Below are 128,979 nucleotides of genomic sequence, written 5' to 3'. Positions count from 1 at the left end.
CCCTTCCCTTCCCTTCCCTTCCCTTCCCTTCCCTTCCCTTCCCTTCCCTTCCCTTCCCTTCCCTTCCCTTCCCTTCCCTTCCCTCCCCTCCCCTCCCCTCCCCTCCCCTCCCCTTCCCTCCCCTTCCCTTCCCTTCCCTTCCTTCCCTTCCCTTCCCTTCCCTTCCCTTCCCTTCCCTTCCCTTCCCTTCCCTTCCCTTCCCTTCCCTTCCCTTCCCTTCCCTTCCCTTCCCTTCCCTCCCTTTCCCTTCCCTCCCTTCCCTTCCCTCCCTTTCCCTTCCCTCCCCTTCCCTCCCTTTCCCTTCCCTCCCTTCCCTCCCTTTCCCTTCCCTTCCCTCCCTTTCCCTTCCCTTCCCTCCCTTTCCCTTCCCTTCCCTTCCCTTCCCTTCCCTTCCCTTCCCTTCCCTTCCCTTCCCTTCCCTTCCCTTCCCTTCCCTTCCCTTCCCTTCCCTTCCCTTCCCTTCCCTCCCTTTCCCTTCCCTTCCCTCCCTTTCCCTTCCCTTCCCTTCCCTTCCCTTCCCTTCCCTTCCCTTCCCTTCCCTTCCCTTCCCTTCCCTTCCCTTCCCTTCCCTTCCCTTCCCTTCCCTTCCTTTCCCTTCCTTTCCCTTCCTTTCCCTTCCTTTCCCTTCCTTTCCCTTCCTTTCCCTTCCTTTCCCTCCCCCTCCCCTTCCCCTTCCCTTCCTTTCACACAATGTGATTTGATGACTGCGTGGAACTGAATTCCCATACCCAAGGTGTGACTTGTCCTCCCAATCCACCCCCCTTTTTATACCCTGCATGTCAGGCAGTATGGAATGTCCCATTGGCTAGTTTGGGTCACCAGTCCTGGCCATGTCCCCTCCCAGTGAACCACTACCACTTTCCCCATCTTTCATATACATACACACATATATATACACAGAGACATATACATACACATGCACTGACACATATACACATACACATATGCACACATATCTACCTACACATATATACATAGACACACATATACACACAGACATATATACACACACATGTATATATACACAGACACACATTATATACACACACACAGAGATACCATTCCCTCAGACCATGGGTGCCACATGGAGGGTTTGAGTGCAATGTGTGGCTATAGGAGGTCCTCCTGTTAAGGAGGAGGCTCTGGGGGACCTTATGGCAGCCTTCCAGTACTTGAAAGGTGCCTATCAGACATCATCCTCCACACCACAGAGGCTTTAACAGCTTGGCCTGCTTGATTGCAACACATTTCACGTTCACAGATAACCTGTGAGATAGTGTACATGGTCAGGTCCACCCCTTGACCACGTGCCAATCTATACATTGCATCCCTTCCTTAATGACCTGAGGTTTCTAGCAAGCTAGAAATAATTCACCCTTATGTTACCAGTCCACCTAGGTCACTCCAATCTTAGCTGCCTGATCCACCCGCTGGGGGTTCTGATGTTCCTCAGTAGCCCAACTCTGGGCTACATGGGCATCTATGCAACCTACCTGTACAGCCAGCTTCTGTAGCCAGGCAGCAATACCTTGTCATGATTCATCAGCCCCAATGGGTTCGCCTCTGTGCTGCCAGATGCTCTGCTTCCATGGCTGTAACCACGCATCAGTCATGATCCATGGTGGCATTTTTCCTGGTGGAACCCCTTTTGTAAAAGTTTTTTTGCTTGGTATCTTGAATTCACACAGTGAATGAGTGCCTCCTCTGATGAGTATGGACCTGGCCCCTCAGAAATGCAAGGGGGTTTATCTGCCACAGTGGGGCTGTGCTTGGCTGGCAGCTGGCTCTTCATTCCCTTTTCCACATCATCCAACTGTTCACTCCCAGGCCATTGCCCTGATCTCAGTTAATTGCCCAAGTAGGTTCAAGTGAAGGACAGGTAGGTTCAGATCGGATTGTTTCTAATGGAGCATATTTTTTTCACTTTTAATGCAGTATGGGCACAGAGCACATGTAGGATACTTCACTACTCTGAAAATGGACAATGTACTTGTTACAGAATTTAAAAGGTAGGACAGAAATTAGCAGCAATGACATTCACATGGCACTTCAGCTCACCTCCTCTGTCTGGACACAGGAATTACTGGCTTTCCTCCCAGCTCCTAACACACATTTGTTGGCACAAGCAAACATCTCACTAGACCAGCAGCGTGTGTCTGAAGACACTTGTGCCCATGGCAGTATAGCAGTAAGATTTAGGATGGGGTTTACTTTCAGCCTGCACTATCTTCACTTTAGCAAACATCACGTTTCCTCAGCCCACAAAACCAGGGATTTTTCAGGACTAGCTTTCATGGCCCCAGGGTCACTAAACTTCAGCAGACCGACCTAAATTTAAGTCAGAGGACTCCAGTTTATATCACTGGCACAAAAAGCAGAGAAAAAAATGGGAAGAAAAAAAAAAGAAAAGCAAAAAAGCCAGTTTGGATGCAAAAATAAAGTAATTACAGTTGTAGCTCAACAATCTACACTGGTATGACTTACCAGGAGGGGCCCAGAGGCTCTGGGAGGCTGGTCCACTTGTTCACCAAGTCACCACTGCTGGCAGGTGGCAGATACTCTGAGAACCAAAAAAGTTCCTTTTCCTGGAAGAATTGGATACCTTTTTCCTGAAACCGCTCCACACAAACCCTCCTGATGCAAGAAACATTTACACTGATTTCTGAGTCTAGGAGATGTTGATACCAAAGGAAGTCACCTGAATTCATAGAATCATAGGGGTTGGAAGGGACCTCAAGAGCTCATCGGGTCCAACCCCCCTGCCAAAGCAGCTCCCCAGCTCATATTGCACAGGTCGGCGTCCAGATGGGGCTGGAATCTCTCTAGAGAAGGAGACTCCACACCCCCTGGGCAGCCTGTCCCAGGGCTCCCTCACCCTCACTGGGAAAAAGTTCTTCCGTATGTTGGTGCGGAACTCCCTGTGCTCCAACTTGCAGCCATTGCCCCTTGTCCTGTCTCCACAGACACTGAAAAGGAGCTGCCCATTCCCCCCTGCATCCCATACTTAATGTATTTATAAACATTAATAAGGTCCCCCCTTAGTCTTCTTTTCTCTAGGCTGAACAGCCCCAGGTCACTCAGCCTCCCCTCATAGGGGAGATGCTCCTGGCCCTTAATCATCTTCGTTGCCCTTCTCTGGACTCTCTCCAGGAGATCCCTGTCCTTTTTATACCAGGGAGCCCAGAACTGGACACAATACTCCAGCTGGGGCCTGACCGGGGCAGAGTAGAGGGGGAGGATCACCTCCTTCAACCTGCAGCAGGCATGTTTAGAATCAGAGCAATGATGCCATTAATGCCAGGGTGACAGCATGATGCTCCTGCCCGTGTCTGGGATGGCAGCATGGCAGGCATTAGAAACACCTCACGTTCTGCCGGAGCACAGACCTGGGGAAACCAAGGAGCTCCTCCAATGCCACAAAAACTGATCACAGCTCACATGCTGGTTACCACCAAAGTGTACTGGAGGGGTCTGAATTCAGCTTATCTGTTCCTAAACACAGTTGTTTCCAAGAAATTCCAGCAGTATGAGTTTCAAAGTAGGCTTGCTAGCATACCTAATGTGGTAGGTCCCCATTGCTACAGTCATTGTCCCTGCATAAACCACGGTACCTCTGTAACACCTAAACCTACTGAGGGTGAGAGACAACAATTAATGAGCATAAAAGTTTGTGCTGTTTTCCAGCTGAAAAAGAAGCCTGGGAATTTGGAAATCTGTTTTTTACTCTAAACTTGCCTAGTATGTCAGGGGAAAAAAGAAGAAATGAGAATCAGCCTTTTGCATGTGATTCATGTCTAAAAACACCCACACAGCTCATTAGACTGTCCTCAAAAGACAGAAATGCTGCAGCAAGACACTTCCAGAGAGGGAATCCATGGGCAGTAAGCCACAATGAACAAAGAGACCATGAACTATCAGCTCTTCGGAGCTAATCCCCATAGCAAATATTAATACAATTAGTGCTGATCCCCGCGTCCCATAGTTTTCCACTTACACTGAATTATTTGAAGGATGGAAACTTGTCACTGCCTTCAGCCAGTCTGAGGTGGGAAAAAATAAAATGAGAAGAAACTAGTGAATCAAGGAACCATCACTTCTCTTTCTGTGTAAGCAAGCAGCAACTGGGCATGGCCAGAATGACACAGATGATGCTCAGCATTGCTTTCATCAGGCTGCTCTACAAACACTGATGTTCCGGCTCTCAAACAGTGGGATTGCCCACGACAGCTTGCTGTGCTGTCTCAATCTGTTATGGATGATGCTGGTCTAGATCTACTGAGAAGGGAAGGTTGGAAGCGCCTGTCATTGCCCTGTGCTCATGTTGCAGTAAAAATGTGCTCCTAGGGAATTTCCTAGGCTCCCACTGGAAGCTCAGCCCAGGCCAGCAAGGAGGTTGCTCATGGCTCCCTGGAAGTGCAGAGAGGGGTATATGAATATTAGGGTATGAACTAGAGCAATAAGCCAGCCACTGTGTCATTTCTGCTTTCTTCACTGAATTTAAGCAGAGAAACCCCCCCTCCTCCTTCATCCCAATTAGAAAAATATGGAGGAAACCTACTGCTTGAGTATCTGCAGATGAATCTGCATGAATGATTATTAAATTATCACCTGTGATTGAGAGAATGATGAGATCCTGAGGTTTTTAAGCTCTTCTCCCACTGCTTCATGTGTTCTCCAACCAGTTTCTGACTTCATAAATTTTTGGACTCCTTGTTAGGTGAATCTGTCCATAAAAATAGAAACACTGGTAAGTTCACACAGGGACTTTTGTTTGTTCTGTACACATCCACATTTGTAAATAGTAGCCCTCAATCACCAGACCAGCCAATCCTTCCTAAAAAATAAGGAGGAGGCTGCAGCTATTTGTTCTATGAGCACCATAACCAATGGCATTGAACTCATCTGCTCAGAAACAATTAACAAGCTGAAATATGCTGTCCAGCTATGAAATCCACAGCAAGAACAACAAAGTATCAGCCACAGCTTCAGCCCTTTGAAGATGGGGGAAGCCTTTATATCCTCAGGCTACCAGAATCACAAAATATTTATAAGTAAAAAGAAAAATCCTTACTAAGGCCACCCAGGGACTGAGTCCCCCAGCCCAGAGCTGTCTGAAAAGCATACTTGGAGTTATTTTGGAATGAGATGACCTGCACATCAGAACAACTACCTCTTACAACTCATTCATAGGATAGTTTTCCACATTTTTAACATTGTTAAATATCATTCTGGGAAATTCCTGACCTAATACTGATTTAGGTTCAAAAAATGATGTGTGCCTGCAAGTAAAACATCTTGTGACAATGCAGAACAATATAAAAATGCAAACCTGACAATATTTTATTCCAAGGATGAATGAAAACCAGTTAGAAATACTCTAATATATCACTTTAAGCATTTTGTAAGAATTCATCCTTCACTTTCTAAATGCAAACATAAAATTCTAAGTTTGAGGGATCATCATAAAGACTCATGGGACTGGCCACCCGTCCTAGTATGTCACTTCTAACAGGAGCTGAAAGTCAGGGAAAGGTAAGAGCAAGGCAAGACCACAAGATCCTAATACTCTCTAATACCTTAAAACCTTTCCAGGTCCTATGAGTCTGAGACGGATACAATTCCTCTGCCTTTAGCAGCCCTAGTAGAAACACCTTTCATTAGACAACCACTTTCCCCTTGATCCCACGTAAACCTTTGCCACTCGTGATGTCCTTTTCCAGGATGATCTACAGTTCAGCTGTGGTCTGAATGAAGAATCATAGTCTTTTCCTTGCTTCCAAACGGCTCCTATCAGTTTTATCTGATGCCTCCAGATGACTGTAGTGACAGAGAGGTCAACAGTCTGTGCCCAACCAGTCTCTCTCTTCTCACACGTATACGTGCTGTGAGCGTATAGATGAGGCGCTGGGGTAGATGTTGGATAGTACAACAGAGGAGATATAGGAATTCAGTACAGTAGTATGAAGTCTTTTGATAGACTCACAGGTTCTCCCTGCCCCCAAGATGTCACCAGGCAAGAAATATCAAAGACTTTATCTTTAACATTTCTGCATGAAAAACAATTTAAAAATAGCAACATTTCCTTTGATACAAAAAAAAAATATCCAGTTTCTGCTAAGTAAAGCTGTGGAACAAGCACATTCTGTGGGGCTTTTTCCTCTATTGTTTCTTTCCAGAGCCAAGCTCCGTGCTGTCCCCTTTCCAGGTGATGTCTGTTACCAGTGAGAGGATGTGACAGGCAGTTTAGAAGTTTCCTTTTTCACCTACTCAAGGAAAGGATTGCTCTGAAGCTTGCGGCGGTAAAGTGATTTCTTGCCATTTTCTCTCTTTGTGCTTAGCTGCAGGTTTCCACCTCTGGTCTCCAGCGCCCCAGGGAAAATACATACTACTTGTAAGCTGGCAAGAAAAGGTAACTCACTGAAGGAAGTCATAATCAGGAGGCTTAAATTAGCCGTACAGGGGAGCTGCATCTTCCCTGGAAAATATGTTGCATAATGATGGAAATCGAAAACAGAGCAGGCAGCCCTGGACGCAGCAGTTAGCAGAGAAAGGGCAGAAGCAGCGTTTCTTCTCCTCCATCCTACCTCCTGAAATATTGCTTCTCTTCCCTTTTGCTTTCTGCACACTCTGGGTCTCCCTCCATTTTAACCAGAGCGGTGCAGAGGCTTTCCTTTCCTAGATGCTTTGCATTGTTCATTTGGTCAGGTTTGGGGTTTTCAGTTTGTTTTCTTTTCTCTCTTTCCTCATTTGCCCCCTTTTTCCTTTCCTCCAAAGAGCTTTCTTGCATGGAAAATAGCAACCACCTGCTTCTGTTGTGAGGCTCCCAGTAAATGCAAGCAGCCACTTTACTGAACACAACTGCCTTTAGGCAGCAGCAGGCCCAGCTGGGACTAAGATCTACAAGTGGACAATTAGCAGCCAAGTAGTGGACTAAAGCTGGTTATTTTTATTGCTGCCCTGAGGAGATAGGTCAGGCAAGGCAAAGCATTAGTATAACCAGCAAACTGTAAGCATCTGAAGCTTCTGCAGGCCCCGAATGCCCGTGTGCTACATTTCCGCGCAGCACCGGCTAGCAGGAGAATGTTTTTCACATCATGGTGCTTGTAGCAAGAAAGCTGTTGAAAGGCAAGCATGGAGCACTCTTGATTGTTATTTTTTGCATCTCAGTTTTGGAAGCAATATTGTATTTCTTCTGTGCTTATGATTTTTCAGTGCTGGCTGTGAGCACCACTGGTTGCTGATGGTGACAGAACGGCACCTTCCACTTGTACGTACATGATGGCAAGATGATGACCCTCTGCTAAACCCACATCTCCAGAACCAGCCCAGAGACATGGAGCACGCTCCAAGGGACCTCTCTGTCCAGTCTTGCTGCCAGAGGAACTGAAAAGGAGGTGGCCACATTTTCCTTATGTTTCTTTCTGTATCAGCACCATCAGCCAGCATCGCTGTTTGGCAGAGCTGGGCTGCGCTGTGGGGATGGAGATCAGATCAGAGGACATTGCAATGGAGGAGTGGATGTGCCAGCGTGAAACTTCAAAGCCTGCTGGAATGACTTCCCTCCCCACAGGCTGGGCTTAGCTTCTTTCCAGGAGTTGGACTTGATGATCCTTATGGGTCCCTTCCAGCTCAGGATATTCTATGATTCCAGTTTTCGGGCGTGTTTTATTGCAGGAATCAGGACACTGGAGACAGAACTGGAACCTGCTTGTCTGAATTGTCCCCGTACTGTTACGGCTGCACTTGAAGCCACAGTGACACCCTGCGTAGCGCCAACCTGACAGCTGGGTTCCCAGAATAGATACACATGATTTTTTTTAAAATCTGCTGTGATGTCAGAAAACTTCCCTTTTTAGCTTTTGCCTCATCTATCAGCTATAACTCGCTCACGGTTGCTGAGCCATAAATAGAGGCCAGCAGATAACATAGGATACAAGTCACACAATTATTTGAAGAAGTTAAAGACCATTAAGAGGGAGCCAGAATCACCTACATGGCTTTTATTGCCTTAACCCCATGGCACGATGAGAGGCATGAATAAAAGCAGTACAATGCAGTACTGTGTAAGAGAAGCTCTTCTGACATCTTTTATATCTGTTGCCATGAAAGCCTTCAAGCACCAAGCAGATAAAGGTTTTTGTTTGGCCTAAAACAATCAAAAGCTGAGAAGGGGGGACAGACAGAGGGACCTGGACTCCACTTCCCAGAGCACAATTTACCTCTCCCTGCAGTGACGGGAAGGAATAATCTCCTAGAAGTGGAGTGTAAATGCAGCTTTGGGTGAAAGCTTCTTATGGAGATATACGTATCAGAAGTGAAATGCCCTCCTGCGGGTGCCTGCAGTGAAAGGCCCCAGCAGCCGGGTCCTCAGCACAAGCCTTCACCCAGCAGGGTGAATCCAGACTGCACCCCCCTCCCTCCTAAAACCCTCTGGGACCTTCAGAGGTTGTGCCAATTGGCAGGGCACTGGTCAGTCTTTCCAGACAGACCAAAACATACCTCACCCCTAAAGATCTATTGAGCCAAAGTGTTGAACGTCTCTGCCACAACCAGCAAACCAAACACATCAGAGTCCAAGCAGCAACATGAACCTGGCTAAGAGGCTGGTAGAGATGTTATACAGCAGCATTTGCTGTTCCCTCCACTTAGTTACTTACTACAGAGCAAGAACATGCACTGACAATGACGCCTGCAAATACACCCAAGGGCACCTGCCTCTCAAGGAGCTTCTGAGCTCACCCAGGGATCACTGATTGGTCTGGCATCCAATAAAAGCTCGCTTCAGAGTGTCAAATCCCATGGAGAAGAAAGGCCAAAAGTTTTTCTTCCCCCAAAAAAAGGATGACAAAAACCACAACCCCCTCCCCAACCATCAATGAAGCACCTTATCTTTTCTGTTCCCGTTCAAGCCTCCTATTTCCCCAGCTCAGCAATGGTAGCTCGGCTTAAATACCCCAAAAGAAAAAATTAAGGGGTGAATTTCAGAAAGCAGGAAGACTGTTTCTTCATGTGTGACTGCAAACAAATCCTTATAAATCTTGAATTATGCAGCACAGAAGGTTTTCTCCAATTATTTTATTAAATACCTCTCCTCAAACAGATGTGCAAGGACTCCCCCAGCCTGCCTCAGCCCCCTCTTCAGTCATCTCCTCACACTACCTGAATGTCAGAAAACATAAGTACAGATTCATCATTACCCCGAGCCAAGTGGAGTATTATAGAAATGTGAAAAAAAAATGGAGCTAAGGAGCAAACCTTGGTTTTCCTCATGGAACGTCTGCCACAGCAAGCACATTTCTTCAGAGTGGGGTCAAGGAGCCGTGCTGCAACACAAGGAACGGCAAAGGTCAGAGGGGGATGAGGTCTGGTATTTAAGATATGATTTTTAAGTGTTGTATTTTTTAAACTGTTTTGGCAATGATTGGAATCAGTCATTTCCAGCTTTGTTCTGCTTCCGAGTTGGAATCTTCACCCTTTCATATGTAAGGTTAAGGACAGGTGAACTATGGTTGACAAGGTATCTCTGAGTCCTTTTCCAGCCTTGTGTCCCTAAGAACCCTTTGTAAAAGCACAAAGTCATGGACTAACCACTTATTGCACAGTTTCTTGCTTCCAGTTGGTACGATGCAATTAGCCATCGACAAAATAACCTAGGAGATAAATCACACTACACTCCATGAATCAGTGCTTTGTTTGTGGGGGACAACGGAGTCAGCTATGGCACGATTAGCTGTACAAGCTGATGAGAAGAGTGCTCAGCCCCAGAAGTGCCCCTTGCATGTAACTGAGAGGGATCCTCAGAGCCATGAGGAACATCTCTCAGAACAAGGGGAGTGAATGGTCTCTAGTTAACAGTTCTGAAGCTGCCAGTCTTTGATCTCAAACAATTAAAGAATGGGATTATAATTATTTTGAAAGTACAGCAATAACCTCTCCTTTCCATTACTGCAGGACAAGCAGCATGAACACAGACCTGTCTGGAATAAGTTGCTCAACTTCAAGAGAACTGCAGTGCGTGGAGTTTATAAAAGTCCATCTCTCTCTCTGCAGTAGAAGATGTTGTTTTGGACAGGGATTCTTGGAAACTTTCAATTTCAGATTAAGATTTATGAACTTCATGCTAGTGACAGTAGAGCAAGCCTGCATGTGACCTGTTGTGGTGGCGTGACCATGCAAACTCATGCCCTGTGCAACTCCTGTCTGTCCCTGGCAGGTTTTCATCTTTCTGACAGAGAATCCCTTCAGGGATGGTGCCTGATCACCCAAAACACCTGCTAGTCCAGACACAGCAACACCATCACATGTCTTAGCAGCCCTCCAGTGCTGAGCAAGTTGAATTTAAAAGCTCGATAGCTTATCATACATATTCAGAGCCCCTCATCAGCTCCCTCTCAATCTGTCCTGCATTAGTTTCTAGGTAATTTATAGAATATTCATCTTTTCAGATTTGTTTGCTGTCTTCAAGCTACATTGTGCAAGAGACTGAGACACCAAGGGAGCTGTGGGTTGTAAACCAAGCCTATGTAATCCTCTTCACATGGAGATTCGGGGCTGAATTTATGGGAAACCAACAATTAATGGAAATACAAATCCAACTGAAAGATAGAATTTGTGAGGGCAAAAAAAGTAAAGGGCTGTGGGATTACATCTTGCAACCTTCTGGGATAGTTTTAATCCTGGTTTGAAACTTCAGTTCCCAAAGCCTGCCACTAGATGGTAATAAAAACTAAACTAATAAAACTGACTTGGCATCAACATCCCTGCCAACTGCAACCGCAGGAGTTTCCCAACACCACACCGCAGCCCCTCGATGCTTGCAAGCCCAGAAGAAAGCCACTTGTCCCTTCAAAGTCCAGCAGACTGACTTTACCTCCCGATCATGACAACCTGCAGCAGTGGGGCTCTTCAGCTGTGCTGGAAAAGTGCATTGGATGTGCCACCAGCCAGCTGGCACGGGCACAGGACAGAGCTAGCCCATGCTGTAGCTCCCTGCATGGTCCTGGCTACGTGCCACACAGGAGCTTTAAGCAAATCTTTGCACCACATTCATGCAGGCACCCACCTCCACCAGAAGCTATCCATGCTTTACAGCACTGCTCCCAGCTGAGCTGGGCTTCCTGACCTGCAGTCCAGAGAGGAAACCAATCTCAGAAAGGACTGGGAGGATCTGCTAGGCTTTGTGTGTCTCCTCTAGCCTGGTCATGGCTCAGATATCCCACTCCTCCACTGCATTTAGGGTACAGGAGAGATATGTCACCTCCTCTTTCTGTTCACAAAGCTCCTGATTTCTCTCAGATTTCTAATCTAACAAAAAGTATTCGGCAAACCACTGAATAATTGTAGCTTTCATCTTGCCTGAGGCAGATATCATACCAGATACAGAAGCAGGTCTGATTGGACCCTTTAATGGAGTGGCATCATTCTGGGGTCCAAGAACATTTGAGTTAGTCAGATGGGACAGAGCCAGGCTTTCAGCAGAAAGGCTCTCTGCCAAGCTCGAGGATGCCTATGGATGGCAGGGTGTTCTAGCAAAACAGTCCCCACTTAAACAGAGCTCTTGAAAACACTGGGAACTCATGGAAAATTACTTGAGTTTTGGGTACAAAACCAGCTTCAAAACTAGTGTGAGCTCAAAGCTAGTTCAGAGCTCTTTCATCATCTAATCAACAATAAAACCAGTGCTTTAGTAGAGACAAAAAAGCGGACACACCCACTTTGTCACCTTTTCCCTCAAGACCATCTCTTATATTTTCAACAGGTTTATTACCCTCTGATTACCTGAACTAGTTTGGTGTCATCACCTGTGGTCAGTTCTGGAGATGGAAGTGTGTGGTTCATTGCTCTTCAGGTATTCCTGGGATTTTTTCCTTCCTTCCTACACCTTTTGGCCTGACTTTAGCAGAACCACCAGACCGAGAGCTTAAGCTGCCCATTTCTAACATTTCACACACACACTAGGAGAGAAGACACTTGGTATGTGTCATACAAGGTGGTCACACAGCTTCAGGACCTCAATGTCTCTTCAGCTGCAAGATGACATGCATAAGGAATGAGAGCTTTGCTGTTACCAAATAGGTCATTCATTACATTTCTTGTAGCAAGGCAAACCCAGCATACCACGGTCCCAGCTGCATAGGGCTTCAAGAAGGGGACACCTGCCTTTCCTCTTAAGGAAGGTCTCCACAGAGCATCCCCCTCAGTATGGGGCACACACCCAGGGCAGGGGCTCCACCTCCTTCCTCTTCCAGAGAGATTGCCATCTCCCTCTAGCAAGTCTTGAGTAGTCTGGAAGGAAAATTTTAACTAGAACATTTAGAAGACTAAAAGAAATGGGACTGCTCGAAGCACTGCACTGCTCAGAAGGTGTCAGGAGCTAAATTATTCCAGAAGCACTGAACCATACGCTGTCAGGAACAATCCTGCGTTGGCAGAGAGGAGATGGACAAAGCCGCCTGATAGATCCCTTCTTTCCATTCTAGCATCTATAATTTCTCTGTTAATGACTTGTAATTGCATCCTACATGTCAGGACACATTTTGATTCCTTGCTTGATAAAGCACTGGGGCCAGTAAAGTCATTCAATTGACTGCACAGTCCAATACCTCCCCCAGCACCAAAACCACCCATCCCAAATCAACAGGGATCATCTTTCCATACCTCTGCAAGGGCCCAAGGGAGGAGAGAGCAGAGCAGAGAGAAACATTCATTCTCCTCATTTAAAAATGTAAAACACATTCAGGACTGCGTGTAATAGTGTTGTAAATCTTATTTCCATAAAGTACCTCCAGGGCTAATTCACAAGACATTAATCATATTCCAGCTTCTCCCAGCTGTTAACTCATCTGCAGGGTTTTTAATAAAAGATTTTGTGTGCATTTTCAAGAGGCAAAATTGTACCAACAAGGGCTGTCCTACTCGGAGCAGAGGTTTCCATGGTCTGGAAGAAAGGCTACCTTAGAGGTTCCCAAGCCCCTGCCCAGTAGGTTCCCTCCCCCCAGCTCTGACCAGGGCTACCTCACCCTCCATTCAATGACACCCTATGGTGATGAGGTTTGGCTAAGGGACAGCCAGTAATATATTTCCAGGTCACTTCCTTCAAGTGTAATCTGATTTATTCCCAGCCAGTTCATTGGCATTGTTCAGTGGCAGAACCCTTAATTATTCTTTTAAGTCTCATTTCAAATTCCAAGCACTGTCTCCTTCCTCTCTCCTGCCTCTCTCTAGCCTCCCGGAATTATAATCTGATTTGTGGATAAACACACTGCTTCCTTTTATCCCACCTGAGAGCTCTTCTTTCCAAGAAAGGCCTCACTTCATCTTTATGTCATTTTGAGGAAGGTGATAAGCTCTTGAGGGCATGGGGTCTTCTGTCTTAGAGACCAGGGAACAAGATCGTCCCTGGCTGGGGAATGGCACAGCACAACCAGAGTGACAGGATATGCTTCTTTTAAAATGCTACACATGAAAGTCTCACTTGGCAAGACAGCAAGTGACTCCAAGCTGCAGCAGCAAGGTGACCAGGCATTGGTGTGCTGCATTACAATGTCTGTTCAAAAGCCTTCCCGGCTAACATCCCCCACCGCAACCCACAGCCTCACCTGTATCTGCTCACTTATCCCAGGGGCTGCACCAGGTAGGTCCTTGCCTCTATTTGTTCCTTGCAAAAGCAACCTCCCAGGTTACTGGGCCTGTGCCTCCCCATTCCATCTGCCTGTTTTTCCTTCAGGTGAGTCCAGGGTATCGTATGCAGGCTGGACTCGTCTTACCAGCCAGGCAGAAGGTCTACCCTTGGCCAGGCAGAAGGTCTACCCTCAACCCTTTCTTCCTCAAGCTCCTCTTCCATATGCAAAGCCAGCTTTGTGAGGATTGCAATGTCTGACTCCATCCCCTAAACCAGCTTGCTGGCTAATCCTGTTTAAGTGTACACCATGTTCAAGAGAACATCACTGGGGCTGCAGAAACCCCTTTCTTGCTCCACTTAATTACACATTAAAACCGGCCTCAAACTACAAGAGCTCAGCTGTCAAAGGAAAGTGGTACACACTTTCCAAAAGCAATTTCTTCTCCACTGTAAGGTCTACAAAACCTAAACGTCAGGAGCCACCTGCATTCATCAGAAAGGGAGAAAGCTGGGCATCTCAGTATCAGGACAGGCAGTTTGCAGTTGCAGTGCTCACTCAAGGTAGCATTCCCACCTGGTAGGTCAATTTTTGACTTACTTCAAAAAAAAGAAAAAAAGATGGTTTTAAAAATGAAAAATGACACTTGGCCCCAGTGTCCAGGCATTTAAATCTGGTGTTTTCCAAGGAAAGCATTTCCTTTACTTTCCTTATCTCAGCTAAGTTAATCAGCAAGTTTGCCTTGATTTCTCAAGCTGTGTCTTTAGACAAAGAATTCACTGGTGTTCCTAAATCTAGGAAATTTCTTCTTCCGTTTAAAAAAGGATGTGGGTAATGGAAAACCAAATGAAGTGCAGGTGGGACCCCATTAGGCTACAGTGAGAAGACAGACATGCCTTATTTTTTACTGGAGGAGAACAGGTGTGGAGGAATAACTGGTGGTGGTCAACTGAAAGCTCCATAGTTCAGCTTTGTCAGCTTTGCCTGGAGTTCTTCCTTAAAGACCAACTTCAACCTCCTACTCTTAGCACAAACCCTTGAAGTGTTAGTGCCCTTATAGCTCACCCCTCCAATAATCCCAGATGTAGAATGGGACTAGCAGCTATTCCCAGCTTCCTTCCCAACTGCTTTGCCAACTTGAAGGACCCAGATGGCTAACAGAGGGTCTCCAGCTGCTCATAAATCCAAGGATCCCCCAGCCAGCTGCCTCACAAGCGTGCAAAGCCAATCAACACCTGGACAGGCCACTGGAACGAGGGACTGTACTTGCACATCTTGCACAGCTGGACCCAGGCTGGCAGCCCCTGTACAGCAGAGACAGGCAACCAGCATTTGCTGGGAATGGGGACCAGGCTCTAATAGAGCCGGCACTGAGTACATAATCCAGGGGAGCTCTGACCTCACCAGTAAGTCATTTGAGTGCATAAGGATAAAGCAAACCTGAGTAAATCAGAGTGAAAAATGCAGACTGGTGCTGCATTTTGGGTAAGAAAGTACAATCTGTGCTCCAAACCTTTTGTCTGTTGACATCTACAAAACTCATCTCCCCAGGCTCAGCGCTGACACAAATGCATCCCCTCGGGACTGCACCCTTCGTTCTTGCTGTCTGTAACACGCTCCTTAGAAGAGCTTGCACTGCCTCTCTCCTCCCATCTCTTTACCCGTGCTTCTTCCTTCAGAAATGACAGTCCAATACTGTAGCTATTCCAGATACATCACTCTCCAAAGAAAGGAGAACATTTTTCTATTATCAGAAGCCTCTCTCCTACTAATCTACTGCCCACTGTGCTGCAGGTCTCACTTTTCCCTCCTGTTGCATCTCAGCTTAATCTTTAACACCATAAAACAGTGTTCTGGGAATACCTCATTAAAGGCAGAAAAATTCAAGAGCACCCTGACTGCATCACAGCTAAAATGTGGTCTTGCAAGCGACACAGCCAGCAAAAAAATATTATAATAAAAGAAATCAGCAACCCCAATTCCTTTTCTTACCTTTCTTTTGCTTTCATCCCTAAAAGATGATGGCTTTGCTCTAGTATATCTGCAGGTTCCCCACTGCCCCACACAGCCTTTTACTATGAGAAAACAGACTCTCCACATCATTACTAGGCAACCTGAGCCACATTCTGAATTTGTTTTCTGCATTTCACCTTAGAAAGTAGCGAGCATATCACTGCTGTTATTTGAGTACAGCTTTTGCATGGTAAAAAAAGCCATCAACCAAATACTGTTACGTGCTGTCGCTTATGTGATACCAGCAGTTATCTTCATGTTTTCCACTGCATGGAGTGTCTGTATTTCCCAGCCCCTGCTGAAGAACCAACCCCCCAAAAGTCCCAACCTATCACACATTCAACAGCTAGAAATAATTATTTTGGAATCCCATGGTTGCAACGGAACAGAACAGCCGTGAGTTCTGTGAGCAGCTTAATTTGGTCATCTTAGATAATTTATTTGTGTTCTTACTGCTATGGAGTTTGGATTGATTTTGCTATTATTTTCAGCTCCACAGGAAAGAAAATTGGTAACTTCTTTTTTTTTTTAATTGTGACAATCATTAACAGTCAACAGACCAGCAGACAATCAAGCTGCCACCAGCAGAGATCACTCTGTAGGAGGGAAAAGACCACAAGCTCCATAGGCACTCTCGGGCCGGGCTCAGGCAGAGCTAGTACTCAGTGAACAAAGCAAAATCCAAAGATTCTCCTCCTCCTAGCCCCCACAACCACAGAAATCCAGTTTTCCTCCACGAAAAGAGGCATTATGGGCCCACAAGGCTGCAGCATGTCCTTGCACCTCTCAGGGTGCAGACACACACACAAAATATAGCTGCGAGCCTGACCTTCAAAACCTGCTTGGTCAAATGCTGTACCTAGGCAGGCAGGAATCTATCTGTCAGCTGCCCTGCTTGCAAGGGACCTGTTGGTACCATTCAGGACCCCCTCAGTAACCCCTCCCTGAGCACTGGTGGAGATTAAAACCACTCCTAGCTCTGAGTTCCAGACCTAGGATACAGCCAAAGCCAACATTTCTGCTCTACAAGGCACTCCTTGCTTTGCCTTTTCTTCTGACTTCTTCTGCTCCTCCCCTTCCCCACCAGCTAGCCAACAAACAGCACAGACAAACCTTTAGCAGCAGCTCCACATTTTCAGACCCTCATCTTCACAATGAACCCTTCTACATTACCTAGCCAACAATGCAATACAGCACACCCCAACACTGACATCAAATACTGCCTTCCACTCTCCAGCACCAGCCCAAAACTCCTCCCAAAGCAGCCCTTTTCTGCTGAGCTTTGCCCCTTTTAGCTCAAACTCAATACAGCTGTGGCAGACAGGGCTGACTGAACAAGGCTGGTGAGAAACAGGCTGATGGACCACCCTGTTCCATCTGAACACTAGCTCTGAGATGAAATCATAAGCATGGAAGGTGGGCAATCAAAAAGCACCTTCTTTTCCTGTCCAAATTTAAGATTTCAAGAAGTCAGGGAAAAGTATACCTCTTGTTTAGAAAGCACTGTTCATGTAGCAGCACAACAGGGCTTGATGCTCCTCTACAAAACATCTGCAGGTGTCATAAAACAAAGCTCCTGCAGCTGCTCACTTCCAGAATTAAAATCTTTTTGAGGACTGGGACATAGCAACAAAGATCCTTCTCCTTACAGTTCCTAATTCTTGAGATGTCAAAGCTATCTATCTGCCATCTCCTATCCTTAGGAAGCCACCCACCCTCCATTTCCCTCCAGCCAGCTTGTCTGTTTCGTGGCTCAGCACAACACACACCCCTTGACTTACTGTCACAATCTGCAGCACAGCTGCACCAAGGGCAACACTCTTCATTTCCCAGAATTATATAAAGACTTGAACCAGGCCAAATACTTTAAATAAACATTTGAAGACATGTTCCCATTATGAGAATTCTTCAACACAAACAGATGGATTGATAGATGCAGAAGATTAGTTTGGGTACAATATGATCCAACACGATACTCAAGTGATTTAAGCAAGGGAACCACATGCAATGCACTGCTTAAAGAAAAATAATGTGTTTTCTTGTCAAGAGCAACAAGATGTTCTGAAACCAACCCTCTCCCCACATACATTTCCCATACAAATATGTCCAGCTATCATCCTTGGCCAGATGGCCACAAGTCCCTCAGTGTTTCTCTAAATGAGCATGGTAGGGCAAATTTTGTTTCCATACATTCTAGATTACAACAGCTCCAGGACAGACTCTAGTGGAGCATTTCCAATGAGGCCAGTGCAGGGCTGAGAGCACAACCAGATTTGTCTAAGTAGAGATTTGGACACCAGGAAAGGCAGAGAAGCAACAAACATCAAGGCCTAATTTCATGTTCAGTCAGGCCTTCACATCTCATTCAGCTCCATATAATGGGAATCTTTTTTTCCTAAATACTTGAAAACAGTTCCTGAGTTTATCCAGAGAGCTGAAAAGAGAAACTCAATGGTTTCTGTGCTCAGCAAAGTTGTTTGTGCTACCCCAGCCTGGCTCAGTCTGAAGACAGCATCTCTCTCCCCAGGCAGGCTTTTGAAGAGCTGTCATCCTGTAACATCTAGCATCCAGCTCATGTGCCTTGTTCTTGGATGCCAGCCTTTCACCCTTCGTACTCAGTCCCATTTCACTGTCAGAGCAAGAAGAGCCACTGCAGAAACTGCAGCAGCCTCAGTTGCTAGGTGGTGTCACCTCCATGCAAAGGGGGTGGCCTGGTGGCAGCCAGGTGAGCACTGAAGACTTTAGTCCTTGCTGAAGGCTGACACTCACACCTCAAATAACCTCCCTGCCAGGCACTTCAGGAAGCCTTCGCTTTACTGGGTGGCTCGTGGGGAGGCGTAGGAGCTCCTTCACCCAAATACCTGTGTGGCCTTCCCCACCTGGGGCACTGTCAGCATCTTGCTCTTCCCTTGGTGCTGCATCTTTTTTTGTAGCATTTCTCTCTCTTTGGAAAACAAGTAGTGTACATGGTGCTCAGACAGTCTGATAAGGGAAAAAATGCACATGTTCCATCAGAAGGGGAAACATGAAGATTCTTTTCAGGCCTCTCTGTGCACTAGTAGGCTTTAGTTGCCTGGACCAGCCTCACCAGGGACCCCCACCCATCACCCGTGTTTCTAAGAGCTGTACTTAAGGTCTGGTGCAGTTTCTAGCTTTATTTTCAACTGCTCCTGACTGAAGTGCTGCATAGGCAATATCTTCCCCTGCCTGGTGATGTCCACAAGCCCACCAGAGCCTCTTACTGTCACTGGTCTGCCTGGTTCAACGAGGTCAGGTTACGTCCTGGATGGTGAGGATACTGCTGGCACTGTGGTCATGCTCTGCCCCCAGCTTGGTTTTCCTTCTCCTGGATTGCCTTCCCTGCTATGTTTCATGGGTACACAAGATATGAAAGGGAGGATGGATATAGGGAGAAAAGCCTGCCCCCACGCTTACGCTGTCACTGGATAAACAGCAAAGGCTGAGCCAGGACGTTTGCAGCAAACAACTCTAGAAAGGAAAGAAATAAGTCACTTTACTGACCTTGGAAAGATGAACGGGGTGAGACCACGCAGCTCACGTGCCTGCCTGTGAACATATGATTAGCTTGTGGAAAGCTGCATTTCCAGGGTACAGCTCAGCTCTGGTGAAAGCCTCTGGCATACTCCTACTGCCTTCAATAGCATGCACGGAGAAATTCAGAAATACCAGGCACAGGCACTCTGTTGATGGAACTTGATGGATTTGTCAAACACATTTTTGCATTTTCACTGAGTTTTTCTCTGCTGCAGAATCATGAGCTTTTTCTGCATCTGACACCCCTTAAATGCCTTGAATTGCTTATCATGGAAAGCTGAACTTTGGCACGCTGGTGCCATCCACATCACACTGAGGTGGGGAGTTTGAAGGCAGTGTGTGCCATGGTAGGACAGCACTCTGTGTATGAGTCTTGTCTTGGGAAAGTGGGAGGCGAGCTGTACTGGTGGTATTGCCAGCTTTGGGAGGATGGGAGCGTGTCCCTGGGATCAGCAGAACTCCCTTGCAGTGGGTTTGCAGGATGGCACAAGGAAAGTGCTTCCCCTTGCACCCTTAGCAGATGGTGTGGAGCCTGCACAATAGGCAGCAGGGAGGAGAGGACTCCTGCATGGTGGGGGCAGACCATGGCAAGGAGCTGGCTGCCTGCACACTGTAGAGAGGGCAAGTGTCCCAGAAGTTATGGGGAATGAAGCATCAGATCTTGCTAATTGTGCTGTGGGTGAGGGAAGGTAGAGCAGCCACGCTCTGCAAGATGCAAAAGCTCCCACAAAGCTGGATGCATACTGGGTCAGGAAGAGATATATTTGCAGTTCCACAGGCAAGATGCTGGTTTCCTGGGTCCATTAGCCAGGGCTCTTCACAGCCCAACTCTGTTCCTAGCCCTCCCGATCCCTGCTGGTGAGGGTGGCCAGACAGAGCAGGTCCTCAGCATAATCTGGAGTCAGATCCCTCTTGCAGGGATTTCTTCTGCTTTTTGCCTCTCTCAGCATGCAAGAGCTCCCTGGTTACTGCTGTATTCGAAGACTTGGTTGAAGAAACTCACTCACTTTCAGCCAGTCTTCAGAAGAGTCCCTCTTGGAGCAATTTAAACTTCTTTTTCCCTTAAGTAAGGCTTTGGCTGACAGCAACTGCTTCACTGTCAGTGATGACAAGTGGAGAGGAGTGTGGAGCTGAACATGAAGGAGGAGCAGAAGGAACTGTAATGGAGAACAGCAGCAGTGCAGTGGCTTGTTGGTTTTGGCATCAGCAAACCAGGAAACTGGGACATGTGGGAAGCAGGGTCAGGAGAATGTGAACAGCAGAGAAGATGCTGAAAATCACAGCCAAGACTTTGTCCAATTGCTCAGCGTCAGCACCACTGGTGCTGTTGTGAGGGTATTTCGAGCTGTTGTTAGCCCCTGATCCTTGTAACCCTTGCTGAAGCAGGAGAAACAAGGTGAGAGAGCAAGGTTTCTCCAAGATGAGTCACAGCCTGACTGCTGCCTTCAGAAGCTGGTGGTAGGTGGTGCTGAGATCCCCCATGCCTGCAACTGAGGTTAGAACCTGATCGAGCTCCTTTACGGGCCATAACCAAGATCATCTATGTTGCATTGCATCTCTTGTCCCCACAGATGTGACAAGGATGTGTAGGCTGATAGGGCGTGAAATTATGGTCACAGCCATGTCTACAGTCCACTTAGACAAAGTGGTGCTCTGCCTTGTTGTCAGGGGACAACTGAAGACTCTTCTGAACACGTGGGGTCTGCATTTACCACACAAGTGAACCCTGTGAACTACAGGGAGATATTACCCATGTTCACTTGGACAGGAACTGGTAACTGTGGACAGGCAATGGCACTTAGGGAGATGGAACAGATTTTCACTGGAGACTCCTTCCCCACCACACACACCTCCTGCTGGTTGGCCTACCCAGAGACCATCTGTGGCCCTGGTAATGTTCAGTGTAAGGCAGAAGAGGTGGAGGTGTGGGTGCTCCCTGGACAGCAGCACAAGCGCTGGGGGCTGTAGGAACCAACTTGTGCTCATTTCCAAGCCTAACCCTGGCTCTTGGACTCAGTGCAAAGAGTCTCAGACATCAGGTACATTAGCAAGTAGGCTTTAATGGTCCTCAGCAGGCAACCTTGGTCCTGCCAGGCTTCCTGCAGCACAGTTGGAAAGATCAAAGCTGTCATACACGAGTGCCAACCTGACGGATGGTGACACGGGGAAACAAACATGAGCAAACAGGAGTGATAAGGCTCTTCACAGGTCTTCCCTGACAGCGGTGGGAGTTTGGAGAGCAGCTGGTGTTGATCTGCTGTCCTGTCCTGGGTCAGAAAGAATGAGGAGTAAGGAAAGGGAGGAACTGGTCCCCAGCCCAGTTTCACACAGTGTTATGTGGGAGTAACCCAGCTCCTGGCATCATGGTTTTCAGTCCTTCCCTCTGCTCTGAGTGCACAGGGACAATCTCCGCTCCTACCCCCACTCTGCAATTTGGAGAGGCACAGGGGTGCAACCTAAGCTTGGGTCTTTCCAAATCCCTCGTTGGGAGCCTGGCAGGGAGATGGGGGATTTCCCTGTTCTGATGCTGGCTTTGTAACAGACACTTATCATGAATTAATTATGCATTATTAGCATCCATTATTCATTCCTATTATGTGTACATACGTGTGTGGCACCGAATAATAAGGGAATTATGCCAAACAATTAAATGGCCCTCCACTGGGAAACAGCCTTGGGAGGAGGGAGTGTATCACAGAGGGGGGTTAGCAAGTGCTGGTATCAAACTGGGTGGGTGAAGGAGGCAACCAGACTGTGCAGGAGGAAAGCCAGAGGAGAAGGCAAGAAACTGGAAGAAGCTTGTGAATGACAGGAAGGTGAATGGATGATTTTTCATGTGAGTGGCACGAACCTAAAGCAACCAGAGGAAATCTGGGTTGACCCTTTCAGCAAAACAAAGTAAGACCCTAAAGATTAAGTCATGCCTAAGTGGTTCCTTCAACAGGAAGAGAAAAATTTTCCTTTACTCTCTAGTCTGGTTTTTGATGTCAGGCTAAATAAAATTTGCATCAGCTTTGAAATTTGAGGAAAGGCCATTTCAAAACATTTCAGTTTGACACCAAACCCAAAATGCTTCAAGGTCTCCTGCACGCTTTCAGCTGAAACTGCCAGTGGAATTTAACCCAAAGTTGCACACAGGTTGGGTCTACCTCAAAATGGGATTTTTTAATTGCTCATGGCATGGTGAGGAGGGGAGAAGGAGGAACCACCCAGTACTCAGAGGAGAAAAGCAGATCAACTCGCACGGCTCAGAGATACAGTTAATGTGTGAAACACCAGAGCTGCAGCAAAGCCAGAGAGGGGAAGCTCAGGCTTTCAGAATCAATCTCAATTGATGGAGATAATTACAAGTGCCACATTCCCAATTTCTTCTTCCGGGAATTCTCTTCTTTAATAAACTCATTCTAACAAATTGATCACAGCCTCTCCAGCGCTCAGCACATATCAAAGCCATTTTTAAGATTGAAGAGAACACTTTAGAAACAGTGCCAGACTTTGTAGAGATGTAAATCTACCTCAGCTGTAATACAATTGAATTAACTTGCTCTCTTCACATGTCTGCTACTTAATATGTTCACGGATGTCTGCTGCTGAGCTTTGCTTAGGGCTGAAGCCAGAGTCCAAAAATCTCAGGAGAGGCAAGGACCAGTGGGAACTGCCCATGGTGTTTCCTGTAGGTTCCCCCCCTGAGCTGGGGAAGCCCCTAGCAAATTCAGATGAATTACATGCTGCAGTCACCTACCCAGTGCAGCCTGGAAACATCTTGTCTGTGTGCTTCAATAGGCTGAGCCCAGCAGGACAAGGACATTCATGTAAACCATCTGGAGGGACTTGGGTAGACAACTGCTTGGTTGGGTCTAGATGATTTCCCTCAGTTCTTTCCAGTTCTTTCTATATTCTCAGTGAAGCGTTCATACCAGCACAATCCTAGTGAAACAAACTAGACAAGGAGTAACTTTTTCACAGGAGCATCCAAGATGCTGAAGGCCTTGTTTTCTAAGCCAATATAATTAAATCAGTTCTAAAAGGAAAACCAACAGATGCCTAGGTGAGCTTTAAACCTACACTTTTAAGTGCATTTCATTAGACCTGTGCAAATGCTGTGAGGATGTCCTAATTTCCTAGTGCAATCTAATCTGAGCCCATAAGGAAACCATTACAATTAACTCCCCTACCTCCCAAACAAACACTTCTTAACCCAAACTGAGAGCACCCAGACTGGCATTGTTCACTTCAGTCAGCTACCAGTTCAGGTAACTGGTGCGGGACAAACCTGAGGTGTGTGGTGGTGGTTTGCTCTCCACACAGAGAGCAATGACCCATCCAGATGTTCTTGCAGCAGTCTGGGTTGCCAGGTCTTCACAGGAAGCAGAAACACTGGTTTGTCCTGGTGTCCAGTTTAAACAGCGCTCAATCTAACGTGAGCTTCCCCTTCTGCCCTGTAATTAAAGCTGGAGGTGATGGGGGGGATGTGTGGAGAAAACTTTTTTCCTCAAGGAGAGTGGGAAGGGGTGGATGAGGTTTGCATTAATAGTAATACATCTCAAGGGAGTGAGAGGTCCAAGTCTCAGAACAGCACATACGCCTGCTGCAACTACAGCTTCTGAGTGGAGCTACTAATAACTTTTCCCAAAGGCACAGGAGCTTTTTTGCAGCCACTGAAATTCCCAGAGTGATGAAGGCTGAATCAGGGATCCCCACCCTCCCCTTTCCCTTCCTCTTGTTCTCCCAAACCTACATCTCTTACATACACTCTCTACACAGGAGATGCTTCATCTGCACAGAAAAGTTGCATCAGTTTTACGTAACATGGAGTGGAAGCCAAGACAAACAGTTGCCCAAACCCTCTTCTTGGCACCCCTGGTGCAAGCTCTCAGTACAAAAAGCATCTCCTGCTCCTCAACAACAGCACTGCTGTTCTCAGGGCTTAGCAGCCAGCTCCAAGAAGGGGAACGGCCGGTCTTTGCTCTCCTGTGCACTGCTACCTCCCATGGTCAGCAACACTCAGGTAGCAGCTGGCGCTGTTTCAGGAGAAGGGTGCCAGGAACACCCCCATGTGTCCTCTTCTAGGTGGCTAAAGCAGTGCTGCTGGCCTTGCAAGGGACTGAAAAAGGTCTCATCACAGCCACAACTGTGACACTACATTAATAACCAGCGAGGGCTGAGGAGAGCAGAGCACAGAGCGAGCCAGCAGCACTGCACGCCTGTGCCTGGCAGGAGCTCAGCACCGTGGGCAGGCACAGGCAGGCCAGGGGCAGCGTGCACAGAGCAGCCAACAGTGGCTTATCAGCAAGATGCTTCTTGGGGCATCCTACTGAGAAAACAGGCCTTCGTGGGAACAGCAGCAGCATTTAGCAGGCCTGGGACTGAAGAAATGAGCTACTGGCAGACTGCTAGTGCCCAAAGGGACTCTGTGAAGAGCGGGGTGTTCAGCTGACAGCTTGGAAAAGGAGATGTTCAAAAGCAGAGGGAAATATTTTTTTCCAGTTCAGGTGTGGGTTTGATGTTTCATATGCATTTCTTCAGCCTAAATGAGCATGAAAATTTCAAATGGAAAAATAAGTTCTAAAATGATCCAAATAACCACATTTGAGCTGCTGGAACACTGTACTGGTATTTTTTTGTGTTTGGTTTCCCTGATGATATTTTAAATGCCATCTGTTTACAAATAAAAGTTTGTACAAATTTATGGAAAATTGAAAAATTATGGATACAAATTTATGGGGAAAACGGATCTTTTTTGTTTACAGCATGTTTATATGTTTTTAAATACATAATTTATGGAGATCTCCCTGTCCCACATCTACTTTTGGCTTTTCAAAATTATTTGATTGCTAAAAGTGATAAAATAAAAATATCAAAGACACTCACAAGCCCTCTCTGGCTTCCTGCAAGGACTACGTAGGGCAAGGTCACAACTATATTCATATACACAAGAATCCCTATATCAAGACTCCCAGAGGAAATGAAAAAGTCAGAGGCCTGAGGCTCATCCTCAGTTAGTTCAAAAATGCTTGGTGAATGGAGGCTAAATTTCAGCTTTGTAATAAATCACGATGTAAGGCAGACATCATCTGCTGTGTGGGTTTTACCCAGTGGCAGGAATCAAAGGTAAAAAGAAACCCATGAGTGGGTTAAAAGCAAAGCTCCCAAATCCTGGATTTGGCTTATAATAGCAGAGGAGAAATCTAGTTGAAAAACAGACAGTACATTGACTCCAGGGAACCAGTCTACTTATTGCCCACCTGAAGCTCCATGAAAAGCTTTAGGGCAGCAGCTAAAAACCATGCAACAAATCCAAAACATGCTGGGTGCTGCACAGATCTGAAGGATAAAGCGTGCCTTGCTCCGAAAGGCTTGTGGCCACACATCACCAACTCTGCAGCAGCCACTGCTGTGCTGGGCAGCCCTCTCAGGAACACTGCATCCCTCCCCTGATCCAGCCCCAACACAGTGGCAGTCGTTGCCTGCTCTCAGTGGAAGCAGGGCAGGCACCATGACATGTGCCATGGTGGTGTTTGGGCAGAAAAGGCCCTTTCTGCTTTGCAGAGCAGTGCCCAGCCTTAGCACTGCTTGCCTCTGGCAAGCTGGGGGGAGCTGAGAGCTGTTCACTGTGCAGTTCTGGAGATGTTACATGGCCACTGCTCTGGCGCTTGGCTGTCACCCTCATAGCCCTCCTTCTGTACGCACTCCCCTATGTCCTTGCCACCACCCTGATGCCAGTACCACCCTGCCCATCAGCACCCCTTCCCTCCCCAGCCCTGGGGGACAGGGCTTGGCTGATAAGGGAGGAACACTGTTCAGAAAAACTCCATGAGAGGCCGACGGGTCACACCTCTAAAGGGGGTGAGCACACAGGACACCCAGCTGTATCATTTCCCCTCCAACCTCTCTGTGCTTTTCACTTTCAGCTGGGGACGAGGGTCAGGGGGAATTTGTTTTGCTGCTTTAAACACATTCAGGCTCCTTTGCAATGAGAACATTGCTGTGGTCATTAAAACAGCGCATGCTGACTCCCAGCATCAGTGCGCTGCAGAGGGACGAGGTGAGAGCCAGCAGTCCTCCAGGGAATCCACGACTTTTCCAAGGTGGGGACAACTGGCCTGTTTGACTGAGGTGAAGACACTCTCAAGACCAGCCTCCAGATAAGGAGTCCACCCATCCCCTGGAGAACCAAACCATCTATCCCCAAGACATAAGTAATCAGTGCAAGACCTTCAGCTGGAATACAAGCACATTATTCCCTTGGTTTCCCATCACCACTGCTGTTCCATCAGTTTTTCACAAGACAAAGACAGGCTGACTGGTTCTATTGATGGTGGCAGACCTATGTTGAGGTTGACCTGGATGGCTTTCACTGCCAGTGCCTAAAGCATGGAAACCTGGAGGCCACCTGAAGGCAACCCCTCACCAGATCCTAGCAAGACTGATCAGGCATCATCAACACTGCAAACAGCAGAGACAGCAGGTTTCACCCCACTGGGCAAACCCCGGAGCCGTTGCACTCTTCTGCACCCCCTGCTTGGCTCGCAGCCCCACGCCAGAGGTTATGTCTGAGACACAGCAAGGTTGAATTGTGTGTGGTAAGGCCCCAGATTAGCAAAAAAGCATTGGCACTGTGCAAGATCAAGCAAAAAAGGTCAAGTCTATTACATCAACTTCTATTTTTGCTGAAAACGTATTCGCTTTTAGCATTTAAAGAGACGTTTCTCCTGGGGTTAGTATTTTGGTGACATTTATGGGAAAAGCAGACCACCGCTGCCTCGCTTTTCAGGAATATTTTTTGGCTCTATTAATGCCTGTGGGCTGTGCAGAACTAAAAATATTATTGGGGTTTTGGTTGTTACTGCTGCCAAAAATAAACCAAAACCAAATCCCCAAACAGAATCTCATTAGGGGTTGTTTAAAGGTCAGTTTAAAAAGTTCCTACAAATAAGCTTGTGTTAGGGCAACCTCATCTGGAGCTTGGCGTGGGTCTGGATAGGTGTAAGTCTCCCCTCTCTCTGCAGGCATGATCCCTTGCCCTGCTGCCCATCACCACCAAGACCCAACCATCACCAGGCCAGAGCAGCAGCAACAGCAAATGACAAAATAACTAAGTCAAAAATCTTCTTGCTCTATGGGGCCTGAAGCTGCTGCTCCCCTGGGCCACATCTCAGCACCAGCATTTTGGAATGAGATAAGCACATGAAGAGGGAGCTGGGGGCAGGGAGGGAAGAGACACAACAGTGCAGACACAGAAGCCATGGTGGGACATCACAAGTTCCCCCGAACAATCTGCTATGTGCAGAGAAACTCATTACGATGAGTTCCAAGTCCCGAATTCACATCTTTGAAACTATCATCGTAAGGGAAAAGGTTAGACTATTTTTTGTTTGTTTGTTCATTTTCTTAAGTGACAGTGCAGATCAGTGCCGACACCAGAAGGATAAGCACTGAATCCCGGGCTAAATATTTCATTTCCACAGATGCTGACATCAAGCTGGTTACAAGGAAACTCTTTTGCATTGTTTGGGGTTTTTTAAAATTTTGGTTGTGTGTTGTTTGCAAGCTTTATTTTATTACTATTATTTACACAACCTCCTGCTAAATTTTGGAATGGACAAAGGGCAATATAATTGATCTCAAAAAACCCCTGAAATTTGAATGAGGCAAGTTACAAGAGAAGAGAGACTGAAAGATGTAAAACCACGTTACCCCTGCCTTTCTTACAATTTTCATGTGCTCAGCCGATCTGCCTCATGCAAAGATCAAGGAGGGCTCTGCCCTAATTCATAGCAAAGAAGACATTTTTCTCAAGTGTCACCAGAGATGGGGTTCAAATTTAGGCAGAAGGGACTGCAGCCAGGGTCACAGAAGGCCTTCCAGCTTCTGTTCCTTGTACCACTACAGGCACCATTGACGTCAGGGAGCCCACCTGGGACATGTTTGACTTTAACAACCCCAAAGACATGTTCCTCTCTGGCACTGCACCTCAGACATGTAGGTAACATTTTGCTTCTGCTACAATCATCAAAGGGCAACTAAAGAAAGAAACGATGCTGAGGAGCCACAGTTTCCTTTTGTTGTATCTCAGAGAATCACTATAGACCTTAACAAGGGAGATTATATTTATGCTTCAATGCAGCAAGCAAAAGCATCCCATTTCCCTCCTCCACCAATCAGGCTAAATTCAGCTCTCCCTGACACCGGTATCTCTGGAATACATCCACTGAACTTACTCTGGATTTCCACAGCGGCATCTGGGAACAGAACATGGAACTTTACTTATTCATTAAGGCTATATGGATTTGAGAGTCACTGTTGCAGGAGGAAACTTCCCCATGTTTTTTACGCTTGGCTGCAGAGGATTCAGTGCTACATCCCGAGCCACAGAGCCAATTAGCAGAGACAGGGCTGCAGCCGTTTGTGCATTGCAATCCTCCCGTGTCACTGCCGAGGCTGCCAGCTTCCAGGAGATCTGACCAGGGTCTTTCCTGGCTGAGCAGCCTTTGACGTCGGTGCTGATGCTGAGGCAGGGGAGACACAGTTGGATTAAAATAGCACAGCTATTATCAGCTTCGCTCAAAATTCTGGTTCATTTTAAATTCATTTGTCAGGAGAACAAGAAAACTGAGTTTTTCTTTGAGCGGCTCTTCTCCCTTCTGGCTCCAGAAGCATCTGAGTGCCAGGAACAGCAGAGTCCAAGGCTCCATGACAGAGGCACCATTTGGCTACTGGGGATACTTCCAAATTTTTTCCAAACACAGACATGTGCTGGTGGCTCAAGTTGCATGTCTCACTGGACATCAGTGGGATACAAAAGGCCAACCCTGTCCTACTGTCCCAATTATTTTCAAGGTAAGGAACCAGCCTACACAAGGAGAAGTCCCATGGGCCTTTTGTGGTCAGAAGATACTCTCTCAGCCAGAAACTGGAGTTCCAGTTTCACCTTCATTTTGGGGCAAGTGGCTCTCTCTCCCTTCCACTCTGTTACAATTAGGAAAACAGACATTAACAGCACTTTCCACTTTGCAAAAAGAGGTACCTCTGAATGCAGCTATCTCTGCATCTGTACAGGCTGGGATGTTCTCAGATTGGTCTTTAGGAGCTAGCACATTAAGTTTCCCTTACAAGAGCATTTAAGTACTTGGTGATCCGGAGCTTGGGGCATCCAGTAGAACTTCCCAGCTGTACATCGGTCTAGCCCACAAGACTGACCCCAGTGCCTCCTCTTCAACCCTGCTCTGTCCCTGCCCCCACCTTATATTACTGCAAGGAAACTATTTCTCTGCCTTTTCCCTTGCCACTCAAAGAGACAGGACTAGCATCAGTACAGGGAGTCTCAATGCAAACCAGCCTCTGGGAAAATTTTTCTTTCTCCTTCTGAAGGGAAGACATGTCTATAGAGTCCGGTGTCATCCTAGCCTGTGCTCCTTGTGGTTCTTGGACAGTCCTCCTGCTACCCAAGCAGGTGGCGTGGTAACAAATGGTGCTGGTGTGTCCTTCTGCACATCCCATTAGGTATTTAACAGAGGAAAAAGGAAAAAATCTAGGGCTTCTGGGGAAGCAGGGTTTGCTTCTGTTTGCCTCCAAGTTTCCCTTCAGGGGGACAGGTTGAAAGCCCCATTTACTTAAGATCTTGTCTCAGCAACACCTGGTTTTACAGCGGTTTGACTTGGAACATTAAAAAAAATATGATTCTCTACCAAACCAGCACTTTTCCATTGAATATCTCCCTCCTGCTTCAGAGATATCGGAAAGCGAGAGCTGCGTGTAAAGTCATCTCTCCCCCACATTACACTGCATGTGGTTCTTGCTCCAGTCCTCCCCACTTGCTCTGCCTGGCTGTTTGGCAGCATTACCCCAAACACACCTGCACCCCCAGTCCTGGGCACAGCCAGCTGAGACACCCACCCGAGTGGAAATACAGATGCTGCTTGCAGTTGCTGCATGCCTGATTGACTATGGACCTGCCAGCAGGAACTGGAAGGTGCTGGAAGGAATGCAATGACAGAATTGCAGGGCAGTTGTTCCCAGAAGGATCTGGGGTTCACCTGCCAGCTTGGGTCACACCTTCAGTACAGGAGAAAGCACAGAAGATGACTTGTGGACTTCTCAATGAGAGAAACCTGCTCCCAGAACTGGATGACACCAGTGTTCACCACCTTGCTTCCTGAACATGAAAGTACTTGTTTCCTAGCATCCCCAAGCAAGGACAATAATATGGTGACATATTATTGAATATAAATATCACAATAGGGTGACATGACTCTGAGGCAACCACTCCCCCTTTCAGTACGAGATGTATGAAGGTGCTCGGCAGGGGCTGCCTCCAGCTCACAGCATGTGGCAGGACAGGGATGCACTGACACACAGAAACCCAGCCAAGGAGGAGTAATAGGGTAGAGACACAGCTGCTCCTGGTTTGGAAGAGTCCATATGTGGTTCAGTCACTCCACGCACACCCACCACCCACCCAGGGGAGCTTCACACACACAGCCATACCCTGCTGCAGCTGACTGTCAGCGCAGGATTCAGGGTGGTGAGCTATGTTCCACGTGTGAGGCAAGCTCTGTGGGGAAACAGGGAGGCATGAGCAATGAGGAGGAGAAACCCTCACAGCAAATAGCCAGCAGGCTCACAGTACCTCCGTTCTCACAGCTACAGACTTCCCCAGTTGCCCCCCACCTTCTATTCTTTTCCCCCCCACCCCGTGTCCAATCTCCACATCAGAAGATATTTTCCTTTCTCCTTCCTCCCTTCCCAGTGGTTTATTCTTGCTGAATTCATGAAAAAAAGATGAACACGTTTCACACACAGCTGCCCATCTCTGGAGACCACTGGAGCGAGAGCAGGAGCTGGGTATTCTGTGGCAGACCCCCCGGGGCCCACCCTCCCCTTCCCTGGGGACAGGGCTGCTCTGCTGACACGCTCAGCTGGGCGTGAGAAGGCCTCGTTAGGGACAGGGGACTCCGGCAGGCCCTGGCCGTGGCGCAGGCAGTGCCACCCCAGTGCACCCCTTGCTCGCTCTCCTCTCTGTGTCCCTGCAGAGGGATCCACCTCCTCTCCAGCCTTTCAGAGCCATGCCAGGTCTCCAGCTGGAGAAGGACACTTCCCAGTCAGCCACCCCAGCCCTGCATGCACACGTACACACACACCCTGTCCAGGGAAGGGGAATTTAAAATAGGGAGCCCAGGTTTTAATTTAAGTGCTGCAGCTACTGCCTCATACAGCGCTACCAAGAATGGGAAATGCCCACCCTCCTCTAAAGCTTGTCATGATGCTTGTGAAGGATCACTCTGAGGAGAGGCTCTCCAGGCCTGTTTGCCCTCCCAAGGGGCTGGTGGAGCAGCCGTTGCCTCTCTGCATGCCCAGCTCTTGCAGCTCCAGCGAGGACTGGCAGAGCAAACCCCCATGGTGGTTATCAAGGCTTTTGCTCGCTCTGCTCCCTGCTATGCCAGAGTCACCTCATTGGATGCCAGGTGTCCTATGGGCCTCAGCTCTACATCAAAAAGGAGGGGCCATGTCAAAGGACAGTGATGGGCACAAACACTAGGCTGCCATTCAGCTGCCTAAAATATTTAACTCAGCAGATGGCAGTGATTTTTCTCTCTGCTTGTCTGGAGCCCTCAGGTCTTGTGGTGCCACTGAAGGCTGGTGGTGTAGGGCGAGGAGCAGGTGAAAGCAAGGCAAAAGCCAACACAGAGTTCATGACGTTCCAGAATAACTCAGGTGGGAACTCTGCAGGTCTCTGGTCTAACTCCCACCCAAAACAGAACCAGCTTTGAAGTTAACTTAGGTCCTTAGGTCTGTCCAGTCAAATAACAAGTATCTCCAAGTACAGGGATCCCATACCTACCTGAGCCTGTGTTTTGATGACTAGCTGCCTTCCCCATGAAATTTTTTTCCTTTTATGTAATAGAATTTCCTCTGTTGCAATTCTGCCTCTCATCCCATTATTGTGAAAATTAATTAGGACCAAATTCAATCAGAAAGGGAGTACCAGGTCCAAGAAGAGTTCCCAATCCTCTGCGAAAAGCAGGGTGCACATCATCACCTCAGCTTTGAGCACAGCAGACTCAAGCCAAGCTGCAGATTCAGACTTCTCAGGGATTTAGCTCTGGATCAAGATGTGTGTATATATATATGTCAATAGGCATGATTCTCAAAAAGCAGTTTCTCCAGAGTCTTCCCTAAAAGATGCTCCTTTTTCTAATAGTCAGCATAGAGTGTTGGGTTTTCTGAGATGGCCAGACCACCCTTCCTACCCTCTACACAATATAGTGCCACCAGTTATCCCTTTACCCACAGGTACTCTATTTGAATCCAGCGTGCTCTCCTTCCAGCTACAGATAGTCAATGTAAAATCAGGATGGTGACCAAAACCAGTAACATTTCTCACTAGTTGACTCAGCATCACCAAAGCAAGACTGTGTGCGTAAGCACATGCAGCATATATATTGCTTATATACCAAACCAGAAGGGGATGTGTGAAGAGGAATCCAAGACTAGAGCTGCACATACTGAGTTGTCCCTGCATTAGGCCCTCAAGGTGCCAGGAGACATCACATATCAAAGAGGATTAAGGCATGCACCTTCAATGGTGAGGCTGGCAATGCTTTCTGAAGGCCCTGACAGAAAGGTAGGACAGACATTGAGAAGAAAGAGAACTCTGAAAACTGCACAAGATTCATACAGAGCCCTGTAATGCATGTATTAAAGAAGACAGTAGAGAAGCAGATAGGAGGTGTAAATCTAGTGTGGCACTACACAGGAATCTCCCTCTGAAGTGGAATCTATAGGACAGAATAACTGGGACCCCACTGCTTCATGGCAAGATGTTGCTCTGGAGTAACCATAGGCACACTCACAGTTATCTGGTTGTTGAAGGACCTAGGGGACCAAAGGTTTGCATGAGTTACCATCATTCCTGTTGCTTCAGCACAGGAGCCAGCATGCAATGTCAACCTGGTCTTTTTTTGCTTGGAAATGCTGAGGGTCTGTGATTGCAGCACAGAGCTCACTGAAGGGTTTTCACTGTTTATTGTTGCTTTGTAAATTAGTTCTTTTAATCTAAGTGTTTTTACCTAGGAGCAATTCTTGGAAGCAAAAGTGTAGAGTAGATGAGAGGGCTTATCTCTCCTCTAGCACACGCCTGTCTCAGGTTCTGCAGCTGGGTGCAGAGGGGCTGGAGTGGCATGGCTCAGGCCACTGAGCAAGGGAGAAGCAGGTTCATGGTCTCACTGCTCCATAGAGCAAGAGATACCCAGCATCACCTCAGCTCAGCCACACTCAGTATCCTGCCAAGTCAAACATGAGCTTCAAACACATCCCCTTTCTATAGAAGGCGTGCAAGAATATCAGAGCCCAAAACCATGGGCAATGCTGAACTTTCATTTCCTCTTGAAGGCAGGGCTCTGCTCACACAAACATACCATTTTTTTAATCAAAGCAATGGAACAATTCTCCCAGAGGGGTGAGAGATTAAGAGCATATGGCTTCACACTGAATTAGGAGTTTCATACAAAAGGTTGAACTGTTTTGTTTAGCAGAGATGGTTTAGCACAGGACAGGAACGGTTGGACACGATGATCTTAAAGGTCTTTTCCAACCTTGTGATTCTATGAAATACAGAACTGGGCAGGAGGAAGAATCCTGATCCAAGCACAGGCTCAACAGTTACGGTCAGGCTCTAGGCAGATTTGGCTCTCTCCTCTGTCCAAAGGAGTTTGAAGAAGCAAGTCCCACATCTTTGGCATAGGGAAGGCACACCAGGCTGCTTCACCTCTCCCATTTTGATAGCTTTCCAGTTTACATGAGTAACAAAAAGTCCACTAATGCAGGAAGTAGAAGCCATGGACTACATCCCCAGAGAACATCTCCAGCAGCAGAGAGGGGGTTTGACCTTGTGCTTAAGAAAGGAGCAGAAAATGCTAAGAAGCAGGCAGGCTCAATACCCCCTCTGCTATTACTGTAAGGTCTTTGTTGGGTGTGGTCCAGGGAAATTCTTTACCTGTGGGACAATCATGAGATCACCCTGTGCACTATGTAGAGAAGGTTCTGACCAAAGGAGCTTGCTGACCAAGGAGAAGAGCACCTGCACACACACACAACCCCAGCACCCTCCCCCCCCTCAATGCGAAATGAATGACTTAGAGTTAATCCCAAAATACCCAGGAAAAAGCCACATTTACTGCCCAGATTTTTCAATCCACAGGCCAGCTGGAGTCAGGCCAGCAGGTCATGCAGACTTGCACTGCACACACTATGAAGTAATGACATCCAGGAGACAATTCCTCAAGCTTTTCTGCCAAGGTCCCCAAAAAGAACTATTCCATCCACAAATAACTGAGAAGCAACCCCAGCACTTGGGAATATTGATCCCTCATCTTCCAATTAGGCAGGAGGACAGGACCCCGCTGTGAGCATGGCTGGGGCAAGGAAAGCGGGCATCCTATGGCAATCAACAGGAGCCCACTCTATTTGCTCCAGTCTCTCTCAGCCACCTACCTTCCCTCTTGCTGCATACCTACAAAAATAAATCATTTAACTAATCAGCCCTAAAGGACAAATGCAAACCCCACACAGGCAATGGATTTTAACACTAGCTGTGTTTCTAGGGACAGGAGCCCAAATCAATTACTGGAGCTCACCATTCATCTACATTAGCAAGTGCATTTGCCTGCTGTTCCAGGCCCTGACCACCCAGCTACAGTGCCTGCAGAAGTAACGCTTTGGCATTTAACAATGATGTCCACTACCTTCACAGTTTCCACTGCCTCACAAGCAAGAAGACAACAGATCTCAACAGTTTGGATATCAAGAAACACACTGAAAACCTGAACTCTGAAGTACTGGACCCCATAGAGGACATTGAACACAGCTCAGGAAATCTCTTGCACATTTCAAGACTTCCTTAGAGGACTTCATCCCTTCCCCTAGAGCTCAGGGTCTCACATTTCAGCCTCAGAGAGCAGAGCTTTCATCAAATGGGTTTTGATTGTCCCAGATAACACCTTTTTATCCCCACAGCCCTGCTACCAAATGCCACAAGATTTTCTCCAATGATGAGAAGTAGCAAGAGCAGAGCTGTTTCACAATTTGCAACAAGGGCAATCACAGTCGCACAAAAACAAGAGCAGGACCAGCAATAACATCAATTAACAGCCCAGTAACTGAGAAAAATATGAGGTAAAAAGTCAAACCCAAAGTAAATCCTACCAGCAAACCAGGACAGAGCTGAGCACAGATCCACCAGCAGCACAGCTTCTACCAGGATGAGGTCCCAGGTAACGATGCTCAGGCTAATTAAAGCCTGTTAGTGCAGGCGGAGCCCTACCACAAGACAGCAAGAAGGATGACCCAGGTGTGCATCCCTTGCAGGTAGCTGGTTTGCTTTAGTGGGTTTACCTGTTGGTACCCAGCCAGTTTCAGAAGAGAAGCCCTACACCTTCTATGGCTTAGTGGGGTAGCATAGCAGTTCAAATACCTGCCAAGTAAAGAGAGAAAAGCCACCTTTCTTCCTTTTTCTCTTTGGCTTTAATGTCCGCTATGTCAAGGTCTGGTGGGAATGAAGGTTTCTTGGTAAAAGGAACAGAGAAAAGGTGGGGCACAATGATGACCTGCATAGCTTAACTCCTACAGCTGAAACGAGCAGATGTAGGGCTAGGCTCACAAGAAGCTTCCACACCCCAGAAACACTTGAGAGAGCAAAGACCAACCTTCATAGGCAAACTTGGAGTGTGTGTGTGTGAGCCCACTGGGGTATTGAAAAATTTACAGCATGTTAAGCAGAAAATGTATTCAGCCTGCTGAGGGACTGTGGCCCTTGTGACGTGGTTAGCTGTCACTGGCACCAAGTCCTTCCAGCCCCAATCTTACTCCTTTTTTCTTTCTTTTCTAAGTAAAACTCATAACTATTCATCTCCTTTGTTTCATTCATACTCCTAGGAGCCTTTCCCCTCTTGTTTTTATTTCCGCTCTGTGTTTTGCCTTTGTATAATGCATCATGCCTTGTCCATTTGCCTTCTGGCTGAAGCACTTAACCAGCTGAGGTTTCCCCCTCTTAAGATTTCCCCCCCTCTTTCTGCTGTGCTTACAGAAGTGCTGAGGCTGCAAGCTTTGGCCCTCCCAGAAAGATGCATGGAGCAGGCAGAGTTGCTGTCCTGGGACTGTGGGGTACTCTCAAGTTAATTTATGAAATTAACTTCAAACTCAGCAGCTGCTGTGGCTCCTGGTACTTCAAAGGAGAAGGAAAATGCTGATGGTAACAGCTGCCTCTATGATTTATGAGCCATATAAGAACATCTAGGAAGCTCTGAAGAGCTGCATATGTAAGGGGATTTTCCTGTGAATGACCTTTACAAGAAGGTACTAGGTATGTGTTTGTGGGGAAATTGCAAAAGGCTCCCTCGCTGGTGAGCAGCTTCATCTTCCTTTTGTCTGTCTGCACGTTGACCTGCTGTAAGGAATGATTACAAAGTGATGATCTGAAGACACTTTCAGATCCTTTTCTGTAAAACACTGTCCAATCACCTCTAAGGGGTGTGAAGAAGATGTTTTTCACTATCCCAATACCTCAACACAACTTGGAACTTTGCATAATGGCAAGTAGGTCAGTGTGTGTGCACATGTCAGCAGAGAAAAGATGGGTGAAACGTCCTATTCTGTTTTATCCTTCTTGGTACCTCTCTGTGGACAACCCTTTCTTACAATTAGAGTGACTCAAGGCACACAAGAGCTCCTGCTGATGCATCACTTGTTATGTCCCAACAGGTTGTAGGAGATTCTCCCTGAGTTGCACTGCAGATTCCTTGTCCTACCTCCTTCCTCTCATTGCAGCTGGACAGCTGTGCCAGTACATAACATCACTTGGTTGGGATGATAGTACAATCTCCTCATTCTGCCCCAGCACTGGAGGGGGAGCAAGCTCTTCTCTGCAGCAGGGATCCTTGCAAATTCCCCATCAAGACCACAGACACTCTCTGAATTTGCCGTGCTCCAGTGGATAAGGTGCTGCACCAGGGAACCTAGAGACGGGAGCTCTAGGTTTCTGTTTGTCTGGTTTACACCATTCTGGGGTGCTCCCCCTTGTTCTGCCTGCATACCACCTGGGGCACTCTCATGCTCCTGGAGCGTGAATCACCATCACTGTTTCATAACAGAGCCTGGTGGAAACATTATCCAGCAAACATGTAAAATTGATCTGGCATGGATCATGCCACCCGTGCTTCCACCGCATGAGTTCCGGGTATCCCTCTGTCCAGCAGTGCTGATCAGAAGTACTGTCGCAAGGGAGTCACAGATGAGAAAGTGAAAATCTCCTGTGAGGCTGTGGGGAGTGTATCTATAGCTGTATGTTGCAGGGGAAGGGAGCTCAGGAGATTTTGGACTTGGTACAGAAACACCATTAGACACAAATACTCAACGATCATTAGTCCCTTGCCTTTTCACTTCTCCAAAGTCCCGATATTGGCTTGAAACCTATTAACTGATTAGTAAACATTTTATGGCAGATTCATTTAATTTAACTTGTTATAATGGGCTCCAGCAGTCACATTTATAAGAGTTTGTCTCCATGACTGAAAGTGACTTTTTTGGTTTTAGATGCAAACACAGCCCTGAATGTATTCCTGTGAATCGAAGAACATGTTGTTGGGGTTTATTTTTTTTGAAGAAGGACTTAGAACTAGGCTCATGATTAATTCACCAAATTAAATTAAACCAGTTGACAACTCTGATGTAAAGTTGGCTCACTTTCACCCATCTGACTTCAAAATGGCAGAATGGATTTTGCTCAAACTTTAAAAAAAAGAAACAAGAAGAAACTGAGCTTGACTTTGGGAAAAGAAATGGAGACTAGAAATAGAAACATGAAAAAGTAATAGTATTTGTGTATCCTCCTTGGTCATTCAATGTTAAGCAGGAGAACCAACTTGCCAGCAGCTCTGCCTTCAGGTGCACAGCAGGGGAGGGATGCCTTTGTCAGAAGATGACAACGTCCAGGAGCAGAACTGAGACTCCTGGTCCAGAGTGTGACCAGTGGTGCTCAGCAGTGTGGTGACTTTCTGCCTCTCTCCTTAAAAGGGGCTCCATCTGTACCTGCAGCACCCACCTTTAAATTCAGTGTTTTAACAAACTGGGTAGCAGTTCCCGTTGTGATCTTCACAGCTCCCTGGGGAGGGTGCGTCTCTGCATAGCAACTGAAAGATGAATCCAGTTGAAAATGTACTCATCATTCACCAATAAACCCACAGAGTGAAAGAATATACAGTGTGAGGATGTGGGTGGGTGAGGATGGATCTACCCTGCGGGATCGGGTACATGGTAGATGGGCCATCTCAAAGCAGTTCTGCTGTGGGCTCTGTATCCTGCCACTGAAGCACTGGCTTTTACTGCATGGGGAGAGTTCTTTCCTGAGGGTTTCTAAAGCAGAGGTTTTTAGACATGAAGAACACAGCCTCCTATCTCCCACGTCTGGTGATACTGCTTCTTATTTCAGTGACTTACAGTTTCTAATTGGTCTTGCATGTTTACCTGACAAGATCTCCTCAGAGAGTGGTGTGAGTGCTAAAGCTGTACTCTTTGGTTGTCACACAAGTACAATTACAGGGGAAAGGGCTTTTTTTTTTTCCATATAGTGGATACAGACTGAAGTCAGCTCCTTCCTTAACACATGGGGCTCTTCTAAATCCTGATTTAGGACCTGGGCAGAAAATACACAACACAAGTGAGAGTGCTGTTTAACTTACAGGCTATCAGAGGTGGACTTTCAGTCCCAAAACTGGGATGATAAAACCACTGTCCAGAACAGCTGATCTAAATCACATTTTTAACTGGCCACTCCTCTGGAGACTGCTTTCCCAGCTACAAACATTCCTACTATAACTTGTGCCTTTGTTATTGCAGGGCCATACTCCTGCACTGTGCTTAGTATGGTGTCAAAACTCAAGCGAATCTATAAACCAAAGCTGGTGCAGATGATGCTTGTCAGCGATGCCCATTGCTGAGTTGTTGGATCCTGAGTACACGAGCTTCCTGGCAGTTTGTAGGAAGCAGGTCTGGTTTGTTTTGGCCAAGTAGCCAAGGGCCTCAAACCTACCTGATTCGGAGGTGTTAGGTCCTCAGTTTCATGGAGCAGGAGCTTTCATCCCTTCAGCAGACATGTCCTGGGATGCTGAGTTCCTTTTTTCCTTGTTTTCGCAGCATCCTGCCCAAACAGACCCTGCAGCCATGGAAAAGCCCAGTCTTCCTACATAGCTGTTTTGATGTAAGAAAGAGTGGCAGAGCCGGCTGTTGGAAGGGAATGTGGGCTATCTCCAGGCTGCCTGTGACTGTTTGGGGTAAAAAGTCCATGAGCAGGCTTAAAGGTTGGCCCCACTGGCCAGTGCTGCATTTCCCTCGGGCTGGTGAGACACATGGAGCAGTTAATATTTAAACTGTTGACACAGTGCCCGATTTAGACAGCTGCTTCAGCATCACCCTCATTTGGAGAGCTGTATTGTCTGGGGTAAAGCCACGTTATCTAAGCAGCAAGCACAAAATGTCTAGGCACCCTCAAACCACGTGTTTGGGTTGCAGTTAAGTCGGCTCAGCTCCTTCTGCTCTCCAGACAGAGTGACTTACAAGGGCTTTTTATCACAGTACTGAGTGACAAGACACAGGCTGTAAAATCTTTGTTGTTCTTATTTTTTCCTTGAAAAATCTGCATTTTTTTTTTCAAGAGCTGCAGAAAGAAAATGAAATCGTGGTGACTCAAGTGAAATGCTTTTCAGCTGCCTTGAAATCAAACACTTCATTTCATTTAAGTTTTCCTCTCCATTTCACTCTCGATTTTTCTTTTTCTGAATATCCCTCCTCCTGCCTCTGCCTACCTGAAATTAGTCAATGAAAATTGTGTCAATACAGGTCAAAACACAATTTATTCTTGGACACAAAACGCTCTGAAGGTATATCAGCAAAAAAAAAAAAAAAAAGAAACCTTTTTGACACTGAAGATTTCACATGCATTAAAGACATCAGTTTGAAATTTCCAGGAACAACTCTTCTTTTCGAATCCCTGTTCTGTCTCAGATTTAGGAGGCTATTTATTCACTTTAATGCATGATTGTCAGCAAAGTAATGTACTAAACTCTGCCTTGTTGCTACCTTCCAGACTTTTGGAGGTTGATCTGCAGTGGTATTTCCTGCAAAGAGTTAGGAGGGAGTGTATTGATATTCTTGCATGCTGTTATACAAACTGATCTTGAGGTTTTCTTCTTTCCAACAGCAAGAGAATTTCCAGACTAATCCAATCTGAACATGCCATGTTTTTACAAACTTTGCATATTATTTAGGATATTGCTGTTGGGCAACTTAAATGCCCCATAGTCAGAGGAACTTGGATGCTTTAATCACTGAAGGGCTTTAGAAAATATGGAGCTCTGTCATTATTTGAATATTCTATAGGTTTACTAGCCCCATGAATGATAACAATACCCCCCCTGTTATTAAAAAACTCCTTTCAGTACCCCATAGCAGCAGGGGGGCATGTACTGAATGTAACGGAGGGGTGGTTGCTGCAAACAGCATAGATGTACCCTAATCTGGAATTCCAGGATGTTTGGGTGTATACTGGTGCCGTTTACCAAGGTTATGGATTACTTGAGGAAAATTGCTGAAATTCTAATATAGACAAAATATTCTTCATAAAAGGACAGAGGGTAGTTACCTCAGGCAGGTGTGGACCCCCAAATGGTCTCTAGATGTGAAGTGGTTATTAGCACCTTCTCCTGAACTGCAACTAGAAGAGATCATTAAAGCTTTTTTTCCCTGTTACAGCATGAGATCTTGCCATGGAAACTCAGGGGACAACAGGTTAAACAGAAGAGAACAGGCAAGTAATGTAAGATTATCAGGGCTACAACCTCACTTTACATTAAATGAGATTGTAAGATGAGGAGTTTTCCCAGCAGCTAAACATACACAGGGTTATGTCTTTAGTAAAACGAAGGCAGAGAGAAAAAGTGCATCACAGAAGCTTTCTAGAGCGGCAGGTTACTGGGAACTCACCAACAGAGCCAGAAAAGATTTCCTTTGTGCTGCTCTGTTCTATTCATCCATCACTGGAGCATAAACATACCCATTAACTATTTCTCTTTTACAGCTACCAAACAATTGACCTTTACTGTTTCCTTTGGGGGGGGCAAAACCTCTTTAGCTTTCATCTGTGATTTGGGTGAGGCCAGACCTCTAGCTCACGTATTAGGCTTTGAAAAGCCTCAGCTTTAAGCAAGCATGGGGTCAGCCAGAGTCCCAGCACTCCCAAGGGCCTCCCCAGAGCTGCCAGGGAAAGGCAGCCTCTTGGCTCAGCAGGGCTTGGGGCTTTTCAGGATCTGTCCTAGTAACAGGTGAGGAGACCTAGGAGTTGAATCGTATTTAAAGGAAGCAACATAATGTTTTTATATTAGAAATTAACTTCAGTGAAAAAAAATAAATCCAAAGGCAAAAAAAGAAACCTTCTGTCCCATCCCCTGCCCAAAATCATGCAGCTGGCCTGCTGAACAGCTGGTGACTTTGGTCAGTGCTGGAGAGAGGGACCAAGGACTGGATTTCATACATTGAGTACTGAATGCAGTTCCTAGCACATTTTTTTTCCTGCTTTTTCATGCTAGCACCCACACTGATCCCTTTGACAGTAGGTCCCAGCTGAGAAGAGATGAGATACCCAAAAGCCCAGCTGGAACATATCAGACAGTATAACTTTCCATATTTTCCTGCTGGAGTGTGGGCAGGGGACAGCATCTTTCTGCTTCTGGGGTTTGAGGATGGCCTTGTCAGAGGCAGGCAGCCTTCCAGCATCCCACCAGCATCCCTGCATTACTTACTTTCCCTGTATTTTGAATCCTTAGATACATGCTTATGGCGTAAAGCCACAGAGGTGTGGAGCAGACCAAGCTGTGAGGAACATGGCCTGGAGAGGAGCACAGACACTCAATGCAGATGCGGTGAGGAACTTCGGTGTGGTAACATCTCATTGCAACACACAGAGGTGGGGATTCAAAGCTAGCTTCCTCCTTTTACCTGCAGTCACAGGTGACTCCCCAGCCACATCCCTTCCCCCCCCACCGCCATGTCCCCACAGCCCCTCACCAAGGGATGCTGACATACTGCAGCACCCCAAGCGCTCCATACACTCACACACTCTGCAACATCCAAAGAACTTCTAGATGACCTTAAAAGGTCAAGCCTTTTAGACTTTTAAAAAGAAATTAACCTGAAATACCTTGGTGCCTTACTCTAAGTGCATCAGTCATGTCTGCAAACGGTCCTGTCCAAACCACTTTTGGCTACAGGACTCAAGAGCCTTTGAAAATATAATCTCTGGTCCTTGCTCCTCAAAGTTAGGGTAAGTTACTCACCTTACAGTGGCAAAACAAGACTGGTGATTTATTCTGATTTTCCCCTCTGCTCTAGGCAGTGTCACAGTGCCTCTACATATCCCAGCTCCTGGATCAACCTAGCAGAACGCTCGGACATGCAGAAACTTTGCCAAGTCCTTTGGACACGCTTTCCAAACGCTATCGTGACAGTTATGTTTCAAATCAAGGACAAGTTTTGAGTCCTCTGGATGGTAACGCTGATTTGCTTTTCAGAGGCCAGTAATACAGACGTGGCTCAGAGACACTGCCTTGAAAATGGAAGAACATTCAAACCAGCAGAGAAAAAGTGGACTGTTTCTCCTTTAAAGGCTGTATTTTAGAAGTGTGACTTTTGTTCTGGATAGGAAAAAAAAAAAGGAAAAGAAAAAGAGCAAATCCAAAAGCCCAAGAAAGATTCCTAACCAATTAATAATTAACAGCGTTCAAGTACATTTATGTCCACATACAGCATTTGTTAAAAAAAGAAATATTTTTTGTGTTTTAACACCTTTTTTTTTTCAAAAAAAAAATTAAAAGAAAAGAGAATAAATTAATGTACACATTACATTATTTTGGCACTGGCATGGACCATTTTTAAAAACATTTGTTGTTAGTATTTATAATAGTTTGTACAAAATTGTAAACTATTTTCAAGTTTGTTTATTTTTTTTACTTTTGTTCATCGTCACCTTTCAAAAACTGTCGCTGCAGGAACAAAAAAAATACCCCGAACAAAACCCTAAAATAAAACCAAGGCAGCTCTCCTTGCCCCTTCCCACCCTTCCCCTGCCCTCCTGCCCACTCTCCCTGAAAGAAGATGGAGACAGTTTTTGAAAGCGCCCGGCAGCAACTGGTGAGCACGTCCTTCCTGGGAGCCCTCCCGCAGCCTGGCCTGGCAATGGTGCCACGGGATGGTTCTGAGAGTGGAAAGTGCCACCACCAATCACACCTTCCCACCTCTAGAGTAGACAAAGATGGCTCTTTAGGTAATTTTATTTTATTTCTTTGTTGGTTTTTTCCCCCTTTTTTTTTTCTTTTTCCCTTTTTTTCCTTTTTTTTTTACAAAAATTTCTACATCTAAATCACTTTGCTAGAAACAATATTTTTCTTTCCTTTTTTTTCTTTTTTTTTTTACATTAGTTAAAGCAGAGTCTGCTTCTGTGAAAAAAGACAAGGATCAAGGTCTTATTTCATGCGGAAAATGCAAATTAAAGATCATAAAAATGGGGGGGGGCTTGTTCTGGTTTTTGTTGTTGCTGTTTTTTGTTTCTTTTTTTTTTTCTTTTTTTTAATCTGGTAACACTGTACAGGATGCAACGCAGCCACTCAGAAGATGTGAAGATGGTTCACAGCAGTCCCTTTGATAGTACACATTGCCATCGCCATTGATCTCTCTGTCCTGTTGTCGTCGTTCAGTTAAGTTATATGTCTGAATTTCAGGCCACAGATGATGTCCCCAGTTAGAGAAGACGTTGCTGCTTCTTCATCTTTGAGAGGAAGATGGATGGGTGCAGTCTGAGAGGATGATACATTGGCACAAAATGGTCTAGATTTCCTTGGGAAGGATGCCCTGGCCTTAGAGGTCTTGTCTGCTTTCATACCTCTTGGCATAGCATCCCTGTAATGACCACATCGTGAGTGGGCATTTGTCCTTCAAAAACCAGTTTCTCTTCTGAAAAGGGGATGTGATTTCACACAAAGACACAATATTATGACATGCCAGGCAATGGAAAGAATAAATACCACAGACCAGACAACGGTCCTGCCACCAGGGTCATATGTACATACCAATGTACGGGATACTTCTGGGTAACTCTCCAGGCTTTCCATTATTCTCAGGTTTTCTGTTTCTGTCTTCTCTGTAGCAATTGCTGAGCCTTTCTTAGGGGGATGCTCACTAAGAATCTTCTTTTTTGGTCTGCCAAGCACATTGCTCCCAACTCCATGCACGATATTAAGCAGATACACAGTCATCAGGGCTGCTCCTGCGTTCGGAGTTGAGCGAGGGAGGGGGCTTTGCTGGACTGGGGCGCTGTGTGGTTTTAATCCCCCTGTGTTTCTCTGCTTTGCCCAACCCCTTCCTGGTTCAGTGCAATTGCAATGGGAGAGGGAAGGGTTGGCACAACCTCGCCTCCCTTGCTAACCTGTTCCTCCATCATCGCCTAGGCTTGGCAGGGGGCTGAAGCTTGGGAATTTCGGCCCAGTCTCCCTCTGAGAGGCTCTAATATAGATCTCCTTTCTCTCTGCCTCCAAATTCATGGGGAACAAGGCTAGCAAGATGTCTAACAGCGTGGAAGCTGCAAAAGATATATTCCTGTCCAAAGCACCCCTAGATGTGTCTGCAGATGTCCCTCAGGCAGGTGGCACAGTACTCCCCAGAACTTCAGGTCCTGTAGGCCACTGCCTCTGGAGAAACAAGGTTAAGCACTGCCAGCTGTGCCAATGCCAGCTCTCCCATGAGGTACACCTCCTCTTTGGCCTCCTACCTGACATGTCATAATGTTGTGCAACGGTCACCGTTGCAGTGAGGAGTTATCTGCTGGCTTCTTGTACTCATCACAGAGACCCTCTGGTCTTGTTGGGAGTGATCATTGGCTCAGCAATTCTTGCTGCTGCAGCAGCACACGCTCCGTGGCCCTGGGCACAGACAGAGCACGGTGATGAGAAAGAAGAGATCAACCAAATGCACCATCCCCTACAGGTAACAATAAAGAGGACCTGCTCTAGGACTGAGTGGGGTCAAGCAAGTCCATCTCAGTGTGGGACAGAGCATCTGTTAGCGAAGAGGCAGTGCCAGTTCCTTTCTCTGCAGAGAAGAGTTGAGATCAGCCACAGAGAAACGTCTCTGCTCACCTGAGACAGGGCATTCCTGATGCTGAAAAACAGGCTGATGCCCTTTCAGTCCCCGCGAGGCACTGGAAGCTCAACAAAGGCTATCAAATCTTCCTTCCTTGCTGACCTGGCTGTTCCCAGCCTGTTTTCCCCAAGCCCTCCCCACTGGGCAGTCTGTGCATCTGGGCAGCATTAGCCATATGACAGCATACCCAGGGAAGCACACTGTGGTCAAGGACATGTCCAAAAGGGCAGAAAAGTCAGGGAAAAGATCTTTGACACTCCTGCCTGGACACTGTCCACTGGATGCCCAGCCAGGTCCCCAAATAAGATGTGGACTCAGCACTTGACTGGGTATGACAATTAACTCCGGAGCTACCCGACATCATTCAGCTGGTGTAGCACTGAGTGCCTTTGCAGAAGGCAAACCAATATTGATCTACTGTTTAAAACACATACAGGAGGAGAAATTATCACCTTCTTAAAAAAGCCAAAAAATACTACTCACCAGTGTGCTCCCTGACCCTTGCAAGGGGAAAGCCTGCCAGGACAAACGTGCATCCCTGTACCATAGATGGGTCTACCACCTCTCATCTCCCTGCTTGGTCATACACTATCCCACATGACCCTCTAAGTGCGTTCTGCCTGTGGCACTGCAAGTCATGTCTGTCTAGATGGGAGCAGGAAGGCCACTGCATGGAGCCAGGAGGAGGAGGTTTGGAACAGCTTGGGTCCATTGCCTCTAGGGTGGGCTTCTTGGAGCAAGAGACCACATTTTGTGCTGGGGTTTTCTGGTCTAGAGCACAATGGGGTGCAGGAGCTCATGCTTACTCAACTCCCCCTTCTTTTGCCTGCAAAACCCCTGTCCTTGCTTACCCACCAGCCCTGCTTGGGCTGCCCATCAGCAGAAGTGGCTGGGTCAGGGCTGCGTGTCTGCACCATGGGGTTGCACTCAAGCTGGAGTGGCAGCTGCAGTGGAGGGAAGCCTTACCGCTGAAGAATGGTCTTTCCTGAGAGGACTGAGACTTCCCTCTGATCTGCCTTCCATGTAAAGTGGGATTTTTATTATTTTTAGCCTTGCTGCAGTAACGCAAACAATACAACCTGCACTGGCCCCGCTGCAAAAGGAAGCCACACTTCTGCTGCATGGAGGCAAGACTGTACTCTGCTTTTCCAAATCACTAAATGTAAGACAGACAGGTAATTCCACATATTGCTTTTTACCCTTGACACTCCTCCCAGCCCAGACAAAGATGGAGGATTGCCCATATGTTTCAGACCCACTACCATCATCATCCTTGGCATTCCCCATCACTCATTTCTGCTAACTGGAAGCTGCATGGAAAGCAGGTGTCCCTCAGTCCAAATTCAATCAGTGCCCTACAGTTGAGCCCACTCATTTGTACTTCCAACCTTCTGTGCTTCTGCTGAAGAATTTGTCTCTGCAAGGCTAATGGCCACTAAAACAGATAGCTAAGCTTAACAGAAGGTCCCTGCTTCACACTCTCTTTGACACCCATCCTTCACAAGAACCCCCAGGCAAGGGTCTTAAGATAAACCTTTTCATGGAGGGCTTTCTCTGTGCCTCTTCTGAGCAGCTGAGCGTTTCATAGCACCTGTCACCTTGGACTAAGTCATAGGGCAGAAAGCAGCAGCAACAGCATCTCAAAGAAAGTTCAGGCTCCTACTGCCTTTACCCCATCTGAATTACTTCATATATGGAAGCGATACCTGACATCATCTTCAGCCCCTTCACTACATCCCAAGATACAATAAGGCATAGTGCAGGTTGGCTTTCCAGGAAGAGACCCTGTGTGCAAGAATTTAATGTCTAATACACAGCCTCCTCCCATTAGCCTCAGGGATGGTGGGATCAAACACTGAAAAGTTACTTACATACCATCAGTTCAACCTCTACTGCCCACCTCTCCTTTACTGTGCTTGGAGGTGGGTCAGGGAATCAGCCCTAAGGTCACCTCCATGCAGGCACAGGTTTGCCCTCCGACTCCTGTGGGAAGAGTGTGATAGGATCAGCCTGAAGGACAGTGCTTCTTTATTACACTTGTCACCTTTCAGCTGTTCTTTACTTCCGAATGTACAGAACCATTTTTATTTGGTTTACATCAAGACATTAGAAATCAAACATTTCTTTTTCCAAAAAAAATAAAAGGAACAAAACCAAACAAAAAACCAAATGAAAAATCAAACTCAAGCCCCAACACTATATACATCTTCTTCTACCCAGTCTCCGCTCCCCTCCCTCCCACCCTTCCTCCCACCCTCCCAGTATCTGCGTTAGGTCCTGCTTCCAACACATAGATTTCACATCTCTCACCCAACCCATGCCCGACCCGATTTCCATGTCTCCTGTAAAGACATCCCACCCTGCTTGGTAAGCCCAGGCTCATCTCCAAGAAAGCATTTGGTAACCCACGTGGCATTTCTTGCCCAGTTGGCTCTGATCTCTGACACCAGGGAAGAGCTCAGCCGTTGCCCAGCTTGGCATGGTGGTCACTCCCCTGCGCATCCCAGCCCAGCTCCTGCAACGTTGTCCAGATGCAAATGATTGTCCCTGCCAAAAGGGACTGAGCTCCTATTGATGGCAGAGCACCACGAGTCTCCCTCTTATCTTCCCCATTCCTGACCGCCCTGCCTCTCAGAGACCCTCCTCTCTGCCCGCGGGGACTGCTGCCATGGCTGGGTTTCCTTGAGCGCTGCCTGCAGCTGCACCCAGCCTGTCCAAGTCAACAGAGGTCCCCAGTTTTCAGTACTCTAGTCCCTTCAAACCTATTGTATTGCACATGTATTTTCACTACCGGTCTCCTATTTGCTCTGCTTCTGAACTGACAGCTTTCTCCCACCAACCACCTCTTCCTCATCCTCTCAATCACAATTTCATTACCCACCATCCCTAAAGCCCCGTCCTTTGGTCTGGAGTTCCAGAGGTTTCTCTTCCGACAACAGCTCAAAGTCTTAAATCTCCCTCCTCCTCCCCACAAAAACCAAACCCAATCCTCCTCTTCTCCCTTATCTCCTCCTGCCAGAGCCCCTGGAGCAGATCTGATCAAACGGTCTGGCCAGATCAGCGTCCCACATGGCTCTGTTTCTGGGAAGTGGATGTGCTGTCCATTGGACAGAGGAAGTGCCAAGCCTTGGCAGGTTCCCTACTTAATTGCAAGACATAAGCTGCTGGCATGGTGTCAGATGTGCATGCAAGAAAGCTGGATGCCAGTTAAGACCTACAGTCCTGTGTGTTTCATGCACTGTGAACTTATCCTATATACACTACGGGCTGGTTTATGCTTGAAGACATGAATATAAAGGTATACGTTTGCCTTGTACCTCAGTAACCAAAGCTTTACTTTCACCCATGGAATAGCAGGGCTTTGCTACCAGGGCTCTTATTTTCCTCTTCTGCTCTTTCTCTCATTCTCTCTTCCATTCTTGATACTCAAGGTGAAGGGGGGGATAGGAGGGGGACAGGTAGGATTACAGTCCCAAGGTCCTAGTTCCTAAAGGTCCCTGAGTGACAACAACACTATACAGTATCAGAAATGAAGCGATAGAGCTGCGTTGGCCATATAAATCCTGAGAGAGATTTCATTTCTGTTTCTCATCTTCCTTCTCCTCCTCCACATGCCTGCCTTAAGCTGTTACACATGGGAAAGGTGCAAAATGTTCTCCCTCAGCCCAGCTTCCTCGGGCATCCTGGAGCATCCCTCATGTTTGTGTTACAGTCTCTGCTAAAAAACGTGACCCAGCAAACAGTGATCCTGCCCCAAGCTGCAAACTAAACCTCATACCAGAAACACTTCCTTCACCACCACAGTGAAAGTCAGAAGAAGCTCCACTTTGGAACAACACTCAGACTCTTTCCCCATGCTTCTTTCCCCACTGCTCTCCCTTCACAAGGGAAAGGTGGACAGCAGCAGGCTCACAAGCTGCAGCACGGAAATCTCCTCCACCTTCCCAGTAACACCAGTGCTGCACCCACTGTATGAGACGTTCATGTCTTTCCTTTCCTCATGCTTGTGATGGCTTGAAACCTCTGAGCCTTGAGTATGATTAAAATGCCTTTTTTCTCCACTATCTCCTTTCTGGACCACTGGACCTCAAAACGAGACATGGGTTTGTTGCCTTTCTTAGGGGTGGTGCACAGACAGCTATGGAGGAGGGAAATGGAGGTGCCACCTTGGTTCTGGAGGAAGGCGTTTCTAAAGGCATTCAGCATTCTTTCCTCACCCCTGAACAGGAACACGTTTTCTATTACCCATATGACTTACAGGACACTCAGTTGTTCTCCAGCATTCTGCCCTATCACCAGAAATTGTAAGGCAGTTCCTGAACTGTGAAAAGTCCTGACCTCGCACTCTTTGGCAAAGATTATTGTGTAGGACCAAATAGTCCAGATGTCTGGATATACTAAGACTGATGCTATAAAGTAAAACTGACCTGTTAACACCAGGTTAGAAACATTCAAAGAGAGAAACTAGGATGACTCCTGATAAGAAAGAGAACCCAGCCAACAGAGAACCGAGGCAACAGCAAAGGAGTCTGGCTCCCAGTCCCAGCAGGTGAAGAAACTAGCTGAGCAGTGCTTTTTTTTCTCCCTGGAAAGCTTTTGGATTGTCACTATGAAACTCTGGGCTCAATCTCAGATTGAGGCCTCAAATACTAAACACAGCCACCCTGTGCCTGATCTCCAGCTGCTGGAGACCCTGGGCAGTACCTGCAGGGTGCTGGATCGAGTTGGTCAGGACCCCACCCCATGTGGGGCTCAGTGCCTGAGCAGGAAAGAGCATAGGTGAGTTTTGCATCATCTGTGTACTGCTGCCCCTGTCAGTCTTTGGGACCAGCTGAGAGAGCTCTCAGGTGCCTGACTCCTACCACACGTTTGTCAGGCTGTTACTACAACTATCAAAATTGCTGGAGTTCAGAGTCATCTCCCTCAGCTTCATTATTCCTTACCACATGGCCGCTTGCCCTCCCTCCAATGTTTGTAGGTTACTTATAACTGCTGCTTTTTTCTCCTTCTATCATTTTGACCACCGTTTACATTGCAATCACATATATAAAGGGTAAGGGTTTAGGTATTTAATTAATCATCAATCAGCTGGTTAGAGTCCCCTTAAAAACTGAACCTGCTGAAGGGCAGCCTCCAGGTGGGAACTGCATGTGTATATCCACCTACATTATACTCCTGATGTCATAAAACACAACTTTATGACTTCCATTTAAACATTTAAAAGCTGTTTCCAAATAGAATCCCATGAGAAAACATAACTTTCTCCACTGGCCAACTTAACTTCCTGCATATTGGGTAGACAAAACTACCCCTGTCCTCCATCTCCATTCATTCTTCAGACTCTTATTCCTATGCAGAACCACCCGGACCATAAACTGCAATAACATTGGGAAAAAACACATTCAGTACCACTGCTCTTGAATGAGGAAACCCACAAGAGACCCTTCTGTGGGGTAGCTGGGAATTTCAGTCTGATTTAACAATTGTGCCCAAACCCTGGTGAGCACAGGGAGGCCTGGGCCAAGGGTGTGCATGCATGAACGCAACGGAGGGAGACAGAGATTGAGGGTGGCTGAGGAGGGTGGATGCTCTACTTTTATGCTTACGGTTCTATTAGTAGGAAATGCCTAAGACACATTACTGATATAAAAAATAACAATACTTATTAATCTCTGATGAGCCCTGATCCTACTTCATCCAAGTCAAGGCAAAAATTTTCCATGACTCCAACATTACTAGGTCAGGCCTAGCGATTCACCTTTTCACAGCACTGTACAGACATAACTCAGTGAATGGAAAGATGTGTGTTAGATGCACCTGTCACCTGTAAAACAGGAGTTTTCCTGGTCTCAGAGGATCCCTCTGCTCTCCCAAGCAATGACAAACAAGGAAAAAGGAAGAGAATGCTAGCAAGAAAATTAAAGGGATGCTTGGATTCAAGGCAGTGTGTCTGTCTGTCATGCAAAAAACTCCATCAGTTAAGAAGAAGGTTCTCCTCATTACTCCAGGAATGGCAGAATGTCCCTAGGGTTCAAGTTTTGCACTTGTGAATTTTATTATTTTCATGGCTTTTATCAATATTATAAGGGAGATTATCAATCAGAGATTGCCAAAGTGGTCAATAATTCAGTGATTTTTCCTGAAAGTCACTGGCTGCTTTGGAAAAAGTTGACCTTGCTGCCCAAGGCCAAGTTACCCTTCTGTACCTCTGTAACGAGCGCCTGTGGACAGCAGCTGCTGCTGACTTAGGGGCTTCCATTGTCTATGACAAGCTCAGCATTTTCATTGCAACTTTCACCCTGCCCAGTCTTTGAAGACCATCGTCTTCCAGCGGGATGACATTCCATGGAATTCTACGGCATCCTTAGTCACATCATCTGCAGTTAGGGACACGGGATGCTCTTCTCTACACTCTACACGTATTAACGGACAAGGAACAAGGCCTGATAGAACCAGTACAGATCAGAGGGTGCCAACCCACCATTTGCTCCTGAACTTCTTAGGAAAGGGGATAGCTATAATTTCTGGATTTTTTTTGTGTCCTCAAGCTCAAAGAAGTTAAATGACATCCACCCTTTCCTGCACTTTGCTCTAGCCTATGGTCACTCAGAGGGCTGGAGTGTGAAGTCCCTTGTCTGGCACAAGGAACGGGTAGAGGGGAGGAAGGGTTGAGTTTTCAGAGTCCTGCAACTTCTTTTCTCCACAAACTCAATAAGAGAGATGCAGGATGGGAATGATTAGGAACAATCCCTCCTTACAAGGACTGAATCAGCTTAGTCTAGTAGAGATCAGATGCTGGCAGGGGACAGCAGCACTGTCCCAAAGTCCTCTTTTCCTCCTGATCCCCAAAGTCCTCTTTTTCCTCCTGATCCCCAAAGTCCTCTTTTTCCTCAGCAAGTATATATATGAAATCTGAAGAGGGACGTTTTACAAGGGCATGTAGTGATAGGACAAGGGGTAATGGGTTTAAGATGAAGGCGGGTAGATTTAGATTAGATATTAAGAAAAAATTCTTCACTGTGAGGGTGGTGAGGCACTGGAACAGGTTCCCCAGAGAAATTGTGTATCCCTGGAAATGTTCAAGGCCAGGTTGGATGGAGATTTGGGCAACCTGGTCTGGTGGAGGGTGTCCCTGCCTACGGCAGGGGGTTGGAACTAGATGATCTTTGAGGTCCATTCCAACCCAAAGCATTCTGTGATTCTGATGCTGTATTTGCACAATCTACCTCCCCAGCTCTGTCTCTCTAATTCACGCTGGGAATCTGACCTCCAACCTCACAAAGTTGCAATGAGCAAACAAACCCCTGCTATTCTTCCCGAAACACTGCCAGTTAAATGTCATCTGTGTTCTCTTTCTACAAAAGACATTACAAAACCCCCCTCCCCAGCTCCCCTCCCCAGAAAATATGCTTGCACGCACACACACACACTTCATACCAACATACACACGCACATACACACACAGAGATGTGCCACACCCACACCCACATTCATACAGGAAAAACAGCTTGCAAACTCCTGAAGGTGGAAAAAGGCAACTTGCAAACGTGCCTTTGTTTTTGATAAGCTCCCTCCTCCTCCCCTCCCATAACCCCACGTTGCCCCTTCCCTCCCAAATAATTGCCTTGTCCTCCCCCCCCTTCCCAGCTCTTCCAAAATAAATATTCTTATTTGTTGGTTTAAAAGATTCTTTTAGGCTTGTAAGCAAGAGAGAGGGAGAGAGAAAAGGAAAAGAGAAGTCTCATAGCGTGAAAAATGAAACCCCGCCGTCTCGTGAATCCATGAAAGAACAGACATGAAGGGGCTGAGAGCAGTGACAGAAGAAAGATCGAAAAAAACCCATAATAATACTGAGAAGAGAAAAATGAAGTTCAGTAGTGAAATGGAAGTGTTGGTAGCGCATTAGTGAGTACAGCCAAAGATAACCTATCCACCCCAAGAGTTTTTGACTCAATTTCTTTAAATCTCCCTCCCCCCTTTTTTAAACTTGTCTTTTTTTTTTTCTTTTTCTGTTATTTTTCTGGTTTTTTTCTTTCTTTTTTTTTTTTTTTGGTTTTTGGCATTTTTTTGGTTCTTTTTTTTTTCTTTTTTTTTTTACAATGGTTTGAGTCCTTCAGCAGGAAACCAAATCGAGACAAACACATCCCTCCCTGAAACCAAACCCCCTCCCATACACCCTTCTCTCCCATACCCGCACACACACTCCATGGTTCTACATGTGCTGAAAAGAGAAGAGTAAGCTTAGAATAAATCTAATGAATCAAAGGAATAAATGATAATGATAGTAAAGAGTAAAACCCAAACCCAAAAGACCACAACACTCCCGTGTTGTCATTGTCTGAGTGTCTGTCCCTATCTCTCTCGGAGGCTGCAGGCATCAATTTACATAGTACAACCAGTAAACAAGGTTGAAGAATCCAAAGGTGATTGGAAAAATGATTCGTGACCACTTGTCAATGGTGCTGACGTCTGTCAGGTCTGGGATTTTGAGCTTCAGCTTCGATGACCGCCGGCGCAGGCGGCTGTTGGCACGGTTGCGGGCCGCAGCATGGTGGGTCAGTGGGACGTGACGGTCCAGGGTTGGGTGGTGACCAAATCCATCCCGAGAGGCCAGCTGTTTGCGGAACTGGATTCCTGAGCCTTCGAAGGACATGACAGAGTTTCGAGAGTCGCCAACGCTGCTCATCATGTCCGTGGCCAGCAGCTCGTTGTTCATCTCCAGAGTGCTGAGGAGGATGTTACCATAAGGGTCAACCTAGAACAGGGAAGACAGAGAGAAAGGTAGCAGGGATGTCCCGTGCACAACACGCCCAGGGCTGTACCACCAGGGATGATTTTAAACTGTTTTCTGTATAGCAGTGCCACTGATGGGGTCATTTGTGATCTTTGGACCTGGACTTCTGCGTTTGAAAATGTTGTCTACTGATGCTGGACTGATCAGCCACACATGCTTGCGGCAAACTTTTGAGCAGGGTAGTGTGGTTCTGCCAACACAGCAGGACTAAAAGCCACAGAGGTACTTTTGGGAACACCAGCCCTGTGCAAGAGGATGGTCCTGATGAGACCGGTTTGAGGATGATGAGAAAATGATCAAGGAGAAAAAAAACACCCCAGTAATCACCAGAGAGGCAAACTGGACTTCACCTCTCAATGAGGAGAAAGGCTGCTCCACAGCTCACCCAGCACTGAATGAAGAGTGGAGAGCCTGAATTCTCCTGCCACAACGAAAGAAGGGGACAAACCTGCTCTCTCACCCTCTTCTCCTCATAACGGTGGCGCTCATTGTTGGCCTTGCTGATCCGTTCACTCTGTTTCTTTTGCTGCCGGGGGCCTCGCCCGAAGAATATGTAGTTGACAAAAGCATACTCCAGGAGAGCCAGGAACACAAAGACAAAGCAGCCCATGAGATAAACATCAATAGCCTTGACGTAAGGAATCTTGGGGAGAGTCTCCCGCAAATGCGTGTTGATGGTGGTCATTGTAAGTACCGTGGTGACCCCTGTAAGGAGAGGGGAGGCGCTCTGTTACCAAGGTGGGATGGTTTCTTGAAATGCCATTCTCAGTTTCCCCATCCCTCCTCCCAGCAGTACCACCTCAGGAATGACAGGAGCAGTGCAACTGGGAAGAAAATGTTTATTATTCAAAGCCCAGCTACCCAGTACAAATTGCTGCAGAAGATAAACCAGCCACCAACAGTAGGAGAAAAGTCAAAGTGAACTATCATCAGGACAACGTGAACCAACATCCTCTGGACCTCGGTTCTTTAAGTCCTCCCTGATCATCCTTGTTTCCCTCAGTATAACAGGAAACATTCAGTTTTGCTCTCAATCTTTCAACCTCTTCTTCCTTTTTCCCACTTCGTGAACTCTTCAGGCTTCCATGGGCACTACTGAATGCCTCAGTATCCTTGCCATGAATTTGCAATCTGCTGTGGCTTTCTAATGCCATGAGCAGAAGAAAGAGTGAAGAGATTCCCTTTTCATGGTGCTCTCTTTTTTTGCCTGCCTCATAGCCTTCTGTCTACACTCTTGGCCCTATCAGTTCCCACCTTCCTCTCACCAGCTTTACCACTCACTACTTCAATTATCATCTGTGCACACTCCTCCCATATTTCTCACGCTCCTTTTTAGGCCTACTCATATTTTCTGCATCTTAAATAAACATTTCTTGTTCTCATTGAACTTTTCCCCCCACCTACTCAGTCTTCAAGAGCCTGGTGCACCATCATTACTCTCACAGCCTCAGTTCTTTTGTTTCTTCTCAGCCTCTCTTCTTCTCTGAATTGTCAGTGTGGCATCTGATCTGTCACTGGCAATCTTGTGCCAGCTTCAAAAAGATGGCAACAAGCCTTCATGCTTCTTTTGGGGTTAGTGACTTTTCCTCTTAAACCATGTCTTCTTTTCCCACTTCTTTAGGTCAGCTCTCCTGCTTTTCTTACTACCTTGCTCATCTCCTTTTCTTCTAGTGTCCCTTTCTCATCTCTCTTTTAGCATCTCTTTTAGTCTCCATGGGCTTAATTTGCTCTTCTTATTTCAGCCCTATGTACACAGTGACAGTTCTCCAACCTCTTTTTGCATCCTGGACCTCTGCTTGTCCTGTTTCCCTGCCCTCTTCCTCCTCATTGCATCTTTAGAGTCATTCCTGGTAAAAGATTTACAGAACTAATAGTCTTCAGTTCACAGAAGAGTAAGCAGAATGCAGGTATGTTTATCTACCTACAATAAATTGTACTGTCTATATTTAGACAGTAGTCTAAATATCCAGAAATCTGGGGCAAAGAAAGGGGGAATAGAATGTTCTCCACATCTCCATTAGGAATTGGACAAATCACAGTGGTGAGTTAGGACAGAGGCAAAGAAGAGCTTTTTGACCATACAAGCAGGTAAATCTGGAGATAAAGCACCCAGAGGAACCCCTCGAGTCTCCTTCTTCAGAGCTTTTTTAAGGACAAGTCAGATAGAGTGCTGTCAGGAGCAGTTTAGGGAGAGCTGTTCAGTTCTGATCTACAATATTTTCCTTCTCTGAATCCAGATGTTGGCAGAATCTCAACAGCTGTGCATCTCATGTCCACCCTTCTGCTTATACTTTCCCTGTGCCAGCAATGTCTGCCACAGTCTCTTCTCCCACTGATCATACTCTTGTCAATGCAATTTACCTTTTTAATTTACTCTTGTTCATGTTTCCTCCCTGACTCCCTGAAGCAAGACAGCCAAGTCACCTATTTTATACCTTTGCACAAACCATCCCTACTCTGAGTCTTCTCAAACTCTGTCTCCTCTTAGAGCTAATTTAAACCCCCAACCTTTTCTTTAAGAACCAGCCTTCATCTGTGCTCCCTCACCTCTCCAAGCCTTTTGTCACAGACAAAATCCTTCTCTGTCCTTGACTTTCCTACTTCCTCTGAACTTCCTACCATGTTGGACAGCCCCATTCTCATCTGCCAGCCATCCCTCCCTTTTTCCTGTTCCTTCTTCAAAATCCTCATCCACAATCCACCTCCACTTCCATTCTGTTGCTTAAAAGACCCCTTTTTTCTTCTTCTTACAGGAAAACATTCCTATTCAGATGAGCATGTGCATGAGAACAACTTGGACTTTAACTACTGTTCCACATTTGCCTTGGTGATGAAGGTCTTCTATTACCAGAAGTGTCTAAATGGTGCCTAAACTATAAGGAAAATGTGTTTATTGTTTATAAACACATTTTTAAAAAATATTTTAATTCTTTAAACTTTATTAATTAAACACTTTATTTTTAAAAATATTTTTAATTCTTACTGCTCTTTGGTCACCCACCCTCAGCATTTATTATCCAACTAACTGGTCCTGGCAGCCCTGTTGACCAAGAGGTGCCTAGACTTTTTAAGAAAACAACCACAGCCCCGAGTGAAGCAACTGGTGGGCTCATGGCACATCAGGCCCACACGTCTGAGAAGCTGTGACCATTTACTCTTCTGTTGCAGAGTTTAAACTTGCACCCATGACATCTATGGCAGAACTTTTATTGACTCACATAATACAGACACAGGCTTGTGAAGAACTGATACTTCTGAACAACAACAACAACAAAAAAGAAGCTCTTCTGGATGAAAATTTGAAGTTTATACCCAGAAATAATGTCCTTTATTTGGGACAACAAGTTTGATAGACCTATGTGACTTGCTTAGCTGTTCCCTTACAGAAAATGTGATTTTCTTTCTTACAGCTGTCCCAACTGATCTCCCTTAGAAAAACACCTTCTTCAATGTAGAGTAAGAGAAAAGTACATACCCAGTGCCACTCGTGCAGCAGAAGCATCGTAGTTGATCCAGAAGGAAACCCAGGACAGGATGGTGATAAGAATAGATGGCATGTAGGTCTGCAGGATGAAGTAACCAATGTTCCTCTTGATCCGGAAACTCAGGGATAAACGCAGATATGAACCTGTCAATGGGATATTAAAGGGAAATGTTGTTTGAGAAGAGGGCAAGGCTGTAGTTATGTTAAGAGCTTACGTGCATAATCAAAATTTTGTTTGGAAAAATCTTCTCAAGAGGAAGGGAGAAGGAGAAATCTCTCTTCCTTCCTTTGGTTTTGCAGACTCACTTGTTTTTGGAAGGGGAAGGAGTCTGCTCAGTCAGCTCAGAATATTAAGAAGAAAGGAAACTCTACATAAGTTACATCATTACATCAGATATAATGGGAGAATGCCCATTCAGCACTGAAATTGCTATTACGGTACGTGCCAATGTGATACAGGCTTACACAGGAGACTTCAGCCCTATATCTGGACTCAGTGAGATGATTTTCCCGTGTTTCATGTGCTAGCTGGAAGCAATGAAGATCTGAATCATATTTTTCCCATGCTATTCTAAAAAGGGGTTATGGTCAGACTGGGTAAATTCATATGCAAATAGAGTGCTGTTAGTTAATCTGTAGCTCTTTTTCCCCACTCCCCCCAAGTTCTCGCAACTTCCTCCTCATCATTTAGCAAATCTAACAGGGATCGTGGCGACAGTAAGTACTTCTCCTGTAGCTGGGTCATTTTGACAGGGGTAAAGCAGGGTTGCTCTCACTGCTGGGAACAAAGTCCAAATCATTCCTCTGTCCCTTAAGGAACACAGCTGCCTGAAATAGGGGTGTCATCGTAGATTGACTGCTGAAGCAACAGAAGAACAAGAGTCTTTAACGACCAAGGAGGTAAACTGGGAAAAAGGTTCTGTTCTCTCCCCATTATTTGCCATTTGTATAACTTGAACACAGCATCTCACCAGTCTTTTTTTGAAAGTCTTACCTATTTAGACTGAAAACATCTTTCTGTAAAACGCTGCCTGCTTCTTCTTGTGCATCTCTATATTACCATTGCAACGGGACTGCTCCCAGTATGACCCTGAGGCTCTACTGGAACAACATCACCATCTGCCACCACCCCTGATGGGCTGTGATTTCATGGCATTACAACAATTGTCCTATTTAACAGGTGTGTGGCACACTGTTTTGGCAGTGAACTCCATGCCAGATGAAAGCGAGGACAGCAACCAAAATCCAGTCCCCTCCAACCTTCCAATGGGCAGTGTCTGAATCGTCCAAGATATTCTCTCCAGATCTTTTTATTGCTGTGTACAGATGGGTTTGCATAATAGACCACTTGCATTTCACCTGACATATTCTTCTGCTTACTACTGTACCTACATTAGCTTCAAGAGCCGGTTACAAACCACATGAAAATGAAGTAAAGGCTGAGAACCTTCTAAAGAGGTTCTGGTTTGAGCTCACTTAGTGCTTTGACTAAGAAATTAAAACCACTGCAACAAAAATGGTCCCATAAATCTCTGGAGAGAAGCGGCCAAAAACAAAAAAGCAAACTTCTTGGACACAAAAAAACTCTCTTTTCCAAAGAGACAGAACCCTGTGCTGAAGCCTAGACCCTAAGCTAGTGCCCCAGCATCTGAATCAGAGGAACAACTTTATTGACATTGACCAGCAGGTTTGCACATTCCATTACACCAACCCTTCATAGGGACTCACCAGTGGTGAAGACCACTTCCCTGCTGACCAGCCTCTGCTCGATTATGGTGAACTGGGGCAGTTCTAGGACCTCCATCCCTGTGACAGCAGAATCATTTCCTTGCCAGAAGAAGACAATGTCATCAACCGTATAACCATCTGGAGAAAAGAAGCAGCACAGAGAGAGAACTAAGCTGATAACCCGGAGCAGATGACACCTCCATTTCTACTAAGGTGATCCAGAAGAGGATCCAAAGGAAAACCCACACCATCAGATAGCAACACATAGCCCCTCCCTGCTGACATACTTTTCATCTTCAGCTGAGCTTGGAAGTGCAGTCCTCAGGAGAAGAGGAAAAAATTGGTCAGAACTCACATTTCTAGTTAGAATTCAGGAGATAAAGGTGAGGAGTGTTCCATCATGCCTTGACTCACACTCCGTATTCTCCATGGCTGACATGACAAGGGTGTTTGTGCATCAGAAGCTTCTGTCAAATGCACCAAACACATTTTGCTGCTTCCAAACTGCCTTCTTTTACCAGGAGGGGGAGACCACACAATGCATTCTGGTGGAGACCAGGTAAACAGAGCATCTGAGTATTAAAAATTCCCAGGGAGAAAAAGATTTACAACAGCAGTCACAAAGAAATTTGAGGATCAGAGCACCTCCTTCTTCTAAGTACCCTCAGCCAAAATTTGGAGCTGGGAAGTGGACAGAGTCTCTGCGATGGGGCTGCTTTTACTAAGCTGGAAAGAGCAGAACTGAGGAAGGGGAGTTGGGCTGGTAACAAATACTCATGGGGAATGAGGCCCAGGGGGACAAAATCATCCATCAGTGTGGTGGTCACAGCCCTGCCTGTTGCCTTTGTGGGTCAGGATTCATCCCCACCTGAAAATTAATGCCACCTGTGGCAAGCTGGGTGCTGAAGGACTGTGGCTGGTGCAGCACAAGGGCTGGTCTCTTATCCTGAGCAAAGGGTGGAAGAGCTGCCTGAGACCACCTCTGCCTGCCAAGCAACAGCGATATACACGCAGACTTTGGTACAGCACAGCACAAGGCTTCCTTTACAGAGCATGAGCTTCGCCTATGCCCACAGACAGCTTTTATTCACAACCTGCATGACATCTTGCCTTGTCCTATCCACAAGCCCTAGGAAGAAAGGCAGCTGGCTAGCAGTACTCAGCAAGGCTGACATCCACTGGGGAGAGCCGCTGCCAAAACCAGTACCAGTGTGTTTGTGGGATCAGGGGGATGAACAACAGTTGAATGAACCGTGGAGAGGAAATGCTTTTTGCTAGCTTTCAGGGACAAGGGTTACCACAGATCAGAGCTGGACCTTTGAGAATGGTGTCATCCTGAGGATCCTGAGTGAACAAAGAGCTAAATGACCTGGTCTGATCTCATGGCTGACCCCGCTTTGAGCTAGGGACTGGACTGGACACACCTGAAGGTCTCTTCCCAAACTGAATTATTGGATGGCTCTATAGTCTCAGAGCCCAAATCCTGCACTCTCTGACATTACCATGCTCGTTCATGAGTGCTAAAAAATAACAACAGTCTTCCAAGTGCCAGGCCAGATCTGCTTCTGATACAAATCGGCTAAGCCAGGGCTCGACCTCCTCCCCCTGTACAGCACGCTCCTGCTCCCACGGCAGCGAGCGCTGAAGCACCCACACTCACGAGCCCGCAGGGATTCAGGACCCTTGTGTTATCATCTCATCTGCTGCACACACCGAGCCGGGGGAGTTGGGGGGGGTCACACTGCTTTGAGCACCCCAGCACAGAAACTGGTATTTGCATCTGGCTGCAGGGTCTCTGGCAGAGCACCAAGAGCAATAAGCAGTAAGGAACCAAGCCCCCCACTCTTCCCAGTGGCTGATTTCAACGGCTCACTGCCAGCTGAAAATGCTGTTTTACATTTGAATTCACCTGGCTCAGACTCTGAGACTCGGGTGGTTATTGGGAATTTTTCTAGGAGGTTACCGAGCCCTTTCCACCCTGTGCTCTCCCTCTGCAGAGGTGCACCTCGCCTGTAAACAAGCCACCTCTCTACCTCCTTTGCAGTAAACAAAGCAGATTGAGCTATTGAGGTTTCTCACTGCAAAACATCTGCTGTAGCCCTCGAAGCCACTTTTTCCGCATCTTTTTCTCAACCTCTGCTGATTTCTCCACTTCCTTTCTAAATTTTGGAAACCGAATATAGACAGAATCCCTTTCCCCATCTCGCTGGTGACATATCCAGAGACCAATCGATTCCCAGCTCTCCCTCACAGCTCCCCTGGTTTATATAACCAAGGCTGGTTTCAGCCCTTTTTGCCAGAGCCCTGCTATGAAACCTCTGGCAGCGGTGCCAGGGGCTGCCGTCCCTTCATCATCTCCCCCCCCTCAGTACCCACACTGTTATGGGTTCCTCAGTCTGGCAGCCTGGCCCGCGCTCCCGCTCCCAGGCACAGACCTCCCCATTTAGCTGTATTTAAATGCACTCTGGATGTGTTCAACCAGGGAGGTATTCAAATGTGCAGCGAGCCAGCCACGCAGGCTGCTATCTTCATCATCCGCAAATTTAACAGCAGCGACTTCAAATTTACTTCCTGATCAGCAATGAAAATGTCAAATTACAGTAATTTTGGGAGATCTCGCCGCTAACTAGCTCGATTCCATTTATTCTCTGACCTGCTGGTATACGTAACCAATTTGGGGGTTCTTTTATTTTATTACAGCATTATGCAATACGAAATCAAACGTGTTTTGCAGGAAGCCATTTTTAAGAGTGATTCTAGAAGGGAAAGGTTGCTCAGTCTAAAAATAAACACTTCACTTTGATTTCTAGCTTTAAAAAGAAAAGCAAATTTCCATTTTACTTTTAAAAAGTAAAAGAACTTTCTACAAAGACAAGTCATTTCAACCCAAAATATCATAAAGTATTGATACGTCATCTTTAGACATCAGATTAACGGCCTGTTTGCTGCCTGTCTCATCAGGTTTTTGTTGAATCCTGGCATGCAGCTACGCAGGGGTATATGCAGGGAGGGCTATTTTTGGGAAGGAGGGATGGAATCAATAGACAGCACCCAGGACTGGCAGGTAAGCACCCCATGTTGCTGTGAGGAAGGAGACCCTGGCTGCCTGCTGCTGCTTTATAAACCCAGCACCCTTGTACCACAGAAGGACTATTTTGGTGGTTTGTGATATTTTGGGGGTTTTTATCTATATATATATAGATAAAAATACATGTGTTGGGTTTTTTTAAAGCCAGCCACAGAAGGACTGTTATTCCGGTGTTTCAGGGACTTGGAAGCAAACAAAATGGAGCCCCATGGATTTTGAACATGCAAGCATGTAAAATACAAAAGCTCTGAGGAATGAAACAATGGAATCTCTTAATCTCTGTGTGGATCTCAGAAATATTGTAAGGAAATGTAGCTTCCACTAACAAATTGGCTTGACATGTCCCATTAAGAACAAAATCGCAACACGGGGAACTGTGGGTAATTCTCTGCCTTCTGTTTTCTTGGTTGTACCATAAACTATTCTCAAAATGCTAAGGAGTGCCAGAAATGACATGTCATTAGTGCCTCCAGCAGGACCTAATTTACATCCCATTACCCGCCACGCCAAGCGCTGCAATGGCTGCGCATCCCCAGCAACCCAGGCGGCGAGTGGGAAAGGGGCTCCCCGGCACGAGCGGGGCTGGCAAGGCAGCGCAGCGCCTTCCCACTATGGATGCTGTGGGACCTCTCTTATGAAAAAAGCAATTCTCTGATAATCATCGCTGAAGCTGCATCATCATTACTGTGAGATCTGCTGCTCTGGACCGGTCCTGCGGGGATACTGCGGTGCATTTTTATGAGGGAGAGCCGGACCTCCTCTGCCAGCGGAGTCAGGAGAGAGGTTTTCCATAGGAGTCAAGGGAAATACAGGCAGGGAGGGACTGCGGGAGGGCTCGGGTCCCTCCTCCTGTTGCAGGGTAGGGACAGCCACAAGTGAGGGCTTACTTTCCCAGGGCTTCCTTAGGGATAGGGGAGGTTTTCCCCACCCTCCTGAGGGTAAGAGCTGTTTTCATGCCAGCCTGCTGTTAAAGCTCCATTTTCCTGGGCATTTCACCCACGAGGTCACCTCAGGATGAGGAACCCCGGTCCTGCCTGGTCCTGCCTGAGGGGACATCCTCCAGGAGGGAGGCATCCCACGAGTGGGAAGCTGCAGCTGGGGCAGGTGGCATTCGGTGGCACCGCGTGGCAGAGGGTGGGTGCAAGGCATACGCACAGCTCTCGATCTCCAGTGTGCAGTTCTGCTGGTCCAAGGGATACCTCCGCAGGTCCATCATGCAAGCAGCTGTGGTGGTGATCCTGAAAAGGGGAAGGGAGGAAAATAAATAAATCAGTTGTATGTTTCTTTCTTACGGGGGAAAAAAAATAAAAAGGAGAAATGAAAGGCAGACATGAAAGTCAGGCAGCATTTGGGGCCGCTGTTTCCCTGGAAACCAGGGAGATCCGTGGTGGGAGGTGTGCAGGGTGGGGGGCTGGATGCAGCTCACCCTCAACTGCACAGCTTAAACCCGTCGTGACTCACGTCAGCAAGGCAGTATCTCTATTAACGGGCTGGGGAGGGATTTGTGTTCTCTCCCTTGAGAGAGACAAAGAAACCGGGAGTAGGCAGAGCTATGGGCAGGGGGGAAGAAGAGAGGCATGTCAGTTTGTAAGAGGGAGACAGCCGACACGTGTCCCTGAAACAGAAGATGCATTGATTAAATTACCTAGCAGTGACCTATAGAGAAGAACAGCTGTCCACCTTATCTCTTTCCTCCTGAATTGCCTCAGTGAGCGTATCTGCAGCCCCCTGCCCACCCAAGCCCCCTCCATCACATCCACTTTGACACTGTCAAATCTGAAAGCCCAGACCCCACTGACAGGGCTTCTGGCTTCTGTGGGGTCACATGACTGCATGATCAAGATTCACAAAAGACACACAGGCATGTGTGTGCACCCCCACCCCCCCTTGAAAATAAATCTGGACAGAGAATGAGGTTTGGTGTTGTTTTGGGGGTGTGAGAGCACAAGGTGGGAGCAGAGCATCACAGTGCCTATGGTGGGGTTCACATGACGGTGCAAGAAGGGCTTGGGTGTGTTGCATGTTGTACGTGAAGGAGCATCGCTCTCTGGGATGTGGAATTTTGGGGTGGGATAGCTGAGGGAAGAGGGCATGAAGCAAGGACAGAGCACATCAACAGCTCACTCACGCGCCTGGCAACGCCACCCTGGAGTTAACAGGCTGCCCCTATTTCTCAAATATATTGTTCCCCTCACCCTTTAATGCAGTTTTCTTCATATGCAATGTATGTGTGCAGAGTGCTGAAGCAAAGGGGGGGGGGGAGAGGGATTGGTGAATTCCCCCCCTCTTCTTTTTTTCAATTAACCATCTGGAAGACATTAATCAAGCTACACATTTTTTACTATGTAGGCATAACCAGTGAACTGTTAATGAGAAAGCTTTATCTTCTGAGCCCTGTGGCCTCAGAGAGAGAAAAGAGAGGGGGAAAAACAAGAAAGCAGAGAGGATGAGATGGAGAACCAGGAGAAAAAAAAAGGTGGGGGGGAAGGAAAGAAAAAACATCAATGGCAGAAAAAGAGACTGGAAAGAGAGAGGGAATCGGTGAAGGTGGACAGAAAATTGGACGGGAGGGGGAAAAGGCGAGGGGGACAAGCCCCCATGGGAGAGGGCTGCTCTGGTAGAGGTAGTGGGGTGGGGGCTGTAGCAAGGCAGGCGAGAAACCTCGCAGAGCTGCTGGCTCTTTAAGAAATCTCGTGTGCTAAATTTATCTCTCTGCTGTCTGTGAAGACTGTTTGTAGGAGATGAAGCCTTGAGGAGAGCCTTTGCCACTGCCTGCCGTGCTATAAATAGATCTGAAGAGACGGAGGGAATTTATATATATCCTCACTGGGTCTAGATACAACATTGCAACTGCCCTCTCTTCGAGCAGGGGGCCCAAGTGAGCTCTTAACCCTTTTATCTGTAATGCGGATGGGATGGAGGAGAAAGCTCAGAGGGAGGACAGGATAACAGGACAGGAACCACTGAAAAATTATCACCCTGGCTTTGGAATTGTGTGCATTGCTTTTCCAGCCTCCCAGTTTGGCATCTCCAGGAGGGGCTGCTGGAAACACAATGCCTCTCCCACGCCAATTCTCCTGGACTGGGGTACCTGGGCAGAGGAGACGGCGGTGGCGTAGCAGGTCCGAAGCACACCTGAGGGAAGCTGCACCTCGCCAGGAAAGCCCAAAGTGGCAGGTGCAGAGTCCATCCTCGCCAGTCACTGAGACCAAAGAGTCACGAACGGGTATGACTCATCCCCCTATGCCGCACACAGCATATACTGTATATATTATACCGCACCCATGGGAAATAGCAGTTACAAATGCGTTTTCCTGTTTTCCCTAAAGTGTGAGATGCAAAAAATGTATTAAATGAAAATTTTCCACCCCATTTGTGGGATCCCGTGGGCTAAAACCTTTCCACAGTGTCCATTCAAAAATCGCAGCCTGGCTGGCCAGCTTGGCCACACAAAGGACAAGCCAGGAGAAGCCTTTTCTGGTTCAGGAGGGACCCTCTCGCCTCTTGACAGGATTTGCTTATCACCTGCAGTGCTGGTTGCAAATGCAGAGCACGACACAGTGAGCTATGGCTACCACGCTCCATGCGCCAAATCCTGCTCACGCTAACAGCCAGCATAAATCCAGAGCCACTCCAGTGATTTCTGCAAGATCACACCAATCTGTACCAGGAGGGATTTACAGCGGGGCAGAATTTAGCCCTGTTGATTCAGAAAGAAGAGAACCTCAGGACAGGTACAGCAGAAAGGAGGAAAATAAGATCAAGAGGGCGTCTGTCCTCAAAAAGCCAGGTAACTGTTCTTCCCTTACAACGAAAGGGAGGGTGTATTCACACCATATAGTTCAGCAGGTACCCCAGCTGGCTGCAGGTCCCAACCTCCTGGTGATCTGCCCATGTAACATGGGTACAGGTGAGAATTGGGACCATGTAAGGTGAAGGCTTTGTTCTGTTTTCAGAGGGAGGTAGCAGAGCCACAGGCGGCTGACCTGGGCTGTAGTCACCTGCCTGTCTGGAGCACTGCAGCTGTGGTGCAGTACTCATGGTGAGGAACACCTGGCAAGCCCAGGGACACCACACGGTCCCTGACACCATAGAGACACCCAGATGTGGGGCTCCTACAACATGGTGTGAGGGGCAGCTGGCCTGGGGCACCACGTTCAGCTCAGGTCCTGCCTCTGGTCTTCTTAAACCCTGATAAACCAGCCCTACACATGACAAAGCAAACAAAATCCCAGAAAGAAAGGGGGAATTTAATTATTTGGACTTCAGGTCTCAAAAAGCATCCTGGACACCAACTTCCCTTTGCCATTCCCTGCTGGAGACCATGTATAACCCAGAGCATCACAGCCCTGCCATACATAACACCTGACACTGTTGGTGAGATGTTCACCTCTGTGACTGACTCAATATTCACCCAAGGCCAACAAGAAATTTCTCTAGCTCCTTTGGTCGCTGTGTACTATGGGCAAGTGGGACTCACAAAGTGATGAGAGGCTCCACTCAACTCTTGCAACCAAAGAGAACTAAGCTCAGGCACCCCAGCAACCTTGTGGTGTCACAGCACATGGTCTCTGGTCCAGTAAGCCACAGGGCCAACCTCTGCCTCACACCTTGATATGTATAAATGCATCAGCTTGATACACTCTGAGCTACTGCATAAAGAGATGCATTTGCTTGGCACAGAAGGCAGAATGGGGAGGACTGGATGGAGAGATAGATGGGGAGGATTGACACTAAGGAGCTCCTGGGTGTCTCAACAGGGTTAACAAGTGGAAGGAAGGTAAGAGGTGGAAGAAAGATTGATGACAGCATAAGCACTGATGGGGGAGGCAGGAGTGGAGATGAAAGACAGCAGAGCAGATAGTGCAGGACAGGAGGCCACCGGGGTAAGGGAACAGAGGAGAGGGACCAGGGGAAGCAAGGGATAAAGCAGCATGGGGAAGGAGAGCTGGGGCAGAGCGAGACATTGAAAGACAGAGAGCAGACGAACAGATCCTCTGTGAGAAAGGAGATGAGGAGACAGAGAACAAACCATTGCCCTGTAAACAGCTCTAGACAGAGTGTGCTGCCTCCAGGAGACATGGCCAAAGTGAAAGGAGCAGGGAGTGCAGGGGCCGGGGGGAGCGCTGGGGAAGGATGCCACCTTCCCCGTGGCATTAGCAAGAGGTGCTGGCGCCTGGCCAGGCTGCATCTTCTCCCTCCCTCACCCTCCTCCTCTCCAGCAGAATCTCTACCCACCTCCCTCCCCTTTTAAATTCAGAAAATTTGTGTGGTGTGAAATTTCATCTGCTTTGATGGGGATTGAGAGAGACACTGCCCATCGGAGGCAGAGCCTTGCCTGCGCTCTGCACGATGCGCTCAATGAAGCGGTCCAGCTCCCTCCAGCTGCCCAGCCCAGCCACTCCCCCCAGCCCCCATCTCCATCTCCCCTTTCCACCCTCAATCTCTGCCTACCCCATGGGCTTCCAGGTCAGCCCCCTCACATGTCACAACCTTTACACCTCCTTCCCAGCAAGACATCCCTGCCCTTGCCCTAACAATTCCTCCTGTGGTTTGGAGGCAGTCGCGCTATCAAGCAGCCAAGTCCTCACTGCCCTGCTACTCAGCTGCACAGCTGGCAGGCAGACCCAGTTCATCCAGGGGGAGATGGGGCTGTGGAGAAACCACCCTACCTCTCCAAAAAAAAAAAAAAAAAAAGAAACAAAGGGACATGCATTCATGAGATGATGAGCAGCTCTGTGGGCTAATGGAGATCCCCCTTCTCGGCCAGCCCTGGGTGGATCTAAGCAGAAGTCCAAGTAGCACAGATACCTCACTCTGGAGACCATCTTCCAACCAGAAGAGGTAAACACCATCTCTAGAAAAGCAGCCATGAAGCCTTATATCACAGAGGGCGAGTTCTAGGTCTCTATTTGTCACAACAAGGAAAGCTCTGCCCGCCTGAACCAGGCACTGACGAAGCAGATGCTGGCATCAGACGGGTAAGGCAGCCTTACCCTGCTGCCCCTCTGCCCCTGCCTGCTCTGCAAGCTGAACCCAGCAGCAGCCCAGCACTGTCCCACCACAGCAATGGCTGAAAAGGGAATGCCTAAGTTACTGCAAACCATCAGTCATAGAATCACAGACTGGTTTGGGTTGGGAGAGACCTTAAAGACCATCTAGTTCCAACTCTCCCCCACCCCCCCTGCCATGGGCAGGGACACCCTCCACTAGCCCAGGAAGCCCCATCCAACCTGGCCTTGAATCCAGAGGCATCCACAGCTTCTCTGGGCACCCTGTCCAGTGCCTCACCAACCTCACACTAAAGAATTTCTTCCTAATATCTAATCTAACAGCCCCCACCCCCCATCAGTTTAAACCATTACCTGTTTAAAACCACTGCTGTTTTGCTGAATTGAGTTTTTGCTCTGTATATTCTCAAAGTCAGTCATAAAAACAGGCTGGCAAATGTCACCTTCTGCCTGGCAGTAAGCACAAACTTCAGAGGGCCTGGGGGGATTTATAAACCCGTGGTGAATTCTGCCAGTCTTTTAACACAGTCTGATCTTTGCAAAATCCTGGAGGTCACGTTAGAACCAAGAGCAAGGCAAGGATATGGAATGCTTTCCCCTTGTGTCTGCTTGCCTAAAACTGACTCCATCAGCCTTGGTACAATCCTGCTACAGTCATCCTGTTTCCGAAAGCATCTGTGCTTGCACAGGCACCCTGTGATAAGGAACAGTGGGCAGCGCACTTAGAGTGGACAAAAACCCCACAAGCTCTTCTAAACTAGTACTCAGGGTACCAGCCATCTAAGTCAACCATTTTTCCACCCTGGGAGAGAGACTACCAAGCAGAGTTGCCTTGGCTGCAGCAATTTGCTTTCCTGCCTCTTTATTCCAAGTGCACAGTGAGCCTGGCAGCTGGGTGTGGGGACAAGAGAGGTCCAAGTGGAACACATTTCAAGAGATTCACTTGCTACAGTTGCTTCAAGACAACAGCGACTGGCATTGAACAGAGCATGAGGTCTTTTGCTTCAGTGGCATCAGACTGCAATTAAGTTGAATTAAGGAAACAGTAACCTGTGACTTAAACCCATGGGATTTGGCAAAGGGTAGACAGAGTCCAGGGATGGGCTCAGGCTGGTGGCTGGGATGCGATAAGCGGGAAGACTAAGAGTTGCTGCCAGGATGAGCTGGGGGTTTGGGGTCCACAAGCTGTTACAGTGATCTGTGAGCACCAAGTGGGAACCAGCTGTTAGGAGATACGCCTTTACCTTGATTTTTGCTAATAAACAAGGGGGTGTAGCACAGGCAGCAATTCCAACCAAGCCTGATGATACCCGCCTCTGTTCTCACAACATTAAAGCCTTCCTGCTTTACTCTGTTTCAGTGAGATCCAATTTCTTCCACTGCTTCTAAGATTATTCTGAAACTCCCTATTATTAAACTCCTTTCTAGGATTTCCAGGTAAACCCCTCATCCCAGTCCTAAGAGGAAAAAACGCAGAAGGGGATCTGACCTTGACCTCAGCCAGGGACCTGTGCTCGTAATTAAATTCTCATTTGCCCTCACCCACCTCACAAACTCTTCTCCCACCCCCACATCTTTGTGCTAAGGAGCTGGCCCAAAGCAGAGTTCTGAGGTGAGAGCAGTACAAAGCTGTGAGACCGGCTCCAAGGGCCGGCTGGATGGACGTGGGCACAAGTCTTTGCACCCACACTGCCAAGGAGGAGAATTCTGCTGCCTTTGCCCAACCTGTGGAGGAGCAGGCAGAGCTACTAGAGACAGGGCAGAGCCTGAATCATCTCTCTCATTTCCAGAGAAGCCTCTCTCAGGGAGGGAAGGGGAAGCAAAAATTGAGGATTTCTTCCCTTCTGCCCTGAGAGATGAAAAGAGAAAAATGTTCAGTGGTCTCAGTACAGAAAAATCTCCTCAGTCTTAACCCATCAGGTCATCATCTCTGCAGAAAATCAAATAACACCCATGGAGAGAACAAGGACACGGCTGCAAAGAGCAGGCCTTTCTCCCAGCTGTAGAGTCCAATAACCCCAGTCTGGGACCTGGAGAATGTAATACAGACAGGGCTAGGTCCCGATCAAGAGGGAGGTTGGAGATGGGAGCTATGAAGAACTCCCCAGGATGAGCTCCAGCAGAGCCCCAGCTGTGAGGACCAGGCAGGGCAGCACTGGAGGCACTGTACACCAGGGTGGCAGCGGGGGCTCCAACAGCATAGCCAGTGTCAGATGAGCAAGTGGGTGGGATGCTTGGCACATGTCTGTGGCTTCCCTATGTAAGGTGAGCTGGAAGTCCTGCTCTAGCTGCTGCCTTGCCCAGGAACAATGTCTGGTCCACCAGCAGGTCAGCAGTAGCTTGCTGCAACATGAGACCTGACACCCCCGAGAAGCCATGGCCTTTCAGGGAGGATCTGCTGGTGGGAACCTACTCCCCAAAACCCAGAAATTAAGTGCTACCAGAGTAGATGCACTGAGCTTCTCTCAGTTTAAAACTGAAAATTCTGAGGTGTTTGAAGCATGTCAATTCTTCCCCTCTCCTTTAAACACTGGACAGGCATTCCCACTGATGAGGATAGCAGGTCTGCCTCCCCAGGAGAGCATCTGCTGGGCTGAGAGCCCTGCCATGCCCTATCACCTTTGCGTGTACCCAAACTGCCTCACCTACAGCACACCCCCCGCTGCAGCGACTGCCACGGACAGACCTACAGCACACACCCCGCTGCAGTGACTGCCATGGACAGACCTACAGCACACACCCTGCTGCAGGGACTGCCCTGGACAGACCTACAGCACACACCCTGCTGCAGCGACTGCCACGGACAGACCTACAGCACACACCCCGCTGCAGTGACTGCCATGGACAGGATGAAAACCCCACACAGCACATGCACACGCTTCCCACCACCACCACCACCTTCGCAGGAGGAGATTCCCCCGTTCCCTCCACACAGGATTTAGTCTCCGTCATCAAATTCCTCTGCAGCTTTTCAGCCGCTCAGTTTCCCTCACCCGGGCTCCCTGCCAGCCAGGCATCGCATCGTGCTTGCTGGCCACCCGGCTTCGCGCCTGCTTCCCAGCATCCCAGCCCGCCCGCTCCCCCTGAGAGCTCAGGGATGCGCTCTGGGCTCCTCAAAGCACCTAATTTGCTGGCACCTGGTTTTGTCCCTAATTAAAATGAGATCAGATAGCCTCAAGAGTTCCCTGAAGGATGCTTTGAAGGCTGCTTTCAAATATGACTTCGAATTACTGTATGAGAGTTTCAGCATTGTTACAGTTTTAGGTCTCTGAAAACGGATGGCAAAATGCTGATGACATCAGCATTTGACAAGTGTCAACTTGTTTCACCACCCAAAGGGTGCTACGTGGTCTAGAAAAGGAAATAAAAATCTCAGACCGGAATGTATCACTTGTATGTGTGATAATGTAAATCTTATTGAATACTGCAGCAGGGGGGGACTAGACAGTCTCTAGAGGTCCAAAGAAAGCCTTTGACGATGTTCTATGTTGCTCAGACATCAGCAAGAATGGTAAAGGGGTTTGGAACAGTGAGGGATATATTGACATAAGTGAAAAATTCTCTACATAAAATTAGGAGTGAAACATCAACATTCCCTGAAATGCTTTTTTCTTAAATGAAAAATTTCTCCCTAATTTTTTCTTTAAAATTTGATGAAACCAATGCAATTTCTGACAAAAAGCCATTAGAAGGAAAAATATATTGAATTCAGAGAGTGCTATCCAGCTCTTCCTCACTATTTTATCCACCTCTCTCCATTGTACCAGTGTCCGATGGCTTTATGGGAAGCTCCTGCAAGAGTCCCTGCGTACTGCAGGCTTCCCACATCATTTTAGCACTTTCCTGCCATATGCCACAGGTGACCAGCTCTCTGATGCTTCACAAGCACTTTTCATTCCTGTGAGTTGCTTGGGGACCAGGCGAGTTCAGACACCATCATACCTCAGGTTACACCTCCTAAAAAGCCTGCCGGCTCTGCCAGTTCGCTTCTTCCCATCCCACTTCGTGCTTGCAGAGATGACAGTGCCCTCTGGGCTGGATCTGGAGATCTCCAGGCCCCTGTTTGGCTTTTTGGGATTTATGCTGTCTGCTAACTGGTTGAGGGAAAGGTGTGGGGAGCTCCGGTCCCAACTCCAGTGTGGCAGCATCCCAGCACTGCCACCCCAGCACAGGGCACCGCTGTTTATGCGTTCTTTTTGTTGGAGACCTGGCAACCAGCTATTCATCCAAGCCCAGTGGGAATCAATTTTGGAGTAAGCTTTTCTATTGAGCACTTTCCTAAGATGTAGCTGTACTAACATCTGCTGCTCTCCCTTCATCCTCTAATTTGCTAATGCTACCAAAAACAGGTGTCTGCTTTTTCTGACACACAACTTCCACCACGGAGCAGAGTGGAGGAATAAAGGGCTTCACTCCCTCCTGCAGACAACTTATCCAAAGCCCCACCTTGTTCTCACCAAAGGCAGGAACAAAGCACCCAGCGACTTAATCAGATTCCACACTGTGAAGTGTCAGGTGTTGCACTTGGACCAGAGGAATCCCAGACACAGATACAGACTGGGAGAGGAGCTCCTGGAGAGCAGCCCTGCTGAGAAGGACCTGGGGGTTCTGGTGGATGAGAACCTAAACATGAGCCAGCAGCGGCTCTTGCAGCTCAGAAGAGCGATGGTATCCAGGGCACCATCAGAAGAGGGGTGGCAGCAGGGACAGGGAGGGGATTGTCCCTCTCTACTCTGCCCCTGTGAGGCCCCAGCTGGAGCCCTGTGTCCAGAGCTGGGGTCCCCAATACAAGGAAGATGTAGAACTGTGGCAGGGGGTTGGAACTGTATGATTCTTGGGGTCCCTTCCAACTCAGACCAGTCTGTGATTCTATGACTTCCCCATGAGCTAACTGGGACCTTGGGGTCTGATGTAGCGCTTGAGCCCAGACATGCCAGTCGCTTGCTGAAGGCAGGGGCCTGCCGGGGTGTCATTCTACCCGGTCTCTGACATCAGAGCCTGCTGGAAAGAAAAATGACTGTTGTGCCACAAATAGCATGATTGAGTCACTTTGCTACAGGATCAGCTCAAAGGAGGGGGAAGCGACTGGCGAGAAGGTGGCAGGAGAAGGAGCAGAGCGGTGGCATCCTGCTCGGGGAAAAACAAACAGGCAAACAAAGGAAAGAAACAGAAATGGCCTCCTTTGGCCTCCTTCCACCCAGGCACCTCCATCTTATGAACCTTTCTGAGAAAAGGCTTCAGAAGACAGGGAGGACCTGCCCTTTCCTTCCCGGCTGCAGGACAAGCGCGGGTGTGATTTTCCGAAGATAAAGGGGATACGGATGAACAGCCAATGATGATTTCTTTACTTGCTGACACCTGCTGTGCACTTGGCTATGTATTTTTGAGTAGAATCATGGTTATTTGCACCTGCAAAACCGGACCCAGTACCTCTGCTGTCAGCAAAACCGCAGGTGCAGGATTCAGTACAGAAAGTAGCCTTAAAGAAACCCTTGTCCATACTGCTATGAATAAAGCCAGAGGGACTTCAGGCATTCAGGGTGCCTGCCTTGTCCCCCAAAACCCCAGTGCTTTCCGGAGAGTAAGAGCCAGCCAGCCTGACCTGAGGTACAGTTTGGGAACAGGAGCTGCAGTTTCTCAGTGCTTTGCTTTTGCAATTGCCATTTTCTCCAGGGGCAAGGGAACAGCTTCCAGGAAAAGCGGCCAAAAGCTAGAACAACACAGGCAGCTCTTACTATGGCCCTGGAAATAGTCAGGGCAAACAGCTGTCATTGTCTTTGTTTAGGCCTGGATGCAATTTTTCACATCTCACCCATTTATAGAGGTCATCTGAGGGAGCTGAGGTCCCTTCCCCACAGGAGGGGAAGGGATAGCATAGGAGGTGCTTGCACAGTGTCCCAGCCCAAGCCAGCTCGGGTCCAAGCCCTCCAAGGACTTTCGCTGCCTGTCACCTGTATGGCAGGGACCATACTGCTCATTATTTGAGCTGACTAAATGGCAGCTGATAAAAATATACTAGCATTTCTGCTTCCTTTGCTGTGCAAAGATTTCCCACCAGCATGGGGGAGGCAGATCTACGCTCAGGTGGGCTGGTTCAGCAGCAAAGAGCAACCTGAGCTCAACAGCATTCTTTGCCCCCTCCTTCCCAAGAGGCTGAGCTAATGCTCCTACTTACCCCAAGACAAAGCATCTTCTTGCCTAACCTACACTCTTGTTTTAACACAATGATGAAATTTGGGGTAGTCAGTTGTGGGAAAGCTGCAGTCTTTCTGATGGGTCAGTAACGCTGACTCACGGCGCTCTGGCCAAGCATCATCACTGGCCCAAGGAAGAGGTGTCCTTGGGTTTGTTGCACTTTTTGCTGTCTCTGGGCCTTCCACTAATTGTAAGGAAAAAGTGGTACATATATCACCTGAGTTATTGCAGCCCGTCCCTCAGCACCAGGAAGGTCTGCTGCTCTGTTGGCTTCCTGGGGCTCTGCCATAGGGAAAGCACAGGGCACAACCACCTTTGCTGCCCTGGCAGGATTATGCCCTGGGCAGCCTTCTACTTTTGTAGGCCTACACCCAGCCCTACCCTCCCCAAAACAGCACTTCTACTTCAAGAGGAGGAAAAAGAAATCACAACAAGTCAGACTTTGCCACAAAACACGAAGCAGCAGAGGAGCTGATACTGTAAATGGGAAGGGTGGGTGTACCCTCTTTGAAGGAGAAAGGTCTTTCCTCCCCCTTTTCTGCACTGGGACGTAAGCCCAGAGCTGCTATCGCAATCGTTTGTGAGTGTGGAGGCAGGTCTGAAAAGCCAGCTGTGAATTTCGGTAGTCAAAAAGGAAAGGGGGGGGGGGGGGGGTGTGAGGGGGAAGGAGGAGGAAAAAAAGAAGGAGAGAAGCTCAAAGCAGACAAATACAGGGTTGGGAAAATCATTGCCTGGATTTCAGCTACAGCATCTGAAACTGCTCATACCTAGAGCTGCAACCTCCCCTCTCAGCCCCCTCCATTTAACTTTCTTGCCCACGGTGGCATCTCCACACACCCAGATAACACAGTAAACCCAACCTCTGCCACCTCCAGCATACACCAGCACAGCACTTTCAAAGCCTGTGGACTTGCCTAAATCAATCTATTCCAGGCACCACAAAAAGCCTCCATGCTGAGGACCATTTCCCCTAAAAAGATACCAACTTTCAAGACACAATCTTCAGAGCTGATCTGTTAACAGTACAAAAACATGCCTCCTATCTCATCTCTAAAATGACTCCAAAGTTATTTGACTCAAACCTTGCAGAAATTCAGCCTTAGATACAAGAAGTAACAAAGTCTCATCTCCATAGGCCTAAGTTGCAGAAAATTATGAGCAACTGAAAAGGAGTGTTTGAAATGGAAGCGTTATGCAATATGAATGACAGTGACCTGAAACGCTCGGAGCAGACTATTCCCATCTCTGATATTTGTCTATAGCAGCACAGGAAACTTTGAAGGCCTGAAGGAAACAAGCTTTTCCAGCTTTGGGAAAGAATAAATACCTAAAACAAGTATCTTTCGGGCTTTGGGGTCCTTGCCTTACCAGAATATGTTTGGAAATGGGAGAAGTTTAGATGAGATGTCTTTCTCGACCGCAACCAGCAAAGATTCCCCTTAGACTCACCTCAGGCCATACAGGACTGTCCCATCAGGATGGAGCCGGATCATGCGATTCTTCACTGTTACCCCATGCAGAAAGGACTTCTTGTCATTCAGGAAATAGGTGTCAGGCAGCCATAACTGGTCAGCCACCCGGTTGTCCAGGGTCAGGTTGAGAGGAAGGTCATTGTACGCCAGGCGTTTGTCCCGCCAGCTCTGCTGGAAGTACATGGTGATGGTGTAGTCCTGGGAGAGGAACATGGAAACATCAGCTTGGCTCCAGCGTAGAGACACAACTCAACCCCTTCACTAATGCCACTTCTGAAACTTTTGGTGGGTCTCTGAATTCCTTGGCACCCAAATGTTCGTGCCCACACCTCCACCAGCCGGGGAGACAGTGCTTTGTTCTGGGAAAATGGAAACGAGCCTGCACTTTGTAGGGGACAAAATGACATTACATGACTCTGGTCAAACAAAACTGCATCCTGCTCATGTTGTCCCAGCCTGCTCAGAGTTTGCTGCAAAACTGGTGTAGGACTACTGTAGCACCAAAAGATGTCAACCAACAGTGGGCTACGCTGCACCAAAGGTTTCAAGGATCGATCTCCCAATGAAGTTACATGAAGGTGCCTTGACACCACGCAGTCATGCTCAGCCACTGCTTGTTACCATGCAGGTGGCAAAAGCCAATTTTAATTTGGGCAGAAACTCAGGATATTCCCAAGGGCACATGGAGAATCTCACCTCGAGGCCAAGGTTTCGAGGTCACCGCAGGCCAGCCGTAACAAGCTATTAGCACTTGCCTTGTTACGTGGGATAAGTTGGGAGTTCATTGTGACTCTCAGGAAGGGACATATGTGGAGGAAATCTGTCACCAGTGGAGCGTGATCCACTGGTAAAGGGGCAGTTCCTTAACCATCCCCAGCTAGCACAACATCATGCATGTGTCCTGCTTCTCTCCCGTTCCGTAGGAAGAAGTTGACACTTCAAAACTGCTGCTCTAAGGCAAGAATTTTACAGAGGGCAGGGAAAACTGCTTGGTGGCACACAGCTGCAGCTCTGCAGAAGCCGTACTAGTTGCTGGACAGTAACAGCACACCCAGGGGAAATCCAGAGGCCCCAGGTCAGCTTGTTCACAAGCACAGGATTGTGGCACCACACTAGAAGAACAATTATTTCTTCTGAGGTGAACAAGTAGTAGTATAGTCTTGTACACACCAACGACAGAATACAGGCTCACCACAGATCTCAAATAGGCTAGGAGCCAAGGTTTGGGGGGTAAAACAACTAACATTAAAATAACAGGGTGTTGATTAGGAAGTGGGCGCAAGTCTTGCTGATGGTGGCCTTACAGAATTCAGTGATTTTTCACAAGTCCTTAAATAAAATGGACTTTTGAAAGCAGGTGGGGCCAGTGATGCATTGTCTCTCCCCAAGCAAATACCTACATCACCACAGGAACCCTCCTGACCACCAAGATTTGCATGATGGGTGTTTCTGCTCTGTAAATTCCAGCTCTGTGCAAGAGACTGGTGAGGACCTTGCTCATGTGCTAACATCTGGGCTGAGCAGAGAGGCATCCTGCCTGCCTGCCTTCTCCCACTGACTTCTCTTGAAGCCAGGTTTGATTAGCACTTCTGCAAACAAGCTCAAATAATCCCACATTATGGGTATGCCAGCTTTTGGGTATCTAACTATGAATCAGAAATCTAGACCCACACGCATATCCGAAAGGTCACAGAGTAAATCTGTGGTGTAGACTGGATACAAAAGCTATATCTGTCACTTTCTGTGCTATATTGAAAAGAATAAAAACACAGTGACAGTTTTCTGGCCAGGAAACTGTTTTGCTTTGCTTCTGAAAGGGCTGCTAAACTCCTGCCTCAGGAGCCTTACAGTCCAGCTCTTGCAAGGGACAAACATTTTGGGTTTGGTCAAGACCTTGCAAAGGAAGATGTTCTCCCCAGTACCCCTTCCAGGGTGTTTGGACCTGCATTGCAATAAGGCCACAGAGGAGCCTGAGGTCATGGTGCCTCTCACCCTCCTTGGTAACAGACTCTTCCCTGCCTGTGGGAAACGCAGCTACAGAGGCATCGTTTCCTTCCTCCCCCCTGAGAACTCCACCCGCACAGCTTGGCAAACTGCTTCACTGACCTGCATTTTCCTAATCCCTGACAGAGCCCTGCAACACCTCACCCCTAACCAGGCCACCCTGCTGTCACTGCGGGCTCCTGCCAGCCTTCAAGCAGCAGCAGAGGTGGCACTGATCTCCTGGAGTCAGAAAGGGCAAGCTGCTTACGAACTGAACAGTCGTTAGCACCTGAGAGAGGCACGTCCTAAACACAGCTTCTGTATTGCCAGGATTGATGGGAACAAACTCAAAAGGGTGCAGAAACAAAAGCCTACACCCTAGCCAGCCATCAGGATGATGATGTTTTTCAGACACAGAGACCTTTCTGGTGAATGACAGCCAGCCCAGCTCTAGGCTGAGCTCTGTTCTGCAATCTTTCTGGGCTTCTTGGCACAACAGATTTCTTTGGGAAGCATCATGGCAGTCTGGAGCATTTGATAATCATGGCTCATCTAGTACCCATGCTTTCCCTCAGCCCCTCTCTCTGCTGATACCTGTGCTCCACTTCTCATTCTCCTGCTCTCTCTGCCCCAATACATTGCTGACCAGTGGGGCAGGATTTCTGGGAAGAAGGAAAAGAGCAGGACAAGTGTCCACCCCACAGAGGTCGGCCCTCTCTGGGAGGACCAGTGCTGTTGACATACTGATAGGCATAGCACCAAGCTGTGGGGAAGAGGGATGCTCTGCTCCAGGGACCTCTCCTGGGAGAGGTCTGGGCACAGACCAGGAGGCCGGAGGAAGAACTGATATCGCCCACTACAGCAAGTGAGAGGAACCAGTACACAGGAGAGAGAGGAGTGTGCTTGCCTTCCCCTTTATACCCCATAGTCTGGTCAGGCAGTTATGAAATGCCCACATGACACCCTCGGATCACCACCTGGCTGGGTTCCAGAGCCAATGAGATCTTAATCACAGCCTTCCTTTCAGAGGCAGATAAAATAATGACCACGGGTGACATCTTTCTGCAGAAGCAGAATGGCCAGATCGAGCCCATGCATGCCATGGTTCAGAAGTTCAGGAATCAGAAATAATGAGCCTGATTTTCCTCCAAGTCTCGAATGACAATCTCTTTGTTGTAGGGTTTAGTCTCTTGTTGGGCTAATAGGAGGCTTTCCCAGACCTCCCAGTAATCAGTGACATTCACAAGCCTACTGATGCCACAGATATACCAAAAGCTGGGTTTCCCAACATCACCAGAAGACAGAAAGTTCACCCATTTACCGGGCTCAGTTAAGAGTTTAAAACCAAACACACCTGGAGCCCGTGCGGTTCTTCAGCTCTTCTTTCCCTTCAACATCGGGGATGTTGCAAGCATCCTTCCCTTCAACATCCACTATGTAACAACCTGCTTCATCTGGTAGCTTCTAGGGGAGTAAAGGCAAGGATGGAGGAAGGGAGATAACCACTCCTGTCACCAGAAGCTCTGTGCAGCTTGTACTGCAAAGACCTTTGGACATTTTTCAGTGTGAATATAGATTTCTTTTTTTTTTTTAAATGCCAGACTGGGACAAGGGAAAGGGGACTTCTGAAGTATGGACATGACCAGAAGTTACATGTCTCCACCTGGTCTTTTGTTTTCTACCCCCAGGAAAAGTATGTTTTCCAAAGATATCTGCAAGCCTTCTCTGTCTAGGCTTTGCTACTGTAGTTTAACTGACCGTGTCAGTCTGTACGTACCCTGACCAACATCCCACTGCAGGAAGCTGAAGCACTGCAGTCAGTAGTGCTGGCAAGCAGAAAGCCTCTTTCAGGCCCAGATGACATCTGCTGAGTCTCACTGACCTACACACCACGTGCCCCTTATGCCAGAAGAGCTGTTCTCTGCTCCATCTCTGCGAGCCCAGTGGTGGCCAGACCCCTTGGTTTGTCTCAGAAGTCAGGTACCCAGAAGCTCACAGGCTGCCCGGGCTCCAGTGCTGCTCCCAGCCCTTTTATTCACCACGGCCCTGCTGTGCTGCCCACGCTGCCTTGTAAGGCAGACCTCATGGCTTGCAGGACCACACTCAGCACCACAGCTCCCCTTCAGCCCCTCACCAAGTCTTAGATGGAACCTGAGCCTGCTGGAAAGCTCTGGGACCACCACCCCCCTTCACATGCCTCCATTCAAGCTGCGCTGCTGAGCAGCTCCTCGTGAGCTGTCAGCCCCCCCTTGCCTCCCCCGCTCCCAGGGTTTGCAAAGTCTTTGCTCTCTTTTTCTCTCCTCCTCCTTGCCGTGTGTCACACACACAAAACAGAGGTGACAGCAACGCATGGAGCTGGCAGACACCTGTGTTGCAGAGGTGCCTCTCTGCAAGGAAGGAGGACAGCTCACTTCGGGCTCCACAAAAGCCCCAGAGAAGGAAAAGGACCTTACCTGGGGGCTTCACATGCTGCAGGACATGCCTACTGCTTACTGAAGTCAGGGCTACTACCATCCATCTCCAGAGACTGAGAATTGCAGCCTTTCCTGAAACTCAGTCCAGACCCCAAACCAAGGATGATGGAAGAGGAGTGGACAGTGATGGGCTGAAATGTGGTCCCAAGAGGAGCATGGATGGAGGAAGGTATTTTCTGCAGAACCCCAGAGGCAATAAATGCAGTTAGGCATGCACAGGGATTCCCTGGTTTTTCAGAGGACAGGGTAGATAAGTCTAAGGGAGCAGGAGCTGGGGCACAGCAAGAAGGGAAATAAGGTAGCACCATTAGTGTGGAATCAAGAATTAGTTTCCTCTGGGTCATATTTCAAACACCTTTATTGGCATCTACCACATGATCTCCTTCACACCCATCAGACCACCTTTGGGAGTGCAGTGCTCACCTACCCTTAGAAAGCAAACCTGGACCCACACTGGACCCTTCCCCACTTGTTCTGGCTCCAATGCAGTCTGGGAGCAGGAATGAGCCCACCACCACAGGAGAAAAAAGCTGCCTCTTGGAGCAGAAGTGTCCCAGTAGGAAGGTGCCAGATCCGAGCCTAATGAGAACAATCCCACTTGTGCAGAGGAAGGCAAAGGTTAAGGAGGCCAAGTCAGTGAAAGGACATGTGGGTCCAGGAAAGGGTGCTGATGCAGGAGAGGGGGTCACTCCTGGTGCTGTGAGCACTGGTTGGTTACCACCAAAGCACTGACAAACAAGAGGGCAAGAGGAAGCTGGAGGCCCTGGGGTAGCAGATCCTACCTGAAGCCACCACAACTCAGGTGGGGACAGGGGCTTGTGGCCAGTTGCTTGTGGGCCAGTCACATGCTTTGAGCAGTGGGCATGGTTGTGCCCAGACCACAAAGGGACACAACATGTCAGGGAGTCAGTTCAGGGTGGAAACCTGAACTTCCTTGTCTACAGATCAAACAACAGCAATAGGTAGAGCAACACCACTTAAGGCACCTGAGTAACAAGGGCAGCACACTGCAGAGAGCAGCCTCGTTCTTTAACTTTAGCCTCCTAAGTCACTCCACCTCTGCACGCAGTGACACAGTGTTAGAGTCTGTAGGCTCAAGGATGCCCCTGTGGAGGACAGCATCATGTGTCCCTTTCTGCTCACTGCAAGGAGAGAAAGGGCCCAAAATTAAGAAGCCCTTCTTCCCCAGAAAGAGCTGCCCTTCTCCTGCAGTTTCACGTCAGCACACAGAACACTGATTTGGTGTACGTCCCGGGTGGCATTCTTACAAGTGTGCTTGTGCTGATTTTGGAGACACAGTTGTACTGTGTCAGACCCAAAGCCTTTATACATTAGCATACTGCCTTCAGTAAGTAGAGTAGCAGGGAAAAATATAAGCAAAACACGGTCTCTGTTGTGATATTTAATGCTCCAGCTATCTGAGGCTTAAGGATCTCCTGAGCCAGAGCTGGTATCTTCTTAATTGAAGATACTCAGTTTCTGTCCTGAGAGTTTGCCTTACCTCTCAGAATATTCAGCCTTTGGCATCTGGAATCTTGTGGTAGCCAGCTCCACAGTTGCCTGTATGTACCTCGCTTTGAACTGAGTACAAATCAGTCTCAGTCTCTTCGGATTCCCTGTGGTGCTTGCATTAGGTCAGTAAAGAATCATAACCCTGTGCTACTCAAGCTTAGAGGGTCCCACACCCTTTTAGGTTACCAAGGAGAACCAAACAACTACATGCACTCACAAAAGTAACAGAAAGGCTCTGACAGAGGCAGGAAGCAGCAAGGCTGGTGGGAGCAGGTGAAGCATGGATTAAACACAGAACAGAGCCACACGATGACAGCACCTGATGTTCTGCAATGAGTAGCTGCACAAGAGCAGACTGAAGTACAAGTAATGGAAATAACTTTCTCTAGAGCCTTAACAGTATTTTGGAATGTCTAAGCATTCACATGGAAAATACAGTCCAAGTCATAAAAGGAAGGGACTGACAGGAAAGAATAGCCGAAGGACACAGAGTATCCTGCTGCAAGGCAGAAGCTCCATCTTCCAACAGAAAGCCACCAGAAGCATCCCTCCCAGGCAGTCTGCTTCATAAATCCCCAGCACAGCTCCTGGGAGATGTGGATCATTGGCAGGTTGGGTCAGATCATTTTCCTTTGTGCTGTGACCTAGAGAGTCCCCAGTGCTAAACTTGTCCAGAGGCAGAGTGTGCATGCTTATTTGGAGCTACACCAGACTCAGAAGCCAGGGCTAGAAACAGAAGAAAAAAAAAACCCTATGTGAAAGGGTCAAATGTTTGCTCAGAATACAGTATTTCTGGCAACATGGATGTCTCCTGTGCCTAGTCCATTTTTGTGGATGACAAATGACTTGGATACCTTTCAGAGAGGCTTTGAAAGTGAAGGTGACTATTCCAGGCTGCTAGTGGAGGTTGTGTTTTACCAGGTGCTTATGAGGTACTGGAAGCAGTAACTGTTCTGCAGGGGAGAGGGCACACTGGTCTGCTGCATGACTTTGGGCGTGAGGGGTAAAGGAGGTTTTGCAACTTCTCTCTAGCATGAGCACTTGACTTACTTCCCCCATTCCACCCTGACTTTGATAAAGCACCACCTTTGAGAGAAGTGACCAAAGAAAAATCCTTCCCTATATAAGTGACACATGTTCCCCTTGTTCAAGATCACAAAAGGACATTAGGAAAGCCAAGATGCTCCAGAAAAAGGGAGAAAAATGGAACATCTGACTTAGTAAAAACCAAGCTGCCACTGCCAGAGACTAATGAACAGTTTGTTGGCTTCAACTTCTTTGATGATTAAACACCATCTCCTGTTCCCGTCATTCTTGGGAAAGAAATTAAAGGACAAAGTAGTCCTCAAGTAGGTTTCATTTTAAGGAGGGGGTAGGGGAAACAAGGAATTATTTTTAAGGGGAGGAGACAGGATGTGCCTTCAATCACTTTTAAAGAATTGGAGCAATGTATAACGTACAGCAGAGTACCTGAAGGGCAGAGCAAGACAGCCATGGTTCTCCCTTAGCAAGCTCATTTAAGAGCACCACTTTGCCCTCATAAGGGATTGTCCACTTCCATGCAGACGAATCCATAGGTCCCAGGCCTAATGAGAACCAGTTAATCTGATATAAAATACAAGTCTGAAGTTCTGCATGGAAACTGATATGCATAAAGTAGTAACTGCTTTAGATGCTGCCCTTCTCCCTGTGTTTCACCTTAGCAAGTGAGAAAGCCACCATCTCTTTCCATCTTCCTTGTGTTTGAATAACCAGATGTCAGCACTGACTTGGAGATCAGAAGAAGCATCTTCCACCTGCAGCATCTCAGCCAGTAACGTGAGGAAACAGGAATGTGTTGCCTTCTAGGATATGCACTATGACCTTCTGTGCTGCAGGGCTTTGTGCTCTTGAACTCATTTTCTTTAGGACCTGAGAAGTACTTTACATGGAGATGTTCCCCTCACTAATCTGATCTACTTTTGTAGCAATTTGCATGTGTTTAATTGCTGAACACATGTCCAGAAACTAGGACAGATATCAGCTACATCCTGAACAACTAGGGGTGTGCAAGTAAAGTGTCTCTGTTGCCCTACTTCTTTCCTGCCATGCCCTATCCCTGGAGCACCTGGATGGGTTCTGGCCCTGCAGGTGTTAGATAGAGGACATACCTGGCTAGGTCCTAAGCCAAAAGGGCATTGATCTGCCCATGACAATGCTTTCAGACTTCCAAACCTGTATATCAGTGCCCTGCCCTAGCAGGAGGCAGCACTGCATGTCCTCTGCTTAACAGCCCCCATCATGCTGGAAGCAGAGGTCAAGAGGAGAAAGCCAGACCTGATGAGCACAGGGACAACTACACACATGCTCTGTGAGCACATGCAAAACAGCAACCTTCTTCAGTGTTACAGGCAGCAATCCCAAAATCACCACCTGCAGCACAACGCTCCTCAGGCAAGCTCTCAGAAAACAATGCCAGGCAGTTGCTATTCTTAAGCCCTAAAATCTGTGAGCTGCTGCACAGCGTTTCTGCTCGTCTGGTCTCCTCACTCAGTTGCCCATGAACTAGAAGCTGGGCAAAACCCTGAGCCCATTCTACCCTAAAAAGCATCACTGTTGGACCTCCCTATTTCTACATCCCCTGCTATTATTCCAAACCTCATCATAACTTAAGAAATTGCCTTTCCAAGAGAGAAACCAAACAAGCACAAAGGACATGCTTTGTCAAGGCAGCCAACTGAGGCCAGAAGAGCAAGGCCACGCATTAAGTTCAGAAAAAGCTGATGCATGAATTTAGCCAGTTTTCAGGCAGAAAAATCAAAGGGATGGTGCCTACACTATCTCCTCATTGATAGATGGACTGAGAACCAGTAAGGGCTCATTGTTGTATCGGGAGACCTAAAACCAGGTAAGATGCTCACTTGAACAAGGAGGTTGTTCAGGCAGCAGGTCCTCAACTGAGCAATTTCTTCCAGGAAAACAGCAAGCTAGAGGGGCAGCTGGCTTGAGAGGGTGCAGGGAAGGCAGTAAGATGACACCCTCTCTGGGGAAAGTACAATGTATGTTTTTCCCAAGTGAAGTCAATCCCAGTGTCCTGGGCTCGCTGGGATGGAGTTAGTTTCCTTTCCAGCAGCTGGTCAGCGCTGTGGGGGGGTTGAGATGAGCAGTGCTGGTAACACACGGATGGGTTACTTGCTGCCCACCAGTCAGGGACTTCTCAGCTTCTGGCACTGCCCAGCTAACAGAAGGTGGGGTGTAGGGGTATACCCAGGAAGCCAGGAGGGGACACAGCCAGGACAGGTGACCCAAACTAACCAAAGGGATACTCCATACCCTGACATCACACTCAGCATAAAAGGGGGCTGGTGAGGGAGTGTCATGCAGCTCCTGGACACACGGACCTAGAGCTGTACTGAAGCCAGACCATTCTGAGCTGTACAGTCTGAGTCATGGTTTGGTGAGGAACTGCATTGTGCAGCCCCAGCTCTGTGTATTTTGTTATAAAGTCCTGTCAGTGTTATTTCCCCCTCCCTGTGCTGTCCCAGTAAACTGTCCCTATCCCAACCCACAAAGTTTGCCTTTGTCTTCCCATTTTTTTTTCCTCCCCCCAGGAGGGAGGGGGAGTCAAGCAAGCAGCTGCATGATGCTCAGCTGCTGGCTGGGGCAAAACCAGGAACAGCATGGGGCCCAGACAGTGCAGGTAAAGTGGGCCCTTCCTCTTCCTGGAGATCCTTAAAGGCTTAATGCTTACATCTGTGCTCTACTAGTGTGTCTGTTGTCTCCAAATGCCTTCACCAAACCTTCCCAGATACCTTCTCTCTCTTATCATATTACCTTAAGGTAATAAGCCCCTTTTGTTGATTCCCTCAACTTCTCTCTAGGTATGCACAAGGACACCCACTACCACTGAGAAAGACACCAGCACCAAGGCACTATCTCCATGGAGTCTCAGAGAAGCGTTAGGATGTGCATTACACAGCTGGGAAAGGGAGTCCAAGGACACGCTTATATTACAACAAGCTTCCTAGTTTTAAATACCTGGTCATTTACTACAGATTCAGCTGCCATAGGCTTCTGCTAACCCATAACAGGAAACGATGATATTTTCAGAACGGCCATCATTACTTTCCACTGTTTGCTGGCACTAACCTGGTATGCTACACAACTGTCTTCTGCACACCTACAAGCCATCGGACAGCGCTGGTGCCTCTATCCCACCTCTTCTCCACCCCTCTCCTACCTAGCTTCTCATACTTTTGTACTTCCCAGGCACTACAGATGCAGTCAACACGCTGGAGGGAAGGCATGCCATCCCGAGGGACCTCAACAGGCTTGAGATGTGGGCCTATGCAAACCTTATAAAGTTCAAGGCCAAGTGCAAAGTCCTGCACATGGGTCAGGACAATCCCAAGCACAAATACAGACTGGGCAGAGAACGGTTTGAGTAGCCCGGAGGAGGACTTGGACATGGTGGTTGATGCAAAGCCCAACATGACCCAGCAATGAGCACTTGTAGCTCAGAAAGCCAACCATATCCTGGGCTGCTTGAAAAGAAGCATGACCAGCAGGTTGAGGGAGGTGATTCTCACCCTCTACTCCATTCTTATGAGACCCCACCTGCTGTGTTTAGCTTTGGGGTCCCCAGCATGATCATAGGGCCAGAAAAAAAAAATGGAAGGCTGGAACACATCTCCTGTGAAAACAGGCTGAGAGAATTGGGCTTGCACAGACTGGAGGAGAGAAGGCACCAGGAGACCTTGTTGCAGCCTTCCAGTCCCTAAAGGAGCCTACAAGAAATCTGGAGGGCTGGTTCACAAGGGCATATAGTAATAAGATGAGGGACAGTGACTTTAAACTGTAGGATGGCAGGTGTAGATTAGATATTAGGAAGAAATTCTTTACTCTGAGGGGGGTGAGGCACTGGAACAGGTTGCCTAGAAAGGTTGTGGATGCCTCCTGCCTGGAAGTGTTCAAAGCCAGCTTGGATGGGGCCTTGAGCAACATGAGCTAGTAGAGGGTATACCCCCATGGCAGGGGGTTGGGCCTAGATGATCTTTAAGCTCCCAACCCACACCATCCTATGATTCTACCCTTGCTGCCTCACAGCACATGTTACCAGTGCCCTCCTGCATACACATATGGGTATATCTAATATACAGCCATTAAAGCTCAAAAGTGTTTTTAATAATCACTTTTTATTTAATTAAACATGGAACAACTAGCCTATTAGAGTAAATTAAATTTGAGTGAGACATGTGAATAGTGACTAGTGAAGATATCAGTTTCTAAAGCCATCAGAAGGATGGGGGGTTATGCCAAAGTAAAGGTGATACTGGAAGACCAGCAATGCTCCCTAAACCTCTCCAAAGGGGGTTCACAGACTCCGCCTGTACCCTCAAAGAATTTTCACCTTGTAGTGGCTTTCTTACCTCTTGCTTGCTGAAAGCTGCTCACTTCAAGTGGTTAAAACTCAATAGAATGGAAAAATGTAATTTCTCCAAACATTCCCAGAACTCTTCTTGCCTCTGTACTTTTAATATTTAAGTGACATATCCTCTTCACCTTGCCAAGAATTTTACTGGACACCAATTCAATCAGACTCTGCCCCATCAGGATAGGCTCTGCAGCCCTCTACATAGACCAGTAGAGATTACAGGGGAGAAATGCAGAATGAAAGCAGTTAAGGGGTTTAGCAGCCCGCTGGAATTAGGTACCTAGTTAGGTACACCTCTGGGTATCAATTTCAGCTCACTCAATGCTAATTCTGTAGAAGAGTTTGGGTGCTTTCACCTCTATGCCTCATTTTCTCTTATCTGCAAGAAGATGATGCTGATGCTAACTTGCCTCCACGCTGCAGTTTGGGATCCCCACATCTCTAGGCAAGTGCTGAGCGTGTAATGAACAGAAATGACTTTTTCCTCCCTGGGGAAAAAAAATTAAATAGAGCTTGTAATTCCCTGTTGCAGTCATGACCACCAATGCAGCCTGGGCCTGCATAGGTAGGAAATTGTGTTATGAATGAAGCACTATTACTTTACATGTCAGAATAAAACGCTGCCTGTACAGCTCTCAGCGCTGAAACCATGAGACTCGGGTGCAATATCAAGGCACATGTGCTTTAAAGACACTGTTTCACCCTAGAGGAGGAAAATGTGGTATTCCAGGTTCTGAAAACTACCACAGAGATGTCATTTCCCAGGAGGCTGCCAGAGGCAAGCCAATCCTCTGACTGATGTAAGGAGACTAACATGCCCAGGACAGAACAATTGCCTCAACTATGCTGGCACAGATTGGCTTGACCAAAAGGTTAGAACAGTCTTTATTTCTTCTGGAGAAGAGGAGGCTGAGGGGAGACCTTATCACCACCTACAACTACCTGAAGGGAGGTTGAAGAGAGGTGGGTGATGGTCTCTTCAGCCAGGTGACAGAACAAGGGGAAATGGCCTGAAGCTGTGCCAGGGCAGGTTTAGATTGGACATTAGAAACAAATTGTTTGCTGAAAGAGCTGTCAGGGCCTGGAACAGGCTGCCCAGGGAGGTGGTTGAGTCACCTTCCCTGGATGTGTTCAAAGAAAAGGTAGATGAAGTACTTGGGGATATGGTTTAGCTTAGGATGGGAATGGTTGGACTCAATGATCTTCAAAGGTCTCTTCCAACCTTGTTATTCTGTGATTTCCCATAGAAAGCAGAATTTTATCACGTAGGAAGAATACCTGGGAGTAAGCAGATAAGGTGGTGAAAAGTAGAAGAGCAGAACATACTTCTGGCAGTAGGGTTTCCTTAGGCCAAGGGTGATCTCCTAAGGGTAGAGGGTGGCAGCCCTGCTGTTTGAAAAAAACAAACCCTACATTTCAACAAGGCCAAGCAAGCCACTTGAAAAACCTCAGACCCCTGAACAGAGAGAGACCTGGTTCTACATCCAGGGAGACAGCTTCTACGTGGCAATACTCTGCACAGCTGTTTGTGACCCTTAAGCTGACAAACTCTGTAAGATTGAGTTACTGAGTAAGGCCTAGCAATCAACCCCCAAATGTGGTGTGAACAGAACACTGTATAGCTGTGCTGGGACAACCAGAAAGGACAGGAGCATCAACTGATGTCTTCTAGGAAACAATTTTTACTGTCAAGGGTATTGACCAGACAGCATATCATGACAGATTTAGTCTAACCCCGCCTCCATCCATGGGTTAGTCTGCCCTTGGTTATGCCAGGGTAAAGCCAAGGGAACCAGCCCAGGCTCACACCAGCAGCACTGCACACCACACGGCCCATAGCATCACTCTCCCACTTTAGCAATCCAAGCCTTGGCTGCAGGACCATAAACCTGATGGATGGGCAGAGCTCAGTTAATCACCAATAGCATTCAAAAGGCAGCTGTACGAAACACTCCTGATTCTGCTGAACAAGTCAAGCTTATTACAGGATGCATGAAGAAAGAGATTTCATCAGGCTGTGGTCATCCACAAGCAAACAGATTTTGACTTCACAGCCAACTGAACGGTGGAGAACAAGCTGCAGTCGCTGTCCATGCTGAGCGAGTGCTCTCTGCAGTACCAGGACCAACAGTCCTCGAGCCAAGGAGCTCTATTTGCAGAGCTGGCTGAAAGTTATTGGCAGAGAGCCCATGTGAGCTTGGTAAATAAAGTATCCAGATAATAAAAATACCCAAAGGCACCGTTTAATTTTTCTGAGGGTTCTGATACAGCCAGCAATATTGAGAGGGAACAGAAAGCTTGCAGATAGGAACAGGAGCACAGGGCAAAGCCATCCTTCCAGAAGAGTGGAGCAGGAGGCACCTGGCAGGTCTGATGGCTCAGGATATACAGCTAAATACCTGACAGCCTTTTATGGAGGAAACAGCTGAAAAGCAAGAGGGTTTGTGATCAGACTGCGACTCAGGAAAACCAGGTTCTGACAGGAACCTGTATTGTAAAACCTCAAGCACCCAGGAACCTTAGCTACAAACTTGATGGATAGAAGGGTCAACACTTGGTGTATCTGTGGCCTAGGAATGCATCAAGGGGAACTGACTGGGAGCTACAAGCCACAGGCTGCCTTCTCCTGTGGTCTCACTGAAGCTTGGTACTCTGGTAGCAGGTTGCAGCAGCAGGAAAGGGAGAGAAGACCCAACCTGTAAGCAGTATGTTTTGGGTTTGCCTCCTTCTTCCCTAGAAGCCTCAAATGGGTGCTCAAAGAGAGGGCCCTGCAAAGAGAGGGCAAAGGATAGACTACTTCAGTCTGGTGACCCACCACACCCAGGCACAGCTGGTGTTGCCAACATGGACATGGAAGGGGCCAGGGGATCTTGCCCTTTACTCCCTCCCCTGCCATTTCTCTGGCTGGAGCTGACCTGAGATTCCACTTGCATCAGACAGCAGGGACCACCCACATTTCATCCCAAATGCACTCACAGACTCCCTCCCCAAAATGATCCCTTTTACGTGACTGGAGGACCTTTTGGGATCTCCAAAGGGCTCAGCAGATCCTCTTCCTTTCACCATCCCTTTTCCTTGAATGTTCATTTTTCTCTGTAGCCTAGCAACTCAGCACAGACTCGGAATATTAACAACTCCTGTCCCCACACACAATCTTCTCCAGAGGCCTGAAAATTGTGATAGCAGAAAGGCTGAGAGGGGTAGGAGCAAGCACGAGAGATGTAGGGAGCATGCAGGGAGCCTCTACAAGCATTCAGAAACAGAGAAGCTATTCAGCTGTCGTATCTGCCACCTTCACTTAACATGCACATAACATATAGAGCTATATATAGCCCCATTTATTTACATATTCAAACAGCAACACGACATGCACGCACTTGGATTTGGATCGAGGTTCTATACTGAGGTGCTGGCACTCTTGGGCTCATACACATTCTATTGCTAAAGGCTTTAAATGCATACGTGACAGGATGTCAGAAGGTCAGATTCTCCAGATCTAATTTGGTTTTCAATCAAACCAGATGAAGCTTTCACTTGTGGGAAGATAGTTTAGTGTTCTGCAGTAATCCTCTCCAATGCTGCAGCAATGCTACCAAAGCAGGTGGCAGTTTGGAACTTTTCTCTCAAATACAGACAGCTTTTTAATATATATATATATAAATATATATATAAAGGCTGTGGGAGTTCTGCCTGTGTAAAAACCTGAATAAAAACTTAAGCAGGAAAAAAAAAAAGACATTTTTATCCTGGGCAAAGTTTTCTGCAGTAGCAATTCTAACTACTACAGGAATGCTGGGGTGCAAGCTGAAGTGGTACCACAACCATACAACACTGACACGTTCAGATCTAAAGATAACTTGGCTGATAAAGGAACAGATGGAGCACTGCAATACATCGCGCCGTTCAGCTGAAAGCGTGCGAACTGTACAGCCATGGGTGCCCATCCCCTCCAAGAGGAATTCTATCCTGGCATGGGGTGGAGTCACCTATGAGATGCTAAGCGAGCTTAACCTCTGCAGAGGGAGTGTGGAAACGCTCTCATCTGGGAAATTGCCCAGTGAGAACATGTGAACTCTGCTTCTCAGCACTGGAGCAGGGTTGACTCAGCCCTCCCGAGGCTTGAACCTGTGATACGAGAGGACTTGTGGAGCTGCTCCTCAGGGATAACGGCATCATGGAAAGATGCACTGGGGGGGAATCACTTGCAAGCAGGCAGGCATGCATTGCCACCACATTTTATTCATGCTGCAAAACCCAAGGTTGGGTTAGGAACCAGCCAGTCTACCCAACAGCTTTCCCATAACCCAGAATTTCCAGTAACAGAGACAAAGAGCTTTTGGCAAATTCTTCTGTTTGGATTATCATGTGTGAACACTGTAAGATCCCTAGGAAGAAACAAGCATGGTAGAACAGAAAGCCATCTGTGGCAGGGTGCTGCTCTCTGGTCCAGCAGTTCAGAGTCTTTCTTCAGCGAAAGCTTGTTTCAGCAGCCTTTCCACAGTTCACCATCTACTGATCTATGTACATGGCAAAACCATGCAATTCAGCCAACAAAAGTGTGTCATTCAAGAACACCATCAATGTTCTAAACATGTCCCCTCACCTGGAGAAGGGGAGGCTGAGGGGAGACATTATCACCACCTACAATTACCTGAAAGAAGGTTATAGAGAGATGGGGGTTGGTCTCTTCACCCAAGCAACAGGTGATGGGACCAGGGGAAATGGCCTCAAGCTGTGCCAGGGTAAGGTCAGATCAGACATTAGGAAAAGATTCTTCACTGAAAGGGTTATATAGGGCACTGGAACAGGCTGCCCAGGGAGGGGGCTGAGTCACCAACCCTGGATGTATTTAAAAGACAGGTAGATGAGATGCTCAGGGATATGGTTTATTAGGGGACAGGTATGGTTGGACTCGATCTCAAAGGTCTTTTCCATCCTAGCGATCCTGTGATCAGAGCCCTTCAGCACAGAAGAGGAGACGCCTTTATAGGGGAAGCCACGAAGCCGTCCACTCTCAAATGGGGACCCTTCCATGCAGTCCAGCAGCAGGGACCTGGCAGGATTGCTGCTTTACCAGGCTGCTCTCTGCTACACCGAGTCCTCAAGACCTCACAGAAGGAATTCCTGGGGCTTTGTGCAGCTCCTGGCTTTCAGCTGGCCATGGCATTTGAAGAGACTGTATCTTTAGCTTGTTACTTAGCAACTTGACTCTTAAGATGTGGTGAATTTGCTGGGCTGTCTCTGCAGTCAAGCAACACCAGGACCAAGGGCACAGAGAGGATTTTGTCATGGGAACAGGATAATCTGTGAACTATTATGGAAGACAGATAGGATTTTTCCTTTCTACAGGTTGCCATAAATGCAGTAAACATCGACATATGAGCCACACTGACCTATTTGCTAGCTTTCAAGCCAGGACAATCTCTTTGCAACCAATTTCAGAAACAGTGAATGAGGAGTACTTCAGGTTCCTTCACAAGCTTGCTTTATTCCTAACCATTTTGGGCAACATGGTTGCACAAAAACCCTCCTAATGTGGGAAGACCTGTCTTTCAGGTAGAAAGTGGACCACTGTTAGTGTAAACTTTAGCCTCCACTCCCCTCTACCATCAAATGCAGACCACTCCTGAAGCCAGATGCTTTGTTTGTTCTCATGCACTACCTTAATCCAAAGGGTTTTTCAGCACAGTCAGTGGGGTTTCTGTTAAAGGGAAGCCTGGTGTGGTGTAAGCAGATACACATATCTGATGCTTCATTTCTTTAGACTGCATCAGTCCCCTGGAGCCTCAGCAGTCACAGGATGTCACCACTGCAAGGATAGACAAAGTAACCTCAAACCTAACAATGGCAGATAAGATGGGTCCCTGACATCTGCTTTGTTGCAAGGATCTTTCAAGGAGTGCAGTGCATGCATACCCTTACCCTTTACCTAGATAGGACACGGAGCAGACAGGCGTACCTCCTGCCTGCAAAGGAGACCAGTTCAAAGCTGCTACATTTAGACTACTTTGGAGGTTACTCTCCACCCTGCTACAGCCATCTTTTATGTTTCCAAACATCCTTGCAGCAGAAGGAAAAAGCACCTGGATGCTGTTGCTTTCCTTCAGCTAACCAGTGTGTTTATGCACAGGCTGCTTCCTACTGCTGGAGAAGCAGAGGGGTGAGCAGGCCACCATGGTGGCTCTGTGCAGCTGATGGCAGTGTGAGTGGAACACTGCACCCCACCATACCCCACCGTGGTGCAGGGCTGCCCTCCGCACACCCAAGTCGCTCTCTCCTGCAGGAAAATGCTGCTTCACACCTACAGAACTTCCATCATTCGATTCCCAAGCAAATCAAGTCCCAGCCATCCCAATCCCAGCCATGCCAAGCACTGCAGCCCCACACACCAGGGCTTGAAGTGACAACAGCTGCATGACCTAGACCTCAGACTGAAGTAATCCTTGGCAGAGGAAGGCACAGACACCTGCCAGCTCTGAAGAAACCTCCCATCTCAGCTGCGTGTTTGTAATACCTTCGTTTAAATCACAGCACACAGAAGCCACCAGTGTGCACATAACCTCCAAGCTGCCCATGCCAGCGCAGGGTGAGATACCCCCAGGCTCCCAGCCAGAGCTGTACCATTCCTACCATGCCACGCCAGTAGGATCTGGCCCTTCCCCCACACCAAGGCCCCACAGCATCCTCTGCTACCTGCAGCACTACCATTCCTGGAGCCTACAGCAGTCCAGCAGGACCACAGCCCCTGCAGCACCAGCACAGCACACCATCACTAGCTCAGCACCAAAGCTGCCTCTTGGTTTTACCAAGTTTTGGTAGCCTTCAATATTCACCAGCCTTAAATACCAAGATGTAGCATACACACAGACACACTGTTTAGATACCACAGTGTCACAGAGCTGGAGGCTACAGGGAAACATTTGCAGCACTAGAGTGTCATGTCAGACTTGTATCTCACAGCATACAACACCAGAAACCTCTGACTGTAGGATTTAAATGCTTTAACCTTTGCTTTTTTAAACCTTTGACTACCCAGGGATATGGAATAGACTGGCTGGGAAATATCTGTATGGCATTTCTCCATTGAAAGGGGATGGCAACAAAATAGAATGTTTTCAGTTAAAAATAAGACGTGGATATATTTGAAGAGAATCTATGGCAGTATAAAGTACAGTATACTAGAAACCTCTTAAAAATCTTGAGGTTTAAAGTTCATAACACATATGCCAATAGAAAATCCTTTTCAGGGAAATATTGCAGCAACTTTGTTTCTTCCCATTACTGCAGGGAGGTAAAGGGTCATAGAATCATAGAATGGTCTGGGTTGGAATGGACCCCAAGGATCACAGAGCTCCAACCCCCCCTGCCACAGGCAGGGCCACCAACCTCCAGGCCTGGATCTATACAAGGTTGCCCAGGACCCCATCCAACCTGGCCTTGAACACCCCCAGGGACGGGGCATCCACCACCTCTCTGGGCAGCCTGTTCCAACCCCTCACCAGTCTCTCTGTAAAAATCTTCCCCCAATATCTAACCTAAACCTTCCTATCTTCAGCTTCAGTCAATTCCCCCTTGTCCTGCCATTATCTACCCTTTTAAAAAGCTGATTCCCCTCCTGTTTCTCTGCTGCAATGAGGTCCCCCTGCAGCCTTCTCTTCTCCAGGCTGAACATGCCCAGCTCCCTCAGTCTCTCTCCGTAGGGGAGGTGCTCCAGCCCTCTGATCATCCTTGTGGCCCTCTGAACCCTCTCCAACAGTTCCACATCTTCCTTGTATTGGGGGCTCAGCTCTGGACACAGGGCAGAGTAGAGAAGGACAATCCCCTCCCTGTCCCTGCTGCCACCCCTCTGCTGATGGAGCCCAGGATACCATTGGACTTCCAAGCTGCAAGAGTGCACTGCTGAGGGTCTGCAGAGGGTCCTCAGAGGCTACTGCCAAACCTGCATCAGCCCCAAAAAGCCAGCATCTTCCATACACAGTTTGACTGTCAGAACAGTTCAAGAGATTGAACATTGTGCAGAGCAGCAATCCCACACAGTTATAGATTTCGCTACCTTCCCCTGTCCTGAAAGGGCCCAAAGCTCAAGAGCTCTGACCAGAAGAACGTACAGCCCAAGAGGCTGCTGTGTTGTGTGCCAAAGAAAGCCCCTTGTGTGGAGCCTGGCCATCAATTGCACCCAGCATACAGCAGAGTCAAGCACCTACTACTGTGCACAGGTTACTCTGGGACCAAGAGACAACTAGTCTGCATATTCATGTCCTGGTGAAACCAGAGCTGCAAAGCCTGAACAGGATAAATTCCTCTACAAAGGCTCTTTCAAGCATGCCTAATCAATGGGAAGTGTGACATGGTGAGGAGAGTGATGCCCCACTGGTAACGCATAGCAGGTTGTAGGAAAACTGCCCTGGGCAAGAACACCCTTACACACAGCCTGACCCACTCTCCTTTGGGTTCAAAGCCAATTTAAACCCCTCGCAACTCATTGCTGTCTTGGGATGCTCCCACATCCCTCTTGAATGGGGAAAGCACCTTTGCCAAACAAGGCAGGTTGCTTTTCAAGCAAGCTTTGGGAAGCTGGGAAATAACAGACATGATGCTTCCTTCCATAACCCCCCAGCCACCCAGCAGGGTATGCCAGCAACCCGGCCACAGGTGATACAGGAGTAGGGAACAGGAGGCAGTGAAGCCAAGCATCAAGGTCAGCTCCGCCAAGCATCCTCACCAACCTCTAACCTATCTGTCCTGCAGACTGTCCACCAGTGAAAAAGCACTGCTAATCCCACAGGCACCCTTCCTTTAACACCTCCATTCCTGCAGACATTCCTGTTTGGGAGCCTTGTTTCTCACCCTGGCCCTCGACAACAAGCCTCTTGTAACTTTTCAACTTGTCACCGGGTTTATAAAACTTTAAAGCCAGCACTATAACAAACTGAAACAATGTTATTGCAGATGTAGGAGAGCATCTTGGGATGAATAAATTATAGGAGCCACAAAGAGATCACAGCTACAACGGCTGGATGCCCCGAGCTGCCGGGAGGGGGAGGGTTCAGGGCTGCACAGATCACAGGGCAGGAAAATTGAAGCGTTACAGAGGTTAACCATCCCTTCATTCACATGCACACAAGGCAGTGGTTTTCCTTATTGAAATAGTTCATTAATGCTTGAAGGGAGTCCAAGCTGCCTGGTACTAGAAAAATATGCCCACAAAGACTACCTAGAGAGAGAGCTACAACTGGATATTAGCCTCTAGTCCCACCTCAGAGCAAGTACAACATGCCCTGAACATGCTGGCCCTCAGTTGTGTGTTGAAAGGACATGCAGGAGTAGAAGCTTCTCTGTAAGCCATCAGTACCGTATGCTATCAAAACTGGGTCCACCAGAGCAGACTGGTTGAGGAGGCTCTGCCCACCCAGAGGAGATTGGAGTATTGACTGAGTGCTTTGGCCAGCATTCAGGCCACGTACCACAAGGACAGAAACCTGTACGCTGCTTCAGTCGCAGAGTGACTGGAGCTCCATGCTGCCAATGCTCTTCATTCTCCTGGGTCAGAAGCACCATTAGATTCCTCAGTACACTGGGTACCATCCTAACAGGTCTGAACATCGCACCGTCCGACTATCACTATTCACCAACAAGCATCTATAAATACCTGCATGTTGTCCCATGTAGCAAAATGGCACTTACAAGGTAACTTATCCAGCCCATTTCCCTTTCATCAGAACTAGGAGATACCATCCTTCCATTCTTTGCAGATCATCTGAGCTACTGAACATCATTATGGAGACATTCCTCCTTTCAGCCTGCTTTTAAATCCCCGACTCGCAAATTCGCACAGGATATGAGCAGACTCCAGCTCGGCCTTTCATCTTCATGGATCAGGACTTCCCAGAGGGTCTGCCAGTCAAATGTGCCCTCCCCAGTACCTATTTGGCCTGGCCCCTGGCAACCTTTCCCAGGCATTTCAATTGATGTCACTGATCTTGGCTCAGAAAATAATCCTTCTAATCACTGACAAGAACAGAGACTGCAGCTCAGCGTTGCTTAGCAGGGCTAAGAGGAATACACAGTAATAAAACACTACTCCAGCAAGTGAGCTTGAAAATACAGCTGACCACACACAGGCAGCAGCTGCAATGAACATTATTTTTAAAAATAAGGACTGTAGTTTTAGTCCCTCATCACTGGGAGAGCATTACAAAGCCAGCACTGTATCTATCAATGTCCTGCCTCCTGGCATGGCTCTATCTTCTGAGCTGTACCATGGTGCTCAAGGAAATGGAGAGGCATTGACTTTGTGCAGCAAGGCATCAGGAAACACATAGCTTCTATAGGCAGCTGTAAAGCATTCTGTGTGTCAGAGTGCCTGGGAACTTATAGCATTGCCTTTGGAGAGAGCCCTGTATCCTCCAGAATTGAAATGTCACCCCATCCTCATTTTAGGAATACAGCTCCCACAGGAGTGAAGCCAAGGAGTGATCCTTAATCATGGGTGGAGTCCTTTTCCTCCTGTACAGCACTGCATCCAGCTGGACTCCTGTGGGAAACAACTTCTTGGTTCATGTGATGGCTGGTCACTGACTGCACTTGTCCCCTGCCATCACATGGTCCGCAGATGCCTAGAGACCCACGGGGAGACATGGGGGAGCTGGGGGCTCTCCTCAGTGTCCCCAACACCATTGTTCCCAAAAGGACATCTGAGGATTAATTAATTATCCTACAAGGGGCAGTAAGTAATAACACTCCTTGTGGAACAATAGAAGCTAGTTGGTTGTCATGACAACACAGCTTCACTTGTGTGCCTTTAATTTATTCATTGCACAGTCCCTTTCCCAATCACACATGATGCCAAAAAATATCTTATTTTTCTTGCCAGTATCCATGTCCAGAGCAGGGGTAGCACACAGCCCTTTTGGGGCATCTGGCACACAGAAGAATGATGCACCTAAAATACCCTTAGCCTGGAAACTTACACCACATGAGAACTTAGCTGCTGCCTAAATGTTTGGGTTTTAAGATGGTTCTGATATTTTAACCCCTTTTTGAAGCTGCCTCATTATGGTGTTTATCAGCATTGAGTAGATCTTCCCACATAGAGCCACTTCATGCCCAATTCTGTTCCCACCCCAGCATGGATAGAAAGGATGGGCAGGAAATGATGCCTGTCAAATCAGAGAGCCATGAAGGATAACCAAAAGCCCAGAAGTGACATGTCTTCATAGTATCAACAGGAACACATCATGGGCAGTGCCTGGCTCCCAGCCTGGCTGTAGCCACACCACAACCATCAAAACACTTCGTGTCCTTCGACAGCGCTGCCCAAATTCAGCAAGACCCAGAGCAGCGTGTGGACGTGGGTCCATGCCAGCAAACTGCTCTCCATGCACATTACTGCTGCTGTTTCTCCCCAGCCCTGAGCGTACAGGGTGCTGCCCTGTGGCCAAGGGAAGCAGATGTTTACTGGAGCTGGGAGAGCATCCTATTCACATGGAAAGGGTTGAGATGTGTCAAGAGAGTAGCTGCTAGCCTAGGACACAGCATGCCCAGCCACAGCAGCTTGCAAAGCAGCTGATCAGCCTTTATGGTCCAGAGACACACCTCCATCAGGAGGTTTATCCTGAACGAACCTCTGCAGCACTCAGCAGCCTTCTCAGGTTCAGGTAAACTGAGAATCAAATCCCTCACTCCCTCCCAGCTATGTCTGTGCAAGCTGGGGTCTTCAGTCACAGATCCAGACCTCAGACTGTTCACGCTGGCTCTGCCAAGGAAGGTGACAGCTGGTTCATTGCATAGCAAAATTCAGGTCCAAGTTGAAACCGGGGGAGGAGATGACTCAAAGTTGAGCTCTGCCCTGACAGGCAAGATAGATGGAACTAGGTTAAGCCATCTGGCTCTTCTAAGTTGAGCCTAACCTCAGGCAGAGCTACCCGATGCAATGGGGACATAGGTCTGTACTTGAATTTCTGACTTTAGACCCAGTGTCCAGTGTCACTGCTGCTAGACTGAGGTGTGACATGCCACGCAGATGGTAATGGTGGGATGACAGCAGAGAGGCTGCAAAGGAGACTGATCCATATGAGAACCTGAAGGCTCATGGCTGGCCATTCAACCTGGGCTGTAGACATATGCATTCAGGACTTTCAAGCAGCTTGGAAACAAAAACTACTTGTCAGATAGACTTTCGTCCCCTCCTTCCCCCCCATACAACAGTGGAACAGCTGGTGAGCCAGAGAAACAGGGCAGGGAAGTCCAGAAACAGATAAATAGGACAGGAGCATTGGGAGACTGAGGTTTAATTGACTTGAACAGCAAGAGCTCTAAACTGTCCTAGGATTCTCCTGCATGCGTCGGGGATGAGGAATGGGACAGCTCCTGCCAGGAGGTTCCCACCAACCTTCCATTCTGTTCAGTTTTTCTGAAGGGAGAGGAGTTTGGAGGAGAAGCCTTGGGGCAGAAGTGTGGAAGGAAAGGTTAGGCAATGATCAGTCTTACTCCTGTCCTCTGCTGGGTGCTAAAGATTTCTGAGACAGATAGGATGTGTACCCAAACCACATCCAAAATCATTAACAAATTTCACCCCAGATCATTGCTGTTGAGCAGAGACTTTTTTTCCCCTCAATGGTATGAAAAGCTCCAGTCTGCCAACACCACCCAAAACCAGATGTCCATCAGATGCCTCCTTTTCCACTACAGATCTCCAAAGAAAGGCCAAATTACCACCAGCAAACATGAGAAGCCACTGACTGTTTTTCATCCTGGCAGGCACAGGCTGGCTGCAAAGCCACTGCTGCCTTTGTGTCAACTGAAAAACACAATTTGCATCTACTCTTTTAAGGCATAAGCTTTAATGGCTCAGAGAGCTGGCTGTGCAGCCAGCACACAAGTATAAAGGATGAGAATCTACTCTGGATTTTCATCCAATGGGGACAACTGTCAGGCTGTCCCAGTGACACAGGCCACTCAGTGAGTGGCTCAGACTGAAACCAGTGTGCTGAGAAAGAAATCTGAAAAAACTAATTTCCTATGGCCCAGTTAAGCATTTGTGCTTCCCCCCCCCGCCATGAAGAAGTCATCCTTGAATTCCTCATGCTCTAGGGAGGAGGATCCTGTCTTAAGCCAAGAGTTCCCAGCACTCCACAAAATTCTGTGTCCAAGGCAGAAGGGAAAAAAACCCCAAACATCTTCAGAAACAGACAAACATAAGTCTTCCCCCAGCACTCTCCCAGCTGCAGGGAAGATCTGCAGTAAGAGGTCAGGAAGCAGAGGTGCAAGTACCCTGCTTTTCAGAAGTGCACCCCGTGATCTTGGGTGGCTCCAAGGAGCCACTGTCATGGAAGCACATCTCAAAACACTGCCATGGAAGCACATCTCAAACAGAAAAGGGAAGAACAGATTATAAGACAGGTTTGATCTTTTTTTCCTTGGTTTGTTTTCTTTCCAGACTTACCATGTTGACTTCAGAGATCTGATCAATGCTGGAGATATGGATGCTCATTCCCACTGTGACAGGGTTACCTGAAACACAAATGGATGGGGTTACAACCATATTCATACCCTTTGTCCTTATCTGTATTAAAGAACTACTTAAAAGTTCATGGATATGATTTGAAGCAGCCTGACATTCCCCAACTACCAAGAATTTCCAAGTCACATGTGCTCAAATTATTACAGAGGAGCAGGTTTCTGTAACTCCCAGCCTCACAGGTTCACCCCTAGGAGCAGTACAGCCTGAGCTCGATTCTTTAATTCCTGGAAGTTAATTACCCCCTAGTTATGCAATTATCTCTGGTTATTCCAAATAATGTCTTCAGAGACCATCAGTAGGCTCCCAGTGGGCTTGCATAAGGTGTTACTGATTGACCATACCCAGAACATAGCAATCGAGTCTATGAAACACATGGGCAGGAAAGATGCTCCAGCTCTCTCCATCACTCTGTTTGGAGTGCTCAGCCTGAAAATCCCAAGTGAATTTTAATACCCAGGACACCAGGCAGGTACAGGAACCAGATCTGTGGAGTAAGAAAGCAGCACTTGTACAGCAGCGTTTCAGAGCAGAGCAGCACCCGGATCAGAGAACAGATCCCCCATATTTCACCATGGGCATTAGGGTACATGGCACCCCAGGTCCCCCCTCCTGCAGCCACAGAGCAGTTACAGACACCTGAGTAGAGGTTTGCTGGGAGATTCAGATGCTCCCTTACCCAGCACCCACTGACCACAGCATGCAGGATGAGCTCGTGAAGAAACACCACACAAGGGCAGTCAGAGCCAGACTTGTTGCTCTCTATTCCCACGCGCAGCCAGAGCTGCATTGCCACAACCCTGTAATGGCAGGGCAGAAACCAGCCATTCCCAGATCCATGGGCATCCCAGCTAGATCCAAACTCATACCCAGCTCTACCTAAACCCTTCTGACAAGCAGCTCCCACAGCCAGCTGGACAGGACAGCCCTTGCAGTGGGATTTAAGAACATAAAACAATTTCCAGGGAGATACACATCCACTACCAAAACCAGCCAGAAAACCTCTAGCAGCTCGAGGTGGGTTTCTAAGCACTACCCCTCTCCTGCCATCCCCACAGCCAGGGCACAAACTTAATCCCACCACAAGCAAAGCCCCTCTTCTCACACATGCAAGGCAGAAAACGATTCCTTGCAATGCAGAACTAGAAAGGGAACAGCAAGGAGTAATGCCACTCAAGTTATTAACCCTTCCATGGACTCATTAGTAGATCTAAGTGCTGAAATATTTACAGATAATCATGAAATGGCTTAGAAAGTAATTAGGAGATTGGGGGAGAGGGGAGAACCACACAACTGGAAATGAAGTGATTTTTTAATTATGTGTTACCAGAAGTAAGGAAGTAGTGTCATTAGGGCTGCCTTGTGATTGGGTATACGGTTAACCGAGACCCTCTGCTGCAAATTAAGCGGCATTATCCTTTAATGGAATATGAACAACACTGAAAACATCAGAATCAACAACTGTAATTAGGCCCTGCTATGCAAATCTCCTTAAAGAGGCAGTGCTCTTCTCCAGCTTGCAGTCGGGGGTGCCAGAGGAAGGGGTGCTCAGGAGGCCTTGTGGAGCCTCTGAGAATCCCTGCACAGGCACACTCCCAGCCACATCTTTGCCATACTGCTATGTTCAGCTTCAGCAGGGAACCAGGCAGGAAAACAACTGAGAGTCACTCTGGGGGAGAGATTCTCCTGCATCCTCCCTTGTGCCAGAGGCAGGCAGTGGCATGGGATAGCTTTTAAGAAAGTCAGCTCTTAACTCCTGAGTCTTTCTGCCACGTAGTGTTGTTTCCTTCAAGAGCTGCCCTACTGCCTGCATTGCTCCTGGTCCATCACCACAGGCACTTATTGTCAGTCACAGTCACTGTGGTTACATGTTCCCTCCTTCCTCATCCCAAAAACTTGTTCTCTTCCCCTGCCGCACTAGAGACCCCTGAAACCAGCAGGCTGGGTGGTTATAGCAGGGGAGCACTGGCAGTGGTGATATACAAATATTTGTCAAATACAGAATCTATCCAATCTAATCTATCTGTCTAGACATTTGTGCTGTGCTCATCACCATGGTATCTGAGCGCCTGAGGTCATGCAGTGACTCAGTGTCAGAGCCATGGATAAGATCCAGACCTCCTGACTTCCAGCTCCAAGGAGTGTGTAGATCAGCTATGCTGCTCCCCGTCAGCCTGGGCTCAGCTGCACCCTGCTCCCATGCGCAGTCAGCAATGTTCCTCATGGCCACTCTGGGCACTGCCAAGACCTCTACACCCCATCCATCACACCGAGTCAGAGGCTCCACCGCCTGCTTGCAACCCCTGGGGTACATCCCCATCAACCCACAGGCAGCAGTGTGCAGTTGTCCTACTGACTCTTGGAAGATGGAAGCAGGCAAAGCCCTGCCTCTACTGGATCTTGATCACAGGGAAGCCATTTCATCTTCTCCATCCCTGTTGTGAAACCTGGCTCACACTCTCCTCAGGACAGGGATGCAAACACACAGCCAACAGGAAAAGCACACCCTACATCTTACTGCAGCCCAACAAGCAATTAAACCCACTGGTACCCAGCATTCAGGCTGCAAGTAGTACACAGAATAAACAAAGGACATCACTTCTGCCAACGTTGATAGCTTCAGGCAAGAGAGATACAAAAGTAGGGTATTTAAAATACAGGATAACATCATCTGTAAATTTGTCCAAGAAAAGGCAGAAGTCTGCATTTGTGGACAAGGCAAGGGGCGGGGGGGAGGGGGAAGCAAAGTTGGTATTAAAGGTCCCTGCTTTTATCTGTGTCTTGCCAACGGGTGCAAAAATCCTTGACCTCTCCAGAAAGAAACAGCTTACGCCTAGAAAAGATTTGTAGGCAAGATCACAAGTGAGGGGTTGTGAGAAAAACCGCCACTTTTGCCAGGGAACAGCACCCTCACACAGCCCCTTTTCTCACCACCACTGGAGAAATCACCAACATTTTGTCCTGAAAGTAGTTTGATGCCTGTGAAAAGCGTACTTGGGAAGTTGGAAGGGAAGCAGACAAAGGAGTTATAATAAAACCTGTCCTTTTCCTGCAAGCGAAACTTGTCAAATATAAAAACAGTCGGAGCAGAGAACAAGTTGTGCTAATCTGCAATATTTTCCCAGCAACCAGTTATTACTTCCACATTTTATTTTATAATGCTTAAAAGCCCCAGAACCTAGAGCCGTGTTGCTACCCAAGTAGTTCCTACAAGCACGGCTACGGAGGAAAGGTCGTGTTTCCAAGCACTACAGCCAGAGGTGATGGCAGCCTGGATGACAACATCTCTTCCAGAACTCAGCCTGGTACCTCAGCTGCATAGAGCAGCAAAGACAGTGGCACAGAATTCAGTGCAATAAGGTCTCCAGACCATGGATGGTCACTTGTGAAACTGCCCTGTACTCATGCCCAAGCTGCCCCTCTCTTCACTCCTACCCAAGAAAGTTTGACTAAAGCAAGCTTGGGTTTCCCTGCCATGAGATCTCCAACTGCAATATGGACACAGCCAAAAAGACTGAAAAACAGTGGGCAAGAAAACAGAGCTTACTTTGTCATCCACTGAAGCCACACCATCTTTATGAACTGCAGCCAACGCTTCGAGGAGTCTGGTTTGTGCATTTCTGACCACATGAACTCAGCAATGCGGGCAGAGCCAGGCTTGCGGTTGCTAAGGGACAGGCATCAGCCTCAAACCTACCCTTTAGCCTAAACTACAGGAACAAAGGCACTAGAGTAGGGATCCTGGGAGGTTGCACAAGCCCTCATCTTTCATGGGAGCAGACCCCAGTTTCTTTAAAGCACCAGTGTCAGAAACTCCACAGCTCCCTGGGACAATCTCCTCCTGCTTCATCTGCAACGTAAATATGATTTTTTTCCTCATCGTTGCCCCCAACGATAGTGAGAGAATAAATCGATCATCCTTCCTTAACAACAGCCTTTATGCACCAAGAAACCATGACATCCCTCTCCCTCCCCCCCACCAATGCTGTCTTGCTTGGATTAAATGCACCTGATTTCTTCAACCTCTCCTCAGAGGTCATGTTTTCTAAAGCTCTGACAATTAGTGCTGCTCTCCCCTGGCCTTTTGCCAATTTGTCTACATCTCTCTTTTAAAGCACGGTACCCAGAAACCAGCCACTGAAGCGAAGACGACATGTCACCAGTACAGAGAAAGAGGAGCAGCAGCCTCCCATGGACAGCGTTCTCCTGAGCCCACAGGAGCCTGTCCAAACCCAGTGCACCCATCCCGGAGCTCCTCGCTTTGCGTAGGAGGCTGGAGACATTAAAGGGGCAGCCGAGCTCCTGCCATGTGAGTGCACCGGGCATGCAGGGAAAAGGGAGTGCAGTGCTGTCTCTTTTGGATGAGAGGGAAGATTATTCGAGACAGGTCTGTGCATGAGCCCCAGCACTCCCTGCTTGCGCCCTGCCTGTGGCATCACCAGCGTCTGAGATCCCTGCAGCAGCAGGAAAGCTGCTTTAACATCTTATGCTGAGTAAACAAAGCCAACCAGAGAAAATCAGAGGCTTCAGCCACTAAATCTATAACAGAACAGGTCTGTGCCTTACCCTGCAATGGTAAATACCCCCCTAAGGCATAACGCTCCACCCATGCCAAACCTCCTCCTGCCCAGCTCTCCAGAAGCCATGGGACAGCAGTGGCACCACAGAGCCCAGGAACAGAAAGTCCCAGACAAGTTTGCTCTTCACTGGCTGGCAGAGCTGTTTCTGCAGATGCAGGGCGATAGAAAGGCAGCATGAAGACAACAAGGTTTGCTGATCTATGTAGCTGCAGGACTATGGTGCCCTACTCAAAATTTTCAGTGAACCCCACACTGAGCAGGATCAGCAGCCAGGATGTTCTCAGGTTTGCCAAAGGCATAACCAGCACACAGACTGTATTCTCATTCCCAGGACTATTTCCTTCAGTCTTATCTCTGCTTTCCTGAATAAGGTAGAACTGTTCAGTATCTGCTTGTTCTTTCTGCAGAAAATGGTTTGCCCAAGCCACTACCTCTGCTTGGTTCACAGCCCTGAACCTGAGGGCACTCAGGCTTTATGTTTACAGCTTAAACCCTCAACCTACATCATTGCTACATGCGGCAATGGGTTGGTTATACAAGGGCTGATAGACACAGTTATTTAGGAGGCAAGAGTTCCCAGGTAACCAGAGGTGCAGAAGGCAGCACATCCAGCATGAAGCTTGTCTGGCTGAGGAGCTGCTGCCTGGATGAAACCATATGGTATCTTCAGAAATCCCACTCTGTCCCTCCCAAAACAGACACCTTTGAATAATTCTCAGCTGAAGGAGTAATTAAGTCCTGGGCCATAGGTTTTTTAAACCCACCTAAAAACTAACTCAGAAGCCAGTCTACTGCCAGGACACTCGAATTCACTGTGGAGAAGTCTATACCTACACCCTGGGGCAGAGAGAATGAAAATGCTCCTGGGTTTTCACCATATAGGAGGATGGTAAGAGGAGTTCACTAACTGCTGTCTGCATAATAGCTGCGCTCACAGGTCTCAAGACTGAGACTTTGCTACAGCAGTTAATAGGAGAATGTCTGAAAGACGCCATCCCAGCAGGTTACACAAGCTAAATCACAACGAGGTTTCCTGACATTAATTTTCCCCTTCCTTTCTTTTTAAGTTTAGGATTAGCATCAGGCACAAACTCAGCGAGTGTTAAGATTGCTTGAGGAGCAAGAAAACTTGACCATGTATCATGAAAGCAGGAGCGTTTTGGGAACCACTTGCATCCAGCATCTCTGATTTACAGTGACATCTAGAAGCGCTTAGTTCAGCAGGGTCTCTTAAGAGCCTACTTAAACTTTTCTAACAAAATCAAGGTTTAAACACCCATTAAACACTCTCCAACCTTTCTTCTACTTCTTTTATTACTCTTATTTCCATGACCTACCCCCTACCTGTAGCTGATGCTTTGCACAAACCTTGCCAGGCTCAGCACAACAGCCAGCAACATCAAACACACTGAGAGGGCAGTATCAAAGGTCTCCCCCTACCCTTAGCAGGACATCTCATGACATCCATTGGAGTTAAAAGAGCAAAGCATACCCTGATATTACACTTTTGGCCACTGTTAAACATTACCAGAAAGCAAGGTGGTCTCACGGCAAGTCAGCAAATATGACATTGCCTTCTCATCTGTGGGGCAACAGGGAGTACGAGGGACTTGCTGCTGAGGAAGCTCTTCCATGTGAAGCAAGCATGGTATTTTGCAGCTGAAAGACAGGGCCCTGGTCTCCAGAACATCTGAAGCTGTCAATGCCTGATGCTTCCCCCTGGATTCATTATTCTGCAGTGGCAGGAGGTGCATCTACCACCACCAATTCTCATGGAGCTTGCAGCTAGTCTCCAAGCAGGTCTGGCAGAAGACAGTTTCTTCTGGCTGACAGATTCCCTACATTTCGCCATACTTCTTTAGGGAGTGCTGGGCACTTTTTAAGCTGCTGAACCCATGCACAAAACCAGATTGTGCCTGGAGGCTTTCCCTCCACATCAGACCAGACACAGCATCACCCTGTGCAAGGAGGCTAATGAGGATTTCCAGCCCATACCACTCCGGTCTCCTCACAGCCTGGATTTTCACCTCATCCAGTTAGATGTCCAAATTTGCACTTTTCATTTAAGAAGGGAGAATACCAGGAACTTCAAGAGAAATTAAAAGCTGGAGCAAGCTCCCACCAAGATGGCAGTATGAAGGACAGGACACGTTTCATGGAACATCTAAGGGAGCATGCATAGCTCACCAGCAGACTTTTGGAATAACCTAAACACTGAACAATTCACACGCATCAGCAAGAGGCAGGCTTTCCTCCAAGCAAGCAACAAGGCCAGTTCCTCAGCAAGGAGCTGAGACACAGCACTGGCAGAACTGACCACTCCAGTACTGCTCTCCTGCAGTTCTCCTTGCCCACACACAGGTTAACCTTGATAACAGCAACCACACTTCCAGCACGCTGTCAAACGCAGCTGTCCCTCTAGATCTGAATAGATAAAGAGCATTTTCTCAAGCAAGCTGTGCCTGCTTCTGAGCCAGCACTTGAGGGATCCTTTTGGAGGAACAATGCTTTCCCCATGCAGATGTAGCACTCGCTCTGTGACTATTCCAGGGAAAGCAGAGAGCTAAGGAGCACAATCTGTGAGGCACAGTGGATTACCTAATCTATCTCCTGGGTCCTTTTAATGGATTAGTAGGTATTAGAGTGGGATATCGCAAATATCCCATGGAAATTTGGAAGTGAGAGAGAACAATCAACTGGCTGCAAAAACAGTGTAAAGGTTGTCCCAAAGGTATTGAAGGATTACAGAGGAAGCTAAATCAAGGTTGATTTTAAGAGATGTTGGTAGACAGCTACCCAAGCTGAATAAAAACAAGATCTCAAATGTATCAGGCTTAAAATGGAACAAGCAAGTAGACACCAACCTTTACAGCATCTGTACCGCTGGTAGAGTCAGTTCAGCAAAGCACCTGGACACACACACGGGGCTTCCAGCGTTAAGAAAAGTCAGAGACTACTCAGAATACCATCTGTTCTTGGGAGAGGGCTAGGCCAATATTCAGGAGACAGATTTTTAAAGCTGATTCTTTCTCAGTGGCAAAAGATAGCCTTCCAAAGCCCACACATGCAGATCTCTTGTCTGGGTGATCATACTTGTGAGGTTACAGAAAAGTGAGGGGGAAAATGAGTTCCCAGGTTGAGTCAATCCGCCTGTGCGCTCTCATTTGCAGAGATACACACGTGCTAACCAGACCCGATCGTTATCGGCTCGACACCACCCAAGCCATCAACTCGAAGAGCAACATTACAAAGAGCACTAATTCCCAGCTCCAATAGGCAGCTTACTTTGCAGGGCTGCCACAGCCATCAGCCTCTTTGTTGGAGCAGGGTGGTCCCAGAAGGCAGATCCAGCTGTGACCATCAAGAGATGAAGACAATGCCCTGACCTCCTGGTGCACTGTGCTGCTAGAACAAGAGCTCCCCTGCCCTCCCCTACCAGGGACATTCCTCCCCGTGTCCAGGGCAGCCACACAGACCAGCTTTAGGGGTTTGCAGGGCACACGCATTGCTTTTTTAACATCCCTCTCTGCAGGAGGAAGCATCGGCGTTACGCTGAGCTACCCCAAGGGAAAGCAGGCACAGCGAGCAGCCCAGGTCTTCTCCACCAAAAGTAGTAGCAGGAGGGCAGCAGGGCTTCCCAAGGAAGTGTGTATTGCAGACTGACAGCAGAGCAACACAAGCCAAGCGTTTTTTCTTTCCTCCCCAGCAGCAATGCGAAGCATCAGACCCACACGGATCAGCCGCCCCCACGTTTCTCCACCTGAGAAGACTCCCCTCCTACCTCTGTCAGGGTGCTGGCAGGCAAGCGCCTCTCCCGTGCGGGCCCTGCCAGCGCAGCCCGGGGCACGGCGCTGCCTGGGAGGCTGGGGTGGGTGCTCTGCAGCCATCCTGCCCTTTGGCTTTCGCTCAGAGCTCCCAATTGCTCCATCTCCTCACTGCCCAGCCAGCCTGGGCACTGCCCACCCTGCCAGAGCTGCTGCTCCCTCAGCTTGGGCAGGCTCAGAAGCCTTTAGCATCCCACTGCTCCTCATTTCCCAGCCCCACCATCTGTTACCCTGCTTTTTGAGAGGGCACATCCTTAGAAAGGGTGGCACATGGTCACCCAACACAGTGAACCCCACAGGTACCTGTGCCTAAGGGACTGGGGCACTTAAGGACCAGAACACACACCCCACAAGCCTGAGTGCAGGCAGCTGCCTGCTCCTTGCCCCACCTCACCTCCAGCTCACCAAGCTGCTCTCAGGGCAGACATACTCCCAGGGCTCCCTCAGGGCCTGCAACACACCCCTTACAACCCCACTCAGCCTATCCCTGCCCAAGCTCCAGCACCACAAGGCCCGTACAAGCACACCAATTTTAAAGCAGGATTAGAGCTGGATCCCTATGACAGGGACCCCCCCACAGCATTCCTTGCAGCAGTCCCCCTCCTACCTACAAACAGTTCCCAGCATCAGAGGTGGGGCTACATGCAGAGCACCCATCCCAGTGCCTTCTGGGGCCTGAAATAGGATCCACCCACCCAAATCTCTCCTTCAGAGCCCCCAGGTGGGGCTGCCAGGGTAGCACAGAGCTGAGGTCATTTAGCAAATTTTCCTGCATCCCACCTGTCAGCTGTGGAAGTTTCTCCCACATTGCCCATCAGCCCCTGGTGCTTCTCCTCTGCACAAAGAGCCTGAACCACCTTTTCAGTGTTGGGCTTTTCTGGCACATTACAAATAAAGGTCTGCTGGATGGAGGAGCCTTTCTCTGATGTACACTGGAAATACCATCCCACACCACCCCCCCCAGACAACTGCAGGCCTGGCCTGTACTTGACTACATGACCCATCTGGGAAAACCCTCTCACCTGTTACCAGACCCCAAGCCATCTATTCCCCCAGCTGAAAATGAGCCCAACCAAATTAATTTAAATGGGTTAACACGAGCTTCTCTGTTCATATCACATCCATTACTCTCTCTTGGAAGTATCTGTAACAACAACAGAATATCTGGACTTGTCATTTTATCAAAGTAACAAGAAGAAGGTGTTTTCCTTCCCCCCCCTTTCAATTTTTAATGAGTTAGTCACACCTCTTCATCACTGTTTATGGACTTTTGTCTTTAAAGGATCCCATAGCATCTAATTCCTGGATTGAATCCAGTTGGACACACACAGCATGCAGGGAAAAAAGAAAAGAAGCTGGATGGCCAGGTCAGGACACTCACAAACTTGCTCAAGTATCGAAATTGGGAGTGGGACATCCAGGAGCAGCAGGGGACAGCCCTTCTGGGGCCTCCTTGCCATACATCCACGAGATTTTTGATGGTGTTGGACATGGTCCTTCATCACCTAACAGTGCAAAGGCCATGAGTGACATCTCCAAGGGAGAGAAGGTCACTCCTTTCTTGTTACTTCTACCAAGTCCTTTGTGGAGATACAGCCCTTTCCCAGTGCCCACCTTATCTTCCCTAATAGAGGCTGCTATTAGTCCTTTTGTAAATGCTGACTTCAGCAGCCTCCCACCACCACCTCCCCATACTGTGCACCTGGTCCTTCCCTTACCCTCTGAAGGGCATGTAGCCCTTTGGCTCAGCCTGGAGGCAGAGCTCTGGGGTCATGTGGTTGCAAAGGCTCAGGGACAGGACAATTTACAGTGCAAGTATTGGGAAAAAAAGGAGTGAGTCAGGCCTGAAAATACCATGGCATTCACATTAAAATCATGAGTCTGAGTTAGAAATCATGAGAAGCAGAGCACACACACAAACAAGCCTCCTCCTTTCCAAATGTTATACATGGGATTCTATGTTTTCATCTCCCAGCTTCTGAGTCCTTTGGCTGTGCCTTGTTCAGGGCGTTTGGCTTTTTCTCCACAGTCTCAAGGCAGAGAAAATTTTACAAAATTCCCTGGTGATGGATCATTGCAAGAGTTCTGTAGGCAGAAAAATTCTGTGAGTTGGTGTCTTTTGAAAGACTGACCCGTGTGCTGGTGTTTCCATCATTTCAGTAACGATTGGCTTGCAAAAGTGCCCTGGAAATTCAGCAAGACAAAAGCTACCAAGTTACCTTTTAGCCCAGCACCTTCCTCTTATTAAGAGACAGAACTAACTAGAACTAACTGCTATTTGTTCACCAAAATAATTGCTTTCACTCAGGATGCATGGATGAGCGAATCTTGCAGAGCTTTTACATCTCCAGCAATTCATCAACATAATAATCACACATTATTAACTTGAGTACTCATCAATTTTTTTTTCCCCCTCTAGCTTCAAATACTAGCAAGGAGCTCGTGTGCAGCAGGAAAGAAAAACATGTAGAGGAACTTGTGATGAATGTTCTATTTTTGCTTTGGAAGGAGGATAAGAAGAAAAATCCAGCTCATAGCCTACCCTCTCCCTCACTTTCACCCTTCCCCAGAGGCCAGCAGGCTGGGCTTCCCTGCAGACCTTCTCCCCAGATAGAGGAGGTTTCCTTCTCTGGGTGACTGTGTCTCACCAGTAAGGTCCCACCTGGGTGGCCCTCTTCTCCTGGTGGAAACAGTCTCTGATATTACATCCAGAGCTTCACTGCCTGCAACAGGGACACCTCCTTCTTGATGTATTCCCTGTTGACCTGTCCAGTGCAGCCCTTGTATCTGGCCTTTCCCATGGCATGTCTCCCCCAGCCTGAAGGAGTCATAAGCCACAGTCTCACTAACACGAAGCTCTTAAAAGAACAAAATCTGCAGGAGGATTGTCTTCCTGTGGCAAATGGGTAAGAGAAGAGCAAGAACACCAGAGAGCTGGTAGCTGGGGAGATGCTGATCAGAAGCCCCATCTTGGTTCTGTGGTACCACTGCCATTACGACCTGTGGAAGAGGAAGGGGCAGTTTGGTGTTCTCAGTGAGCCTTTGGGATGATGGAAGCACAGGAACCAAGTAAGGCATACTTCTTCTGGGTCATTGCTGTTGGTAGGGGTTGATCTGTACAGTAGATAAAAGCCTACCATGGTGATATCTATAAAGCAGAATTTTCCACTTTACAGGGATAGAAATGTGCTTGGGTTGGTGCCTAGATGCTGTTTAATCTAGGGTTCAGTGTACCACCTCATTTGGTAAAACCCTACCTTTGAAGAAGAGCTGAAGGACTGATCAAGGGGAACCATCCCACTGCAGAAGGCACCAAGAATTGGGTATTGTTAGAAGCCTGAAGCCAACAAAACTCAGCAGTAATGAGGAGAAGGTGGCAGGGGGAGTTTGCAACCACCCAACCAATGAAAGGACTATACAAATTACCCCCACACCTTCAAGGAGCATGATGCTAATTGAATATGCTTGACTGATAGGAGATGATGCAGTAATTACTAACCAATTAGAGTAAGTTTATGTGGGTTTCCCTTTATCCTGTAACAAGATAAACATGTGGTAGATGCTGGGCACTAGTGCAGTAGCACCCATCTTTGCACAGGTATGAAATACATCCAGTACCTCTGCTCTGTGTGTGTTTTTGTGTGCCACACACCAGGTAAATCATCCCATTTTGAGGACAACAGTGGCTTTTAGTGGCTGAAGTAGCCCTGTGGGCTTAGAGTGTGGACCATCACCCTGGGAGGGGGAAGGCTCTGGTATCCGTTCCTGCTCATAGGCCATGGTGAGATTCATTACAGAAGCAGGAGAAAAGAGAAGGTTGGAACTAGTGCAAGAGCCAGGACACCCTTCCTACTTTTTCTACTACATGACATGATCATACACAGTGAATAGATCATCTGCCATGAATAATTTTTAAAAAATATATTCAGCCAATGATCACAGTTTCAAAACTTGAGCTTCTCTGAAAAGGGGAACTGCTTGTGAGCAAAGCTACTGCCCTTTGCATGTGGGAGCCTTTCCTATGGCTATACCATTTCTCTGCAGCAAGGTGTGGGCCCACCTGCCTCTTCCTTTTGGGAATTTCACAGGCCACCACAGCTGAAGGAATGGTCATGGTTTGGTGACCAAACAGTGAGCCAGTGCAGTGAAGGTGCTCAGGTCTGTTCTCATTAATGAAGAGCAATAGCAGAAGAAGAACTTCCCAGAGATATTCCTTGGCTGCCACAGGTTTTACGTGTCATCCCCAACAAACCATCCCCTTTTGGTCTCCCCTCTGTATCAAACAGACCTAGTGGTGATCCACCATCCCACAGGTAGTGGGGGGATTTGATGGGCAGTGTTTGTGTTTGATGGGAGCCTTGCTGCTATTTGTCACAGAGAGCCTGCCATACTACCTGAGAACAAATTATATTCATGGATAATCAAAATCACATCCCACTCAGCCCCGATTCGAGAATCCTTTTTGGCTGGTGATGATGTCCAGAGCAGAGAGAGCACAGCTTGATTTCCAGAGCCCAGGCTGAGCTGGCAGAGCTGGCAGGTAGAAATATCTTGTTTTGACTGGTAAACTGAGCAAATTTGACATGGAAACCACTGAGGGAGAATAAATATGGAACAACAAGATGTAATTTTTACAGAAGCTCTTTTCCAACTATAACTGTACTAGGAGCCATCCCAGACTTGAAATAAGAGGTCCTGAGGTCTGGGAAGGGAAATTCAAGCCGTGGTAGGTTTGACTGAATCTCACCCTTGTCACAAGCAGAGACATCTCTAAGTGCACAATTACTTAACAGCACTATTCCTGCAGGACTGCAAAGAGCAGGAGAAACAGCAGCGGGAGGGGAGAAGGATCGGAGAAGAAAGAAGAGGGTTTAGCTCTGGCATGGAACCAAAGATAAATGCCCAACCCAGGAGAAGAGCCTATAGCAACTGCACGATCAGTGTTACCCAGATCAGCCTGAAATTCATACCCCACTCAAAGCAAACAGAGCCTCTCCTACGGCCTGGGAGGAAGGGCTGGTGGAGAAGAGCTGGGTTTCTTTCTGTTTAATGGGAATGGGATCAATCACTGCATCTCCAGAACACCCATTTACCTGACCAGGCTGTTCGTGCCACGGGGCCCGGCCATTTCTCTTCCTCACCCACGTGAGGTGAAGTCCTTTGGGGGTTGACACCACCCTTCAGCACATCGCTGGTCTCCACCCGTGTTTCTAGTCACGTTTGGACACACACATAGCATTTCACATGAAACAGCAAGCTATAAATAGACACTTGACAAACCCCACCCAGGGCTATCCACGAGAATCACAGTCACACAGAATCACGGAATCACACGGTTGGAAAAGACCTTTAAGATCATCTAGTCCAACCATTCCCATCCTAAGCTAAACCAGATCCCTGAGCACCTCATCTACCCTTTTTTTAAACACACCCAGGGGAGGTGATTCAGCCCCTCCCTGGGCAGCCTGTGCCAGGCCCTGACAACTCTTTCAGGGAAGAACTTCTCCCTCACATCTGCTCTGACCCTGCCCTGGTGCAGCTTGAGGCCATTTCCCCTTGTCCCATCTCCTGTCCCCTGGCTGAAGAGACCAGCGCCCACCTCTCTGCACCCTCCTGTCAGGTCAGTGTAGGTGGTGATAAGGTCTCCCCTCAGCCTCCTCTTCTCCAGGCTGAACACCCCCAGGTCCCTCAGCGGCTCCTCATAGGATTTGCCCTCCAGCCCCTTCCCCAGCCTGGTTTCCCTTCTCTGTACTCATTCAAGGACCTCAGTGTCCTTCTTGTGGTGAGGAGCCCAGAGAAGGGATCTCACAGGCGTCCGCACCAAATGCTCTCACCGCTACCGAAGAACCATGTTACATCAGTTCACCCTGACATTTCAGTAACCTCTAAGTTTGGGTTTTGGGGTGGTTTTTCCCCTCTTTGGACCAGCCCTAGGTGAGAAAAGTGATGTGCACGAGTGCAGCAAAGCTGCAGTGTGTTCCTGGCCTTGTATATCTTCCACTACAGGGGTTAAAAATATTTTCCTGGAGTATTGGGAGTCTTAGGAAGTGAACAATGCAGAGATGTAAATCTGCTCTGATGAACAGCTCTAGGGCTGTGGGAATATATTTTGAGTAATCAAAAGAACTTGTACTAATGGGTTTTACACTCCTTTTACATTCTGCTTTCAGTGGCAGTCCCTCGAAGGCAAGTTTACCAGCAAGAATAATCCCAGAAATGGGGAATGTTATGTAGACATTAATCAAGGAGGAAGATGGGTCCAGGTGAGACGGTAAACATCCTCCAGACTGGCTATAAACAACAATCTGCTTTTAATCAGTTAATTAATTAAGAAGTATTGGATTTATTCTACTAATCAATAACTTGAATGCATTGCATTTGGTCCTAAAAAAAATTATAGCTAAAAAAAGAGGCAAAATTCTTAAATGCCTTGTTAAAATGATGATTACATCTTTCCTTTAGAGAGGTATCTCAGCACCCCTTGCTAGCCACAGGGTAGTGCCCCTCACGAGCCCCGGCGTGCTCCCAGGGCCCAGCTCAGCAGTGCTGGAAAGCAGCTGCATGGAGATGCAGGGAAAGACTGCACCAGCCAAGGAGGAGAGGAAGGATGGGGACAAAAAGGTCCAATTATCCCACACAGTCTTTGGCACTGCCATGAGGTTCAACATCCCCTGTGAAAGAATTCTGGCTCAATGGATGGGAGCAAGGCTTTATGTCCTTCACCAGGTACCACATCCAGCAAGCCATGCTTGGTACCCAAGCGCAGCTCTAGGGCAGGCACACAGATCACTGAGGAACTCAAGTTTCTGGGATGAGACTCTGGGGGAACCCATCATCACTGCTGTCACACCACCCAAAACTCCCTCCACCACTCTGTGTCAGAGCTTCCTGCCTCTGCAGGGGCAGAATAAGGATCTTGTGGGGCCACAGGTGAATGCAGAGATGTGTTCAGCATGCAGCAAGAAGGTTCACAAGCTCTGTCCCATGGGAGGGAAGGATGGGTCTAACATTCTAAAGCATTATTGCACCCAAAAACCCCTCAAAAATAAAGCAAGCATGAGGAAACAAAATGAGTGAAGGGGATGAAGGTTAGGTGGAGGGATGCCCACTACTGAATAGATGCTATGGAGCCAGCTCTTGATTAAACAGTCCACAAGATCCTTGTTCATCCCTTTCCCTTGTTTGATAGGGGGTGGATTCGCTCTGAAGATGATGCAGGATTATCTACTGCAAAACAGTGCTGACAGTGGGGTCTCTGCCTGGTTTGCTGAAGAAGCTGATAGCCATGCAGCGAGTGAGGGGGAGGCCTCCAGCAAGGAAAAGAAGATGTTTGTGTAGCTGAGTCCTGTTCTCCAGGACTGGATGTGTCACAGGGGTTCCTGCATGGCTCCTTCCTACGTCATTCACCTAAACCTCACAGGTTTTGGTGAACTCTATGTGTCTCTCTCCTGGGGTGCTGGGGCTGAGCACTCACAGCTGTGGCTGAAATCAATAGGAGCTCAGCTTCAAGCATGTAGCTTTCCAACTACACCACTGCTGAGTATTCCAGAAAATCAGCTGGTTTGGCTGGGCACCCCACGGCAGGGGACACTTTTGACTCCTCAGAGGGGAGGTGTGAACATGTTCATGCTGTACTGGTGTGCCTGACAACAGTTATAAAAACAACTAATTCTGAGCAGGTCTGAGTAGGGAGCAGACAAGGAAACACGAGTCTGAGGTGGTGTCTGCCCACCCAGTCTCAGGCTGTGCATCGGACACGGGTCTCACTGAGGCTGGCTCAACCTGCCCTTATCCTCTGCTGTGCCCACCTCAGCTGGTGCCCACTGCCACGCTCCCCAGTCTGTGCCCCCTTTGAATGAAGGGAACAGGAAAGATGGGCTTTGTGTGTGCAAACAGTCTCTCTCATGTGCTCTGTAGAGGTGTTCAGGAGGAAGCGACCGTTGGACCTTGCCTCCTGATGCACTTTCCCAAGGGGACCAAATATAGATCCAGAGAGAAACCCCAATTCTGGCTTTTCTGAAGTCCTGAGAGTCTGACTTTACAGCCTCAAAGTCCTTTTCACAGCATGTATTTCCTATAAAAAGAGCAAAGGGAAAAAAATAGAAATCCCATCATGTGGCAATGTGTTAACATCCACATATGTCCCAAGAAGGACTGAATCCTTTCGTTTCCTGCCACTTCAGTTAATGAAGTAAGACACAACAGCAGGAGGTTGTCATCTTCCTTCTGGATTAGCCCTAGAGAGGATGTGACCCATGGTCTGGAGCCAGAAGTCACATAAATGGAGGAGGAGGTGAGGGCTGCACAGCTGCAGTCAGTTTTACTGACCAGGAGCATCCTTTTCTTAATACCCTTTCCTCAGGAGGGAAGGTGGGACTACTGACAGCCCTGGGGATGTATTCACCTTTTCTTTGGCCCTGGGTGACACCAGGTTTTGCAAACTTCTCTAGAGGCATCCTGCCTCTCCTGCCTCAATTTCCCCCTTTCCCCAGTCTGATCCATATTCACCCTTCTGCGTTCAAATCCAGAGCTATTCCCCTGCCCTGCTGGGGCATAGGGATGGAAGGGTGATACATTCCAGTGTAGCAAGGGTCTGTGAAGTGTGGCATTTCAGGATAACCCTCTGCCTAGCATTGGGCAATTTCTCCTGGGCATGGCCCTGAGGGGGAAGAGTACCTTCCTGCTGAGTCTGGCCCCAAAGCTGCAAAAGAGTTGGCTCAAGGCATCCCAGGAGCACAGAAAATCGCATCTGGCTGCTCTGAAGTGTAAATATTTTTGCCACAGAAGAGGAGGGGAGAAGAGCTGAGGACTAACTCTGGAAGGGCAGGCTTCCAGCTCCTGCTGCCTCCAGGACAGGCAGCCCAGGACCAGCCCTGACCCCTGCCAGACTGCCCCCTTCCCAGCCCCTCACCTGGGCCCTCCTCCAGCAGCACTACAACTCCCGTGGTGGGGACAGCCCAGCCAGGTTGACACCCACCTGCTACATGTGCATCTGCTGGAGGTGCTGCCAGTTTCACCCCCAGCATTTTAGGAGAGGAAAAAACCCAACCCAGCATGTACATGCCTTGGCTTGACGTCAGAAACGAATGAAGTATTTCACCTAAAATTTCTCCCCTCCCCTTCAAGAAGTCCAAGCTGCATGGAAAAACCACAACCACTGTGGCTGAACCTTCTATGCAGTGGAAAACAGGGACATTTTCAGGAAGCCTTAACAATGTCAGTACCACCAGTCTTGCCTAGGAAAGAAAACAAATTCCCATTCCTTCCAGTACAGGACCACTAAGACCAGCTGTTTGTCAGCCACCAGAGGCTGGAGGGCCAGGTTTTGGGTCCCCCTCTGCCTCCTGCCACATTCGTGCCAGCCAACGCAGCCGCTCAGCCTGCCAGCCCCGCCAGTTCTGGAACCCTGAGCTACTGAGGATGCTTCACTGCAACACTTTATGCATCAGCAATCATTTATTTTTACAGTTCTGGGTTTCAAATGATGCTGTTAGGCAGGCAAGGGCTAAGGATTCCATCCCTGGGCCCACTGAATTTGGAGTGGCCTTTGAAGAAGAAACACTGGGGAACAAGCAGGATGTGGGGGCACACTGGCTCCCCAGGAGTGTGCAAGTGAGATGGGGCTGAGGACAGGAGGAGCAGGGGAGAAAAAAGGAGGGAGGCCAAGATACTGCAGAGAAAGAGGGATTTGGGTGTCAAAGGTGAGGGGGTGGGTCTGGGCGAGGGTGATGAGAGCTGGGAAGCCAGGTCTGTGGCAGATGAGGAACAGCACTTGGGCTCTGTTCAATCTAAGCCTCCTTAAGTGCTATTTCTCCTTAGGGAAGTTTGAATTAAAAATGGGGCAGTGGAAACCTGCTGGATCCACAGGCAGGAAAACATGGGCTTTACTGTGCAATTCTGAGGGCTTCCTGGTCACTCCTCTTTCACCAGGCGTTTTCAGAGGCTCTGCACGCCACTGAGGAGAACCTCTAGGAACTCTGGACTCTCGATGGGCTGGTGGCAAGGAGCAGGGAATGCCCTCACCTCGCTTTTGCCTAACGAGACCTGTAAACGACGCTGGGTCCCCTTTTCCATCTGTTCCTGAGAAACAGCCATCCACTTGAAACTCTTGCAAAGTTTTGGGCTGAAAACGTTGCACCAACAGAGAGCAGCTGAGTCACTGAGCTGGAGTGGGATCCTCCTGCCATTCCTTCATTGCTGTCTCTACCCTGGAGCAATACAGTCTTCATTTGCTTTCTCTTTTCCTTTTTTTCCCTCTCCTATGGAACTAATGCTTCTGGAAGTGAGTGCTTAAGAGCACTTACAAGATCCAGGGTGCTGCTCTGAAAGCTTTCTCTCTCCCCCACCCGTGGTCCTGCAATGCTTCCCAGACCTGATCTGCAGCATGCCAAGCTCACCCAGTCCTAAATCACCGGCATCCTGCTTGCCTTACCGTGGTGTCATTACTGTGCTTGCCAGGGACCCACTGAGCACTGCCCCCCTTGCTGTTCACCCCCCAGGCCTGGGCCAGCTGGATGGCACTCACCTGAGGTTTGGTCTCCGTGCTCCTCCAGAGCTGAGCAGGCTCCTCAGCATACCCTGCCAAAAGACCTCACTCTGCATCACTGCTGATCTTGCAGTACCAAGACAGATCTCCCTCTCCAGCAGACCAAGAGCCCTGGCTGGATCTTCTTCCTACCCTGTAAATCCCTCTCCAAGGCTGTTCCAGATCCCCACCACAATCCTGGCTTTGCACTGACCCCCTGCCCTTTCAGTGCAAAGCCAGCTCCTTGCTCAGCCCTTGAAACTTGGACTTTGTGGTCTCTCTGTGTCCCACCCTGCACTGTCCCACATCTCACCAACATGGTGTGCTATCCTAGGGCTTGGAGAACTGTGTCTGAGAAGAGGAGACCTTCCAGGCCCTCCCAGGCTGGAAGAGTTTCTCATCCACACCCCAAGGACTGATGAACCTGATAGTCCTTTAATGCCACCTCCCACCCAGTTCACATGGAGCTTGACCCCCTTGGGCAGGGATGGCTTTCTGGAGGACTTGCTCCCAGATTTTTCCATCACCTTCACCCACATGGCTCTAACTTTCCCCCCTTTCTCCTGCACGTCACCCCATTCAGCCCAGCTCCCCAGATGAGCACATCACACTCACTGCCACAGCACCACCCCTGAGAGCCGACCTGCTCATCAGCCTAATGGGTTTCCAAGGGGTGGGGGAGAGGGGCGGAGAGCGAGTGGCTGATGCTTCTCAGCCACTCAGCTTGGCCCAGAGCTAACGAGGCATCTCAAAATTAAAAAGTGAACTGCAATCCCCAGCAGGCCTGTCCTCCTTTTGGCATTAGTCGGAGTTCTCTTTCTCTCACAAAAAAAGGACTGGGGACCTGTGAGTTGAATCTGGAGCTGTTGAAGCACCACATCCCAGGCACAGTGGGGGTGCTGGAATGAGGAGGGCAGCCCTGTGCCATGGAAGTGTTGTGAGGTGTGAGATCTGCCCCACCATGGCATGGGGTATAAACGACACACAGTATCAGGCTCTTCCACTGCCTCTACATGCAAAGGTGCCCAGCTGCCCCCAGCTCTGCAAGAGGCAGGATCCATGGAGGGGGCATCCCAGGATGCAGGGTGGTACCCTGCCTGCAGGACTGAGCAGGTAGGGACAGTGCAGGAGGGGCTGCTGCTGGGCAGTGATGTGGGGGGAGGATGGCCAGAAGGAAACAGCAAACCTGACAGAGGAAGGTATGGGGAGAGCCGGCAGGGAAAGGGCAGAGAAGGGATGAAGGGAGGGCAGCCTGCTTTACTGCTTCTGCAGGCTGTGTTTCTCACACAGACATCTGTCTGGGAAGGACCTTTCTCTGCCCGTGCTTCCAGGGTGCCCAGCACCAGCTTCTCTGACCTTCCTGCCCCCAGCAATCTCATCCTCAAGGAGCGTAGGGCTGAGGACTCTGACCTGGAGAGGTGTTCCCTGGAGCAGGCTCACAGGCAAGAGGTAGGTGCTTTGCTCCAGCTCTCTGCACTCGGGCTGGCAGCTGCCTGTCCAGCCAGACCCTTTCATCACTGCTGGGCCAGCCCTGAGACAGCCCTATGCCATTCCTCCAGGGCACACAGCTCCAAGCAGGACCCCTTGCCCTTTCAATGCAAAGCCAGCTCCTTGCTCAGCCCTTGAAAAATTGGGCTTTGTGGTCCCTATGCATCCCACCCTGCACTGTCCTTCATCTCACCGACATGATGTGCTACCCTAGGGCTCCTCTGAGATGCTCTCTTCACCATTCACCACTCACCCTGACCAGTCTTCCTGGGGCAGAAGAACAAGCGGGTGAAGAGTGATCGTCTGCTCCAGCAAAGATGGCTTACATCCATCTGGAAGGCAGTTGAGGGGTGGTGGGATGCTCCAGGTGGAGCACGAGTGGGACTGTGGGGCAGTGTTCTAGAGAACAGACCAGTGCAGGGAATGAGGTTCAGCCCAGTCCCATACATCCCTGAGAGACAGCAGGTCTGCATGCACACAGCTTCCAGGGCTTTGCCCAAAACCTGTCCTTTCCAGCTGAACACAATTCACTAGGGGAAACTTCACCCTCTCCATAGCAGGGCTGGGGCTGAAGTAGAAGCCGCAACAGGTTAGACACATCCCAGCATAATCCCACCTCATTTCTTCTAGCAACGGAATTTGGCCCAAGATTTCACAGACATGGTGAGCTCTGGAAACAGCAGCAGAGCAAGGAAACTTCCACCCCTCTCCCCTGGGTTTGTAATGCTGATGTTCTCCAGCTTTCAGACTCACCTCTCAGCCCTCAATACTAAATGCAGCAGGGGCAATTTTGTCCAGAAAGCTTATCCTCAGGAGGAGGGGGTCAGGCACTCTGAGAGTTGGGGCATCCCTGCACACCGAGCACCAAAGGCACAGTCACTGGTGCTGCCAGCCAGGACTTTGCTCTCAGGAGCAAATGGAAGGACAAATAAGGGTGAAAGGCAACAGTGAGATGAGTGTGGGGGAACAGGGTTATCTCATTGTCTTTCTATTTCTCTGCTTAAAAGTGAGGGGAAAAGCAGTTTGTACTTTAGGAATTCGGAGTACAGTTAAATAAATCACAAAGGTTGCCCAAACCCATCCGTTTTACGGTCAGGAAGGATGTGGTGCCTGCCCAGCCCAGCCCGTGCACTGCCCAGACCTGGCAGGGTCAGCAGCACCGCCAGCACTGAGCCCCAGGCTGCCCTGCCCAGGCAGAAGGAAGGGCTGGTCCATGTCTTGGGGGGAAAGTTGTATTCTCTGGGGACCTGGTATCAGAGCACACAGGCTGGGAACTGGACCTGGGCCACTGGACCTCCTGCCCCATGGCTCCCACTGCACCCCTCTGCTCTGTGCCCCCGTGGAGCCAGATCCCTGCTGTTTCACTGTACCACAGTCACCCTGGTGGCTTACACGATGGTTTTCTTGCAGGTTTTATGTCACCTCTGCAGTTCTCCCCCTCATAAAATGTGACTGCACCAATTCCTGTGATCAGGGCTGGTCAGCTAATACAGATGTTTGTTTCCCAAACAGAGCCTTTAAATCAAACCCAGCCATATCCCATGTTCAAAGGAGAAAAGGGAGAGGGGAACCCCCCCATCCCCTTTCAGATTGCTGCAAGCTCCTCCAAAGTTGTTCCCCACTGTGCTGAAGTGATTTCCTGCATGCCCCTGAGCATTATGGAGGGATGAGCATCTCACCCATCCCACAGCTCTCTCTGAGGCCAGGGTGCTGGTACTTGGAAGCCCCTGCTCCACCCTGGTGTAGAGCATGGTGACAAGGGCTGTGGGAGTGGTGTGCATGGGGAGGGGAGGCAGCTTCTGCTGAAGGGTAAGAGGTGGTGAGTGGATGGGGGCAGATTTAGGTGAGGTGCAGGGAAAACACAGGTTTTGGGGAGAGACAGGTTCATTCATAGGGTCATGGGAAACTGGACTACACTGGTGTGATTTCAAAACCTGATGAAATGAGTGAGGATATTCATCCACTCATTCAGGGAACTCTGGATCAGGCCCCTGGGAGAGAACTTGTCCCTTGTATCACCATGGCTCTGGCATCTCTCCCCCTCAGGAGCACAAGCATGAACCTGCTTCCCATCAGTCACCTGGAGAAGGACATCAATGCTGTGGTTTCTGTCCTTCTGTAGGCTGAAGATCCCCCGATCCTACACATGTCCTCATGAGGAGGAAATAACATTGCCCAGAAAAGACTGAAAACAGCCAAGTTCATCAGGATTAAGGCAGAAGTCCCCCAAAACCCCCTCCCCAGTGCAGTCTTTCCACTGCCTGCTACTCTCCAACAAATGGACTTTAACTGTACAACAGTACCCAAGGATTACTTCATATTTCATCTCCTCAGGGACAACAAAGGGAAGGCCCTTCCCATTCTCCTTTTGCTCACAGGACACAAGAGAGGAATTGCAGATCCTTGCATCTCCTCCTGAACAAGCAGCAAGGCTACCAACTCCACAGGGAATATTTTATCCCATATTGTCACTGAAGGGGCAGTCTGGGAGACCAAACAACAGCCCTGCCACCAATCACCCCAACCCTCTGCAGGGAGAAGAGCTAAAACACCACCAGGCATTGGGAACAGAAGTGGAAGAGTGATGACCTGTTGTCTGTGACGCAGGACAAAGTTCAGAGTAGAGGAAAAGCAGAGTTATCTCTGTCCCAGCTAAACGTGCCCAGAAACATCACACCATGGACAACCCAAGTGTCTGCAGAGTGGGAAGGGGAGGAGAGGAGCTAGTGAGAGGAGGATGGAAACCAGGAGGCAAGAAAGAAACGTGAGGGAGAAGGCAAGGAGGAGGAAAGGGCTAGCAGAGACCAGAGGATGGAGACGCCAGATGGGAGTGTTTCACGAGGTCAGTGCATGCTGCAGGTAGCCAAGCCAGCGGCACGGACACGCCATGGCTCCCGTGCCCTGCTCCCCGTGACCAGCCATCGCCATACCTCCAAAGTCAGGCCTGAGGCGGACGTCATAGCCCTTCAGCAGTTTGTCCACAATCTCTTTCACCACAGAAATATTCCCAGTGGATGGGCTGAAAGACAAAAGCAGAGAGTCCGTGTCATCTCGCGTGCCACTGGCCGTGTGGGCCAGCATCCCTCACACCCCACAGCATGAAAGCACCAGTGTGTGCTACAGACACCCTGACCACCAGCACAGCCTCCCCGTCCCCTTTCTCACTCATATTCACATCCCTGGCACAGCTCGTGGCCTCTGACTTGCACACAAGGACCACAGGGCTGCCAGGGTTCCTAAGCCATCCCAAGGGGTGGGATGGGAGCCTCAGCAGGTATCCTGTCTCCTCTTCCCTGGCTCCCCCTGAATCCTGGTTAGCCTAAACTCCTTCCCCCCTGCTCTTGCCTGGTGTGTGCCCACATCCCAGCAGTCCCACCAGGTTGCTGATCCCCTTTATCCCAGGCACTGCTCACCCATCACAGGCACTGCTCACCACGTACACTCTCTCCCTGGCCACTGACCCAGGCATGTGGGGTGCCTTGCTGCACACACACACCCCCACACCCCAAAACTGCCCTGTCTATTCCGCCAAATAGTGCACAGGGTGGATGCAGCCTCTCTCCTGGGGGCCCACTCCCCTTCCCCTGCCACGCTGGGCACTTGCTCTTGGTCTCTCACTTGCCATGCAGTGAGGTCCCCGCTACACAGGTCCCACCTGCCGCAGGCACCCTGCACTGTCACACACCTCAGTGTGAGCCCTGCTTCCCAGCACACCCAGGCACTGCTCCATTTACTGGACTGAAGGAAAAAGCCAAAGCTCCTCTTCTCCTATGGCCTCAATGTACAGTCAGCTCTGGCACGTAGAAAGTCATTTTGCTTTGCAGCATAACCATGACTTCTTAGCAACACGAACCAAGAGATGGGGACAACAGAGAGCCCATCTTTCCCTCTGCAGTGGTCCTTTCCCTCCTGACCCTTTGACTCTCATGGCATGGGGGTTGCCACCCTTCCTAACACAGATCCAGCTTCTCCAGCCATTTCAGCAAGAAGGGAGCTCCCCCTAAAAACAGCCCCAAAGCCAAAGCAAAAACGAAGGTGGGAAAGCAGAGGAGCTAAAAATATTGGGCCTATTCAGTGCTGCGGGGTATCTAGGCTTTCTGCCTGAACACCCAGCCTCTGTGCCACCCTCATCCCCTGCTTTGCATGAGAATAGAGACCCTGCCGTGACAACCGCTGCTCTTTGCAGTCACCCACCACAACAGCATGTCTTCCTGTCAACACCACCTCCCACATCCATCCAAGTCAAGCTGGAGAGCTGCACCATGGCACTACCTCTGCCAACCTGCCCCATGCCTCACTGGACACGGGGTTTGTGCTGACATGTCCATGTGTCTACACACACATGTGCACACACACACAGAGACACAGGCAGAGACACGCTCTCCTGATTGTACAGAGGACAGACAGACTCCCAGCCTGTGCACACAGACACACAGGTACACAGAAGCGCTGGAGCTCAAGGGTACAGCTGTGGAAAGGGCACACACGTGTGTGCGTGTGTGAGACCACCTCCAAGTCTGTGTGGAGATGACTGGGGGTACAGATCTTGCTCCATCAGGATATGATGAGGCACTGGACTGGTGACACAGTTTATGCAGGAGCACAGAGACAGGTGTTTGTGGGTGCCTGAGACTGGGTTCCCAGGTCCCCAGACTGGGTTCCCAGGTCCCCAGCCTCTCCATACAGGTGTGGGTGGAGGCACGTGGCACCGCTGGGGTGCCTGGGCATGCATTAAGGCTGTGGATGCAGAGGCTGTGTATGTGTGGGGATTTCTTAACCAAACAGGGATGTGCAAATAGGCAGCACACTTCCCAGGCCTAGCTTTGGTGCATGGACAAACCATTCAGCACTTGTATTTGGGAAGAAAGGGGGGAGTGTCTGAGCTGCACTCTTGTCCGTGCATCTTGGAGGGGTACAGGTCTTCACTGCATTGCTAAATGGAGTGAAAAAGGTCAGAGAGGTGCATACAGGTGGACATCTTCACAACACTGTGTGAAGGCTCACAAGGTCTGCTTTTGCACCTGTGGATTTCCATGCGAGTATGTGAGGTTTTGCAACGTGCTTCTGCATATGTTGATGGTGTCCACCAACATTTGTCATCTCTATAGGCAGACAGGGGTTTCCATATTCAGAATAGAGACACTGTGTTCTTCTCAAGGGATTTAGACAGTTCTGTCTAGCTTCACATGGCCCATAAACTCAGGTAGCAGCATTACCTCCTTAATACAGGCAGGGAAACTGAGACAGGGGCAGTAACTAATGTGTTGGGGTCCCTGCAGAAAGGGGCAGAGTGGGAAGAGGGATACAAGAGCTCTTTCCTCCTCACGTGCTACAAATTAGCACAGTGAGGGCATACACTGGCATCGTGATTAAGAGCAAGGTCTCTTGCCTCTCGGAGCTCCTTTTGATACAAAAGGCCATGTCCCTCCTGCTGAACAGATTTGCCCAGCTGTGAGCAAGCAGCTGCATGCAAGTGCTCTCCCTGGCCTGGCAAGCAGGGGTCTGCATCTGCTCAGGGAGCACATCCACCCAGCCTGGGAACTGAATCTTTAAATTCTGTGTCCTGACCCTGTGTGGGTGTGTGCTTTGCATGTGCAGGTACACATTCAGCCAAACACATACGTATCCAGGCACAGTGCTGTGGGCTGGTACATGTGGTCGTGGCTGAAGGTATGAGTACACGGGAGAGCGTTTTGTCTCCGAGGTGGGGACCACGTATACGGGCAGCTGAGTATCAGCCCTGGACATGAGCAGATATAGACATATGTGCAAGGACATGTTGGAGTGAAGGTGTTTGATATGGGCATTGCTCTTCCCACACTCGCCTGGACGCTGCCTGTAAGCGTGCTGGTGTGTGTCCCCATGCAGAGCGGAACCATGCATGAATGGTGTGGGCAAGGGGCACGGGTCTGCGCATGTGCGTGTTTATAGCTACGGGAGCAGGAATCCTGGTCTCTGCCGATCTGCAAGGCTGTGCGGGGACCTGCATGGCTGCGTGGGGAAGGCACTGCTCAGTGGGCACTGCTGAGCAAGGAAACACCACGGCTCCCTCCCCAGCAGACTTCACCAGCAGGTACAAACCCACCTGCCCCTATGTGTGAGAAGGGAGGGTGGGGAGGAGCAGGCAGCGCTGCTCCTGCCTGCGAAGGCAGTGGATAAACACCTGTGCCGGAGCAAACAGGTGTGCTCTGTACACCTTGCCCGGACTGGAGAGGTGCCCCTGCATCTCTGGTTGCTCGGATCACCAGGAATAGCTGCAGCTCAAGTATGCAGCGTGGTGTAACTGCAAACACTGACAGGGCTCGGTGCAGAGCAGGTAAAGGCTGCTGTGCTCTGTGGGTGCCTTGTGACACACATGCATGTGCGCCCGATGGGGCACGGATGGATGCGCACATGCAGGGATGCACCCGAACCGATGGCACCCACCAGCTGGTTATGTGCCACGCCATAAATCTGCGTGGAGGCACAGGCAGAGGCATTGCAGAGCCGGGGCTCTGGTAGAGGCACGGCACGCTTGGCTCTGAGTGTGGCTGCGTGTGCACTTGTGTGTGTGAAGGCGCAGGCACGGCCAAGGCAGCGCTGTGCCGGGGTGCGTATGCACACAGCTCGGTGCCGTGCGCTCCAGCAGCTCCCACGGACACCATGTTTCCCAGGGAAAAAAAAAAACCCTTCTTTTTGCCATTTTCTCCCAGGTCGTGTATGGAGGGAGGGTGGAGAGGGAGGAAAGGGGGAGGGGGGGTGAAGACGACGACGACACGACACGGACAACTCGCTGCGAGTGGGCTGTGAGGTGGGCTCCGTCTGCAGAGAGCCTGCTCCACATCTCATGTATGAGCATCCCTCCTCCCCTTAAAATGACACTGACTGGGAAATAACAACAGCAAGCGGCAGGGAAAGCAATTTGGGGAAAGAACCCCCCCCCCTCCCCCTTCCCCTTTCCTACATACAGATCGATGGAGAAAACCCCAGCAAAACAAACAAGCCCTGTATCAGCCCCCCTGTCCCTGCAGCCTGGGATCGCAATCCTTACCTTTGCGCACAGCAGGCGAGACAAAGAGCTGCTAAAGCAGAGACAATTCCACTCAATCTGTCTGCCTGAAATGTCCACATTTCCACAAAGACGAAGGATGAAAAAAAAATCTTTGGAGGGGAGGGGAAAGAAGGATGGATCTTCAGAAATCCCCCTCCAAAAAAAAAAGGGGGGGGAGGGGAAAAAAAAGAAACCGACCCCCCCCAGTGAATGATTTCCTAGAGAAAAAGAATAATGAAAGAAAAAACCCTAAAAAATGTGGGGGAAAAATATTTCCCCCCCCCTCCTTCAGTGCCAGTCAAAGAATTCGTTTCTTCTTCCTTTCAGCATCCTCTCAACAAGAGACATCCTCTGGCAATGGAGAAAAATCCCAAGAGAAAGAAAAATAAAATGCCCCAAAATGGGCTCAGCAAAATGGGAAATTGAATCTCACA

At 48.3% G+C, this 128,979-nt stretch overlaps 1 protein-coding gene and 1 long non-coding RNA gene across 3 annotated transcripts; both read right to left on the bottom strand.

Moving 5' to 3' along the window:
• Nucleotides 1-4,666: 4,666 nt before the first annotated feature.
• Nucleotides 4,667-39,348, bottom strand: LOC311195767. The gene is made up of 3 exons (XR_014617527.1): nt 39,271-39,348; nt 9,256-9,323; nt 4,667-4,723 (listed from the first exon to the last, which is right to left on the bottom strand). It is a non-coding gene; the product is annotated as an uncharacterized lncRNA (long non-coding RNA).
• Nucleotides 39,349-53,802: 14,454 nt separating this feature from the next.
• Nucleotides 53,803-128,625, bottom strand: LOC311195619 (gamma-aminobutyric acid receptor subunit beta-4; the record flags this gene model as incomplete). 2 transcript variants are annotated; one of them, XM_084269031.1, is made up of 9 exons in its annotated part: nt 53,803-54,180; nt 54,668-54,924; nt 57,695-57,847; nt 59,432-59,569; nt 63,675-63,757; nt 76,175-76,395; nt 101,024-101,091; nt 124,446-124,534; nt 128,546-128,625. In XM_084269031.1, the coding sequence occupies 9 exons, from the start codon at nt 128,623-128,625 to the stop codon at nt 53,803-53,805; spliced, it is 1,467 nt and encodes a 488-aa protein (XP_084125157.1). The 2 variants fall into 2 exon arrangements, with proteins under 2 accessions (XP_084125157.1, XP_084125158.1); XM_084269032.1 differs by having other exon boundaries at nt 54,680-54,924.
• Between the last annotated feature and the right edge of the window lie 354 nt (nt 128,626-128,979).

The sequence above is a fragment of the Gallinula chloropus genome (assembly GCF_964237585.1).
Source record: "Gallinula chloropus genome assembly, chromosome: 11".
Taxonomy (NCBI): Eukaryota; Metazoa; Chordata; class Aves; order Gruiformes; family Rallidae; genus Gallinula; species Gallinula chloropus.
The sequence above is the reverse complement of the archived record's forward strand: the minus strand, read 5'-3'. Positions and strand labels throughout refer to the sequence as shown.